This window comes from Melanotaenia boesemani, chromosome 13, assembly GCF_017639745.1.
Source record: "Melanotaenia boesemani isolate fMelBoe1 chromosome 13, fMelBoe1.pri, whole genome shotgun sequence".
Taxonomy (NCBI): domain Eukaryota; kingdom Metazoa; phylum Chordata; class Actinopteri; order Atheriniformes; family Melanotaeniidae; genus Melanotaenia; species Melanotaenia boesemani.
The window spans coordinates 35555296-35697991 of record NC_055694.1 but is presented as its reverse complement, the minus strand read 5'-3'; the positions used below and the strand labels follow the sequence as shown (position 1 = coordinate 35697991).

The window sequence follows — 142696 nt, the reverse complement described above, 5'->3', positions numbered from 1 at the left end:
TTAAATTCATAAATTCCTCCTCTCTCTGTGCCAAGCATGCACCTTTGGAGTTCAAAGTAGTACACAGGATTCACATCTCCAAGAACAAGTTAGCCCGTATTTACCCAGACGTCGACCCCATGTGTAATAGGTGCAGGTCTGCCCCTGGCTCTCTCCTCCATATGTATTGGAGCTCAAGATGAGATCTTAGCATTCTCCTCTCTGGTAGCCTGCAGGACTATTTTGTTACGTTGGAAGGACTCCGTTCCTCCCTCAAACCTCACACTGGATCAGAGATATGATGAATCTGTTAAGCCTTGATAAGATCCTCTCCACTATTTGAGGTACAGCTAACAGATTTTACAGTCTGGCGCCCCTTTCTGACATTCTTTGAGGGACCTACAACAGTCATCTCCGAGTACTTTACTTTTTTTTTTCTTAAGATAGGGAGAATGTGTGGACATTAGTCACGATGGCTCTGAAAGTTCAAAGTCTCATTTAACAGTATTTAGAAGCTAATATAAGAAGCTCATAGAAAATGTTTGCAGATTAATATACAACAAAGATCTAATAAAAGACAAAGTCATTATAACTTAAAAGGATTTGAGATTTTTATAAAAGCAAGATTCAGAAATAAAGCGATGGAGTTTCAGTGTACGCCCTCGGCTTCTGGATCAATCAGGTTAAAGAAAAATTAAAGAAGTGAAATATTACTGTGTGTAAAACGATTAGTAAAGACATGATGACATGAAAATCTAATGAATGCGGCTCACTTGTATTGTTCTGTTTGACATTGTGTTTTATAGATAATAAATCTAAATCTGTTAAAAGCATGTTGGTCTGCAGCTGATTTTAGTTAAATTCTATTAGTTAATTAAATCAATAACAAGAAAAATTGATTTATGTGTGAGAGAAGCTGGTTATAAAAGATTAAAGTAAACTTATGTTGTATTAATTGTTTGTTTTAGTTAGGAATGAAATAAAACGTTGTGAAGTGAAGTTTTGGGCTTTGCTGCTGTGATGAGCTGGACTGGTGTAGACCTGCTTCAGGGCTGCGGAGGTGTCTGCCATCGTTCTGCTCTGAGCATTGTTCGTCAGCATGCTCCTTATTCCTCACCTCTTTGTGTCCTCTTCCCCTTCGTTAAGCTTTGGGCCACGAAAGCCACATTTCACCTGTGGCTCTTTTAAAGACAAGGAGATGCATCATATCAGCAGCTTTGTGGATGTGGTGAAGTGATGACATTCAATCATCTTTTCATTGGTCAAGTCTACGTTAGCATCCTTCATGTTTCTTATTCGTCTGATATCACACAACACAACAAGGGTGGTACAAAACTGCAGCCTCCTGCATTCAGTCTTTTCTAAATCCAAATAGGATGAATGGACAAATTTCTCGAAAGAGCAAGTAAATTAAGACTAGAAGAAGAAGCAAATCTTTCTAATGGATAAGAACGTACAAAAGACCCATGTGACCTGCTGAAGGCAATAATCTTATAGTCTGGCCAACCTAAATTAACTCAATCGCCAACCCCATCAGCGACGGGTTATAGGAGGGACAACCACTTCAACCTTACGTGCTTCATTCATACTTTATCTAGAGTCAACAATACTCACCCTGCACAGCCGTAGCGCAGCGTGGAACCGGCAGCAGCGCTTACATTCTGGTAAATGTTTCACTATGTGTCTGATGACCTTTTCTTTGCATATTTGTGTCGAGTATGAAGGAAAGACTCACGGAGCAGCAGACTTTCACAAGTATTTACTTTCTCTGGGCAAAGACCATGAATCACACAGTCTTCTGATATAAATAGCTCTTGACTCAGACTGGGTCCATTCTAAGACTTATTTGTCCATTTTTAGGTAGAATAACAAAAAAATCACGACAACAGGAGAAGCAGCCTAAAATAAAATGGAAAACAACAGAGTGATGGATTACACGGTGACACCCGAGAACTATGACATCCCCGGCCGTGAGTTTGATTGTTCGCTTGAGAAAAAAAGCTTACAGGAAAAAGGGGGGTCAGTGTCACATAATTTAGCCTTGAAGGGGGAATTAATAGAGAAACCTCTTTCCATTCCTGCAGCACATACACACTCTGCTACCAGAGTACATTGTTAACCACATGAATTATCACTACAATCTGCATCAGATCTCACAAGATCAGCCTCACGTCTGCAACACCAAACACAAAAACAAAGTAAATAAGACTGTTTACTGCACAGATTTAAGGCTCCTGGCACCAGAATCCATCACCAGCATCAGACTGTATGGATGTTACTGGAATATTTATTGTCAGTGAAGGTGATTGGACCTTTTCCTTTTCCTCAGAGGAAAAAATCCTTTCTGCATCTTTGTTTTAACATGGTTGAAAGCAGCACCTGTGATGCACTACACATGACATACTTCTTTAAAATATGAACTACAAGAATTTCAGTAGCGCATTTTTTGGCCATTTACTCGATTTTTAAGTTTATTAAGACTCTATTAAGGTTATTAAGTGTAACCTGACAGTGTCACTGAGTAAAGAAATGGCTGCTGCTGTGAGAATAAATAACAATGATCTGGTATCTGTAACTGTAGAGGAAATGTCAGCACTGCTGCCTCACACTCCTCATGCCACATGTCAAACATGTCTTCAGTGAGCTGTTCCCACCTCCGTCTTCTACCTGTGCTGTTACTGCCCCTCCGTTTCAGCCCCCCAGCATCCACCTGTTGGCTCCAGAGGCAGAAAATAACAGCACAGAGGCGGACCCAGAACATTTTGCACTTTTTTTTTTTTTTTAATGCTGCCTCGACCACATCCAGAAACTCTCCGTGATGTTGGAATTCTGCCTCCCTGATCTCGGTTGGGTAAAGCGAAGTTATCGTTAGTTCTGCACATAACGGACACGCTGAGTCAAAAATTCAGCTGAGTTTTTTTTTTTCACTAATGCATTCTGTGTATGACTTTAAATTAAATCAGTCTATATGTAGAATTGATTGATCGGTTCTGATCACTAGACCAGCTCTTCTTCCAGAAGCCATCAGATAATGCTCCACACATTTCTTAGATGACTATCAGCTGATGTTAAAAAACCATTAACAAAGCTGGAAATCGGACGTCTGGAGGTCGGCTGTAGAAGGAAAGTATCATAGAAAGTGATGGTTTAGATTCTGCTGTGTTTCCCTGTACAAAATGTCTCATTTGTAAATAAGGAAAAAAATGTGAGTGAGGGAGGTGGCGTTTCTCCTGAAGCTGAGGGAAAGAGGCAAAATTGTCACCGATAGATCTTCAACAAAGCACAGGCCTTGCTCCCTTCATTTAAAAGAATACAGGGTTCTGGTTTAAACACAATGTTTTAGCCTGCTGGAGCTCAGAGTGGAACATCTGGCAGTGTCCATTCTCCTGTTTTTGAGAACAAAGTTGTGGCCTAATAATTTATTTTAGGCTTTATTTTAGTAAAGAGCTATGCCAGGAGAGAAGCTTCTTGTTGATTTGATTTTCAACCAGAGTGGGGACACATCGAGCTGGTCACCCTCAGGGGACCCCACTGCCAGAAAGACAGAGCCCTTAACTTTGCTGCTCAGTAACAAACACAGGGAGGCCTCGCAGGTCACATGTCTGAGTAGATGGACTTTAGAAATGCCAGCTGCCCTCACAATGAGAGAATAACGGAATCAAGTACTAAACAGTAGACAGGAAGGTTCTGAGAGGTATAGGAACCTTGGAAGTACAAACATTTTTATAGTGTTTATTCAGCCAATCACAGAAGGAGGAAGCAGCTTCCATTTCCTGATATCAGCCCTAAGCTTATCCATCACATCCAAAAACAGTTTAAATAAAAGATTGGGGTTTTTTTGAAATCTTGAGTCCAAGGTAGGTAGGTCAAATGAATGTTTGCTGGTCTAAATGGAATAGAATTTAAAACTTAAATTATTTGTTAGGGGCATAAATTCAGATTTGTCCCAGTTCATTTTACATCCTGATAGGCTCCTGAATGGCGGGGGGGGTCACTCCGCACCACGCTGCACATCAGAAGGCTAAAATTTATTTGCACTGGTTAGAAAACAATATGCTGGATGTAAGTAAATAATTATCTCCCACTCAAAGTTCTTCCTCAGCCCAAATCATCTCAAACATGTAACATGCCATTCCATCTGATCAAATGAACATCGAGTCAGTGCTGTCACAGTGCAGTGAAGAGGTGAGGACCCAAAATGCAGAACTCAGAGGCATCTGGAACGCACAAGCACGTCATTTAATTCCAAACTCAGGAAATACTGGAACGATACGACAGGGAAAAACCACAAGGATCTGGCAAAGGAAACTGACAACCAAGGCGTATATTTACATGGACTAACCAGGAACAGGTGAAGTGAATGAAAGGGAAACAGAAAACACAGAACACACAAGGGAAGGAGCTACAAAAATAAAACAGGAAACAGAACTAAACATGACAAAAAGCCAAGAACATAAACCATGATAATGACAGCATCACTGACTATGAGCTTCCATTTCCTGACATCAGCTTATCCACCACATCCCAAAAGAAGCAGTTTAAATAAAAGATTAGGGTTTTTGAAAAATGATGCCTTTCTAACTTGATGTCTCTGTAAACTTTGAAAACCATTCAAATGCAGACTTTTGAAAACACCAGTGGACACAGTGTAAAACGTTTATTTTAGAAGTCAGCTCAAGCTGGGAAAACAGGATTTCTGGGATTACGGAGGGAAGCCACTGGCTGTCTTCTATGAGTGCTGGAGCTGTGTAGGCAGGCACGTAATTGAGGTAAGTTATAGGACATCTTTCACAGGAGCTGGCTTGCACAATGGAGGCCAATAGGAAGCACATGTGAGTAAAGTCTTGAACAACAGGGAGACACACACTGGTCCTTAAGAGCTGCTTCAGTGCTGATGAGGTAGAACTGAAGCCCAGGCTCTACACGGGAGGAAAGATATACAAGCTGCACAGCCCCACCTACAGCTCAACGGAAACACCCAAAACACAACCAGCGCAGGACTGACAGCTTTGTAATTTTCAGAAGAACAACTTTAGTCCTCGGGATGTGTCCTCCCAACATCATACAGGGGCCCTGTCATGCTATGTGGATGTTTGAGCTTTCTACAGGGTTCTGGTGCCGAATCCTCAGACAAGTGAGCGCCGCCGTTCTCATCACATAAACGCAAGTCTGACTTTACCAGTGTCTCTACCTTCAGTTTCCATGGCACTAAAAACTCAGTGATTGGTCATCTTCTCTAGATTCTACACGTTTACAAGAGGAAAGCCACGCCCACCTTCACTGCTCAGTGTAAGGTGGAGGACACGGCGGTGGAGGACACGGCGGTGGAGGACACGGCGGTGGACACCGCAGCGTTTTCAGGGTCAACATGTCCCACCAGAACTGCTTCCCCGGCTGTAAGGAAAGGCTGCATGTGTTTAAGTTCCTGAAGGAAGCACCGGTCAGACAGCAGTGGATGGGATTTGTTTCTGGAAGCCAGACACAAAATTGCTCCAACGTTTGTATCTGTGGCCGACGCTTCACTGAGTGTGAGCAGTGGTCAAACTTAAGGAATGAACCCACACTTTACCTGATCGCTGCCAGCAGGTAACACACGTGTACTGATGAGCAGAAAGTTAGCGATCAGCACTGTAGATGGAAACGCTGCAAACGTAGCAACCAGGCTAAAAACACCCCACTGATTATCCACGTGGAACAACAGATGTACACGGAGGCCAGAAAAGTAGAGCTCAACCCTCTTGGCTGTAATGGGCTCTGGCTCAGTTCACAAAGCTGAGTCTGATGTCTGGGTAAGTAGACATGTGGTCTGCAGCAGGTCTTATGTCTTTTTTGGTCGAGCAGTTTGTTATCCACGCAGTTACTGATCAACTTCCACTAAATGTGAAATTTTATTATTTCCAGAGATGAAATCGTGCACTTATGCCCAAGTTGATATTGTTCGATGAATTTGTGATCTTGTATTTAAACAAAATGATTTACAAAAAAAAAAAAAAAAAAACACAAAAAAAAAAAAAAAAAAAAAAAAATTATATGCACTGCCTTTAGCACTACATGACAGCACCTGGATCCAACTGGACTCCAGCAGTCTGACTACCACTTAATGATGATGTCCATCTTGTTTAAATTCTTGCTTGTGTTGTTCCTACTCTCAAATGTATGTCACTTTGGATAAAAGTGTCTGCTAAATGACTGTAGAATAGAATAGAATAGAACTCCTGGGATTCCTGGTGGCCAGGACACCAACATGGCAGCCAGGCTGAACCTCCACACTGTGTTGCTTCACGGCCTTCTGGGACTAAGATGTCAGCAGGCACCCGGTGCTCAGCCCTGGCATCATCCACATCTGCAGTAACACAGTTATCTCTGGAAACGTTCAAAGCCCACGTACGCAGCAAGGGTGTGTTTATAGCACAGTACAGAACTGGATTACTTTCTCAGCATATATATGTTGCGCTCCAGGGCAGAGTCCCAGCAGCCAACCCAAGAGCCGACACGCAGTTACAAAGATTCCCTCGGGCAACAGATGAGACAGAGGTCGGTTAAGGTATAGAACAACAGATGTCAAGATCACCAGCGTGCGCTACTGCTTCCAGCTACCCCTGCCCTGTAAAAGTTAACCCATTAAAAACACATCAACCAGGGGAATACACATGCAAATAAACAAAATCCACGTCACTACAACCTGTTCAACAACAACAAAAACAACTATGACAAAAAACCTCTGTTAAAATGTCCCACTTTACAGGCAGGCTGGTGTTACTGCCCACAGGAGCCGTTCAAGATCAGCCCTCCTGTGGTGGCCAACTCCATGCAGCAGGTTAAAACAAAAGTGAAAAGATTAAGATTTAAAATCTTTGTACTGGTTGACTCCCTCGACCAGTACAAACCACTCAGTATCCACCAGGGAGTCCAAATACCCAACCCTGGGTAATCCCTCCACACTTCCGGTCCTGCTCTGTTCCCACCGCAGGATCCCCAGAATGACGTCACAGGCCTGTAGGGGAATCCTCGCAGCACCGGCTCCTGCGTCATGCTTCTCCTAGGAGGAAGTGGAGGAAGAATTACTCCAATAATATGCGGAGCGCTCAGAATTTACAAAACCCCCGCTCCCACGTCCCTTTAGGGAATACTTAGCTAGCGTTGTTTCCTCGATCTCATGGTCACCATGTCACCATCAACCACTGTATCCACGCTGACTGCAGGTTTCCCCCGTGCATCCGATACTTCCGCTCGACGCCAAGCTGGTTCTGCCACTCCACACACCCTCCGGAGCTCGTCCTCCTTTCTGGCTCTCCTGCTACAGCTATTCCTGGCTGTCCTGTCCATGGAGCTGCTTCTGTAATCCGGCGCATCCTGGCTACCAAACTAAGCTCCGTCTGAGCTGGGCCGTCCTGCTGTGTTGCTCTGTGCTGCTCACATTTCTGCACACTGCTCTGTGACCTCTGTGTTCTCTCTCTACTGAGTCCTCCCCTTATTCTGCAGAGGGCCTGATTGCTCCCAGGTGCAGTCAATCAGTACTGGAGTCCAACATAATCGGCACACTCTGCAGTATAATGAGTTTCACATACACTGAACACAAAATACAAACCAAATGTAACCAAAACATAAATTCCTGCCTTTTCCAAATCTCACTCGCGACATCTTCATGTGTGTTTATCAGGAAGCCAGGCTGCTGCTCGGACTGCCGGTGTTGGTACAGAGACAAAGCAGCAGGAACCTTGGGAACAGTTCTCATTGACTCCATCAAGCATCCTCATCAGGAATAAGACCGCATTGATTCGGAGGAGTAAGACGGTGCTGACACCACATTTCTGTCAGAAACCTTCCAACCTATGATCCTGGAGACTGGGTCCCTCATCCCTCAGAACTGAGGGATGGCTTTATGTACATTACCTGTGATTATTTTTTATTTGGAATGGGGCCTGATTCACCAGCTGGTTTTTCTTCTGAAGGAAATTCAGAATAATTGAATATTTATTGTTGTGAGTTCAGAAATGATAACAAAACTTTTTCCTGTCTTCAGGGCATTGGGCTGAATCTGGTCCCTACACACTGATGCAACCCTGACAGCAACCAGATTGTGGACATACAACCTGGTACAGGTATGTCTCACATTTAATCCTTCAAGCAGCTTCATTCATAATCTTGCATTTCTGTAAATCAGTTTTAATCCTTTTCTTTTTGGGTGGGTATGGCCTTCGTTCTATAAAAAAAAAAATAAATGTGTGAAATAAAAACAACCATGTGTGCACATGTATCTATTGAACAGGTTTGTCCCAACAATTGGATAAAGTGGTCCAGAATAAGGATCACCAGGAGCTGGCAAGTGGTTGTCCAGCATTAAAAAACACATTTACTGACCGCAACATGCTCTAAAGACAGGACCTGAAATGTAGCCCAGTGGAAATCCATTACAGACCACATTCAGAAGGTTCATGTCCATGAAGGCCATCTGTTTCCCAAGTCCGCTCATCCTAACTGAGTTTCCGAGAGACCCCAAATAATGGTTTCAGCCAGGTTAGAGTGTTAAGCAGGGACTCTATGGCGACAAGGGCAGGTTAACCACTCTTACTATCAACCATGATATAAGGTAAAGGTCTACTTAGACAGAACTGAAGGAGTCAGTTGGAGGGACAGGAACAGCGAAGGGGTGAGTCAATGAAGTATGTAGGTTTAAGGTCTCAACAAGGACTGAGGCAGACAACGGGGTTATAAGGACTGGAGGACAGGTGTGACTGATTGGACTTGATGATGATGAGCAGATCAGGACCAGGTGTGGAGAATCTAAGGAGAGCTGCCGGAGGACTACCAGCCCTGCCAGGTGAGGGTTGTAAAATAGAGCCTTTTTATCATTTGTGGCGTCATCATGACTGGATGTTATTGGAGAAAGCACAGCTATGTTGTTATAATAATAAAAATACATTTTATTTCTTGTGCCGTTTCCACACCCAAGGTCACCTTATCACACTAAAGAAAAAAAGGAGTTAAAGTAAAAGAAGTTAAAAATAATAATAAATAATTTAAAAGACATAAGGTTATAAACAACATAAAACAAACAGAGTTATAGTGAGCAGGAAGCCGGTTTAAACAGATGGGTTTCAGTGCAGATTTGAAGGATGGAAGAGAATCGATGTTCCGAAGGCTCTGCTCCCCACGGTGGTGAGAGGGAACAGTAAGGTGAATGGAGGAGGATGGAGGAGGAGGATGACCTGAGAGTACGGGAGGGGGTGGCAATATGAAGGAGATCGGACAGATGAGGAGGGCCAGATTGTGAATAGCTTTGAAAGTGAGGAGCAGTCTCTTAAAGCTGATTCTATGTTTTATTGGGAGCCAGTGGAGCTGTTGAAGGACAGGAGTAATATATTCAAAAGAAGACGTGCAGGTCAGGATACGAGCAGCAGAGTTCTGGAGAAGCTGCAGTTTATGAAGTGATTTACTGGGAAGACTGAAGAGAAGTGAGTTACAGTAGTCGATGCGAGAAGTGACAAGACTGTGGATAAGGATGGCGGCAGCATGCGGGAGTGAGTGGATGAGTGCAGACGGTTGATGTTTCAAAGGTGGAAGTAAACAGGATTTCTGAATCAGTTCAGAAAAATCAGCTGAGGATGGTAGAGCAAATGGAAGAAGATGGAGGGAGAGAGAATCTGTGGCGGAAATAATCAGCTACTCTAGTGGCAGGCTGTTGATGGATGTTAGAGATTTTTGAGGTAAAGATGGACAAAAGGGAACTGCAGAAGTCAGCTGAGTAAAGATGAGAAGGAAACGTGTCCGGAGGTTTTGTGATATTATTGAACAGTGAAAAGAGAGATTTAGAATTTCCTTCATTAGAACAGATTAAACCTGAATAGTTTGTGGATTTTGCTGAAGCAATACAGTACTTATACAGAAGAATGTGGCTATTGTACATGTCCTTATGAACGGTGAGTCCAGTTTTCTTGGCAAGATGTTCAATGCCGTCGTCCTTCGGCTTAAGTTGGTGCAGGGCGGGAGTGAACCATGGAGCAGAACGGGAGAAGGAAACGCAAAACACACACACTGTGTTTCAGTGGAGTGAAGATGTTAAGAAGATTGTTGAGGTTTTCATTGTAGTGAGACACTAGTTTATAGGGAGTGGAAAGATTGCAAAGAGTTGGGAGGTTATTTATGGCAGATGAAAATGTGGTGAGATCGATATCCTTGATTTTCCTGAAAGAAATGGAATGGGGAGAGTGGGTTTTAGAGAGAGACACATAATTTGAAGGAGATTAATTTATCAGAGAAGGGAATGTGATGGGCTATAGAATCTGTAGGAATTATACCAGAGCAGCAAACCAAGTCCAGAATATGATTTTTGGAGTGAGTAGAGAAATTTATATATTGGTGCAGTCCAAAACTGTTTAGACAGGAACCAAAGTCTCTGGAAAGAGGATTGTTGTCCTTGTCCATATGAATGTTGAAGTCACCAAGTATTATCATATTTGGAGAGAGTGAGGATAGATGGGCCAGAAGAGCCGCAAAGTCATTCAAAAAGTCCTTGTTGGGTTTAGGTGGTCGGTACACAATACATAGAATAATGGGAGTTGAACCAGAGAGTTGTGAGGCCATGTATTCAAATGAATTAGGCGCCAGAGCCTCACGCGGCTTTACTTTCCACTGCTGGCGGTGAATCATCACGATTCCACCCCCCCACTGGAGCCGCAAGGTTTACACATGTAAACAAACTCAGGTGGAGCGGATGCGTTGAGATGAATAAAGTCATTGGGTTGTTGCCACGTTTCAGTTAAACAGAGAAAATCCAACTTACGGTCTGAAATGAGATCCTGGATGAGATCCCCTTGTTGTAAGAGAACGGATGTTTAACAGACCAAAGTTGAGTGTGGTGACGGGGTTAGCCGACCTAGCCAGGTGGGCTAACACATCATGATCAGCGGCACGGCAAATCCTCAGATTCCTGGGATTGCACCCACCGCGCCTACAGAGTCGAAGAGAACAGAGGCGGCGTCCATTATTTATGATAATGGCCACATCGTCTGGCATTATCCCTTACTTAACTGACCTTCTCTTCAGGTGTCCAAGGGTCAGTAAATGCAGCATGTAATGTACTTCTATATGTTGTTCTAAATCATCTCTACCATGTTCTAGATCATAATTCAGCATTTCTCCAGCATCATCTCACCAATCGTCTCCATTGGTGATAATTTCTGTCCTAAAAGCAGCAGATGTGACGACTGAAGTTAAACAGCCGACATTGATGAAGAAACTTTGATAAAACTGATGATCTGGATAAAAACAGCTTTTTCCTTTTACCATTGAAGTGTGAGTGTTTGTGTAGCTGTGATAAAAGTCCTACAGCAGCATCACCCAAAGTAAACACCTGCTGATAAAACACATCATTTTCTGCTTATTTTACTGATTTTTCTTCACGTTTTTTTACATCAGATGATCACTTTAGTTGTAATAATCAGTTCAATATTTCATAAAATCTAGAAAAAGGTCTCATCTGTGGCCCCCTTCTCCTGGTCAGGATTCCTGCCTGGCCCCCATCAGAGCTTTTCTAGACCCGCCCCTGCATAGCTGAAGTATAAACTCTGTCTACCACCAGCAGCTACTGTTAGAGAAGGTCCTGCCAGCAGCAAGACATCAGAGTAAATATGTGACGTGTGAACATGAACTCTAGTTTCCTCCTTCTCAGCTGATCCATAAACACACGCAGCAAGAGAGAAAAGCCGATCAGCTGATCACCGACAGCCGCCATGATTCACAGAGCAACATGAGAGGAGAGGGAGGAAGCAGTTGCTGCATAAAAAGAGACAACCAGAGATCCTCCATGTTGGTGCAGAACGCAGGATGAGTAAAAAAATAAAATAAAATAAAATAAATAAAATGGGAAAAGTGCATTCCTCCACTAGTGGGAAGTACTGAGTTCAATCCCACGAGCCAAAGTCAGTTTCAGACACCATTTAGCAGCGGTAATGCATCATCTTCTGTGTATAAATGGACCTTACAACAAAAACAGTAGTTCTTCCGACAGCTATTAATTCAATACATGGCAGATGGTCATAGTGGAGCTGTACTGGGCAACATTGCCCGACTGATTTGCTCTCAGTTTGTATCTGCTTGCTCTCTGAAAATGGACTGAAACACATACAAAGTTAATGCAGAGGTCGGACAGAAGGTTCTGTCTTTGGCCAAAAAAAAAAAAAAAAAAAAAAAAAAAGGAAAAAGAAATTATTTTCAAAGAAGAAAAACAAATAATAAATGTTGTTTTATGAAAGGCTAAGACAAAAGTGGACACCTGGATTTAACTAAGCTAACAAGTCGGAGCCTCCTACTGGATAATTCCTGCAGGGTTATTTGGTTATTTAACTCCAACTGATGCAACAAGCAGCTTCTCATATCCTAAACAATCATGAGGAAAGTCACAGGAGGGCCAGATCATCAGCATCAAGCAGAGAAAACAGCTTAGGAGAAGCAGAAACTACTAGAACTGAGTCCAGAACGTGGTCAGGAAAACATCCTGAATGATGGTGATCAATTCAACGTTTGGTGGAACCAGATGGAAGAAAAACAGCAGTAGAACTCAGGACCATGTTTAATAGTGAAAGTTAGAACATTCCCAGATGAACAATGTGAAAGGAACTCAAGGAACTGAACAGATGTGGAGCCAGAAGAAAACCACTAACCAGTGAGGCTTCAGGTTTCTAGGGAGCATAAAGACTGGACTCTGGAGCCATGGAAGAAGGTCGTGTGGTCTGATGAGTCCAGATCTACCCTGGTCCAGAGTGATGGAGCATCAGGGTAAGAAGAGAGGAGGATGAAGGGATGCAGCCATCATGCCTAGTGCTGCTGTACAGGTCACGGTCTAGAGTCAGGTCTTAATTCAGGTGTAGGGTCAGGTCTAGGTTCAGCAACATTATATTATGTCCAAAGAATGAGGTCAGGTGATACCTGAATATCCTGAATGAGCAGGTTATTCCATTTTCCCTGATGGCTCAGTGCAGGATTCATGGGACTGTGAAAGAGTGGTTCAGGGAACACGGAGACATCACTTCCACCACACGGATCGGACAACCACAGAGTTCCAGAGACCGTGAACCCCATGGAGGATTTTATGGAATGTGTTAAAACTATTTTACCAAGAAAACACCAGGAAGAACCATGCCATGGGTGCTTTAAAACTGGGCAAATACTTTTTCTTGCAAGGGCAGCCCAATATTACCTGAAAAAGCTCCATTTCTACCCCGACTTCCTGGGACAGAACTTCATTCATGGCTAAAGACTACAATCAATTATTGTCATATTGTCATAATCATAATGTGATTTATGTTTCCAGAAATGTAAAATGAACACACAGAAACATATTTTCCTGGCTGCTGTTTTATTATGTACTCTAGTCACATACATTCCCATTAAATCTAAAGGGAATGTGTGTCCAAATGTTTTGCTGCTATTGTACATGTTTATGGAATGAGCTGAACGTAGATGTAAATGATTTCCTAACAGGCGCCTGAATAGACATCTATCACATAATTTCATCATCTTCTTTATTTAAATCTAAAATTTTGTGGTTGTGTGTTGGTTCAGACTTGGAGTGCTATCTGGATTTTACTCGTGGGAGCGTAGGGTAGACAACGGACATGACTCTGCTTGAAAGTGTGAGTGTGTGTGTGCAGGCGTGTGCACGCCCGCTGCCTCTCCATCCGTCATTGGCTGAGGGTGGAGAGGAGACTACTTGAGCCCAGAAAGCAGGGGTCAAGTCAGGGCTTACTCAGGCCCCCGCAGTGCCCTCCTCCCGCCCTCCTTTTCCTCTCTCCATCACCCCTCAGATGAGGGACGATGAGGGGTCTAAGTGCATGGGGTGTGTGGGGGCTGAGTTTTATGAAAGCTGGAATGGGGAGGACCAGGCGGAGAATGGTATGGCTAGGAAAAAGAGGTTGATGAGAGGAGATGACATCTACAAACGGAGAGGGTGCAATAAAAACCAGGAAACAGGGGAGGATTGAATATGGAAGGTTGGAGGATTATTCTTGGTCAAAGGAGCAGATATATGCAGAGATGGGGGGAGATGCAACTTGGAGACAAGAACTTATGAGAAAAAAAGAGGGGTGTCATGTAAACCCATGTAATTAAAACTATCATGAACTTTATCATTTAATATGAATGTGGGACTAAATGGGAATCAGAGTCTTCAGAAATGAGTTTGTGGTCGATGTTTTATTAACTTTATCAGAGCTTAAATAACATTTTCTGGTTTTTAAACCATCTCCACCTCTCATATGTCTGGATGTAAACAAACAGAGATGAGCAGGTTTATCAACAAGAAGAAAAAAAGAAGAGCAAGAACAAAGCAAGACAGTGTAAAGTAGTGTTTCAGGGGAAAAATGAGACCAAGAAAAAAATCTACTACAAACCCTCTGAAGGTCCTCCACCAGGGCCCCTCGAGGGGGTCAAGACCATCAGCCAGTGCCACAGGGGTCGAGACATTATTGACAATAAGGGCTCGTCCCCTGTAGGAAAGCTGAGGTAGCAGCCATTTCCACTTAGACAGTCCTGGCACAACACTTCATCCACAACACCCTCCCAGTTCTTCTCCTGAAACTCCTCTGTACCCAAAACACACCCAAGATCTTCAACCCCTGTCGTCCCCAGCAAAGGTTCACTGGTAAATTAGGAGCACCCTGGTCCGCCCACCTGTAAGGCTTCACTCTTCCCCCAATTAACTTTAGCTGAAGAGGGCCTTCTGGTACAGCTCCAAACTACTGCTCAGCTGCTCTACATCTCTCTGATTCCGTACAATAACTGTGACGTCATCAGTGTAGGGCAGACACAATCAGCGGAGGACGCCGAGGGCATCCCTGGCAGCAGAAGAACTGGACAGTCTGGCCCTTATCTTAGTTAAGAAGAGGCTCAGAACTATAGAGTACAGGATTCCAGAGATTGCAGGCAGCTGCGGCTCGTTCTGCAGGTAATTGCCTGGCTCGGGGCTCTGCTTGGAGTGGCTGGGCTCCAACGCACCCCTGTCTCCTCCCCTCTGATTGCTGCAGAGTTCTGCCAACCAGGCTGCAGTTCTGTGGAAGCCAGGACAGAAAAGGCTTCTGCAGTGCTCAGTTGGGAGAGGGAAGCCGGAATGGCTCAGGCCGCTTTCCCCTCACTTAGTCACTGTCGAGTCGTGTTGTAGGAGCGAGGCTCGTCAGCGCAGGTGGCCTCGTCTCCGAGTGTGGCAGAAAAGTGGGAGCATGGTTTACTGGGTGTCCCCTGTGCTATTTGGTAGTCATTTGTGGTGTTGGGACTGTTCGAGCGTGTGCAGCAGGACATATCCATGGCTGTTCGTGTGTGTTCTTGGTGGGGGAACGGTAGAACAGTCCAATTTAGTTTGGACTTACCTTTTGTTTTACACTCAGTTTTAGTTCAAGCTTTGCTACACTTTGGTTTGTGTTCTGCCATTGTGGTTATCTTTTGTTTTGTTTTGGTGTTGGGGCTAGTTTAGGGTCACATTAGTTTATGGAACTGCTGTTTTTTTTGTTTGGTATAATTTCCTCACCGAGTTTAGTCATTTCGTTGTTTCGCTCATTGGGTTCTGGTATATGTTTTGTATATTTATTTCAGCAGTTTCTGCTAAACCTACACCTGGTTGTTTCTTTTGTTACAGGTTTTTTCTCTGTTCCACACTTGTACAAATAAAATGTGCTTGGTTACACCTTTTAACAGCAGTCCCACATCGCATTTATTTTCTTTGTTACGCCCTTCCACATACCCCTAAAAGTTGGGTCATAACAGGGGCAGCCCTGTCTAATATCCTCTGAAACTGCACTGGACAGCTCAAACCACCCCCTACTTTAAGGAGACAAAAAGCCTCCTTATATAGCAGCCTCTCCTGAGAAAATAAACCCAACACCAAAAACCAAAAGCATGGTATGCAGAAAGAAAGAAACCATGATCCACCTATCAAAAGCTTTTTCCTGATCTAAGGAAATGATGCCAAGATTAATACCATAAATCTTGCAAACGTCCAATAAGTCTCTCATCAGAAACAAATTGTCCATGATGGATCGATCAGGCACACAGTATGATTGATCTCTGTGATGAACTCCAGCTCACTTGTAGCCGGTTTGCCAGCATCTTGGAAAATAAATTGTAGTCTGTGCATAACAAGGCCACCGGCCTCCAGTTCTTAAGTAAAGCCAAGTCCGGGCCAAGCGCTTGCCAGACCTGCTGTGACCCAGACTCGAACCGGGGTTGTTGCAGCCACAACGCAGAGTACTGACCACTACACGATCACATCCGCTTGAGCGCGTGTGTGTTGCGCGCGTGCCGTTACATGCGTGCGCTTCGTATGAAAGTTGCCCTATTGATGTTAGTGTTAACACCATCAGGTTAGCCAGATGGTATATCTGGCTCTGCTGCATATGCATAGGCTTGTATATATTAAGCATAATGATTAAGAGGAGACAGACATAAGAAGTGGTCCCTTTGTGGCAGGGGGTAAAAGGTAATTTCTTCTAGCACTGCAAAAGCACCTTTGTTGCTTGAGTTTTTTTTCTTGGTAATGGTTCTGGGGTACACTTGGATCAGAGAAGAATTGGGTTTTCTAGATTTCTTTCCATCACACCCAGAGGGATGAGTTAAAGGGTTGGGTTTACTTGAGCTAGCCAGGAGTTGAACCTAGAATCACATAGAATCTTCTGAGCTGTAGTCAGATGTGTCATACCATTGCGCCACTAGCCCTGCAGAGCAGAGATCCTACAGTCTATTTCACTGCATGCACAGAGCGCCTGTCAGGTGGTATTTGATGTTCTGCGTAGTCTGCTTTGAAATATGAAAGAGCACTAGTGTTGTGTGGAAACAAGGGCAACAAGAAAAGTTGGATCCTTCGAGACAGAATTGAACCAGCTACCTAAGGATAACTGCTACTCAGCACCTACAGTCCTCCGCTCTACCATCTGAGCTTTCAAAGGCAGGGTCAGCTGTTGTCCCAGTCACCCCAGAGAGAGAGAAGAGTGAGGTAGACAGAGTGAGCCTTTGTGTTAGGCAGAGAAAAAGGAGGAAACAGAGGTCAGGTTAAGCAGAGAGGATACAGAGTCAGCAGAGAGAGAGAGTCAGGTAGGGGAGAAAGAAGAGAGAGAGAGATACAGGTGGAGAAAGAGAGAGTTTGAGTTTCAAAAACACTTTTATTAAAATGACCACAACAAAACCAACAACAAGCAAAAGAAAAGAAACTTAAAACAACAAAAGACAAAACTCAAACACAAAAATACCAAATCATTAATAAACAATATTCCAAACCCTTCACACCTAACAGTACTTAGAAACTACAGAACCAGAACCATTCAACCCTCAAAAATGCAAATAAACAAGCAGTCCTCTCTCACCGAACACAGCACATCCCGACCCCCCAGATTCCCACAAAATGTATCGATCCTTTCAGTAAGTTTATAAAAACTCAAACGTCCAGCCTGAGTCGAGCCGCCAGCATCCCTGTCAGCATCATCACCACGTCCACCGTCCCCACACCGTTCTTCCTGGTTTTCCAGACAGCTAGCTTTGCCTGAAATCAAAGGAAATTAACAAGTGTGTGCACATCTTTGTTCCTTGCAGAATAGCATGGACCATAAATAAACAAACAAAAGGAAAACTGTACCCCTAGTCCCTGAAACCAAGTCCCCAAAAGCCTAAAGAGCTCAGCCAGTCTACCACACTGAGTAAACACATGATGGACCGTCTCAGGCTGTAAACAGAAAGGACAACCCTCCCCCGTGTCAGGAATGAGGTGCACCAGATACCCGTTATGGCCCCATGTATAACCCTCCACTGGAGGACTCCCATCTGTTTATCGATGGGGAGCTTGTACAGGGACCGCCAACAGCCCCCTGGGGACACATCCCTGCCAAAAACCTCCGTCCACCTCGACACCTTTACCCCCACCAAGGAGCTGAAAAGATACAGCGCTGTCCTTCCCAAAGTTTCAAAGTCCCTTGACACCGGGGTCTGAAAGGACGACAACCTGTCCTCATCATCCTGCCACTGACTAATGGCGGGAGACAGTCAGAGATGGAAACAGGTAGTCCACACCGGCTGCCCACTGGTCCAGAACAGCCCTGTCCTCAGCAAACACTCTGAGGGGGTCCCTGGTAGTGACGCACAAACCTCCTCCACCAACCTGGTCAACAGTCTGCTGGACTAATGCCTTAATTTTGGTGAGGGGGGTGTTGAACATAGATGTAATTTATTTTACTGCTATATTTTTTAGATCTTTGAAATATATATACAATTTCTAAAGAAGGTTCAGTAATTTATTAATATATTTGCATATCTTTTGAGTCCCCTATCAAGTCGTGGCCCTTGGAATCTTCCTCCAGAGGGATGTCCTTAGAAGAGCATACAGGTCTGAGATGTACTGCAATGGCGAATCCACAGAGACAAATTAAAAAGGAAAATTAAATGAATCTTTCAAGTTGTTCAACTGTTCCTGGTAGTGGTGACAGTTTTTAGACATGAAAATAGATCTGATCCTTATTTTTAAATAAATATAAATTAATGTAGTTGTTTAACACATGAGTTCCAGTCAAAGGACAGACGTGTGTGTCGTGTGTGTGGTGTAAGTGCATGAGGTGTAGAGTGATGGCTGCCAGGTAACAGCCTCCACGGTGGGCGTCAACCCAATCGCTCCAAGAGCACCACCCTCGTCGGTGTCAGCGGGTGCGTCAGCGATGGCCGCTCCAGGGGTCTGGTATGTTTAACAAACTCACACAACATGCTATCAGCTCCTGTTTGGCCTGCAGGTCACCGACTCTCATTCTGTCTGATGGTGTCTATGCTGGACTTCAAGAACCCAGACAGAACAAACCAGCTAACAACAGAAATGTTTACATCATTATCTGATATTTTTCATTACCAAAGAAAAAACATTTTAATCAAATCCTAAAATGACGAGCTGAACATTTAAATCCCGCTTCTCCGTCTCGTCCGGTCACTCTGTGGACCTGACCTGAATCAGTGGTACAAGCCCAGTCGGCCCACATGGTGTGGCCATTAAAATAAATCACGCTCCTGCTCAGATTCCCTGATTCCCTGCTGCATTTCCTCAACAGAATCTGCTCCTCCTGGTAGTATAGAGAATCAGCTGTTTGGATGCGATGTTCTGTTGAAACGTGCCTACCCTGTCAGAACAGAGTACCGTGCAACAGTAAGAATTGTCAAAGTATGCTACCAGAGCATTTTATGTAGGCAGGACGATTCCACAGTGCAGACTACTGAATATAGCCTAAATTCACATTCACATTGCGATAATGAAACACTCAAATAGTTTAAAGAATTTCTAATGTACAATTTTCTATTAACATGAATACAAATAAATAAAAAATCAAGTTTATTTCACAATGTGAAAGTCTCACAAAAGGCACGGCTGTGATGCCTCGACAGTATAAATGAAACCCACGAAAAGTATGCTGCCTAATATGTTTATGAAGTTAGGATGAACTGACAACATAAAAATGTGCTAGCTTATGGGCTGGACACTCGGGAGGTGACGCCGCTCCTCCTCCATCAGTTCCTGTGGAACCTACGCAATGAGGCGAAAAATCGCTGCTCTCCTCAGCTAAGCGACAGGCGACATTTGTGCACGTTAAATGTCACGCTCATTCACGTAGACGTGCACACGGGGCCTTGCAAATGTGACACATGAAAGTTTGGAAAATGCATGGCGCTACAACCAACCAGCAAGGGTTTCTCTGACTGACCAATGAGCTGAGCGCAGCTGCAGACACTTCCAACATGGAGGATCAGGTTCTGTAGTTTCTAGCTGCGTCTGACTTCCCAGACTTTACCTTAATTCGTGCAGATTATAGAGATGTAAATAAAATGGCAGCCGCATGATGCCGGGGTGAATGTAGGTCCTGGATTTATTTGGATCCACCTTGAGGTCCACCATCAGATGATGATATTCATCACGCTGTTTCCTTGTTTGTAAAACAGGATGAACCAGGCTTGTCCTTTCTCTTTGCTTCAGTCAGGCAGCAAGATTTCTGTCTATTGGAGCAAAATCTTCTGACTCTTCTTTCTTTAGGCCTCGTCTGTCACCGAATGCTTTAAAAAAGATTACATAGATTCCGTGATTCAAAGTAATAAATAAATAAATCAATCAGATTATCAAGAGGAGCCTTACCCATAGGCCTCCTCTTGGCAGAGCAAATTTGTTCAGCACAATACAGCAACCAGATTATCATTTTGCTGCTATGATGCTGGACAGGACAAGTTAAAACAAAAAAAAAAAAAAAGAAAGAGTGAAGCTAAACCAGAAAATGAACAAAGTCCACCTGGCCTGTCTGTGGTTCAATCTCTTTGCTGATCTTAGATATTCTAGGTTCTTGTGACCAGTCTAAACAATGAAAGGTTCCGTAGTCCCCTCCAGCCAATGTCTCCACTCCTCAGGTTCCATTTTAACTGCCAGTCGCTCTCGATCTCCTACATCACTTTTTCTCAGCTGCAGACTGGCTTCTGGAAAAAGAATGCCAAGGGGTGAGTCATCTGAACATCGGACTCAGTATAGCCCCAACTCCTGAGTCTGAAGTGGCAACTTATACAATGAACTGTTGAGAGGGGTCCAGAGAGTGGCAAACAGGTGCTGAGGTGAATAGGTTCTTCAAGTGTGTGAAAGCGTGATTAGTTAGGTGGTTCCGGATACACTTGCTCTTAGAAGATGTGAGGGTATGCAAAGGTGAAGCAGCAGAACTGTAGTTCCTGGTGAAGCTCTGGCAGAATTTGGCAAAGCCCAAAAACCTCTGTATCTGTTTACATCACTGGGGAATCAGCCATTCCTTAACAACCACAACTTTGCTGAGATCCATGAAGGTCTTGTTCAGGGAAATGACAAATCTTAGAAATGAGATAGTATTTCTGTGAAATTCAATTCTCTGGAGAAAGACTGCACAGACATGTTCTCTATGAGAGGGGAGGGCCTTGGAAAAAATCTGAATGTCATCCAAGTATTTAAAAACAAATAGTCCAATCATGTCACTGAGCACATCACCGACCAACGCCTGGAAACCGCAGGAGCGTTTGTCAGACCGAAAGGAGGGCTGAATGTCGTTTTCCATTGATCTCCCTCCTTGATTCAGACAAGGCATTCCCGAGATCAAGCTTGGAAAAGATGGTGGCTTCTTGAATATGTTCAAAAGCAGTGTTCATGAGGGGAAGAGGGTAACGGTTCTTAATAGTTATCTCATTAAGTCCTCTGTAGTCAGGGCATGGTCCATAAGATACATCTTTCTTGCCCACAAAGAACCCAATACCAGCAGGTGCTGACGGACGTATGATTCCTGCCTTGATCAATCATAAATGTAAGTCTTCATAGTCTGAGTCTTGGACCCAGAAAAAGAATACAATCATCCCCTGGAGGGAAAAGTTCCAAACATAAGATCAGTGCTGCAATCATAAGGTCAATAAGGGGGAAAAGAGGTTGCATAATGCTTGTTGAACACCTCCCTAAGTTCGTGATACTCCGAAGGGCCTTCAGCCAGATTGGGGTATGCATTTGGGCTCTCAGTGGGGTGTTTGCTGTCCAGAGACATGTTAACCCACAACCAGTTGATCAAGTTAAAATCTCACCTCTGTCCCAGCCAATATGGGGATTGAGATTCTTCAACCAGGAGGCAGCTAGAACAACAGGCAGCTCAGGAGAACGAATGAACAGAAAATAAATAAATTTATTATGATTGCCCCCCACTAGTGTTAATTTTGTTAACAAAAACTAAACAAAGATATTTTCGTCAATGCACATTTTTAACCGGACGAAAGCTAGACTAGACGAGACTAAAACCCCATTAATAAACAATGACTGGGACTAAATCAGAATGCATTTTCATAAAGATTAGACAATTACATATATGTTCTTACTCTCAAATGTAAGTTGCTTTGGATAAAAGCGTCTGATAAACGACTGTAGAATAGAATATGATTTTGTCAAATCCCTACTCATGCCACTTTCAAACCTGCAGCAGGCAGGTGAATGAACAGGATAGACAGGAGGTGGCCCAAGAGAAGAGAAGACGTGATATATGGACCATTTTCACTACAATGAAGTGGAGAAAAAAACCTTATGCTTGATTTTAGTGGAAGGGAAGGACTGTGGTCTGGAAATGTAGCTGGAAAAAATACAAGCCTGAAGAGACAACGTCTCAGTTCACCACAAAGACATCGTGGTAAGTTAACAAAAACTTTCCAACAACAACGTTAAAACCGACTGCACACTGCTGGCTAACTTACATTAGCTTCGTAGCATGTAGGGACTGTAGCCACTTGTTGATAGGATTGGTGTGTGATGTTGAATTTATGCTAACTTAGATACGTTATACTGGTCGGGCGACTATGTTTTCAGTTGGATTACAAGTTTAATTAAAGCAGACAGAAGTATGAGCTAATCTAGGAGCTGCAAGCAAAACTGTAGTTACCACAAAAACCTGGACAGCTACACATGGATGCAAACTAAAAACTAAAACTTACTAAAACAAATCATCTAGATAAAATAAAATAATACGCCACACTTAATTCAAAACAACTTTAACCTACATTTTCATACATGAAAATAGCCTAATGTGGTATAAAAGTAAGTAAAACTGTGTTTTGAATGTTTGGGGTCACCAGAGTTTGTGATATCAAGATGGGGTTCCAAGCTGAAAAAAGGTTGGGAACGACGGCTTCCAGAGTTTGTATCCCAACGTATTTATTAGGTGACATAAAATGCTGTTTTGTTTGTCTTCAGGTTACCATCACAGAGGACATTTGGTCTAAATTGGCATCAATATTATAATATAATAAATAAACAATAAAAATATAAAATAAATAAATATGTGTAAACATAAAAATGCCTGCAATTATTTCTGCAGAATATATGGTAATTATGTTTTAGTATGAGTTTTTAACGGATTGTTAAAGGTAGTTTAACAATGTTCTACTAACTACTAACGATGTTAGTAAGTAAAAGGGTAAAATGAGTGTCCTGACTAAAACTAGACTAAAATATTGACAGTTTTTGTTGACTAAAACCAGACAAATAAATATTTTCCTGGATCAAAATAATGACTAAAATGCTCGACTTATAGTCGACTAAAACTTGACTGAATAAAAATGAGATGAGGTGACTACATGCGATAAAACTAACAAGCGTGATTGAAACTGCGACTAAATTTAAAAATGGCTGATAAAATGAACATTACCCCCCATCACCAACTCGACTGGGACTGTGTTATCTGGTGCAACTCGTGACCATCAAGCACTGTTGTCCCACAACGCTTCATATATTATTTAAATAACAGTATGATGCAACGCCACATAACTAGTAAACTTTGTCTTGTAGCCCCTCAGAGTCAGAAGCAAAATCCAGGACCAGGCGCCAGCCATGACCCCACAAGTCCAGAGTGGGCAGGTAGGATTGCTCATTAAGTGGATATTATTAGAATAAATGTAATGTTAGGTATGGTGTAGACCTGTTCTGTATGAAAAGAGCTCGATGATTCAGCACTACCTGAATGAAACTGACCTGAGTTGATCAGAAGGTTTTTGTAAAAAGAGGAGATTTGTGCTGAGAAATAGGAGCATTTTTAAAATGTGATTTAGTGTCAGAAGCAGGGCCAGTCGTGATGAGGGGATGGCTCAGAGTGTGAAGAAGGAAGCATTAGCTCTAATATAACCACTTTCTAGGCCCAAACCATAGCAGTGACCTGATATATTTTTCATCATTAAGGAATATAAAATGAGCAAGTATATTTTGCCATTGGAAATACTTTAATGGTTAAGTCAGATGTGTTTTTCCATATCAAAATGTGCTAAAGCTTTACAGGTGATATTTTGTATTGCGATCAGGTGCAGGCGGGTCTAGGGGAACTGGAGGAAGTGTGGGAGGGGGAGCAGAGTCTGCTCAGGGACTGTTTACTGAGGCAGCAGCAGGACCCTGAACCACAGGTTAGGAATGAGACAGGTGAACTTGAGTCTGCTTTTATTACTTGGCTCGCTTTCAGTCACAGGATATACGTCCATTATTCGTATCCTCATCAAACCCCTAATATTGCTATACCAAAAGTTTTCAACCAACCTGTTTGTCTGGCATTTGTACCTGTTGCATCATGTAGACAAACAGCTGTCCTCTGGGCTGCTGTCTGCTTACTGAATATGCTCCTCTTCTTACATCCAATCTCATGTTTAACTACCAGAGGAGGCTCCTGAGAAATTTCTCGAGGGGATTTTTATGACAAAGGTCACCTGTTACTCTGTCAACTAACTAGCATGTGCTGGAGCCAGGAGTCTTCATGGAAAAAAAGATGTTGGCTCTTCACTGAATGATAAATTTAGTGGGTTAACAGGAGAAAACACAATCAATTTCCCAGCAGACAAATGCTTTCCTATAAATAAAGAAGGGAACTGCATATAACTTCTAAAGTTTTCACAGCTTTACAGTTTGTGATTTAAGATCAACTGTCGGGCGAGCCAGAGGGAGAAGCCGGACACAAGTGCTGGTACGAAGCCAGAGTGTTTAATGAAGCCTCTAGCACAGATGCCTAGGAAACTCAGACAATACAACACAAAGCATCAGCCTGGACAGGGAGTTTCTATAGGGAGATGACCAGGTGCAGACTGATGATGATGAAGATGGGATGCTAGGTGGGATCCAAGATGGCTGGAACAGAGGGATTCTGGGTAATGTAGTGCTGGGGACCGGTGGTTAGAACTCAGGAGAAGTGGAGCGCACCTGAGAGGCGGGTGTAGGCATGACATCAACATTTCATAAAGATCAGCTGTGGTTCATGAATGCAGTAATGGAGAAAACATGGAACAAATATATATTAAATTCCTCAAGACTGCACAAAAAATATGTGTCTTGCAGGTTATTTATAGAGAATGGCCAATCAATAGTTGAAATTACTTTAAGTGCAAATTAAAAATAAAAGGACACTCATTCAACAACGAACTATAAGAACCAAGAGACTAACAGCAGAAGGCAACAGCAGATAAATAAGTTCAACCTCCACATTTACAGTTAGTTATAGCTGAAAGATGAAACTTTAGAGTAACAGAGGCAGACTCATGGTTTTTCACATAAAGACTAAACAGAAGAAACGATGTCAGGTTAAACCTGATTTGAATGCAGCTGAAATGGGGAATTGTCCTCACAGCGGCGTTCAGACTCCAACAGGACATCTGAAGCTTCCAGCAGGGTGCGCTCACACGCTGGTCGGTGAAGCTCTCTCTGGTCGGAGTCAGGACGGTGTTCCAGACTTCTGCTCCTGGTCTACCAGGCTCTCCTTGGTCTCTCCTGTGCTCCTTGCTGCTGATGCTGAGATGAATCTCTGAAGGCAGACCAACTATTTCTGTTAGTACGTCTAAAATATCAAAGCGTCTGGTATCAGAAATAAGAAAATGTGGCTGAAGCTCTTAGGAACCTTCTTCCAGAATGCTGGTGCGTTCGGGTGGGCTGGGATGTGAGACATGCCTGCTGCATAATCAGACTCAGCTGATGTGCATAACAGTGCACACAATGGGCATTTTTTTTAATGCTCACGGACTTCTGCTGCACGGCTCCATCATTTGCTTGTGCTGAGTTTCTCATTGTCACCAGTGGAAAACAGTTCGTTCAGTCTGGTCCACTGGTTAAGAGTCAGTGAGTACTTTTTTTTCCTTCTTCCTTTCCTTCGGTGGCGCGCGGCCCTATCGCCCTTGTGACAAACCGCCCACGTTAACTACTACAAACACTGTCTGCAGCTAGCGTGAAATAGTTTCAGCAGGTTGCTGAGGTAAGGCTGCTCTCGGTGGGTACACTATTGCTGATTCATGTCCCAGATGGGAGCCTGTCTACTCTGAAAACTTCACTTAAAACTGCATAATGTGACAGGAGATATGTTCATGTTTGTGTCTCTGAACAACCCTCAGTGATGTTTTTATTTCTTGCTTTTGTCCCAGTTCAGTTGTGTCCTTCTTTTTCTTCAGCTGCATTATATTTAGTGCCAATTACTAGATGCTAGCATGCTAATAGGCTGGTGAGCACAGTCAAAAGAATGTCTCCAAAAGGGTCAGTCTGGTTACTTTGTTAGCACATTGCTAAGGTTAATTTGCTCCAAGTACCCAGGATCATCCAAGCAACATGGTTGTCTGCAAGAAAGCTTTATTGTTGGCCGTAGCTAAAGTATTTTGTGTCATAAGAGTGCTCAACTGGGCAAACAGTGAAGGATAAATTATAATTTAGAAGTCTGTGTTAAAGCAAACAGCAGATGTAATGTGTGGCGTTCTTCTTCAATCATCGTTCCTTCTTTAACCCTGTCTGTAATTCCTCTGGCTTTGTTTCGTACTTTAGATCATAATCAACCCAGATCCAGAAACAGGAGGACGTGATGTTAGCTTGGTTATTCTCTGCTGGGCGTCAGAGGAGCGAAGCCGAGCGCTGTGTCCGGCGCCGTTGATCCTGACCAAACTCCAGTTAGTGAATCATCCCTTCACCTAAGCACTGCACTAAATAATGGTGGTTATGGCCATCGTGAGGTTCTCTCTCCCGCCTTCCCGTTTATCTCTGCCTTAGTTTAGTTTCTCTGCTGCTCGTCAGAGCAGCTCTGAGTGCGACTCCTCAAAGTAAATGCCAAATCATTTTAATGGTCTCAGTTTCTGATTTGCTTACTATGCATCTAATTTATTTCACATCTCTCTGGTATTTGGTGATTTCCCTTTTAGTTTTCATCTTAATCTTTTTCCCATTTCTGGATTCTCCTCATTGTAACTGGATCCTCTGGCATTTCGTTTTCTATTCCTTTAACCTTCATCTATTTCTTTCTCCCCCACCTTTTGTCAGCCACCTTGTTTCCTCCATCTTTCTCTCTCACCCTCAGTTCTCTGCTTTCATCCGTCTTACAGGCTCATCTGTTTCTGTCTGAGCTTCTGAATGTGCACTCTGGATAACCCGCAGAAATGCCTCCCCTCTGTTTCCTGTGCTGTGATGCACCCTATTTATTTCATTGAATTTCATGGGTGAAAGAATGCAGTCGAAGACTGACTGTCTGCAGAGGGTTTAGCCAAGCCAAGCTGCTGCCTTACTCAGAGAGGGAGTGAGAGAAACTTCACAAACTAGCTGTCAAGGGCTGGTAAACATTTTGAAAATGGTTCTAAAAAAGATATAATGCCAGAAGACTGTTGGATTAATAATTTGGCCCAGAACTTGTTCTTTTGGGACATATTTCCATCATGATTTGCTTTGTTCTAGTCATGACAATGATTGTTCATGACCCAAAATCTCCCCTTTTTCTCGACAGAAAAAAGTACGTGACTCCAAATCAGGCTGAACCTGTTCATTTCACTGTGTTTCAGCTTTATTTATACAGCGCCAGTTCACAACAAAATCATCTGAAAACACTTTTACAGACATAATCAACTCAAAGCGATTTATTCTGATCCAATTAAAACAATCCACATTTTTAACAAATGCGTTCATCCAAGCTAATTCATAGTAGGACCTAACCAAACTACTTGTAAACGGCATCATTACCACATCCCACAGCAGTTTTAAGAGCATTGAGGCCAGATGGTTATATAAGTGCTTAACCAAGCCATTCCTATTCCTACCACACGAAAGACACCTTATTTTATCATTCTGGCCGTTAACTCGTGGAACAGCAGGTTCCTCATGAGTTGCTGGAGGGGTTGGTGAGATACGGTCACATGAGCGTGCACCTGTGATTTGCACAAAAAAAACAACACGAACATTTAAAGTAGATTCTTCTTTTTGTGCTGATTTGTTCTGTTACTTCTGGATGTGGAGCATGTGCAGAACTGAGTCCAGCCAGAATGCAGCATCCAGCTGGACTCTTTGGATGTGTTAGTCTGATTTTAATTAATTAGGTCTTATTCTAGCATAACGTTAATGTACTTTTATTTTCATTAAGTAAGGGAGACTGGGGTGTCCCCCACAGGGCATGGTGGGTGGGTTGTGTGTGGCGTGGCTGTGTGGTGGTGAGTGATTGTGGGTGCGGCGTGGGGGAGGGTGTGAGTGTGGGGTTATATGGGGTGCAGATTGGAGTAGGTGGGGAGTGGGGGGAGGGGGCCTATAGCACCCTGGTTCCCGGGTGTGCGGCTGGAACATCAGGGTGTGTGCTGGCCTACGCCGGGTGGCTGTCTGGGGGGGCCTGGTCCTCCTAGGCATGTTGCGGGCCCTCTGCCTTTGGGGGGTGGGGCTGCTGCCTCTGGGCTCCTGGGGCCCTGGGCCCTTCGCTTGGGCTGCCCTGGGTGGCCGGTCCCTGGTGGGGCCGGCGGCTGCTGATCTTGGTCCACTGGGGCCTGTGCCCCGGGACCGTGGGGGGCTCTTGCTGGGGCTCTCCTCTGCCGCCCTTCGGGTGGGGCTGGAGTCGTCTTCGTGGTGGGGTGGCTTGGGTTGGTGCTCCGGGTCTGCTGCTGGGGGCCCGGCCCAGGCCCTGGTCTGCCTCTGGCCTCCGTGGAGGCGTGGTCGCATTTGCATGATCTCATTCATCACTGATCACTCCTTGTTTCTCATGCTCTGCATGCTGACACAGTCACTGAGTTGTCTAGTGGGTTTTAATACTAAGTGATAATTATTAATTTTTTTTTTTATTTTTCCTGTGAGTTAGTATCTGGTCGCTGTTATGTCTTTTTGATTTGGTTATTATTTAAAAACTCTGAATGACTAGCAGCCCTGTTTTTTCTGTGTGTGTGTTTCTGCTTTTGTAAAAGTTGTAGGAAATTCTCTGGTGTGTTCATGTACAGGTGTAACAGTTTGTTGTCTGGTGATGGTGTGGATTGAAGGGTCGTTTCCTTCTGTCTGTGATCTTTTTGTCTCCTTTCTTCTTTCCCTTTTGCTCTTTTTACTATTTTCCATCTTTTTCTGTCCCCTCCGGTCAGGTCCAGCACGATTACATAGATTCTGTGATTCAAAGTAAATAAATAAATTAATTAATCACATTATCAAGAGGAGCCTTACCCATAGCCTCCCCTTGGCAGAGCAAATTTGTTCAGCACGATACAGCAAACAGATTATCATTTTGCTGCTATGATGCTGGACAGGACAAGTTAAAAAAAAAAAAAGAAAAAAAAAAAAAGTAAGGGAGACCGGGGACAGGTGTAACAATTGTGACATTTCTGTCTGTAACTTCGAACTCTGTTAACTCAGTGTGTTCAGACAGCTATGCTAACTAGCTTTAACCTGTTAAGCCCGGCGGACCCACCGCTGGGTCCAGCAGGTGTAAAGTTCATGTGTGTAAAAAAGTTACTTTAGTGATGTTAGGATATTTTATTCATAATGTGTCTTAAAGAAGAAAACCTAATGCCACTAAATCAACTCTCCAAGTGCATTTGGTCAACAAAGAATTTGTTTAATAACAACTTTAAATACGTATGCCACAAACCACAGCGCCACCATAACCAGTAACACCCGAAACAAAATGCAACACAACGCGTCATCCGTTCACTCCACCCCAACATATCGGGTATCAAATGAAACTAGAAAAACTGCACTTTCATATGATACCAAGCATAAAAAGATATTCGCCAAGCACCTCACATCAGTCTCAAAACAAACAGAAAGCTAACCTTTGCATACCACAGCAGCCTTATCAGACAGCATGTTTATCACCAAATACACCAAATCCCAAAGATATTCTCGCAAACAGCGATATTTTTTATGTCCTCACCTTTTTGTGCTCATTTTCAGTCTATCCACACTGTTCTTTAACCAAAACTCACAGTGTAGTAATTAGGGCTGCAACTAATGACATTCTGATGGTCGATTAGCCACCGACTATTAAAACGACTAGTCGACCAATCGGATTCTGTATCTTATGATTATTATAAATGGATCTTATTTCACTTTCAGCTTTGAAATCTTACATGAGGTTGTTATGTAAGTGTGACGTTCCTCCTCTTTAAATGTTCGAGCATTGCAGACGTACTTCTGTGGTACACAAGGTCCGCTTTACAAATCTCACATGTATTAATTTATTTTGTAAGTTTAACGTTAAGTTATCCCAGACCTTTGACGTCCTCTGCCTCCGTTTTGCGCCCTAGTCAGCCACCATATTTTACCCCTGGCGGACTTATTGCGCATGTGCAACTCTCAGCAGAGATTAAAAAAGAAGACGATGTCTCACTTTGTATTTTTTTCCCCTCTTTGCGCGTGTGCATTAAGCAACTTTCAGCAGAGATAGGATTAGAAGACGATGTCTCACTCTGTAGTTTTTTTTTTGCCGACAATAGTCGACGGCTAAATTCGATGTCGACTATTTTTATTGTCGACAATTGTCGACAGTGTCGACTAATTGTTGCAGCCCTTGTAGTAATCCATAATGGTGAAACTGCGTCATGCGCTAGCATGTCATATGCTCCCATTCACAGCCATTTTGTTGTCTTGTTGTGGGTCTTGGCAGTTAAATAAAGTTTGGTCAAATTCTACATCTTACAAGCTTTCCAACGATATCTTACACTTGAACGACACTTTATCTGTCAGGTATAAATACTTGTGCGTAAACAAAGGAGCATCGTTGCCATTTTGCTGCAGCTACGCACGTGGGCGCACCGGAAAGAGCGAATATCGAACAGCGTTCATTTCTTTGCTTCATTTTGACTTTTTATCCATTTAGAACGAAGGATAAAAGCCATAAACATGTCCAAGAAATTACAAAAAACCAAATACACCGTGTTAGAAGTTCTGGAGGAAATACAGAACCAGCACAATTTGGCACAGTTTGCGTATCCAAGTGGCCAAATAGAAAGTCCGCCTGGTCCTATCCACACTAAAACCTGCATAAAAGCTATGAGCTTTGTTCTATTCTCATGAAACCATGTACAGTTGTAGTCAAGGTGCTGAATCCATGCAGTGGTATCTTTATACACAGAATGATTTCTATCATGATGTTTTCATCTGTGTACAAAAAAACAAAAAAAATTTGCTGAGGATATTTTTTTTTACCTATGGTTTATGACAATTTGCACAAGCATATTAACATTCACAATGTTTCTGACACTGGATTTATGTTCCATAGGATCTTACCTTTCCATTGAGACCACGCTTATGTATATTGACCTAAAAATTACAGAGTTATTGTTGATTTAATTTGGGTAGGTCTGTTCAGGCAAACCACACCTCCAAAAACCCTCGGGCTTAAAGGGTTAAGTGTCTGCAGCTAAACGGTGTGGAAACTGCAGCACCAACAGAAAATGTACGGCTCGATCTCAAACACAAGGAATGAAATGTTCCAACTGACCCCATGGTCAGGGTCAGCTGGAACATGCCTCAGGATGAAACGTAACGTTATGAAATGAAGCCCAAACTTTTAAACAAAAACGCTGTACTCCCTCAGCATAGAAGTTAAAGACACACTACGTAAATTTCCATCTAATTTCTGGAGCCGTCATTGCCCAGCAGCGTCCCGAGGCCGAGAAATCACACTCTACAACTTTTTCATCCGGGATGCCGCATGTTTCGCTTCACACGCTAGCAAACGGATATCAACACACCGGCCGTTACTGAACATGCACCGTGGCTGATTCAGCAAAGAAACACAAGAAGACATTATCAGAGGAAGACAGGAACAGAAAGAGAGAAAGAGACTAAACAGGCAGAACATATAGCTGTTTTCTGCTTCTCTGTCTTAAAAGTGTTAACAAATATAGAAAACAATATGCAAAAGGCTTCTGCTGGATGAAGAGGGCTCACAGCACAGACAGGACATAAGATGGATGCTGGATTAGCCGGTGATGGGGAGGCACTTCACTAGGAATGTTGCATAAGTTCTGTCGTGCATCTTTAAACTAAACTAACATCTTCATCACACCGGTTTGGTCCGCTTGAGTAAACTGCAGGTGAAAGCAAACTAAACGAAGGTGTGAAGATTTTCTCATTTCCCCCCACGAACATCCTGGTGCAAATGCTCCCTAAAACAAAATGTTGTCATTTACATCACATTTTCTAACCCTTACAACCTACCCTATGAAATCATGTTACAGCTGTCCCCAAGTGCATCATCCATGAGCTAGCTAGTCATGCAGCTAACAGCTAACACATTACCACAAATAACCTGCTTGAAAACCGCTAAACAGACATGTGATCAGCATGATATATGTTTGAGTTCAACTACAAAACCAGCTATGTAGTCCCAAAAATAATTACTTTCTTACCTCAAAATCACATTTCCCTCATAAATGTTGCTATGTTTACCTCAAGGCAAAACGTTTTCATACGCAGACTAAGGACTAAACTGAGCATGTGCAGAGTGGGTTAAATGATTCCTAACTTCTCCCTGATCACTGACCCCCGGTCTCCCCTGCCTTCTTCTTTTTAGTGTTGCTTGTTTCATTTAACCATTTTTATTTTAAAAAAAATATTAAGATTCAAGAAAAGATTGTTTTCTGTATAAAATAAAGCAGTTCAAAACTTTAATCCAGTAAATGGATAATATCCCAAGAATACACCATCCCTGGGTTGACCTGCAGTGTTCAAAACTAAAGGCTTCTGCATTCATATGTGACAGCAGAGATCCTGATATCGTCTGACTCCGTCAGAGAAAGAACATCAAGCATTAATTTACTGCAATACCTGCAGCCAGTCAGTAAAAGACCAGCACACAAGAAATGATGATTCGCTCAGTAGCATGGTCGCTGTGGTGGAGGATAAGTTTCACCTTCTTCTGGAGAGTCTTCCTCACCTGGACTCCCACATCCTCCTAAATACCAGTTATATATTAGACAGAATCCAGCTGAACATATGCTGAGCAAGAACCAAAATCTTTGCATCAACAAAGATATAAAAGTTCCTCTTCATACCACCCTCACATTCACCCCACCCCTCAGCTTCCACAGAAACAAAGGCTGATTGCAGCATTCTTCTCATACATCAGCTAAGCCTCCAGATAACCGTCTTTACAGCATGCAGAAGCGGCTCAGATGCAACACAAGGAAGAAATGAATAGTTCCAGCCAGCTCGGCCAGAACAAGAGCCGGAGCAGTTAAACTAATGGCCCAATTACATGAAACTGTGTCTTAGGATCATTAAGACTTCATCTGCAACATCACCAGCTTCAGGTTTTTAACTTTAATGGCTCGTTACAGTGGTTAGTGTTCTCTGGCTAATGACTCAGTCAAGCCTTGTTGGGACTACGTGACACTGTTATTCTCTCTCATTGATTTCTTTCAAATGCAGTGCTGCACGAAGCCACAAGGTTAAAGAAAAAAAAACACATGCAATTAGAAACTTTGCATTTTGCCATAGCATCTATTCTTAGCCATCATGTCCTCTGTGTAATAGAGATTACAAACATATACTCTCAGATGATGATTGGTTTAGTTATTTGTGGTAAAGTGTGAGTAGAGCATGTGCAGTGAGCACGTGCAGGGCCGGGTGGAGATAACGGCATGCAATCAGAAGGTTGGATATAAAAACAGAACACAGCCAATCTGTTGTATGCAAGCAAGTGTGTGTGCACACACTGAGATTCCTACTGCCTAGCTCATTGTCCTGGCCCTGTAAGACAAAGGGTTAAGTAAATGTTTGGGGAAGATAAGGCCACTCACCCTGACAGGCAGCAGGCCCCCCTACCCAGGGGAATCCAGACCAAATACATCACACACACACCCCCACTGTATGCACATCCACACACAGACCATTAAAATCACCAATGCCTACTTTTCTTTCCTTTTATATTTGACTACTGGAATTATGGTTGTGTCATCTGGCAGCTTCAGGTCTGAACTTAGTGAAAACCTGGATACGTAGGAGCCAGTAAGCCGGCATACACAACATTCCAATTCCTGCATTTCATGTCGCACTGTGAGGGTTTAAGTGTTTGTAGAGAGAGCTCAGCCTCACGTCACGGCTCCATGATGAGGTCTGCAATGAGGCTGTGGGGCCAGGACAGTCTTTTGATTGCAGATGTCTTGAGCCACTCAACCTTTTATTTATCTCAGGATGTGTTTAGAATTGTTCAGATTAGAGTGTTTTAGTGGAAGACTGAATCAAATAACAGACACAGACATTAATATTATAAACTCAGCTCTAGTAATGTCTTGAGAAATGCATTTAATCACATTTCAGTTCAAAACAGTAGAAACAGAAATAGAAAACATCCCTGGTCCAAACTGAACAGACCTAAAGTTAAAGAGTCATTTTAGGTCCTTTAATCAGCAGCTCCAGCTGTTCTCTGGTTAAGAGTCTACAACATGTTACAGAACTTTAACTTTCTACATGTTCTCCTCCACACGCTTCATTAACAGCCATTAATATGTGACAGTAAGCCAGGACGTGATCAGCCAGCAGCAGCTTCCAGTCTGGTCCTGGAGCAGAGGGAACGTCTCTGGATCTGCAGCTAGAAGCTAATGGACGGGGGAGGGGTCTGTGGATAGGGGGAGTGGCCTGAGGATGAGGGAGGGGTCTGTGGATAGGGGGAGTGGCCTGAGGATGAGGGAGGGGTCTGTGGATAGTGGGAGTGGCCTGGGGATGGGGGAGGGGGTCTGTGGATGGGGGAGTGGCCTGATGATGGGGGAGGGGTCTGTGGATAGGGTGAGTGGCCTGAAGATGAGGGAGGGGTCTGTGGATAGGGGGAGTGGCCTGAAGATGGGGGAGGGGCAGCTCACTGAGAAGTAAACATGTTTTCACCTCAGTGTCCAAAAGTCTCCAATATCACCAGAAAAAGTTTCTAGATTTGTCACTAGTCGCTTCTTTGAGTCACTAGCCATGTCTGAAAACTCACTAAACGTAGCGCCAACGTAACGTAACAGTGATTTAGCCAAGCTCTGATGTGTGTGTCAGTTTAATTGGAGTACCAGAAACCGTGCACTGACAAACGTTCCGCATGTTTGGAACACAAACTGCGATTAAATGTGTTCATTTTTATAATTATATATATATATATATATATATATATATATATATATATATATATATATAAATCAGGGCTCTCAATGATGATTCACAGAACAACGTGAGAGGAGCGAGAGGAAGCAACTGCTGCACAAACAAGAGACGACCAGAAATCCTCTAGAGCAGACATGTTGTTGCTGAATGCAGGATAAGTTTTTAAAAAATGCGGTAAAGTGCGGGTGAGGCCTCCACAGAGGCAATGTCCATGGGTGGCTTTGTTAAAATTGAGTTTATACTCAAATCCATCCATTGAGCCAGTCGGCTCAATTTTTTACATCTTGTCTCTCCACATCCCAGAGAAATAATGGATGTATGGGGCTTTTCATGCCGTGCATGTGTTAATTGCGTACGTAAAGAATGAATGAGACGTTGACTCACTGATCCACACCACCAGGATCTACCACAGGGACATCGGAATGTCATTCAGACTGGAGAAATGTGGTCGGATGGTAACAAAGAGAGTGAAGTTAGTCCATACAGACGGCATTACACTCCCAGAGGACAGAATAAGAGATGTTGGGGAGAGCTACAAGTACCTTGGCATACCACAAGCAAACAGCGACCATGAAGAAGCCACAAGGAAAGCTGCCACAGCCACATATCTGCAATGAATAAGGCAAGTCCTGAGAAGTCAGCTCAATGGCAAGAACAAGATCCGGGCACCTAACAGCGATGCTAGTGATCAGATACCCTGCTGGGATAATAAGCTGGCCAAAGGAGGACGTTCAGACCACAGATATTAAAACACAGAAGCTGTTCACCATGCATGGCGGGATCCACCCCAAATCCAGTGTCCAGAGGCTACACACTAAGCACAAGAGGGAGTCCGAGGACTAGTGAGCATCAAGGCCATTATCCAAGATGAAACATCCAAGCTCCATTAATTATTCAGGAAGATGGCCCCAAGGGACGAAGCACTGAGTGAATGTCTCAGGCAATGGAACCTAGAGGACAATGGGGAAACCATCATGGGAGGACAAGCCCTGCATGAGAGCTGAAGTGGTGGATATGAACAAGAGAGGGCTGGACTGAAGGACAGAACAGAGGCGGTAACCATGGCAGCACAGGAGCAAGCCTTGAGTACCAGGGCAACCAACTCCAGATCTATCGCACCAGGCAGGACCCCAGGTCTACTGCACCAGGCAGGACGCCAGGTCTACCGCACCAGAAAGGACCCCAGATCTACCGCACCAGGCAGGACCCCAGATCTACCGCACCAGGCAGGACCCCAGATCTACCGCACCAGGCAGGACCCCAGGTCTACCGCACCAGAAAGGACCCAAGATCTACCGCACCAGGCAGGACCCAAGGTCTACTGCACCAGGCAGGACCCCAGGTTTACCGCACCAGAAAGGACCCTCAGGTCTACCGCACCAGAAAGGACCCTCAGATCTACCGCACCAGGCAGGACCCCAGATCTACTGCACCAGGCAGGACCGCAGGTCTACCGCACCAGGCAGGACCCCAGATCTACCGCACCAGGCAGGATCCCAGGTGCAGGCCATGCAAAGAGGCCCCTGAAACAATCCAGCACCTCACAGAAGGGTGCAAGATACTGGCAGGCTAAGAATCCATGGAACGCCATAAACAAGTAGCTGCCATAGTGTACAGACACATCTGTATAGAATATGGACTGGAGACCCCTCGGTCACTATGGGAAACACCTCCCAGGTTCAACATAAAACATGACTCAGTGACATTTACTGGATAATAGAGCCAACATTTTTAACAACATATATTTTCCAGCAATCACTAATAATGTTCATTTTCTGCAAATATAATTAAATATGAGTGAATTCTGACTATTTGACTTTTATTATGTTGGCTTTTCAAAGCAAACCTGAAAATCCATGTGAGATCAAAATGACTGGATTTGCCACAATAATCTGATATTCAATTAGAAGTATGTTCTAACTTAAACCTATACAAATTTATATTTCTGATCAGATCATAGATTTTCTATTATTTGTTTATACAACAAGAAAGATAACCCCCCACAAAGTCTATTACAGCTTTATGATATTTATCATTTATTTATAATATTTGATGTTTGAGTTTCATCTGCAGCTGTTTGGCAGCAGTAGTAACAGTCGCTTAGCAAAAGGAAGCAGGTGGAACATAACGTTACTCATCTTATAAACTTAACAGGTCTTTATAATGAAACATATGGTCTGAGTAACGGGGGGCCTGGGCCCCCAACACAGACCTATGTTTAGCTATGCCCATCGTCCTGAGACTGCATTTTATTATGGCTTTTTTTTTCTTTATTTTAGCAGCTACAAACACCAAACTATCCTGAGAAAAATATGATGCAAAGATACCTTTTCATTCATTAAGTAGGTACCATGGAAGATTTTCTCACCGTGGGGTTTAAGTTAGGGAACATTTTTTACATTTTTACAACAGACTAATAGTTTTTTTTTTTTGTTTGTTTTTTTTTAACTTCCCAACGTTGATTGATGTTCTTTAAACTGGACTGGAACAGAAGAGGTTTCAGGTTTCCACAATTACACGAAGCTTCTGCATCAATGGACAGCCATCTCCCCCGACCATCCAGTCACCTCACAGATGATTCCTCTTTCTAAGACATGAGCTCACGAGCTTTTCCACACAGAACTCGCCCTACTGTTACAAAGGGAGGCAGCAGAAGCAGATGACGGTATGAAACAATGCCACCCACTAGCTGTGGAGCCTCAGCACACACTCATTAGTGGACACTGATGGCTGCAGATTGGGAGCTTGTCAGGCTAATAAAAACCTCTCCTCTCTGTCTGTCTCTGTCTTCCACCCTGCTGGGCTTTATCAGTGGTTCTGGTCAATGTCCCAGCATCATGTCTTGATGTGATTTATGTCACGGACTGTGAAGTCGACTTATCTCCCTCCCCACTTCTCTTCCCCGTCCCTCCTCCACCGCCCGATGGAGGCTTGGCTCCCCCCTCTCAGCCAGCCTGGCTCCTCCAGCAGGGGCCGGGAGGAGAGGGTGAGAGGGGTGAAACAGTGGAGGTGTGACAGGAAAATTCTTTTCTAAGCATCTACCTGTCCGGTCAAGGCAGAGGTTATGTTTTCAGCGGCGTACATCTGTCTGTTGGCAACAAACAGACAGATTCTGATCAGATGTGGGTGATCCCATCTGGATCCAGGAATGTTTTTAAGGATTTATTACTATGAAGAGGTGGGGATCTATTACAGCTTGTAATTCATCAGATAATGCCCAGCATGGTAGATGTTTTAATCCAACATTGTTTGACTCGGATGATGTAGATATTCTGGATCTGGTGATCCAGAGGTTAGAAATATAGGGGGTACTAGGTGGCAACTGGGTTGGGTTTGGGGGGGTTTTCTCAGGTGACTCTACTGCTTGGTGGAGGTCTGCATTCTCTGGCTGCTTCTAGTTTTTATTTATTTTTTTTGTTTTTGTGCTTTATTAATCCCAGCTGGGAAATCCGTTTTCTGCATGTTGGGGGCAGTGGGCTGCCAGGCCAGATTGGAGCAGATGGGGGTTAAGGACCTTGTTCAGGGGCCCACGGTGGTTCACCTCAGTTGCTGGTGGGGGTACATGAACCCAGGTCCTCCAGACCAGGCCCACCACTGGTAACTTATTAATTATGAGCTATACTACATATTCTGTCTTTGAGAAAAAAAGGTCAGCAAGATTTGATCTTGAACAATTTTAATTTATAAAATTGTGATTAAGCTTTAGAGAGTAAAGTGCTGGAACTTGTAAATGAATTAAAATGAGCTCTAATTATAAAGTTTTTACACCCAACGGCCCACCAGACTCTGTATGACTGGGGACTTAGTTCAGTGGGGGGTTAGGTTGTGTGATTTCTGCCATAAATGACTAAATTACAGTGTTTCCCATTTCTTTCTAACATGTTTTATGCCCAATAAGTTTCTAGCGTAAATAGCACCAAGCTGTTTTGGTATTTACGTTGTCTGGGTGGGTTTTTGTGAAATGTTGCATCAACCGTCAGCTGGTGTTCACATCATGCACATTTTTACAGCTGAGTTGTGATTTTCTAGTTTTTATGTTATGTTTATGTGGATGCTTACAAATTGGCTATGTTGAAGCCAATTGTTCCGGCCATTCGCTCTACTGGATAATGTGTCAGATGAACTGACACCTGACTTTGACATGCAAAGTGGGTCCATAGCAGTCGATCTTTTAATAGACAGTGTAGGCTCAGTCTTGATTTGAAGTTTGTATTTAATGCTCAAGCACAACAACTGGTGACTTTCAGAAATTTTAGAAAGCACCTGTAAAAAGCGGAGAGGAGCTGCTGAGGCAGGAGTAGATGCTGAGGCAGGAAGAGGTGCTAAGGCAGGAGGAGATGATGAGGCAGGAGGAGGTGCTGAGGCAGGAGGAGATGCTCAGGCAGGAGGAGATGCTGATGCAGGAGGAGGTGCTGAGGTAGGAGGAGGTGCTAAGGCAAGAGGAGATGCTGATGCAGGAGAAGGTGCTGAGTCAGGAGGAAATGATGAGGCAGGAGGAGATGCTGAGGCAGGAGGAGATGCTGATGCAGGAGGAGGTGCTCAGGCAGGAGGAGATGCTGATGCAGGAGGAGATGCTGATGCAGGAGGAGGTGCTCAGGCAGGAGGAGATGCTGATGCAGGAGAAGGTGCTGAGTCAGGAGGAAATGATGAGGCAGGAGGAGATGATGAGGCAGGAGGAGATGCTGATGCAGGAGGAGGTGCTCAGGCAGGAGGAGATGCTGATGCAGGAGAAGGTGCTGAGTCAGGAGGAAATGATGAGGCAGGAGGAGATGCTGATGCAGCAGGAGATGCTGAGTCAGGAGAAAATGATGAGGCAGGAGGAGATGCTGATGCAGGAGGAGATGCTCAGGCAGGAGGAGATGCTGATGCAGGAGAAGGGGCTGAGTCAGGAGGAAATGATGAGGCAGGAGGAGATGCTGATGCAGCAGGAGATGCTGAGTCAGGAGAAAATAATGAGGCAGGAGGAGATGCTGATGCAGGAGGAGATGCTCAGGCAGGAGGAGATGCTGATGCAGGAGAAGGTGCTGAGTCAGGAGGAAATGATGAGGCAGGAGGAGATGCTGATGCAGGAGGACACGCTAATGCAGGAGGAGGTGGTGCGGCAGGAAGAGGAGATGCTGATGCAGGAGAAGGTGCTGAGTCAGGAGGAAATGATGAGGCAGGAGGAGATGCTGAGGCAGGAGGAGATGCTGATGCAGGAGGAGGTGCTCAGGCAGGAGGAGATGCTGATGCAGGAGGAGATGCTGATGCAGGAGGAGGTGCTCAGGCAGGAGGAGATGCTGATGCAGGAGAAGGTGCTGAGTCAGGAGGAAATGATGAGGCAGGAGGAGATGATGAGGCAGGAGGAGATGCTGATGCAGGAGGAGGTGCTCAGGCAGGAGGAGATGCTGATGCAGGAGAAGGTGCTGAGTCAGGAGGAAATGATGAGGCAGGAGGAGATGCTGATGCAGCAGGAGATGCTGAGTCAGGAGAAAATGATGAGGCAGGAGGAGATGCTGATGCAGGAGGAGATGCTCAGGCAGGAGGAGATGCTGATGCAGGAGAAGGTGCTGAGTCAGGAGGAAATGATGAGGCAGGAGGAGATGCTGATGCAGCAGGAGATGCTGAGTCAGGAGAAAATAATGAGGCAGGAGGAGATGCTGATGCAGGAGGAGATGCTCAGGCAGGAGGAGATGCTAATGCAGGAGAAGGTGCTGAGTCAGGAGGAAATGATGAGGCAGGAGGAGATGCTGATGCAGGAGGACACGCTAATGCAGGAGGAGGTGGTGCGGCAGGAAGAGATGATGAGGCAGGAGGTGACGCTGATGCAGGAGGAGATGAGGAGGTAGGAGGAGATACCGATGCAGGACGTGGTGCTGAGGCAGGAGGAGATGATGAGGCAAGACGAGACGATTATTCAGGACGAGGTGCTGATGCAGGATGAGGTGTTGATGCAGGGGGAGGTGCTGAGGCAGGCGGTGATGCTGATGCAGGAGGAGTAGCTGCGGCAGGGAGAGATGATGAGGCCGGAGGTGACGCTGATGCAGGAGGAGATGAGGAGGTGGGAGGAGATGCTGATGCAGGAGTAGATGCTGAGTGCTGAGGCAGGAGGAGGTGCTAAGGCAGGAGGAGATGATGAGGCAGGAGGAGATGCTGTTGCAGGATGGGGTGTTGATGCAGGAGGAGATGCTAAGGCAGGAGTAGATGCTGAGGCAGGAGGAGATGCTAAGGCAGGAGGTGATGATGAGGCAGGAGGAGGTGCTTAGGCAGGAGGAGATGATGAGGAAGGAGGAGGTGCTGAGGTAGGAGGAGGTGCTGAGGCAGGAGGAGATGCTGATGCAGGAGGGGGTGCTGAGGCAGGAGGAGATGCTGAGGCAGGAGGAGATGGTAAGGCAGGAGGAGACGCTAATGCAGGAGGAGGTGCTGCGGCAGGAAGAGATGATGTGGCAGGAGGTGATGCTGATGCAGTAGGAGATGAGGAGGTAGGAGGAGATACTGATGCAGGACGAGGTGCTGAGGCAGGAGGAGATGATGAGGCAGGAGGTGACGCTGATGGAGGAGGAGATGAGGAGGTGGGAGGAGATGCTGATGCAGGAGTAGATGCTGGAGATGCTGACGTGAAAGGAGTTGATGAGGCAGGAAGAGATTATGAGGCAGGAGGTGACGCTGATGCAGGAGGAGATGAGGACGTAGGAGGAGATACTGATGCAGGACGTGGTGCTGAGGCAGGAGGAGATGATAAGGCAGGAGGTGACGCTGATGCAGGAGGAGATGAGGAGGTGGGAGGAGATGCTGATGCAGGTGTAGATGCTGAGTGCTGAGGCAGGAGGAGGTGCTAAGGCAGGAGGAGATGATGAGGCAGGAGGAGATGCTGTTGCAGGATGGGGTGTTGATGCAGGAGGAGATGCTAAGGCAGGAGTAGATGCTGAGGCAGGAGGAGATGCTAAGGCAGGAGGTGATGATGAGGCAGGAGGAGGTGCTTAGGCAGGAGGAGATGATGAGGAAGGAGGAGGTGCTGAGGTAGGAGGAGGTGCTGAGGCAGGAGGAGATGCTGAGGCAGGAGGAGATGCTGATGCAGGAGGAGATGCTGAGGCAGGAGGAGATGGTAAGGCAGGAGGAGACGCTAATGCAGGAGGAGGTGCTGCGGCAGGAAGAGATGATGTGGCAGGAGGTGATGCTGATGCAGTAGGAGATGAGGAGGTAGGAGGAGATGCTGATGCAGGACGAGGTGCTGAGGCAGGAGGAGATGATGAGGCAGGAGGTGACGCTGATGGAGGAGGAGATGAGGAGGTGGGAGGAGATGCTGATGCAGGAGTAGATGCTGGAGATGCTGACGTGAAAGGAGTTGATGAGGCAGGAAGAGATTATGAGGCAGGAGGTGACGCTGATGCAGGAGGAGATGAGGACGTAGGAGGAGATACTGATGCAGGACGTGGTGCTGAGGCAGGAGGAGATGATAAGGCAGGAGGTGACGCTGATGCAGGAGGAGATGAGGAGGTAGGAGGAGATACTGATGCAGGACGAGGTGCTGCGGCAGGAAGAGAGGATGAGGCAGGAGGTGATGCTGATGCAGGAGGAGATGAGGAGGCAGGAGGAGATGCTGATACAGAAGGAGATGATGAGGCAGGAGTAGGTGCTGACGCAGGAGGTGATGATGAGGCAGGAGGAGATGCTTATTCAGGACGAGGTGCTGATGCAGGATGAGGTGTTGATGCAGGAGGAGGTGCTGATGCAGGTGGAGATGTTGATGCAGGAGGAGGTGCTGAGGCAGGTGGAGATTTTGATGCAGGAGGAGGTGCTGAGGCAGGAGGAGATGAGGAGACAGGATGAGATGCTGATGCAGGACGAGGTGTTGATGCAAGAGGAGATGCTCAGGCAGGTGGAGATGCTGAGGCAGGAGGAGGTGCTCAGGCAGGAGGAGATGCTGAGGCAGGAGGAGGTACTAAGGCAGGAGGAGATGAGGAGGCAGGAGGAGGTGCTGAGGTAGGAGGAGGTGCTGAGGCAGGAGGAGATGCTCAGGCAGGTGGAGATGCTGAGGCAGGAGGAGATGCTGATGCAGGAGGAGGTACTGAGGCAGGAGGAGATGCTCAGGCAGGAGGAGATGCTCAGGCAGGAGGAGATGCTGATGCAGGAGAAGGTGCTGAGTCAGGAGGAAATGATGAGGCAGGATGAGATGCTGATGCAGGAGGAGGTGCTGAGTCAGGAGAAAATGATGAGGCAGGAGGAGATGCTGAAGCAGGAGAAGGTGCTGAGGTAGGAGGAGGTGCTGAGACAGTAGGAGATGCTGATGCAGAAGGAGGTACTGAGGCAGGAGGAGATGCTCAGGCAGGAGGAGATGCTGATGCAGGAGAAGGTGCTGAGTCAGGAGGAAATGATGAGGCAGGAGGAGATGCTGATGTAGGAGGAGACGCTAATGCAGGAGGAGGTGCTGCGGCAGGAAGAGATGATGAGGCAGGAGGTGACTCTGATGCAGGAGGAGATGAGGAGATACCGATGCAGGACGTGGTGCTGAGGCAGGAGGAGATGATGAGGCAGGACTAGACGATTATTCAGGACGAGGTGCTGATGCAGGATGAGGTGTTGATGCAGGGGGAGGTGCTGAGGCAGGAGGTGACGCTGATGCAGGAGGAGTAGCTGTGGCAGGAAGAGATGATGAGGCAGGAGGTGACGCTGATGCAGGAGGAGAAGAGGAGGTGGGAGGAGATGCTGATGCAGGAGTAGATGCTGAGTGCTGAGGCAGGAGGAGGTGCTCAGGCAGGAGGAGATGATGAGGCAGGAGGAGGTGCTGAGGTAGGAGGAGGTGCTGAGGCAGGAGGAGATGCTGAGGCAGGAGGAGATGCTGATGCAGGAGAAGGTGCTGAGGCAGGAGGAGATGCTGATGCAGGAGGAGGTACTGAGGCAGGAGGAGATGCTCAGGCAGGAGGAGATGCTGATGCAGGAGGAGGTGCTGAGTCAGGAGGAAATGATGAGGCAGGAGGAGATGCTGATGCAGGAGGAGGTGCTGAGGCAGGAGAAATGATGAGGCAGGAGGAGATGCTGATGCAGGAGAAGGTGCTGAGGTAGGAGGAGGTGCTGAGGCAGGAGGAGATGCTGATGCAGGAGGAGGTCCTGAGGCAGGAGGAGATGATGAGGCAGGATGAGATGCTGATGCAGGACGAGATGCTGAGGCAGTAGGAGAGGCTAAAACAGGAGGTGTAGCTGCGGCAGGAAGCGATGATGAGGCAGGAGGTGAAGCTGATGCAGGAGGAGATGAGGAGGCAGGAGGAGATGATGAGGTAGGAGGAGATACTAATGCAGGACGAGGTGCTGAGGCAGGAGGAGATGATGAGGCAGGTGGAGATGCTTATTCAGGACGAGGTGCTGATGCAGGATGAGGTGTTGATGCAGGGGGAGGTGATGAGGCAGGAGGTGATGCTGATGCAGGAGGAGGTGCTGAGGCAGGAGGAGATGCTGAGGCAGTAGGAGGTGCTGAGGCAGGACGAGGTGCTAAGGTAGGAGGAAATGATGAGGCAGGATGAGATGCTTTTGCAGGAGAAGGTGCTGAATCAGGAGGAAATGATGAGGCAGGAGGAGGTACTGAGGCAGGAGGAGATGCTGATGCAGGAGAAGGTGCTGAGTCAGGAGGAAATGATGAGGCAGGAGGAGATGCTGATGCAGGAGGAGATGCTGACGTGAAAGGAGTTGATGAGGCAGGAAGAGATTATGAGGCAGGAGGTTACGCTGATGCAGGAGGAGATGAGGACGTAGGAGGAGATACTGATGCAGGACGTGGTGCTGAGGCAGGAGGAGATGATGAGGCAGGAGGTGACGCTGATGCAGGAGGAGATGAGGAGGCAGGAGGAGATGATGAGGTAGGAGGAGATACTGATGCAGGACGAGGTGCTGAGGCAGGAGGAGATGATGAGGCAGGTGGAGATGCTTATTCAGGACGAGGTGCTGATGCAGGATGAGGTGTTGATGCAGGGGGAGGTGCTGAGGCAGGAGGTGACGCTGATGCAGGAGGAGTAGCTGCGGCAGGAAGAGATGATGAGGCAGGAGGTGACGCTGATGCAGGAGGAGATGAGGAGGTGGGAGAAGATGCTGATGCAAGAGTAGATGCTGAGTGCTGAGGCAGGAGGAGGTGCTAAGGCAGGAGGAGATGCTGAGGCAGGAGGAGGTGCTGAGGCAGGAGGTGATGATGAGGCAGGAGGAGGTGCTAATGCAGGAGGAGATGCTAAGGCAGGAGTAGATGCTGAGGCAGAAGGAGGTGCTAAGGCAGGAGGTGATGATGAGGCAGGAGGAGGTGCTGATGCAGGAGGAGGTGCTTAGGCAGGAGGAGATGATGAGGAAGGAGGAGGTGCTGAGGTAGGAGGAGGTGCTGAGGCAGGAGGAGATGCTGATGCAGGAGGGGGTGCTGAGGCAGGAGGAGATGCTGATGCAGGAGGAGATGTTGAGGCAGGAGGAGGTGCTCAGGCAGGAGGAGATGCTGATGCAGGAGAAGGTGCTGAGTCAGGAGGAAATGATGAGGCAGGAGGAGATGCTGATGCAGGAGATGCTGACGTGAAAGGAGTTGATGAGGCAGGAGGAGATGGTGAGGCAGGAGAAGGTGCTGAGTCAGGAGGAAATGATGAGGCAGGAGGAGATGCTGATGCAGCAGGAGATGCTGAGTCAGAAGAAAATAATGAGGCAGGAGGAGATGCTGATGCAGGAGGAGATGCTCAGGCAGGAGGAGATGCTAATGCAGGAGAAGGTGCTGAGTCAGGAGGAAATGATGAGGCAGGAGGAGATGCTGATGCAGGAGGACACGCTAATGCAGGAGGAGGTGGTGCGGCAGGAAGAGATGATGAGGCAGGAGGTGACGCTGATGCAGGAGGAGATGAGGAGGTAGGAGGAGATACCGATGCAGGACGTGGTGCTGAGGCAGGAGGAGATGATGAGGCAAGACGAGACGATTATTCAGGACGAGGTGCTGATGCAGGATGAGGTGTTGATGCAGGGGGAGGTGCTGAGGCAGGCGGTGATGCTGATGCAGGAGGAGTAGCTGCGGCAGGGAGAGATGATGAGGCCGGAGGTGACGCTGATGCAGGAGGAGATGAGGAGGTGGGAGGAGATGCTGATGCAGGAGTAGATGCTGAGTGCTGAGGCAGGAGGAGGTGCTAAGGCAGGAGGAGATGATGAGGCAGGAGGAGATGCTGTTGCAGGATGGGGTGTTGATGCAGGAGGAGATGCTAAGGCAGGAGTAGATGCTGAGGCAGGAGGAGATGCTAAGGCAGGAGGTGATGATGAGGCAGGAGGAGGTGCTTAGGCAGGAGGAGATGATGAGGAAGGAGGAGGTGCTGAGGTAGGAGGAGGTGCTGAGGCAGGAGGAGATGCTGATGCAGGAGGGGGTGCTGAGGCAGGAGGAGATGCTGAGGCAGGAGGAGATGGTAAGGCAGGAGGAGACGCTAATGCAGGAGGAGGTGCTGCGGCAGGAAGAGATGATGTGGCAGGAGGTGATGCTGATGCAGTAGGAGATGAGGAGGTAGGAGGAGATGCTGATGCAGGACGAGGTGCTGAGGCAGGAGGAGATGATGAGGCAGGAGGTGACGCTGATGGAGGAGGAGATGAGGAGGTGGGAGGAGATGCTGATGCAGGAGTAGATGCTGGAGATGCTGACGTGAAAGGAGTTGATGAGGCAGGAAGAGATTATGAGGCAGGAGGTGACGCTGATGCAGGAGGAGATGAGGACGTAGGAGGAGATACTGATGCAGGACGTGGTGCTGAGGCAGGAGGAGATGATAAGGCAGGAGGTGACGCTGATGCAGGAGGAGATGAGGAGGTGGGAGGAGATGCTGATGCAGGTGTAGATGCTGAGTGCTGAGGCAGGAGGAGGTGCTAAGGCAGGAGGAGATGATGAGGCAGGAGGAGATGCTGTTGCAGGATGGGGTGTTGATGCAGGAGGAGATGCTAAGGCAGGAGTAGATGCTGAGGCAGGAGGAGATGCTAAGGCAGGAGGTGATGATGAGGCAGGAGGAGGTGCTTAGGCAGGAGGAGATGATGAGGAAGGAGGAGGTGCTGAGGTAGGAGGAGGTGCTGAGGCAGGAGGAGATGCTGATGCAGGAGGGGGTGCTGAGGCAGGAGGAGATGCTGATGCAGGAGGAGATGCTGAGGCAGGAGGAGATGGTAAGGCAGGAGGAGACGCTAATGCAGGAGGAGGTGCTGCGGCAGGAAGAGATGATGTGGCAGGAGGTGATGCTGATGCAGTAGGAGATGAGGAGGTAGGAGGAGATGCTGATGCAGGACGAGGTGCTGAGGCAGGAGGAGATGATGAGGCAGGAGGTGACGCTGATGGAGGAGGAGATGAGGAGGTGGGAGGAGATGCTGATGCAGGAGTAGATGCTGGAGATGCTGACGTGAAAGGAGTTGATGAGGCAGGAAGAGATTATGAGGCAGGAGGTGACGCTGATGCAGGAGGAGATGAGGACGTAGGAGGAGATACTGATGCAGGACGTGGTGCTGAGGCAGGAGGAGATGATAAGGCAGGAGGTGACGCTGATGCAGGAGGAGATGAGGAGGTAGGAGGAGATACTGATGCAGGACGAGGTGCTGCGGCAGGAAGAGAGGATGAGGCAGGAGGTGATGCTGATGCAGGAGGAGATGAGGAGGCAGGAGGAGATGCTGATACAGAAGGAGATGATGAGGCAGGAGTAGGTGCTGACGCAGGAGGTGATGATGAGGCAGGAGGAGATGCTTATTCAGGACGAGGTGCTGATGCAGGATGAGGTGTTGATGCAGGAGGAGGTGCTGATGCAGGTGGAGATGTTGATGCAGGAGGAGGTGCTGAGGCAGGTGGAGATTTTGATGCAGGAGGATGTGCTGAGGCAGGAGGAGATGAGGAGACAGGATGAGATGCTGATGCAGGACGAGGTGTTGATGCAAGAGGAGATGCTCAGGCAGGTGGAGATGCTGAGGCAGGAGGAGGTGCTCAGGCAGGAGGAGATGCTGAGGCAGGAGGAGGTACTAAGGCAGGAGGAGATGAGGAGGCAGGAGGAGGTGCTGAGGTAGGAGGAGGTGCTGAGGCAGGAGGAGATGCTCAGGCAGGTGGAGATGCTGAGGCAGGAGGAGATGCTGATGCAGGAGGAGGTACTGAGGCAGGAGGAGATGCTCAGGCAGGAGGAGATGCTCAGGCAGGAGGAGATGCTGATGCAGGAGAAGGTGCTGAGTCAGGAGGAAATGATGAGGCAGGATGAGATGCTGATGCAGGAGGAGGTGCTGAGTCAGGAGAAAATGATGAGGCAGGAGGAGATGCTGAAGCAGGAGAAGGTGCTGAGGTAGGAGGAGGTGCTGAGACAGTAGGAGATGCTGATGCAGAAGGAGGTACTGAGGCAGGAGGAGATGCTCAGGCAGGAGGAGATGCTGATGCAGGAGAAGGTGCTGAGTCAGGAGGAAATGATGAGGCAGGAGGAGATGCTGATGTAGGAGGAGACGCTAATGCAGGAGGAGGTGCTGCGGCAGGAAGAGATGATGAGGCAGGAGGTGACTCTGATGCAGGAGGAGATGAGGAGATACCGATGCAGGACGTGGTGCTGAGGCAGGAGGAGATGATGAGGCAGGACTAGACGATTATTCAGGACGAGGTGCTGATGCAGGATGAGGTGTTGATGCAGGGGGAGGTGCTGAGGCAGGAGGTGACGCTGATGCAGGAGGAGTAGCTGTGGCAGGAAGAGATGATGAGGCAGGAGGTGACGCTGATGCAGGAGGAGAAGAGGAGGTGGGAGGAGATGCTGATGCAGGAGTAGATGCTGAGTGCTGAGGCAGGAGGAGGTGCTCAGGCAGGAGGAGATGATGAGGCAGGAGGAGGTGCTGAGGTAGGAGGAGGTGCTGAGGCAGGAGGAGATGCTGAGGCAGGAGGAGATGCTGATGCAGGAGAAGGTGCTGAGGCAGGAGGAGATGCTGATGCAGGAGGAGGTACTGAGGCAGGAGGAGATGCTCAGGCAGGAGGAGATGCTGATGCAGGAGGAGGTGCTGAGTCAGGAGGAAATGATGAGGCAGGAGGAGATGCTGATGCAGGAGGAGGTGCTGAGGCAGGAGAAATGATGAGGCAGGAGGAGATGCTGATGCAGGAGAAGGTGCTGAGGTAGGAGGAGGTGCTGAGGCAGGAGGAGATGCTGATGCAGGAGGAGGTCCTGAGGCAGGAGGAGATGATGAGGCAGGATGAGATGCTGATGCAGGACGAGATGCTGAGGCAGTAGGAGAGGCTAAAACAGGAGGTGTAGCTGCGGCAGGAAGCGATGATGAGGCAGGAGGTGAAGCTGATGCAGGAGGAGATGAGGAGGCAGGAGGAGATGATGAGGTAGGAGGAGATACTAATGCAGGACGAGGTGCTGAGGCAGGAGGAGATGATGAGGCAGGTGGAGATGCTTATTCAGGACGAGGTGCTGATGCAGGATGAGGTGTTGATGCAGGGGGAGGTGATGAGGCAGGAGGTGATGCTGATGCAGGAGGAGGTGCTGAGGCAGGAGGAGATGCTGAGGCAGTAGGAGGTGCTGAGGCAGGACGAGGTGCTAAGGTAGGAGGAAATGATGAGGCAGGATGAGATGCTTTTGCAGGAGAAGGTGCTGAATCAGGAGGAAATGATGAGGCAGGAGGAGGTACTGAGGCAGGAGGAGATGCTGATGCAGGAGAAGGTGCTGAGTCAGGAGGAAATGATGAGGCAGGAGGAGATGCTGATGCAGGAGGAGATGCTGACGTGAAAGGAGTTGATGAGGCAGGAAGAGATTATGAGGCAGGAGGTTACGCTGATGCAGGAGGAGATGAGGACGTAGGAGGAGATACTGATGCAGGACGTGGTGCTGAGGCAGGAGGAGATGATGAGGCAGGAGGTGACGCTGATGCAGGAGGAGATGAGGAGGCAGGAGGAGATGATGAGGTAGGAGGAGATACTGATGCAGGACGAGGTGCTGAGGCAGGAGGAGATGATGAGGCAGGTGGAGATGCTTATTCAGGACGAGGTGCTGATGCAGGATGAGGTGTTGATGCAGGGGGAGGTGCTGAGGCAGGAGGTGACGCTGATGCAGGAGGAGTAGCTGCGGCAGGAAGAGATGATGAGGCAGGAGGTGACGCTGATGCAGGAGGAGATGAGGAGGTGGGAGAAGATGCTGATGCAAGAGTAGGTGCTGAGTGCTGAGGCAGGAGGAGGTGCTAAGGCAGGAGGAGATGCTGAGGCAGGAGGAGGTGCTGAGGCAGGAGGTGATGATGAGGCAGGAGGAGGTGCTAATGCAGGAGGAGATGCTAAGGCAGGAGTAGATGCTGAGGCAGAAGGAGGTGCTAAGGCAGGAGGTGATGATGAGGCAGGAGGAGGTGCTGATGCAGGAGGAGGTGCTTAGGCAGGAGGAGATGATGAGGAAGGAGGAGGTGCTGAGGTAGGAGGAGGTGCTGAGGCAGGAGGAGATGCTGATGCAGGAGGGGGTGCTGAGGCAGGAGGAGATGCTGATGCAGGAGGAGATGTTGAGGCAGGAGGAGGTGCTCAGGCAGGAGGAGATGCTGATGCAGGAGAAGGTGCTGAGTCAGGAGGAAATGATGAGGCAGGAGGAGATGCTGATGCAGGAGATGCTGACGTGAAAGGAGTTGATGAGGCAGGAGGAGATGGTGAGGCAGGAGGAGACGCTAATGCAGGAGGAGGTGCTGCGGCAGGAAGAGATGATGAGGCAGGAGGTGATGCTGATGCAGTAGGAGATGAGGAGGTAGGAGGAGATACTGATGCAGGACGAGGTGCTGCGGCAGGAGGAGATGATGAGGCAGGAGGTGACGCTGATGCAGGAGGAGATGAGGAGGTGGGAGGAGATGCTGATGCAGCAGTAGATGCTGAGGCAGGAGGAGGTCCTAAGTCAGGAGGAGGTGCTGAGGCAGGAGGAGATGCTCAGGCAGGAGGAGATGCTGATGCAGGAGGAGGTGCTGAGGCAGGAGGAGATGCTGAGGCAGTAGGAGGTGCTGAGGCAGGACGAGGTGCTGAGGTAGGAGGAAATGATGAGGCAGGAGGAGATGCTGATGCAGGAGAAGGTGCTGAATCAGGAGGAAATGATGAGGCAGGAGGAGGTACTGAGGCAGGAGGAGATGCTGATGCAGGAGAAGGTGCTGAGTCAGGAGGAAATGATGAGGCAGGAGGAGATGCTGATGCAGGAGGAGATGCTGACGTGAAAGGAGTTGATGAGGCAGGAAGAGATGATGAGGCAGGAGGTGACTCTGAGGCAGGAGGAGATGAGGAGGTAGGAGGAGATACTTATGCAGGACGTGGTGCTGAGGCAGGAGGAGATGATGAGGCAGGAGGTGACGCTGATGCAGGAGGAGATGAGGACGTAGGAGGAGATACTGATGCAGGACGTGGTGCTGAGGCAGGAGGAGATGATGAGGCAGAAGGAGATGCTTATTCAGGACGAGGTGCTGATGCAGGATGAGGTGTTGATGCAGGGGGAGGTGCTGAGGCAGGAGGTGACGCTGATGCAGGAGGAGTAGCTGCGGCAGGAAGAGATGATTAGGCAGGAGGTGACGCTGATGCAGGAGGAGATGAGGAGGTGGGAGGAGATGCTGATGCAGGAGTAGATGCTGAGTGCTGAGGCAGGAGGAGGTGCTAAGGCAGGAGGAGATGATGAGGCAGGAGGAGATGCTGTTGCAGGATGGGGTGTTGATGCAGGAGGAGATGCTAAGGCAGGAGTAGATGCTGAGGCAGGAGGAGGTGCTAAGGCAGGAGGAGGTGCTTAGGCAGGAGGAGATGATGAGGTAGGAGGAGGTGCTGAGGTAGGAGGAGGTGCTGAGGCAGGAGGAGATGCTGATGCAGGAAGAGATGCTGACGTCAAAGGAGTTGATGAGGCAGGAGGAGATGGTGAGGCAGGAGGAGACGCTAATGCAGGAGGAGGTGCTGCGGCAGGAAGAGATGATGAGGCAGGAGGTGATGCTGATGCAGTAGGAGATGAGGAGGTAGGAGGAGATACTGATGCAGGACGAGGTGCTGAGGCAGGAGGGGATGAGGAGGTGGGATGAGATGCTGATGCAGGAGTAGATGCTGAGTGCTGAGGCAGGAGGAGGTGCTAAGGCAGGAGTAGATGCTGAGGCAGGAGTAGATGCTGAGGCAGGAGGTGATGATGAGGCAGGAGGAGGTGCTAATGCAGGAGGAGGTTCTTAGGCAGGAGGAGATGATGAGGCAGGAGGAGGTGCTGAGGCAGGAGGAGATGCTGATGCAGGAGGGGGTGCTGAGGCAGGAGGAGATGCTCAGGCAGGAGGAGATGCTGATGCAGGAGAAGGTGCTCAGGCAGGAGGAAATGATGAGGCAGGAGGAGATGCTGATGCAGGAGGAGGTGCTCAGGCAGGAGGAGATGCTGATGCAGGAGAAGGTGCTGAGTCAGGAGGAAATGATGAGGCAGGAGGAGATGTTGATGCAGGAGGAGGTGCTCAGGCAGGAGGAGATGCTGATGCAGGAGAAGGTGCTGAGTCAGGAGGAAATGATGAGGCAGGAGGAGATGTTGATGCAGGAGGAGGTGCTCAGGCAGGAGGAGATGCTGATGCAGGAGAAGGTGCTGAGTCAGGAGGAAATGATGAGGCAGGAGGAGATGCTGAGGCAGGAGGAGATGCTCAGGCAGGAGTAGATGCTGATGCAGGAGAAGGTGCTCAGGCAGGAGGAAATGATGAGGCAGGAGGAGATGCTGATGCAGGAGGAGGTGCTCAGGCAGGAGGAGATGCTGATGCAGGAGACGGTGCTGAGTCAGGAGGAAATGATGAGGCAGGAGGAGATGCTGAGGCAGGAGGAGATGCTGATGCAGGAGGAGATGCTGATGCAGGAGAAGGTGCTGAGTCAGGAGGAAATTATGAGGCAGGGGGAGATGCTGACGTGAAAGGAGTTGATGAGGCAGGAGGAGATGGTGAGGCAGGGGGAGAAGCTAATGCAGGAGGAGGTGCTGCAGCAGGAAGAGATGATGAGGCAGGAGGTGATGCTGATGCAGTAGGAGATGAGGAGGTAGGAGGAGATACTGATGCAGGACGAGGTGCTGAGGCAGGAGGAGATGGGGAGGTGGGAGGAGATGCTGATGCAGGAGTAGATGCTGAGTGCTGAGGCAGGAGTAGGTGCTAAGGCAGGAGTAGATGCTGAGGCAGGAGGTGATGATGAGGCAGGAGGAGGTGCTAATGCAGGAGGAGGTTCTTAGGCAGGAGGAGATGATGAGGTAGGAGGAGGTGCTGAGGTAGGAGGAGGTGCTGAGGCAGGAGGAGATGCTGATGCAGGAGGGGGTGCTGAGGCAGGAGGAGATGCTCAGGCAGGAGGAGATGCTGATGCAGGAGAAGGTGCTCAGGCAGGAGGAAATGATGAGGCAGGAGGAGATGCTGATGCAGGAGAAGGTGCTCAGGCAGGAGGAAATGATGAGGCAGGAGGAGATGCTGATGCAGGAGGAAATGATGAGGCAGGAGGAGATGCTGATGCAGGAGGAGGTGCTCAGGCAGGAGGAGATGCTGATGCAGGAGAAGGTGCTGAGTCAGGAGGAAATGATGAGGCAGGAGGAGATGCTGAGGCAGGAGGAGATGCTGATGTGAAAGGAGATGATGAGGCAGGAGGAGATGGTGAGGCAGGAGGAGGTGCTGCGGCAGGAAGAGATGATGAGGCAGGAGGTGATGCTGATGCAGGAGGAGATGAGGAGGTAGGAGGAGATACTGATGCAGGATGAGGTGCTGAGGCAGGAGGAGATGATGAGGCAGGAGGAGGTGCTGATGCAGGAGGTGATGACGAGGCAGGAGGAGATGCTGATACAGAAGGAGATGATGAGGCAGGAGTAGGTGCTGACGCAGGAGGTGATGATGAGTCAGGAGGAGATGCTTATTCAGGACGAGGTGCTGATGCAGGATGAGGTGTTGATGCAGGAGGAGGTGCTGATGCAGGTGGAGATGTTGATGCAGGAGGAGGTGCTGAGGTAGGTGGAGATTTTGATGCAGGAGGAGGTGCTGAGGCAGGAGAAGATGAGGAGGCAGGATGAGATGCTGATGCAGGACGAGGTGTTGATGCAGGAGGAGATGCTCAGGCAGGTGGAGATGCTGAGGCAGGAGGAGATGCTGATGCAGGAGGAGGTCCTGAGGCAGGAGGAGATGATGAGGCAGGATGAGATGCTGATGCAGGAGGAGATGCTGAGGCAGTAGGAGACGCTAAAGCAGGAGGTGTAGCTGCGGCAGGAAGCGATGATGAGGCAGGAGGTGAAGCTTATGCAGGAGGAGATGAGGAGGCAGGAGGAGATGATGAGGCAGGAGGTGAAGCTGATGCAGGAGGAGATGAGGAGGCAGGAGGAGATGTTGATACAGGAGGAGATGATGAGGCAGGAGGTAATGAACATTGCAGGAGGAGATGATGAGGATGTGAGACAACATAGCAACAACCAGTAACAAACGAAGAAGTACATAGCAACAACTGGCAAACACAACACCCAGCATGGAAGAGGATGAGGATGATGGAGGTCTTGGGATTATTGTTAACAGAAAAATACAGAAGTGAAAAAAAAATAACAGACTGGAGACGGCGTGAACACGGGCTTTATTTACTTCCTTGTTCCCCAGCCAGCTCGCTCTCTGATTGGCTACATTCTGTACCACGTAACCATCCACACAGACACAATTCACAAGTCGGCAGCTGTCCTCACACAAATGAAGATATGGGGTCATAAATATTGAACATGTTCAATATTTACGATAGTCAGCTATGACCCGTTTCAATAAATGAAGAAGAAACATAGCAACAACAGGCAAAAAACAAAGAACAACTGGCAACAAACGAAGAAGAAACATAGCAACAACAGGCAAAAAACAAAGAACAACTGGCAACAAACGAAGAATAAACATAGCAACAACCGGCAACAAATGTAGAAGAACCATAGCAAAAACCAACAACAACCACCAATAGTCAGCTATGACCCGTTTGGGAGCCAATTATCAAGAAAAATCTGCTCGTAACCTCAGACCAAATGATAATTATACAGAAAAATCTTATACGATAATCAGGACAAAAACAGCCCGATAATCTTTATGTGTGTACCAGGCTTTAAATGGTTTTATTCGTTTATGGATTTGGATAGTACAGATCATTAGACTTAAAGTTGGAGTTCTTCCATCTGTCTTTGCATTCCCGGATCATCTCCAAGAAGTAAGTTTATTATTATTATTATTATTATTGTTATTATTATTATTACATTCGGAGCTCCAGTACAACCATAGAGTTTTAATATTTAACAGCTGGACAGATAATCAGATAAAACTCACTAACTGACACTGAAATGCAGCATCCTCGACTTCTTCATCCTCATCATCGTCATCATAATTATCATCTTCATAAAGGCAAATACAACAATTTTTGTGTGTGTGTGGTGGGGGAGGGGTGCGTATGGATGTGTGTGTGTTTGTGTGTGTGTGTCTGGGTGCATGAGTATTTGTGTGTGTGTGTATGTGTGTGGTGTGTGTGCGTGTCTTGGTATCTTGTGGCCTTTGATGTGCTTTAAAGCGTTTGCTCTGCTTTCCCTCTCGCTTGACAATTGTTTATGAGCTTTGAAATGGTCATCGAGGACTTCATGTGTCTCTCACTGACATAGTTAAGAGAGAAAAACTGGATAACTGGCTTCAAAACAAAGAGAGGCCAATGATGGGAAGTGGCAGGGAGGCAAAAAAATGAAGATTGTTTAAGACTTTTGTCTGAGCTATTCCAGTGAGGTTGGCGAGCTGGAGAGGTGTGTTTCTTCAACGTATAGCTAAACGGGCGGCATGTAGACAGGAAAACATGAAGAGAAAGCTATATGAGTGTTAAAGAGGGAAGACAACATAAGCAGCAGAGGAGGAAAAGAAAGACATACAAGGAGCAGATGAGAAGACCACCCAGGTGTCCTGTTGCAGTTAGATAGATGATCTGTGTTTCGTTGCCAGCTTCAGGTTTGGGCCTGTGATTCTGCATCCACATAAACATGACTCTGCATAACTAACAAGCATTGCAATCTATCCTAAAGTAGCTGTACACCTCTCACTGTTATTCTGAAAAAATGCCTGATTTTGTACAACACCAAGCCATGGAACATTACAGAGATTAACAGAAGGAAAAGGTGCTGCCAGGACCCCAGATGTGACCAGCCAATGAAAATCTGGAGATTTAACTTTTCTTTCCTCCCTGTCCTGCTTGAGTAAACATGAAGCATGGGTTAGAAAATATCTACTTTAATAGAACAAAAGGTTGTTTATTCTTTTCATTTATTATTTATCTGGAAAGAAAAAAAGACAGGTCAGTTCATATAGGAAATATTATGATCACTATCGTATTGTATATTATACACATTGTGTGTATGAACCCTTGACCATACCTCACCAAAATCAGCATGTTTAATTAAATCTGATCACTCCATGGTTGCCAGGTGCAGCAGAAAACAAGCACAATGTACTTCTTTCATCTGTGGACAACTGTTCAGTTTCTGAGGTGTTGCTGGTTTCATGACTGGACTTTTACAATCCAGTCACTGATACACTGAAGCTTCCTCCACTTGTTTGATATGCCTGAACCTCTGCATCCTACGGTTTAGACAGTTACCAGTGTTTTAGTTATTTTCTTTTGTTTGTTTTTTTTTGGGGGGGGGAGCAGCCTTCGTGCTGCTCTGCTTCTCGGACAGAGTAGCCTTCATGCTGCTTCCGCAGTCTTTGCTTAAATCAAAATGAGGTTGCTATTTCTATTCAATTCAATTCAATTCAATTTCTTTATTGTCCCCAAAGGGAAATTGATTTCGCAGCCAAAACACACACATAGGACAGACATCACAACAAAACATCAGCAAACAAAATCAGAACCGAAGGCATATGTCAAAAAGAGAGATTCTCACAATTCAAAACATTAAATGAGCTTAAAAAACATTAACATTCTAAACTCTGGAAGTCTCACCGATAGGACGTAAAATCTGTGAAACTATGGACGGCCTTTAAAACAACCCTGGAACGATTGATTAAAGCTGATTTTTTATATAATTATGTGATTTTCATCTTGTCATGGTGTGTCATTGGCATCATTCTAAGAAGGGAAGCCATTTAAATGCAGCTCCTAAACAAATCCACTGAAGAAAAGTTCAATCTTCAGTTTTTAACCTCTTTTTTTGGCTATCATATATCATCAGTTTTCTCCTGAACCATAAATCCCCCCCATTCTCAGTCTTATCCTTTACATTGCTTTCTGGCCTCTTCCTCTCATCCATGTCCAATGTTCCGCCTTTTTTCCATCCCTCTTCCCTTCTCATTTCTCTTCTCTGCCGTCCTTTTTTGCCTGGGCGGCGGCTTTTCCTTATCGGCCAGTAAAGAGGAAAACAGTGTGATGAGGGATCCTGTACTCCATGGTGTAATTGCCTAATTGCTTTTTTTCTGTCCTGTGTTGTTCTGCTTTCTGTCAGCCAGGCAGTAACCCATGAACACCGCCCAGTTATTCCCAGCTTTTCCCTGAATGTCACCATTTTGAGCAGTTTGATTTGCTGAACTCCATGCCAGGGTCCATTGCTCATTGGCTCCTCCCGGCTCCTCGCTGACAGCCAATGGGGCCAGAGCAGGGTGAGAAGGGCCAGTGAGAGAGTAAACAGTGTTTTTCTGAAGTCAGGTACATGGAGGATTCCAGATTGGCTTCTCAGGACACCAAAAGGCTACACAGCTGTATATTAATGAAGGTAAAAAGCACAACCTGGGTTGTTTGTATGCAATCTAAAGCATATCAGACTGGTTCATCACCTTCATACATTTTGTGGCATTTTCAGGAAAAATAACTTCCTAAACTTTACCGGACTTGGGGAGATTGGAAGTTGTAGGGTGTTAAATGAAGGCCATGGCCTAGAAACAGACCATAAATCAGAACAAACTCTGTGCTTCTTCTATCCCCTTCCTCAAATGCTTGCTCTACTCAAACACACTCTCCACCCAAGGCCAAGCAATCTGTTTGTTGAGGTAAAAAAGGCTGAATGAGAGGGGAGCTCACTGTACCAAGTGGAAACCAGCCTTTACTGAACCCCTCCTACTTCTCAGTCCACGTCTGGATGGAAACCCCCATGTCATAGATAATCTGTCTCTCTCAGACCTTCTGTCCTCCGTCCATCTCTATTACTGTGAACGAAGAGAAATGTAGAGACCATCAGTTTGAAGCCATTTTACTGCAAACGTGCAGGGCTAAAAATGGAGTCAGGTAGTGACGAAGATTAGAAAACGTAACAGAAATAGTCCTGGGTAACAATGAAAAGGTACAACTGTTTTTATCAGCAGAATCACACACTAATCCAAGGGAGGAAGCATGTAGGCGTCCTGTCATGGAGGCATACAGGAAACAGGCTGGTACAGAGAGGAAGTCACCAGCAACACAACAGCAAGGTTCACACAGTCCTGCAACAACACCTGCTTCATTATAAACTCCTAATGCACCAACAATAAATAAACCAAACAGGACACATCAGAGAAGCCTGAGAAACATTTAGCTTAATGCACATCAAGACTTCTGCTGGTTGGGGCTCTTCAGCTGAATTTTCAGTTCATAGCACCAATCCACCCCCACCTCCAAATGCAGTACCCCCCTTTTAAATATGATGCAACAGTCAGGCCATGGTTATTTCATAAAATGCTGGGATGCTGTGTTACTCAGTTATGCAGTTATTTTCATGGTCAATAGCATGAAAAAAATCAAGACTCGATCGATGGACAGATGATTCTCACCTGCCTTTACTGGGCACATTTGCAAAGATTTGCTTCAGTAAAAATAATGCAAACCTGACAGATTCCTTCTGTATTTTACATGTCAGAAATGTCACACACGTTTCAAAATCATCACATTTTCAGATTTCTTTTCCAAGTTTTAATGACAGATTTTGAAATTAACAGGTCCAGTTGCTGTACTGGGCTGTTCAGGTGACGTGTAGTCAAACTTGGTTTTAGCACAATTGATGTCCGGCGTTGCAGCACATGCAATAATTATATTGTTTTTTTTGTTTGTTTTTTTTTTTTGTCTTGATAGCTAATTCCCTCCCCCACACACAAACATGATAACAGCCTTTCTGAGCTGTTCACCCAACATACAAACTCTTGGGACACTGGATCTGACAGCATCTACTGAAAGCAAACCCAGTCTACACAGACCCCATCCCACAACTACAGGGTCCTGATGATCTTTGACTGACACCACGGGACATCCTCAGAGGTTTTGTCCACATCTGACAGGTCATAGCTTTTTTGTTGGCATGAGGAAAACCAACTCAGTATTAAGTCGGTAGTCTTAATGTTGCGGCTCACTGGTGTTTGTCTGTACTGGTGTTTCTAATGTTGTGCAGATGAAAGGTACACACACTCTAAGAAATAGTTACATGAGTGGCCCCTAAAAGGAACCAATGCTTTGCTCTTCCAGCTGTATTCTTGTAGATGTAAAAACTGAACCTTTGAAAATTAATGAACGTTTTACCTTGTTCTTTGTACCTTGAAATAAAAACTCTCAACCTTCACTGGGACAGAAAGTCATCACAGTTACAGTTGTATATCCATCTATCCAAGCATGCTTGGTGAACCAGGAAAACTAGTGTTGCAGAGTAACAATGCAGCTCACACTCATTAGGCCGAGATTTCGGGTTATTAAAGAGGACAGTTGTGTTCCATTTAAAATCAAACTAAAGTCTGCAGTATTTACCCAAAGAACTATCCTAAAACAAAAAATCAAACACTTATTTCTTTAGTGTATTGATGAAACGGAGACAGGGATAACGTTTCAACCGTTTACTGGGCCGGGCAGACGATATACAGCTTCCAGTTTCTGGTTATATACCACACGTCAGTGACCTGTAGCCTTAAAAATGTTCCACATCTGTATGCCTTAGGGTGGTGAAAATTCCACAGTTTTTGTATAAACTGTGCACCCCATTTAACAGAACGCAAATAATTATGCTGGTCATGAAAACTTGGCTAAGATCAGAGTTGTATGATGCAATAAAAAGGTTAAAAAAAAAACAAAAAAAAACTATTAAACACCTGGCGGTCGCTGCATACTTCTATCAACTCGATTCAATTCAATTCAGCTTTATTTATATCGGTCAATGTCATCCGAGGGCTTTACAGACAAATCATTTCAAGCCAATTCATCATTTGATTACGATTATCTTGTCAACGATTCGATTCCATGATATATCGCTATGTGTTTCATCTTCATTTCTCTTTATCGCTGCTCATTGCTACTTTCTTCATCAATGAATACAAGCAGTCAGATAATTATGAAGTCTGTTTATAGTTATTTCAGAAATCAGTCGGAATGTCCTGATATTGACAAATATCATAAACATGTAAACAATGATGTTTTCAACTTTATTGTTCTATTGCTGGAAAATCAAGAAACATCATTACTATTGTGTGATGTTCTGGTCAGAGCCCTCGATATGCTCAGAGTAGCGACATCCGTTGACTTCGCTGTAGAAGCGGTCACGTGGGTCATGGAGCCTCCAATAGTTCAAACCCACTGTCAGAGTCTACTACGGAACAGACAGCAGCGACTGATCACTGACGATGAACGCTAGACAAACATACTACACATGTGTTACTGAATGCATTATTATGTCCACGTTGATTTAAATGATGCACAGCAGTCATGTTAGACAAGTAGAACCAGCAGGGAGGGAAATATTCATATCAGCCAGTGAGCTAGCATTTATTGAAGATCAGACATGATGATCCTCATTATATTAGCCTCTATATTTCTTACCGTTAACTGCCATTACAATTCACCTTTGTAAGGTTAAGTACTTAGGTTGTAAGGGTTCGCTTTCAGCTAAGCGGTGCGGCCAGCCATGTGGTTGCATGTAATGTCCGAGCAGTATGGGCAGTACTTTAAATCAAACACACAATGTATACAATACTGTAGATCCCCTTCAGACAGTACTGCGTTCATGCTAGGACCAAAAGGGTTAATAAATGTAAAAGGACGCGTCTCACTGAGCAACAACTTGGCTTATCTAAAAACTCACTCGAACTACAGCTGATGTGACCAGCACCGACAGACACCAGAAAACAGGTGAAACTGTTAAAAAAAAAACCTTTTTAATGACTAATAACAGGGCAAGGCTATAAAGATTGTATAATGAAATGATAAAAATAAAACTCAGGGAAAGGAAAATTAAACTGATGGATGTCAGTGATCCTGAATAAAAAATAGAAAATGACAGTAATTGCATAATTAGTTCCAGAACAGATAACAGCTGTAAGGTAGAGCACGAGCTAAAACCTGAGTGTTACCAAATAAGTACTGCGAGAATAAAGAGGGAAGATCTGGCAGAACGGAGCTGACAGAACAATTACTTGTTAACAGCTCCGAGGGCTTCATATCAAGTCAATAAGCCTTTTTACAGGAACACTTTAAGGAAAACAAGAATAATGTAAAGAACACAGGAAAAGTATTAAATACAATTATTAAAAATAGAAATGACAGATCTAACCTCCCTACTTACTTTTTAATACAAATAATGAGACCATAGAAGATATGACCTTGATTGCTGATGAATTCAACAAATATTTTGTAAATATTGGATCTGACTTAGTGAGAGAAATAAAACAATCTAAAAATATAAATAACAAACAGAATAAATTTAGAAATTATGGTCAAAATATTTTTAAAAGAGAAAAAGATCCTTGATATATTTAAAGGTTTCAAAAGCAAACGTTCTAAAGACTGTAATAATATTGATATGGCATTTATAAAAAAAATATAATTGATTGTGTAATGAAACCTTTTACCTACATTTGCAATCAGTCTTTAAAAACAAAAACAGCAAAGGTTGTACCAATATTTAAAGCTGGTGATAAACATAACCTTTCCAACTACGGTCCAATTTCTTTACTTCCTCAGTTCTCTAAACTATTAGAAAAAATATCCTATATCAGATTGGATTTCATAACTAAACACAGAATTTTACATGATCAATAATATGGCTTCCGAAAAAAAACCTACTCATCAGCCCTCATAGAGTGTGTGGAAGAGTTAACTACAGCAGTTGAAAAGAAACAGTATGCCATTGGGATTTGGGGGTTTTAAAAAGGCCTTTGATTCAGTAGATTATGAATTATTGATAAAGAAACTTCCAACATACCGGGATAGAGGAGGGGTCCTCAGCTGGCTTTTCAGTTAACTGAATAACAGAGAACAATATGTTGAAATAAATCAAGTTCAATCAAAATCAATGAGAATAAAGTTTGGAGTTCCTCAAGGTTCGGTTTTGGGACCATTATTATTTATTTTGTTTATTAATAAAAGTGTCCAGTTTGTTAAAACTATTTTGTTTGCAGATGATACTAATCTATTTTGTTGTGGTTACAACTTGGAGGAGCTTTTGGAGACTGTTGGAAATTAACTTAATAAACTGAAGAGTTGCTTTGATGTAAATAAATTAACATTAAATTTAAATAGAACTAAATATATAATATTTGGGAATAGATCAATTAAAACTAATAAGAAACTTGTGATAAATTAAATATAACTTGAAAGATTGTCAGAAATAAAAATTTCTTGGTGTAGATGAAAGACTGAGTTGGAAGAAACATATAAATTATATTAATTAAAAAAATGTAAAACAATTTCTGTTCTTTATGAAGTTAAATATTTAAATCAGTCATTACTGTTCACCTTGTATTGCTCCTTCATACTACCATACATGACCTATTGTGTTGAAGTGTGGGGGACAAGTACAACTTTAAATTCAGTCTTTCTTCTTCAAAAAAGCCATAGGAATAATAACTAACTCCACCGATACAGAACCAGCTAATTCTCTGCTCATCAAACTGAAAATATTGAAATTTGAAGACTTGTTAAACTTCAAGATTCTTCACATTGTGTACAAAGTTTAAAATGAACAGTACCTAACAGTATCCAAAAGCTTTTCCAGTTATGGGAGAGTAAATTCAGTCTGAGAGGAGCACACATGTCCAAACAACCAGCTGTGAGAAGAAACGCTAAACTTCCATTTATTTTTACAAGAGGAGTTCACTTCTGGAACAGCCATAGTGAAGATGTGAAGACAAGTCAATGAATAGGAAAATTCAAACAAAATATAAAAGATGAGATAATTAAAGGATATAAAGCTAATAGTGACATCTGTTGAAAGTTTTGTTGCATATTATGAATTATTGTGTGTAGTAACATTGTGTGTTGTGTATATGATATTGTAATAGGACATAACGTGTACTATTATTCAGAGATGCTGTGTAAGTGTCAGTATTTAAAGCCTGGTACACACAACGATTTTTGGGCTGTTTTTGTCCTGATTTTGCCTCTTCCCGACCCCGGACAGCAAACCCCTGATCATCGTGAGATTTCCCTGTCCAATCATCATTTGGTCTGCGGTTACGAGCCGAGTTGTCCCGATGATCCACTCCAAAACGGGTTGAAGCCGACAATCTGGAACATTGAACATGTTTGATATTTCAGAGCCGATTTCTGAAGAACACCGACAATTCGTACATTCTGACTGCATGGGTGGTGACGTGGTACAGAGTGTATCAGAGAGCGAGCTGGCTGGGGAACCAGGAAGTAAATAAAGTCCGTGTTCACGCCGTCTCCAGTCGGTTATTTTTTTCAGTTCTGTCTCTTTCTGTTAATAATAGTCCCAAGACCACCATCATTCCCTCGTCCTGTATTTCCCCTTCCATGCTGTTGTGTTTTCCTGTTGTTGCTATGTTTCTTCTTCTACATTTTTTGCCGGTTGTTGCTATGCTTCTTCTTCTACATTTCAACGTTTGTCCGGCTCAGAGTACTAGATTGTAGTTGAGTTGCAGGACAGCATCGTCGTGTGTGTTGTTCTGTGATTACATTTTCAGAGCACACCACACACAATACGATCAAAACTGATTTTTTTATCTTTACGTGTGAGGTCTCGACCAGATAAAAAATCTCATAAGATTAAAAAAGTGTTTGTGTGTACCAGGCTTAAGTTATTACTGACAAAAGGGTTTTGGACTAGACAAGCGCTCAACTTCTTCCAAAACCCTTTTCGAACTTTGAAAGCTTGTTTTTGTTTTTTGTTTTTTTTTTGTTGTTGTTGTTGTTGTTGTTTTCTAACAAATATTTACTTTGTTTAAAATTGTTAGTTTGAAAAAAAAAAAACAGATCCGTTTCACATGGAGAGGTGGACTAAGGCTGAGACACAATGCAGATCCAACCATCTTCGAGCATCGTCCAGCATCACGAAGGAGGAAAAGCCCAGCAAGCAGGACACATGAGACAGGTCTACCTGACGATAAAAACAGACAGCAAAACATTTCAATCAATAATTACAGCTGAAGGGTAAACAATGGTTGCTAGGCAACAATATGCTGTACCATATCACAGTCTCACCAGCTATACATTAATAGAATAGAATAGAATAGAATAGAACAGAATAGAAATACTTTATTAATCCCTTCAGAGAGCCCTCAGGGAAATTTGGGTACCAGTAGCAATACAACACCAACAGTAAAGCAGGACAAGCACAAGACACAATATATACAGGTACAAAGCAAAATAGAGGCAAATAGAATGCAATAAATATAACAATAATAACAATAAGATAAGTTAATAAAACAATATAAACAAGTATTGCACACAGTAGAGGTGGTACAGATTCCCAGTTCACTATTGCACGTATAAGTTATTACAACTGTTTGTATGGGTTATTGTGCATGTGTTGTATCAGGCGGACTGCACACCTCCCTCTCCCCCCTCCTTCTCCCCCTCCTGCCTAATGCAGAGTTGTACAGTTTGATGGCTCAGGGGACAAAGGAGTCTCTGAGCCAGTTGGTCCTACTCTTGGGGAGGAGCAGCCTGTTACTGGTCAGGCTTCTCTGTGCACTGATGACAGTGTGCAGAGGATGACTGGCATCATTCACAATAGCCAGTAGTTTTTTTAGTGTTCTCCTCTCTGCCACTGTCACCAGGGAGTCCAGCTTCATGCCAACCACAGAGCCCGCCCGCCTGATGAGTTTTTCCAGCCTGTTAGCACACCTTTTTGTCATGTTACCCCCCCAGCAGACAACAGCATAAAAAAACGTACTAGCCACCACAGACTGATAGAACATCCACAGGAGTTTCCTGCAGATGTTAAAAGATCTCAGTCTTCGCAGGAAGTACAGATGGCTTTGGCCCTTCTTGTACAGGTAATCTGTACAGCATGTCCAGTCCAGCTTGTTATCCAACCACAACCCGAGGTACCTGTAGTTGTCTACAATCTCCACCTTATTGTCCCTGATGGTCACTGGACGTGGCTGTGGGCTGGACTTCCTGAAGTCAATAACCAGCTCCTTAGTCTTTGAGGTGTTAAGCTGGAGATGGTTCATCTGACTCCAGGTGACTAAGTCACTGACCAGATTCCTGTACTCGTCCTCTCCATCATCCCTGATACACCCCACGATGGCTGTGTCATCTGCAAACTTCTGGATGTGACACAGCTCTGAGTTGTAACAGAAGTCTGAGGTGTAGAGTGTGAAGAGGAGGGGGGCCAGCACCATCCCCTGGGGTGCTCCTGAGCTGCTAATAACAGTGTCAGATGTGATGTCCTTTAGCCTGACATACTGCGGTCTCTCTGTGAGGTAGTTACCAATCCAGGACACCAAGCAGGGGTCCACCTGCATCTCCCTCAGTTTGTCCAGAAGCATCAGGGGCTGGATTGTGTTGAAGGCACTTGAAAAATCCAAGAAGAGGATCCTCACTGTGCCCCTCCCCTTATCCAGATGAACTTGGACACGGTGTAGGAGGTAGAGAATAGCATCCTCCACACCCACACCTGCGCGACAGGCAAACTGTAAGGGGTCCTGGGCCTGTTGCACTTGGGGCTTGAGGAGATTGAGGATGAGCCGCTGCATCGTTTTCATCAGCTGGGATGTAAGTGCCACCGGTCTGTAATCGTTCAGCTCACCAGGGCGGTTTTTCTTTGGAACTGGAACAATACAGGATGTTTTCCACAGGGTAGGCACTTTCCCCAGCTGTAGACTGTGGTTGAAGACATGCTGGAGTGGTTCCCCCAGTTCAGCAGCACAGGTCCTAAGCAGACGAGGAGGCACTCCGTCAGGGCCAGCTGCTTTCCATGGGTGGAGCTTCCTCAGTTCTCCCCTCACCTGTTCTGCTGTTATGTGTGGAGGGTGTTGAGATGGGGGGAGGGGTAAAGGTTGGCAGGGGATGAAGTCAGGGAGGTTGTGTACTGCAGTGGGGGAGGGGGGACCTTGGGCTGGTCAAAGCGGTTAAAGAAGATGTTCAGCCTGTTTGCTTCTTCCACTGTCCCCCCCGCTGTTATGGCCTTTGATCTGAAGCCTGTGATGGTGTTGACACCATCCCAGACCTCCTTCATACGGCTCTCACTCAGTTTATTCTCCACCTTCCTTCTGTAGGTGTCCCTCGCCACCTTCAGGCATTGTTTCACCTCCCGCTGTGCTAATTGCATTGCCTCCCTGTCATGGTTCATGAAAGCCACCTTCTTCCTGTTGAGGGCAGCTTTGACATCTTGTGTTATCCAAGGTTTGTTATTTGGATAACAACGGACAGTCTTATTGGGGGAGACTACGTCCAGCGAGAAGTTGATGTAGTCTGTCAGACAGTGAGTCTGCTCCTCTATGTCCTCACCATGTTGTCTCAGCAGTACGTCCCAATCAGTGATGTCAAAGCAGTCTCTCAGAGCATCCTCTGCCTCAGGTGACCACTTCCTGATCGAGCGTGTGGTTTTAGACATCCTTTTGACAAGGGTGTGTACTGTGGCTGTAGGTATACCAGGTTGTGGTCAGACTTTCCAAGTTGGGGGAGGGGGGTGGCTGTGTAGGCATCCTTCACATTGGAGTACAGCAGGTCTATTGTTCTGTTGTTCCTTGTGGGACAGTCTACAGCCTGGTAGAAGGAGGCCAAGGTAGAGTCCAGGGAAGCATGATTAAAATCCCCAGATATGACCATAAACGCCTCGGGGTGCTTAGTCTGCAGCCTTGCTGTTACTGTGTGTATCTTCTCACAGGCAGCTGATGCATCCGCGCTGGGTGGGATGTAAACACAGAGCACGATCACGTGACTAAGCTCCCTCGGCAAGTAATATGGCCGCAGACTAACGGCTAACAGTTCCAAGTCCTGGCAACACAGTTCCTTTTTCACTGAGACATGTCCTGGGCAACACCATATGTTCACATATATGATGAGCCCCCCACCTCTGCTCTTACCGCAGGCGTTCATGTCTCTGTCAGCTCTCACAGCAGTGAAACCCGGTAGATCCACGTTAGCGTCCGGTATCGCATCAGTGAACCATGTCTCTGTGAAGATGTATAAGCTGCACTCGCGATAACTCCGTTGATTGTTCAGTGCCAACAGCTCGTCCATCTTGTTAGGTAGTGAGTTGACATTCCCCATTAGTACAGAGGGAATCACTGGCTTAAAACGTTGTCGAGCAGCCTTTAGCTTAGATCCTGACTTGCAGCCTCTGTACTTCCTCCTCAGCTCTGTCGGTACGTTGTGCTGCATTCCGACGTTAGTCTTCCATGAAAAAAGTTCCTCTCTTGAATAAACAAGACGTGCAAGTGCCATACTAGAGTTAAAAAATATTCAATAGAATCAAAAATAGGATATATATATAAAATAAGGAATAAAACGATAAGAAAGAAAGAAAGAATCACTCGGGTGCGTAAGAGACACTGGTAAGGCAGCCGTTTCCTGCAGCGCCATTTAAAAAAAAAAAAAAAAATTTAATTATAAAGCTAACATGCAAAACGACTTCATGAAGTTCACCAATAAAACAAAGAAAATAATAAAATAAAAATTGCTATGCTACAGTAACACCTATGCCTACCCATCAGTGTCATATCAAAAATGGTCGTCTTTACACGGGTCTCATGGCTAACCAGTGTTGTTAATAATTAAGAACCAGAACCTACTAGAGAATTCATGAAAAGCATTACAAACACCCGAGCTTTCCCTGCTACTACGCATTAAATCCCCGGTAAATGTAAAAAACTGTTAAATACAGCACAGGACCCCGGCTTAAATAAGGCAACCAGCAACCTGAAAACACTGTGATCATAAGTTTCCACTAACCTGAGTTATAGTGAACATCAAATTCTATGAGTCTATGCATAACAACGCACTTCATCATTACACTGCAATAAATAATATAAGCTCGTGACCACACTTATTCAGGCTAAAGAACAAGCCGGGAGGCCAAACAACCACAGCTTTAACTTACAAAGGCAAAATACATTTAAACAACTGAACAGACACAATTAGATATTAATACAGGACCAACTGAGTGTACCTGCATTTTCGTGACTTATAAGACTGATACTACATGGACTTATCTCTGAAGACGAACGGATGGCCGCTGTCTGGTCTGGTGTGTGGAACTATTGAATGTCTACAGCAGGGGTCGCTAACCTTTCTGACATGGAGCGCCAGTTTAAAAGTTCTTCTCAGTGTGCCATTGTCCACTATAGCACAAAGTTAAATAATGAAACAAAATACAAAAACATGTCCAAAGGAATTTTATTCCATCCATATAGATCACATCCAATCCAAATATTTTTCTATTAACTCAAAAACTGCGTTCATAAACATAATGCACTGGGAAGACAGGCCAGAACTGAGGCCACAGTGTTACCATATCTGTGTATCATAAAGCAGCCATAACTATATCTTTATTATATAACACAATAGCCACATCAACATTTCATAGACCAGGGGTGCCCAAAGTAGGGCCCGTGGGCCAAATTTGGCCCGCCAGCTCATTACATCTGGCCCACCACCTAGATGTCAAAACTATTTGAGTATTTCAGACTTGAAAGATTGACTCACATCTCAACAACATACTCACCTTGTCAGTCACCTCTCTAGTGTTAGCCGTTTGATTTGGTGTACATGCAGGGTTTTTCTTTTTGTTGAGGACATTTTTCACTATATTTGGTTACAATTTACTGTCTGCAATTTTTGTTTGTTATCCTTCTAACTATGCCTTTATTGTTATTTTGCCATATTGATGTTTGTAGTGTGTTATTTGCAGTGAGGACAAGAATGCATTTGCATGTATTAACAATAATTAAAAGAACCACAATTTACATTTATTTGTGTTTCACCCCTAAAATCGCTGTGTTTGGCCCGCGGCTCACTGGTACATTTTCACTTTGGCCCATGGATGCAAAAAGTTTGGGCACCCCTGTCATAGACAAACAGCTACACATTTAAACTTAAACCAATTGAAGACTGAGGCAACATCAAATGAACAGATGCTGACCAGATAGTGAGTGTGAGCCCTGCTTTGCTTGGTTGAGCTCTGTAACCCACAGCGTTGAGCTCTTCAGCTCAGTCAGCTGCATTTCCATGTCCTTTGTCTCCATCCAGTCGATTAGAATAGCATCCAAATCGTGTCCATCAAGAAAGAGAACTCTGGTCCGTACCTTTTAAACTCCACAAATCGCATTGTGAACTCGGCCTCCAGCTCATGCGTGTACATGGTTTTTTCAGTGATGCTGATGTTGCAGTGGGAGGACAACACTCTCAGGTGTCAGAAGTAGCGGGAAGAGGAATGTCATCTGACAATACTACCAGTTTACCGACAAAAGACATCCATGTCTCAAACATGTCCAGAACAGTTAGTCCCTTCAGGTATCCCATAATGTTCGCAAGAAACATAAGTTTCACAATCCACTTCTCCTGCAGTTCTGGATTTTTTTGGGGCCCTTTTCAGCCAAAAAGCGTGAAAGCAGCTGATAAATCGCTCACTGCTGAGCGGAGGGAGATCAGTGTAGCGTCGTCCAGCTCCTTCAGCAGGGACCGAAACTGTCGGTGCGCCAGTCAGCATCGCTTCACCATGAAATTCATCATCTTTGCCACTGTGGCCATGAACTGATTGAGATCTGAAGTTGACATTTTTGGACACAGATTTTCTTGATGTATTGTGCAGCGGAGTTTGATGATAGTGTGGCCAACTTTTCCTTTAATCAGTTTGATAGCTCCCTTTTGTCTCCCAACCATGGCAGGAGCTCCATCTGTGGTCACTGCAAACATCTTCCCGATGTTAATCTACCGTTCCTTAAAATGTCAAGTTAATGCCTTGGCTATGTCTTCACCTTTTGTTGCGCCAGGCACTGACTTCAAGCGTCGTTCCTCTCTGTCAACTGAATCAAAGTACCTTGCCATGACTGCCAACATGTCATTCACGTCCTTGCGTTCGTCAAGTGCAATGCTAAATACCTCAGCATCTTTTAATCCAGTTTTGGCCTTTTTAGCAGCCGGCTCTGCCATTCTTGACAACATCTGTAATGCGTGGGTCTCTGGGAACGTGGGTGGGAGGGTTAGGGGTTAGGGTTAGGGTGCAAGTGTTTATGCCCCGGGGTGCCACGGTGCACCAGTGCCAAAGGTTGCCGACCCCTGGTCTACAGTAACCCAGAAGATTTTGTACACAGGAGTCATTGAGCGTGTCATAACTCTGTGTGTATGGAGGGCTCTGGTTAAGCAATGTGTTTTGTCCCTTCAGTCTTTCCGTAGTCAGTTCAGGCAGAATATGGAAGTTAAGAAGATGTTTTTCATGTTCTCCTTCATGGCCAGAAAACATTTGCCTGTAAGTATTCTGGTCAGTTTGTAATGAACACAAAAAATGTTGTTGGGATTAATATTTGTTGATGGCAGTTGTTTTAATCTCTACAGTTAATTCATGCTTGCTAACCGCTAGCTTGCCAATGGTATTTTTCATAGACATTAGCCTTAAGGTAACTTATCGTTTGTTATACATTTTCATGTGTAATGTTGTGTGATTTTGCTGAGAAAATTACTGATGTATATTCTGTATGTTTGCTTAGTTTTACAGATGCCTCAGGTGGGCGGCATGGCTCAGTGGGTCGAGTCGAGCTCATGTTGAGGTGTCCCTGAGCAAGACACCGAACCCCAAATTGCTCCTGATGGGTCGTGGTTGAGGGCCTTGCATGGCAGCTTCCGCCATCAGTGTGTCAATGTGTGCATGAATGGGTGAATGTGATGTATCATGTAAAGCACTTTGGGTAAAAGCGCTTTATAAGTACACACCATTTACCATTTACAGTTTTCCTAAGTCAAGATTTTAAAACAGATTCAGCCTCTAATCTGCTGAGCTGTGGAAGCATCTAGATCATGCCACACATACGAGTGGCAACAGAATATTTACATTACATTATAATCCATTATTTTTGATTGTTGCATCGGTGCAGAATCGTCCACATTCACATCGCAATGCATCCATAAAAATCAACACCCCTACTCAGAACCATTTCAAGGAATTTCCCAAAAACAATACAAAGGAAACAGAATTGAGTCTGTGCTTATAGAGTATACAAGCCATGATGAAAGAATTTTATATTTTTTCATGGTTCTTCTGTAATTCTCTTTTGTGAATCTCCAGGTTGATTCTTAGAACTTTAGGGGAAATTCAATGTCTGTGCTTTGCACTGGTCCTTTTCTGACAGCTGGACAGCGAATACTATCAGCTTGTGGTGCCTTGTGCTGTAGAGGTGCTGGGAAGTGGTGCAAATAGGCCTGTCACGATAACAAATTTTCTCAGAAATTATCATGATAAGTGATAATATTGCACAAAGCGATAATGTTGTCATTTTGAGACCATTTAGAAACTAATATAATGACAATGCCATAATAATGAAAGTACACCCTATCAAAGATATCAAACAATAAAATTCTAAAGAACATTTTACACTGGAACTGGAGGACATTTAAAAAAAAAAAACAATAAATAAAATGGACTCTCAGTCTCATTAGCAATGAATAAAAACCAAACACAATAAGTATGATGGATAGTAAAGTCTGTTCTGTAAACAAAATTGCCTTTAAAAAAAATATTTAAAAAAAAATATTAAACATGAGGCTCAGACAGGGAAACCTGGCAAAACCAGTTAGTATCACTGTATTAAAAAAAATAAATAAAAAAATAAATATACATATATATATATATATGTGTGTGTGTGTGTGTGTGTGTGTGTGTGTGTGTGTGTGTGTGTGTGTGTGTGTGTGTGTGTGTGTGGATCAATACAAGAGCACAGCACAGAAGGTCATTGGTAAAAATACCAGAGGAGCAAAACACCAGCTGCTGGTAGATACAGTAGAACAGTCGCTTGGGACTGCAGAACCAGGGATACCAATCTGCGCACTGTCTGGATTGATTACAAGAAAGCCTATGACTCAATGCCACACATATGGATCATGGAATGCTTGGAGATGTATAACATCAACAGGACTCTAAGAGCCTTCATTGCAAACTCAATGCGGCAGTGGAAGACCACCCTTGAGGCCAACTGCAAGCCAATTGCACAAGTGTCCATCAAATGTGGCATATACCAAGGAGATGCCCTGTCCCCTGTGCTGTTCTGCATAGGTCTGAACCCCCTTATGGATACTATGTATATCCAACTCAGGAATGGGTCCACCATCAGCCACCTCCTCTACATGGATGACATCAAGCTGTACGCCAAGAGCGAGCGAGACATTGACTCACTGATCCACACAACCAGGATCTACAGCAATGACATCGGAATGTCATTCGGACTTGAGAAGTGTGGGCGGATGGTGACAAAGAGAGGGAAGAAAGTCCATTCAGAAGGGGTCTCACTCTCAGACGGCAGAATAGCAGACATTGAGGACAGCTACAAGTACCTTGGAATCCCACAAGCAAATGGCAACTTCGAACAGGCCACAAGAAAAGCAGCCCCAGCCAAATACCTCCAACGAGTAAGGCAAGTCCTAAGGAGTCAGCTCAATGGCAAAAACAAGGTCCTGGCAAGTAACAGCTATGCCCTGCCGGTCATCAGATACCCTGCGGGAATAAACTCCTGACCAAAGCTCCTGACCATGCAAGGAGGGTTCCACCCCAAATCCAGCACCCTGAGACTGTACACTAAGTGCAAGGAAGGAGGCAGAGGACTAGTGAGTGTCAGAACCACTATCCAGGATGACACATCCAACATCCTTGAATACATCAGGAAGATGGCCTCAATGGACGAAGTGTTCGGTGAATGTCTCAGAAAGTGGAAAACAGATCATGTGGTGATGGAGGAACCGTCATGGGAGGAAAATGCCCCTCCATGGGATGTACCACCGACAGATAACTGAAGTGGCTGATATCAAGAAATCCTACCAATGGCTAGAAAGGGCTGGACTGAAAGACAGCACAGAGGCACTGATCATAGCTGGTGTATATAAGAACTGGTGAGTCAATGGAGGACAGGTGTGACAGGTTGGGTTGATTGGAGAGCTGGGATTAGGGACAGGTGTGGAGGATCAGGGGCGTGCTGGAGGAGTGGCAGGACAGACTGTGACACTTTGAGGGAGAAAGAAAAGATGTGGGGGTGTGTCTCAATCCGTGCACTGCTGTACTTCCATCACTACATTTAAGTGCAAAGTGCGCTGACACAGGAATTTTAGCATGAACGCGGTGCACGGAAAGTACCCTGATGCTGCCCTAAACTCAGCCAAAAATCTAGTGTGAAACGATAAACACAACACACACTAAACGGACGCCATCTTGCTGACACAGCAGAAGGGGCGGGACTTTCAACCAGTTTTCAGAGCTGAACAATGGCGGCCAGCGAGTCAACGGTGCCGATGCAGGCAGGGGCTGTTTAGTAGAGATGTAAGTATGAAGTTATTTGATCATAATTCTAATATAAACAACAGCATCCTATCGATCTCTTCTACCCCTGAGGAGCGAAGGATCTGATCATTTGTTGGAGGCTGCGGTTATACCGACTCAGTGTAGTTTGCGCACGTAAATGTTAGCAGGTTTTAACTATAGGCTATATAGGCTATACATGTTAGAAATGATTAATGCTATAGGTTCTGTATGTTTATTCATGATTGTTGAACCTCCAGATTAAGCACTGCGGGGTCTCTGGCGTAAACAAAATGGTCCATGATCTGATAATTGATTAGGAAACGCTGCTGGTTTAGAGAACCAGCCTGTTTCCATGGTTACGCTGACTAAGCCGTAGCTGACGGTACATCACTTTAGATAAGTCTGCAAAATACATATAAACATAAATGATGTTTACTTTCATATGAACTGCCACTGTGTGTTCACCGTAGGTCACTGTGGCATCAAACTACCGAGCCAGCAGTGGCACTGAGGCATTTATCGCCTGGAGCTAGGATGCTGCTGTGGAGAAGAGGAGGAGGCAAGAGAGAAATAATTCAATAAAAAGTTTCTGCATCCCTGTTTGAGCGTCTTCATTACTGCATTTCATATTTTAAACAATGATTTCTAGTATAATCGTTTCCTGTTGCCAGACGTGAACGTTATCAGTGTAAACACCAGTGAGAACACATGTATATGATGTAAAGTACTTTAATTCAGTGAAGATATCTGTATACTTAAAAGCTGTTTACTAATGTTTTAAATTGCACTTTATACTAACAGGTATGGGGAAGACATGCAGACACAGGAACGTGTGCTGATGGTGTTTTCTATTATAAACTGAGGTAGACAGTATAGGCCAAGGTACTTTAAAAGCATTTAAAAGCAGAAAATATACATGCAAACATGTATGTGAACGTTATTTTGGATTTGGATTTTGGAAGAACTTGGTTGGACGGATTGTCCCTGAAAAGGTATTAAAGGAGTGGCGCTGCGATCAGGCAGCATGTAGGAAGGTCATATGCCTTAAAATTAATAAATAAGCTGCGTTCTGACTCATGTTCAGCTCGAGGAGGACCCTGCGTCTGCCTCAGATGCAACGTAGTTTATAGGTGGGGTTAAGTAAGGAGTAAACAAAAAGTAAAATCTAGAGGTGGAAATTCATTCTGTAAATTAAAGTAGCAGAAGAATCGCCATCAAACGCTGGAACATCCCACCCGGTAAGTTTAGAACGTCGGTGCTCCGTCTGGTCAGCACTGACCCACGATGGTGTCACTACAGGAGGAAGAGCTTAGTGAACACCACGCTCTACACTGCAGGGCAATCATGTAAGTGCACTGATGGAGACACACTCATGGTGAGAGTTAGCATTATATTTTTCTGATTTTAATATTTAGGGAGTCCAGCTGCTTTCACAACTAGCAATGACACGCACAGCTTTTTCATTTTTGTGTACAGTTGTGTTCATGACAGAAGCTCCTCTTCATCCTGTAATACCTCCGTCTTCTCCTCCATCATCTTCATTTCTTTCCTCCCTCACTGTTTATTCCTCACTTTTCTCCTCCCTCCATCCACACACAACTTTAATTGAAAAACACCCCAAGCTAATGTTTACTACAGACTCATTACTTGTAGCAGCAGATTTGCTTGTGAACTGCTGGCGTACATGTATACAACTAGACATGAATGTTCCAGCCTGCTTATCTGATGCACGGAGTTATCGTAGCTTGTTGTAAAAAGTTGCACTAACTGTTGCACTTCGTTACTAGCATTGACTGCCAGACAGGTTATGTTTGTGTTAGCTACCTGTGGCTAGTAGCTAACGTATAAACATTATCACTTACCGCTGTCTTGTATTCTTTTCCTCCTTCGTTCTGTTCTTTCTTTTCTGGCTTCCTGATGGAGAACTCCACTTCATGATTGCTGAAGTTTCATATTTTGCCGGCTGCAGGAATCACGAACCTTGCTGGCTTGCTACTGTCAGCAACTAGTGGAGGATTCCAGTAATGGTGTTGTTGCACTTTCCTACATTGACCATCACAGAATTTAAAGGAGCACTCAAATGGTTTGTCATTGCATTAAATTCATAACCTGTCGTTGTCTGGGAGCCCCAGGCCAGCTCAGGGCCCAAGGCAATTGATTGGTTTGAAAGGTAAAGTGAGTAGTTGCCTTCTCATTTGTCACAGCCAAAGACAGTCATGAAGTTGATTTAGGGTGCATTCGCATCAGGATAATTTGGGAATTTTGACAAATTTCATTGCTTCCTTTGGTTTGTTTTTGCATTGTACTGTACTCAAGCAGACCAAACCACATGACCATTTTGCAGTTACAACAACTGCTTGCTAGGGGGCGATATTCTCCCAAATGATTACTGACCAAGAAGAAAATCTGACTCATTGATCATCCAGGACCGAACCAACACAGGTAAACAATGGAGCAACCATAACTTCCTGCAGTCTGGTTTTACTTTGGTGTTCAAACCTGATCTGGTTTTCACCAGAATCTGTCCAGTATGAGCAGCAGGAGAGGCAGCCAGATATCCGACATGTTGCACTGCGACGCGTCCTATGTCCTCGCTTTGGTTCAGTGGACGGTCACACTGTCAGCTAACCATACCAGGGTGCACTTGCAAGTGAACCAAGACCCTCGGTTTTCAAGCGGACCAGAGTTTGCTTCTTTGGTCCGCACCAGAGTGTGAATGCACGTTGACAGTGTTGGAAATGAACCATACCATCCATGAAGGTGGAGCAGGGTTTGATACAAGAGCACCAAACAGTGTAAGTGTAAATGTGTCCTTACTGTCACTTGAACATTTTTTAACTCTGCATGTGCCTTAAGCACAATGTGACATCATATGTGCTTGTGCTGAACACACTCGTGCAAAAAGGACACACAAAGCGAGACCTTGACACATCCCCAGACTGTTCGGTTCTTTCCTGTCTGATCAAAACAAAACTCACATACAATTGAGTAACATGTTAAATCTCTGTGACATAAAATCATAGACACAGACTAACCCTGTGAAATACACACAGGTACATGTTTAAAATACATAACTCTCCTAATAAAACTTACTCCCTGTATAACACTTTAATTTCCTTCTTATTATCCTGCATCATCTTCCTCACTGCAGCCTGTTCCGTCTCTCTTATTTTCTGCGGGGGTTTGAAATATTTCCTCCACCTCTGCTTGTTTGACATGTCATGTCACTCCAGGTGGCCTGGACTACGCTGCCAACCACAATGCTTGCTGGCTAAGCTATGGAGAGGACACATTATTCACAGTCACACTAACATGAACACTTACACCACAGCTTTTTATGGCCCAGAGAGTATTACAAGGGGACTGAAATAGCTGGTGACTTGTGTATTTAGGTGCAGGTGGTCAGTATGATGGTACACTCGGACAGGTTGCTGGTTCATGAAATGGCTGCTAGACAACAGTTTACACTCAAACACATGTGTACAGTCAATTTAGAATCAATAATTAACTTCATGTGCATGTCTGTGGACTGGAAAAACCAAACTTAACCTGAAGAAAAGCCATTTAAATGTGAGGACAACACGCAGCTCCCCAAAGAAAGAGGTTGACAACATGTCTTGCACTAAAACCAGTTAGTGATGCTAGGAGAAAGATGATATTTGGTGTTTATAAACCTGTATATTTCCCACCAAGACTCAAATTTGAGTGAAACTGGGCTTTGTTTAGTGCAGAAATATTGTCATATAACATATCTGTGGAAGCATAATCCCAGTGTTACTGATCTGATCTAATCCAGCTCTGTTTCTGTTTTATGTTGTGAATGATGACATTCTAGGGTGGCATGGTGGTGTTTTGTTTGGCAATGTCACCTTACAGAAAGTAGGTTTCTGCTTTGACTGGGACGTTTCTATGCAATATAACATGCCCTGATGTGCATATTCCTACCGATGTCCAGCAACTCTTGAGTTGTTCCTATGCAGGTCACCTAGGCAAGTGTGAGAAAATGCTGTAAACTGAGAATGCTTTCAGAAATATAAATAATGATTGTTTGTTGTTGTCAATTTACAAAAAGTAAAGTGAAAGTAAACAAAAAAGCACAAAAACAAAAGTAAACAAAAGAAAATCACATCAATATTTGGGTTACGTCCCTTTGCCTTCAAACCGGCATAAATTATTATAGGTTTACTTGCAAAACGTCAGAAATTTGGTAGGACTGTGCTCGGCCAAGTAAACGTAGTGCAGCAGATGAAACACACATCAAGCTTTTCTCTCTTTGAAATCAGATGTCCAGCAATGCCTGCAGCTCAGAGCTGGCAGAAACCAGTGGGACCCAGGTACACCCATCTACTGTCTGGATAAGTCTGGCCAGAAGTGTTCTTCATGAAAGAATGGTAGCCAAAAAGCTGCACCTCTGATGAGGAATGCAACTCAACTATGCAGAAAAACATAGGAAATGGGGTGCAGAAAAATAGCTGCATGTGCTCTGGACTCTACAGTAGATATCTGGCTGTAGCAGAAGGAAGTTTCTTCACCGAAAGGCTGGAGAGACAATAGTGAGTGTCTGCATGCAACACTGAAGCATGGTGGAGGTTCCTTGCAAGTTTGGTCAGGATTAATGGTGTACTCAATGCTGACAAATACAAGCAGATACTTTTCCATCTTACAATACCATCAGGAAGGTGTATGATTGGCCCCAAACTTATTCTGCAGCAGGAAAATGACCCCAAACATACAGCCAAGGTCATTAAGAGCCATTTTCAGCATAAAGAACAACAAGAGATCCTGTAAGTAAGGGCATGACCCCCTCAGAGCCCTGATCTCAACAGCACTGAGTAGTTCGTGAATTACTTGAAGAGACAGGTTTGAGGAAGCTCCAAGATGTTTGAAACAACCTACCAGCTGAGTTCCTTCAAAATCTCTGTACCTACAAGAACTGATGCTGTCTTGAAGGCAAAGAGGGATGACACCAAATGTTGATTTCTCTTATGTTCATTCACTGCATTTTGTAGTTTGATAAAAAACAAAATCACATGAAACTTTCGCACAGTACTGATATATATATATATATATATATATATATATATATATATATATATACATACACAGAGAGAGAGAGAACCATCTCCTGATGGGAAACAGGACTCTCCGTCGGTCCAGAATCTCTCTTGGATATTGGTCGTTTACTCCAAAGTTCGTTCCCTTCAGTTCGCGGCCCTGGTTCTTCACCTGCTCCATCTGTTTGAAGCTGACGAACTTCGCTACAATCGGTCTTGGTCTGCTGGACCCGGGTTTCCTCCCGCCGAGACGATGGACTCTGTGAAAGGAGATGTTTTTCACCGTTTCATCCAGGAGCTTCAGGTGAGTCTGGATTAGAGATTTCAGGAATCCCATGGGTCACGGGATTCCCACGGGATGGGAGTCAATGTTACTATTAATCAAATAAAAAGAACTACACTACCCACAAGCCAACACTGCTTTCTGGCCGCTGCTTCCCTGCTGGAATTGAAAATAAGAAAAGGAATTAGTTAGCAAACACCCGCAGAGAAACCGATATGGCAAAAAATGATTTGCAACACAAAGTTAGAAGTAATGAGGTGTCTGTTAGGCAGAACTGGTTAGTAAAGGCGGACATATTGAACTTCACGAGAGTCAAGTGTGACGGTTTTTAACACACTGTGTGCCGCTTGTAAAACATGTTTAGTTTATGACATTTAGAAATGAGTGAAATACAACTTTATATGTTCTGTTTGGGTTTATTTAACTTTGGTAGACATGCTGTGAACCATGTACTGTTTTATTGTTGTTCCCCCTTGTTTTGTTTTGTTTTGTTTTGTTTTTGTTGCTGTTTTTTTGTTGTTTTTTATAATTGTAATTGACCTCTAAAAAAAGCTAGAAACACTGGTCTAAAAAAGAAGGCTGAGAACATTTAATCAAATTCAATGTACTGCCTAAAGACTAAATAAATTTTTAAAAATGGAATTGGGAGTAATTTTATCGGGTCCAGCAAGATTACATAAACTCCATAATTCAAAATAAATAAGATAAAAATAAATAAATAAATTAAATGATCAAGAGGAGCCTTATACCCACAAAGCTCATCTTAGCAAAGGAAATTTGTTCGGCCCAACACAACAGCCAGACCATCATTCTGCCGCCACCATGCTGGACAGGACAAGGTAAAAAAAAGTTTTAAAAAATAGAAGAAGTGAAAGAAGAGCAAAACATTTGGAGTGGAATTCTTTTTATTGCCTGTCCTGATCGGTTTTGTAACGCAGCGTTTGAAGGTCAACTTGCACCTTCTGCTTCTTAGTGAGCTTGCGTATGTGTGTTCCTGGGCTACCTAACGGTTTGTACCTAAACATGGGCACGCTTCCAGCTGACATGTTGAATTCACTCTACAGCACTAAAGCTCCACCCTGTCATCAAAGCTCCGCCTCAGTGTCCCTCTCCCTTACTGCCCGGAGTCCAATGATGAGCTCACTCACTGCAGTTGGAGCTTGTATTCTCAGGATGTTCGGACATTTATATTTAAGGGGGCTGATTTGTAAGTGGAGGGTGCTTACAGTGTTTCTGAGTATGATTCATTTAGTTTCCACATCAGGACTTTAATAACAATAATAGAATTCTCTGCTCCTGACCAGAGGGGTATTGCACGAAACCAAGATAAGGGATTAAGCCGGGATATGTTGGTTATCCTGGCTGAATTTAGCCCTAAGTCGGTTGCATGAAAGCAGCTCAAACTAAACCCGGCCAAGTTACTGTGGTGATTTATCCGCTGCAGCTAGCCTGCTCCAGACCAGGCTAACTGCTCAGGCTAAGATTAATCCTAGCGAGTCACCTGCATGTCCAACGTCAATTCTGTGAGGAATTAATGTGTTTTACAGCATGTCCATGGTCTTCCTAAGTATGGCGCGTCATTTTAATCATCCAGTATTAAAATATTACATATACAGTCACTGTACATTTAATCCAAATCTGTTCGTAATCGCAACAGCCTTTTTATATGGATTCGAGTTGCAGTATTATTACTCAGGCCAAGTGTTATATTGCTATGCTAATGAAGACTGCTCGTCAAAGTGCTGTCAGAGGTTTTATAAATATGTGTTTTATTGCATTAACTGAGATTACAAAACACAGCGGATGAGGTTACAAAGGTGTATTCAAAGAAATCCGTGAAGAGGGCAATGTAGAATATTCAGGTCCAACTCCCCTTCACCTGTTCCCTCTTCATAATGGCTTGCCCTTTTTCGGAGGATGTGCTGGACGAGGAAGCCCGCATCCTCAGAAGAGCATTCAGACATGAACGAGTCTTCAGGGACAGCTCACATCCCCTGGCCTTTGGAGATGACTATGTCATTGAGAGATACAGATTTTCGGTTACTGGATTTCCAGGTCCAGTTTTCTGAGTGTCCGGCGTTTAATCTCAAGGTCCAGCTCCATTCCTTGGAGCTTGCTCTTTTTGAGTCAGCTTTTAACATCTGCCAGCTCTCTCTCTCTCTCCAGGTGCCCTGAATAAAGCGTTCTGACAGTTTGTGAAGTCTGTAAAGGAAATGTCAATTAGCACAGCAGGATTTGTGCATAACGTAGATGTACTTTAGCCAATACTCACAATGTTACCAGGCCGCTTAGGAGACTGTGCAGCATCCGGGTCCTGCTACACATTTTCTATTAGCACCACATCACTGACTTCATATCCTTCTTGGAATAAATAAGCAGGCCAATCCCATAAAACTGACATGTCTCAAACCTTCTGGACTCCACTGACACAGTCTCCTCATCTGCAGATGTGCATTCTGCAGCTGCAGATGTGCCTTCCCCCTGCCGTATACATGCAGCGAGAGGACTCGGATTAAGATTTCACAGAACATACCAAGCCTGTGATTTCGAGACACTGTACTAACCGGATCATCTTCTGGTGGCTCCAAAAGTGTAATTGTGTTCCCAGACACTGCAAAGTTATCCAAAGTCAGACACTATATTATATTTGATTGTGTTCCATGTGCAGTAGAATTGCAGTACTTTGTGTACCTTGTATGAAGCGGACAGTTTCTGTGGCTGGGACAGAGTCAGTTATTGTCCCTCCCTGGATCCCCTCCATCACTGGCCTCCCTTTATTTAAATGGAGGCCAGTTCCTCTGCTGGAGTCACATCCTGGCTTGGTGGGCCGCCCCCTGTGCCAGTTTATAGGCCTTTTTTTAACTGCTACAATCATACAGACATTGAACATGTCAGCAGACACCTCATCTATTCACCTCATTTGTTCACGGTTATCTACTTTGGAGTCACTTACCAGCCTGCAAAATGTTCTTATATTTAATTTTTTCTTGCTGCCAGGTCCTTTTATGGCCAGACAGGTTTGTCCTTTATGAAGGACAGAAAGATAAAATAGATAAAAACGTTACATGAGGAAAATAGATTAAATGACACATTGTGGATGAATTGTTTGCACTAATCATACTCTACATTTCCTGAGTAACATGCACCTGCTTGTCACTCTTAAAGTATACAACAGTTAGTGGATTTGAAAAGTAATCCTTTAATTGTAGCCTAATTATGACAGTTCCAGTGGAGCACTGTTTATTAATTGTACAGTTTTTGACTACTTACGCATTGAGCCGGTCGACTATTGTCTGCCAGGCTCTCTCGCGTTCTTTACTTATGGCATTGGTTTTGCCTTTTTTCCTTATAATATCCTTAACTTCGTCAGAGAACTCCGTCAGGAGCTGTTGTTCAGCGGCCGTGACGTAGGAAGCGCGACTTTTATCCATTTCCCCATCGGTGATTCTGTGAGCGATCGCGAGGTCTGCTTCAGTATGCCGTGCACGCGCACTTATCCCAACTATCTTCACCTGGCTTAACCTAGCCGCACCTTCTCATCCTGGCTCAGCAAACGTGCAACCAATTAAGCCAGGATAGGCCGCGCAAGCTAGGTCAAGCTGGGCTTGCTTAATCATCCTGGATTTCTTTATTCTGGTTTCGTGCAATACCCCTCTGATCTTAAAGTTAGAAAACAAACATCCTCAGATGAGTGTGACAAGTTTATTTACCTGAAACAAAGCCAAACTACAGAAGATAATTCCACAGTTGTAGAACCACTGTTAGCTGCAATAACTTGAACACGTCATAAGTTGTCAGACTCACATTGTGGTGGAATGTAGGAGCACTCCTCCTCATAAAAACAAGCCCAGATCATCAGCCCTCCACCACTGTGCTTCTCAGCTTGGGATTCTCCAAACATGCTGCAGTGCTTTGTGACCAAACATCTCCACTTTCTGTCTTGATCCAGCTCCAACTCTTTTGGTTTGTTCAGATGAAGCTTTGTAAATCCCAAACAAGAAGAGGCTTTCTCCTGCTGCCGCTTCTAACAAGTCGCACGTCTTTTCCTAAGTCATGAACGCTCACCACAGGATGATGGACTCAAGGGCACCAACAGCTATTCCTCTGAGATCATTGCTGATGTCTTTCCTCCTTGGCATTATGACAGCTGAGCACTCCAAACTGCCAAAACTGAGATGGCCGCTTTAATGACGACTAGCCCTGAGGAGGCCTGGCTGTTATTTATCGTCTTAATTAAAGCAGATTGTAGTTTTTCACATATATGTTTCTGCATTTTAACTCAGTTTTTGTAAAATAAATAAAGGCATGGTGTAATATGTCACATGTTGCTGGTGCCTAATTACTATTAAATTTTTTTCTAAGAAATGATTTGTCTGATTTTTGTGAATTTATCCGAAATGAGATCTGGAGTAAAACTGCTTGCAAATCTGTCAAATTATTGTAATTATGCATAATTACAAAAAAAATTGGAGGATAGCTTTGGGGACAGTATTTTACTAAATGCATAGTTTAAGCTTTTAAATGCAAAGCAGCCAGGTTTCTGTTTATTTCAGAGCTTTTCACTCAAAGCAGGATGTGAAATGTCTGCAATGAGAAATGTGGCCAGAGAAAGTGGGAAAATGTGTTTTCATTCAGTTTACAAGAACATTAAGTCAAGGCACTTTTAAAGATGGAGACCAATCCTAATTCATCATCCAATTACATCCCAATAAAACAAATCCATGACGCGTTCCATAACAGTCCAATTTTTAATAATTGTGTTCATATAAAGCCAATTTATAGATATTAACAATGCAAACAACTGCACGTAATCTTCCAACGTGAGCGTGCACGGGACGGCGGGTCACAGAAAAACTTTTAACAGGAAAACCTCCAGCAGAACCAGACTCGGGAAGGATCCACCCTTCTTTCTGTTCATGTGGTTTGTGTGGAGAAATAAAAAAAATTGATCATTTTCAGACCATATATTTGTATCACTGATCCAAATGTGGGTCTACAAAAAACAGGGTGTATCGCAGCTGAAACCTGGCCTGAGCAGCACAGTTCCTGCACCTCTCAGGTCTGCCAGATTTACACCGCCATCACGATGCTTCGCAAGTTCAAACTGTCCGTCAGGTTCCGGCTGCCGTTGGGTCCAGTTCTTCTCCTCTAGTGCCCGGCATGCAGAGAGCTGCACAAACATTTACGTAGCAGAATGCTTTAAAGGCCTCTGCAGAGTCTTGGAAATCTGCCCGCTGCTTTGATGTCTAATCGACCCAGTTTGTGTGTGTGTGTGTGTGTGTGTGAGAAGCTAGTGTTTAGGTATGTATGACCTCTATCCTGGAGGATATGTTTGCTATTAAGTGGATATATTTATATTTTTTACATAAGTAGGTAAATATAATAGTTTTGTACAGAATGGATGCAATGATTTAAAGGGAAAGGTTTACTTAGTATATGGGTTTAAGGGACAAATGTTGTAAAAATGCACCCTTAAATGATGACAAAGGGCTACACGGGAACACCTGAACATAGACTGTTTTCATGCAGCCACAACTAAGTTCAGTATGAGTTGGAGTTACATGGATGATTCCACTCAGGCCTGAATACGACTGATGAACTACAGATTTTAGTGAGACGCATTCTCCCTCAGGGAAGAATTCCTCTGAAAACCACAAATAACTCAAGCTTTGCTTTTACTCCAAAGCTCAGTAAACCCTAACTGAGAAAAAGAAGCAAATACAGAAAGACTTCCCTAATATTCCAGGCAAACAGCAACATGTCTGCCTGACCGCCACCCTGCTTTGTTAAATGTTGTTTATGTAACACTGAGCGAGGGGAAGACCTCCATGATTTACGCACGTGTGAGGGTTTTAATGATGCTTGGTGCAGGTCAAGGTAATGATCATAAATAAGAGGTGAAGGAGAGGAGGAGGGGGGAAGAGCTGAGAAACAGACAGGTCTGGATTCTCTGATCCTGTGGTAACTTACAGCAAGTTGTGTTGACCTGAAAGCAGAGCAGTGGGAGTGGCTGGAGGGTCCAGCAGCAGAGAAGCATCTCAGTCCTCAACTGGCTCCATCCTCTGTGGAAGCATCCACAGATCAGCCACACCAGGAAAACACTGTAGATGAGGCAAAAATCCAGCCTTGCTGTCGGATGTGCTGATGCAGGCTGCAGATTTTAGTTCAGCTTTACTTCCACATGGAAAAAGTTAGAAGTGGTTCAATAAAGGCAAGTTTCTACAGAGACATTACAACACCAGAAAAAAGGAAGCACCATTTAAAATTAAAACCAAAAGAGAAAGGAGAACAGGTGGGTCTTTGACCTGGATCTAAATAAATTGAGTGTTTCAGCTGATCTGAGGCTTTCTGGAAGTTTGTTCCAGACATGTGGAGCATAGAAGCTGAATGCAGCTTCTCCATGTCTGGTTCTGACTCTGGAACTGATAAGAAACTGGTTTTACAACAAAAGAACTGGGTCGTGAATCAGCTCACGAACATGACAACACCTCGGTGGTTGATGAAGGACATGCTGATGTCTTCATATTTACATGATTTAAAACCAAAAACATCCTGGGCCCAACCTCACTGCCTTATATATATTTGTTTATTTACTGCTAGGAAAACAGGAAATGGGATTTATTGAGGTGCAAATATAAATAGAAGTGCAGTATTTAGGGCAAAATTATGACAAGCTTTCACAGTCAATATCTGGTCCGAGCAGCTTTTTCTTCATTAGAGCAGCAACTCTCTCAGACAAGCTTCGCATTTCTTTCAGTCGTTTTCAGGAACAGGAAAACTCCCGGCTTCCGGAAAAACTTTCCAAACTCTTCCTGGAATGCTTCCTCTCCACATGATCCCACAGTGATCCATTAATGATGTTGCTTGGGTTCTGGGGAGGATCCGTGGGACTCATCGAGATCTGGGTTCTGAGGAGGATCCATCGGACCCATAGAGGTCCGGGTTCTGGGGAGGATCCATCCCTCCATTAGACCTCCCTGTTTCCCTAATGGCTTCCTAACAGCTACACTTCCATGGAGACCATTTCTGATGAGGCTTTGGCCAACAGTATGTGGATCAGCTGAAGGTCCAGATGCGTCTCTGAGGTCCTGGTTCACGTCTTTGCTGGATTTTAGGTTTAAATTGGGAATTTGGGGCTCGTTGCAAAATGCACTTTCTTGTCTACATGAATAATCCAGCACAGTACAGTAAAACTTCCACAGTTTGTGGTTTTGTACCCACAGCGCCGCCTGCATACACACATGTTCTGATAGGATTGTGCAGCTGTTCCTTAGACCCGTGTTCTTGGACTGGACCGCTCTGCTCTGCTACCAGTTCATACAGCACAACCAACAACTGCAGGAAAACTTCCCGTTCCACTGGTCTGGTCGGCATTCTTGCAAGTTTGGAAATCTTTAAGTCTGAATGTGCTCAGCTTGGCTTTTGGAGATAATGATGTACGGCATCCCAGCAGAAACCTTTAAACCCTTGTCACCCTGCATAAGCCCTGATGGTCCCTGATGGCCCCAAACTGATTCAGCCCTCTGCACACCACGTCCCTTCAGACATTCCTTATGATCATTATGAAGTTTTATCTTTTCATGAAGTCAGAAAGGCCTCAGGGTTCTGCTGATTGGATCAGTGTTGATCCTTCTCTTTGTTTTAAAGCCTGACTGCGCCCTCTGCTGGACGAGCATAAACATCACATTCACAATTACCAGCGTTCAATTCACCTCAACTTTATTAGAATTTACAAGAGGTTCAGAAACCTGCTAAAACATTTTGAGTTAAAAAAAAAAATTATTTTACACTAATTAGATGCAATATAACATCCTTTCATATCCATCTGGTTTGTTTTTTATGAATTCTACTCTATTCTACTCTATTCTATTCTATTCTTTTAGATAAAGAAGCAGCTGCAGAGTCTCCTGCTCCCTTGTTATGGCCTTTTTACTGTTGCTCATTCCTGAGCGAACGGAGGCCATTCTGAGAGCAGACTGATGTGTTTTGGAAGTAGATCACTCACAGTTTGAGCCAATAATCTTTCACTTAAAGAAAAATCTAATCTGAGCAAATAAAATGCAGACACACAGATTAAAACACTTCTCAGATTCATTCATGATATTCTCACATTATTACATAAACTGTACATTTATCACGTACGAAGGACTTCCTGGTGCTTTCCCTTCATGCTGGCTGACACAATCCCGTTTACTCTGGGCTGACACTCTGGTCATACATACATCTCTCTCTGATGTTGCTGGGCCAGCTGATGCAGGCCGTGTGTGAACCAAATCATCGATAAGAAAACGTCACGTCACGGCCACATGTAAGTCGTAGTTCATTTAGCTCGGTCTAGTTTTCTCACGGATAGCACAACTGGGTGGATGGTACGAAGATGTTACTCTGTGTGAGGCTTTCTCCCTCTCTCCCGCTCTCTCTCTCTCTCTCTCTCTCTATCATAGACACAAACCACAAACTAATAGGTAAGTTACTTAGCTGGAAGACAGTGACGTATGGTGAAGTTTATGGTTGGTGATTTACAATTGTACTGAAAAGAGCATCTTATTTAAATATTTATTCAACAGCATGCAACTGGTAATGCTTCACATCCTATCAGCATTCCTCTTTCAATTACACTCACACACCCACTGTTACTAACTCTTCAGTGAGAAAAGTAACTACTGGCGTCCTAAAAGTCGCTAGAAATCGCTAACGGACATCATCAAGAACTTTAAGAAAAAAACACTGTGATAAAGTGCAATTTAAAAAATTAACAGTGTTAATTAACATGTTAACGGGCCTAGCTCTAATATATATATATATATATATATATATATATATATACACTGTGTATATGTGAATGAATGGCACTGAAAGGTGTTTATGAGGTTGCTCACCTCGCAATAGACCACATCTTCTATGGAAAGAGCTGGAATGCTCAGGAAACTGTAACCTGGATCTTTTAAAAAGCTGGAGCCGGACCACCTTGAGCAAGGCTGACAAAAATGATTTCACCGATAGTTCTGCACATATTTATGTAAATTAAGATTTTTTTTAAATACGTATTCTACTTTAAACACTTCAGTCTGCAGTCTTGTGCACTAAACTGTAACCAACCTGAAAATTTAATTGTTTGATAAAGAGTACCTGGGGTTTTTACCTTGGCTCCCAGGTCCTGGAATCATATCCAAGGCACAAAACCAGTACCCAGTCTAAAATGATCTGCAGCTGAATTTTCATAGATGAAAACTGGCAATGATCAACTTACCAGTAAAAAAAACGTCTGTATCAGTGCCCGCCGCGCCAATGAACACTTTTAAAGCGCTGGAAGGAGATGCTTTGTTTCCTTTGCCAGTGGAGGTAGCTCTGTCCAGGAGGCCTTCCCTGTCCACCTGTCCACACAGTTTTCATTCTGTTGAGGTGTCAACCTGCTGCCCATGGCAGCATAATGCATCCTATATATGGGTCTTCTGGTTGGGTGGACGCTGGCACGTCTGGTCGCAGCTACCCACCGGTAAAAGTTTTTAAGTGTTTTTTAAAGTGTTTTCTCTTTATTCCTCCATTCTTTTCGGACTTTAATCTTGTGATTTTTTAAGCGTGGTCGATGGTGTGATCGATTTTAACACCGGTTATTTAAGTTTGCTGTTGGCGCGATTGCACTTCATTACCTGCCCTATCACCTCGGCGTCTACTGGTCCACCTGGCTACCTTAGCAGAAATGTGGGCCAGCAAGCTGTATGTCTGCCTTCTGCTCACCTGGTCGCTCCTGTCGTCCTGCCTTCATCCAGTGGCTGGACTACACCGCTACCGAGCAGCTGAGTTACTCTGGTTCCACCGACATCAGCCTACTCTCCTACCACCGGCCGAGCTTCACTTCCACCCGGACATCGCTTTCCTTCCCCGCCGGAGATACATCCACCGTGGGTCTCGCCGCACTGTCCATAACAGGAGCTCCCCCACAGAAATTAAATCCATCTGGTCCACCTCTCGTCGTCCTCCTAGAAACACCGGCAGGGCTGCTAATGACGGGGTGTTAGCATGCTTAGCAAGATCGGCTAACCCCCCGGTCAAGCTCAACATCCGTTCTCTCACGAACAAGGGTCATCTCAGCCAGGATCTCCTCACAGACCGTAAGCTTGACTTTCTTTGCTTGACAGAAACTTGGCAGTCATCAAACGACTTCTCTCAGCTAAATGAATCTACACCACCGGGGTTTGTTTACATCTGTCATCCTCGTAGTTGTGGGCGTGGCGGTGGTCTCGCGGTACTTCACCGCGAGAACTGGAAAGTCATGCCAGTCTCGGTACCCACTTTCAGCTGTACTGTTTTTACTCTCCCTGGACCGACCCCCACCACCGTCGCCACAATATATCGCCCCCCAAAGCCGCATAAGGACTTTCTGGATAATTTCACCACGCTACTCACTCAGCTTTCCACTCTCTCCCCAAACATAATGCTCCTGGGGGATTTCAACATTCATGTTGACAATATCAATCTTCCCCTCACTCGGGATTTCCTCTCATGCCTGGACAGTTTTGGACTACAACAACACATCCACTTCCCAACACACACAAAAGGACACACTCTGGACTTACTCATCTACGCTGGCATCTCCCCCTCCAACCTCTCATCCACTGTTGTCCTTGAAACCGATCATTTACTGCTCACTTTTGAAGCTGCCCTCACTCTCACTTCTGTAAAATCCCCTCGCCTCATTTCATTTAGGAATGTAAAGGACATTAATATTGACATACTCTGTTCAAAAGTTGACAGCATCTCTCTCCCGGACAATCTTCACGACCCCAACGCACTACTTGAGCATTACAACAATAGCCTGATCACCATTTTAAACTCTCTTGCCTCCCTCAAAACCCGGACAGTCTCCTTCGCATCCTCTGCCCCCTGGTACACTCCTGAACTCCGGTCTTTAAAAGCCAAAGGACGTCAACTGGAACGGCTGTATAAGAAAACTGGACTTACCATTCACAAAGAACTGTACATCACTCACATAACTCTCTATAAGGACTCCATTTCAAAAAGCAAATCTGTTTATTACTCTGGACTCATCTCATTGAATGAAGGAAATTCTAAAACCCTTTTCTCTCTACTGCACAACATTTTTCAACCCCCCCACTCTCTGCCGCCCCATCTCTACTCCACTGACACTTGCAATTCTCTGTTGTTATTCTTCACCCAGAAAATCTCCAACATCCACCAACACCTCTGCTCTGACTCTATATCTCCTCACACACCTGACCCCGTCATGCAGACTGTACCTTTTTCTCATTTTCAGCTCCCTGATTACCGGCCTCATCCAAAAATCAAAGCCCTCTACATGCCACCTTAATCCCATGCCCACACTCCTTGTCAAATCCTCACTCCCCTCTCTGCTTCCCCTCATAACTGCCATTATTCACTCCTCACTTTCTACTGGTGTTGTTCCATCTTCCTTCAAAACTGCTTCAATCACCCCCATTCTGAAAAAATCTGGGTCAGATCCCAATGACTTCAATAACCTCCGTCCTGTCTCCAATCTGCCCTTTCTGTCTAAGATCCTGGAAAAAACAGTCGCTTCTCAACTTCATTCCCATTCATCCAACAATAATCTCTATGAGCCTTTTCAATCTGGTTCTCGCCCCCGTCACAGTACTGAAACAGCCCTTATTAAAATTACCATTGACCTTCTCCTTGCAGCTGACTCTGGTTTTCTCTCCATTCTCATCCTCCTTGACTTAAGTGCTGCTTTCGACACCATATCCCATTCCATCCTCCTCAGCAGACTCTCCTCACTTGGTGTCACCTCTACTCCCCCTCTCTGGCTCCAGTCTTATCTCAATGGTCGCTCTCAGTTCATCAAACTCAAATCTTTCACTTCCGATCCCTCCCCAGTCTCCACAGGTGTGCCCCAAGGTTCTGTCCTGGGGCCTCTTCTATTCATCACCTATCTCCTCCCCCTTGGCCTCATCTTCCGTAAATTCAACATTTGTTTCCACTGTTACGCCGATGACACCCAGCTCTACCTGTCCTGTAAACCAAATTCCACTCTCCCACCTACCTCCCTCTCTGCCTGTCTCCTGGAAATAAAATCCTGGTTCACCACCAACTTCCTAAAACTGAACAGTAATAAAACTGAAATTCTCCTCATTGGCACCAAATCCACCCTTTCCAAAGTTAATAGTTTCTCCCTCACCATCAACAGCGCCTCAGTTTCCCCCTCCCCTCAGGTCAAGAGTCTGGGTGTCATCCTCTACAGCACTTTATCATTCACCTCACACATCAATAACATCACCCGCTCAGCCTATTTCCATCTGCACAATATCAACCGTCTTCGCCCCTCCCTCACCCCCCACACCACCTCTATCCTGGTGCACAGCCTTGTCACCTCCCGCCTGGATTACTGTAACTCTCTCCTCTTTGGCCTCCCACAAAAATCCCTTCAGAAACTCCAAATGGTTCAGAACTCTGCTGCCCGCATCATCACCCGAACTCCTTCCTTTCATCACATCACTCCCATCCTGCAACAACTCCACTGGCTTCCCATCAAGTACAGGATAGAATACAAGATCCTCCTCCATACATACAAATCCATATATAAACTCTCACCCCCTTACCTCTCAGATCTTCTCCACATAGTCACCCCTTCCAGATGTCTTCGCTCCTCCTCTTCTATCCATCTCTCTGTCCCTCCTGCCCGTCTCAGCACCATGGGGAGCAGAGCTTTCAGTCGCTCTGCTCCCCAGCTCTGGAACGCACTTCCTACTGACCTCCGCAATACCGACTCTCTCCTCACCTTCATCTCCAAACTCAAAACTCATCTTTTCAGAACAGCATACTCTCTGTAACATTATTTTCAATCACATCCTTGCCACTCTGCCCTTTATGTTTAGGTTTTTAGATTGTGTTGTATATGTGTGCCTTTCCTGTACTTTTAATGTTTTATTATTTGTTTGTACAGCGTCCTTGGGTGCCCTGAAAGGCGCTTTAAATAAAATGTATTATTATTATTATTATTATTATTATTATTATTATTATTATTATTATTATTATTATCCTCCATGCTTAAAGGGAAAAGAGCTTAGTTATATAATCTGAAACTAAGCGGAACTTATTGAAACACACACAATGAAAAACCTCTGAAAATAATTGGAGGTGATAAAGTTCCATTTTAGTAGCAGAGGACTTTTACAATTTTCTATTAGAAACTGCATTTAGTCTAAAACAAACCTTTCAGTTGGGCCTGCTAGAGCTTCATACCTGGGGAAGGACTATATTCATTTGCTGCAGGCCCAGCATTTTCAGAACTCTAAATACAATTATGCTCAATAAGTGAAGACTTGATGTACATCACTCCATGTCCTCTCTCCACAGAGATCAGCATGAACTGTGATCTCATTATCTGGATATTCTGTCGTGCAAATTGGACAAACCTTGACTGAAGTTCGTTTTAATTCCTCCACTGAGCTTAGTGTACCTCGCCCATTCAGATCACTGCAAAAATACAAAGAAGTTCATCTCAATTTCTTTTTCTTTCTATAATTTCCATCATACACCAAATAAAACTGTTAGTTCTCACCTTGTCAGCAGTCTCATCAGAATACCTCCTTCCTGTTTGTCTTAATCTGTACAGCCAGCATTTGCAGAGGCATCACTTCATTGCCATGGTAACAGATCTTCTTTGTCATCTTTGAGAAGTGCTGAGAGTCTGGAGGAGACATGTCTACTATCTGCTGAAGTGGTTCTATGAAAGCCTGCTGGCACGGCTTTCAGAACTTTAACAGAATATCCTTCCACTTCTGGATGAATCATTGTCAGCATCCACCTTAGCAACTTAAATCTGATTAATCTGTGATGCTCACACACAGTAATCAGTGTAGTATAAGCTTCGATATACAACAAAAACATGCTAACATTTTTAAGTGGGATGTATTGACACAGCTACCAGTAATTCAAAAGAAAAACACAAACTCTTGAACTGCTTGAACAAACCTGTTGCTTTATGTAAAAGCCATCCTCCACGAAGATTTACCATTTTTGGATCTCAGTGGTCCTGAGATCTTAGTTCACAATAATTAACTGTACAGTAAGGACATTGGTTAATAAGGGTGTCTTCCAATCACCACCTTCAAACTAAGCTACCCAGCTGGACTGGTAACACACCTCTGGATGGTCACCGTCATCAGGAAGGACGCTGTTTGCCGTCCCAAGCCAGCCTGAAGGATTTCAAGCTCCTCAGCTGGCACTGGAGGATGGGGCGATCCTGGGAAAGCTCTGCTCTTATTTTACTGATCAATGTCACTTCTAAATGAACATTACATGACTTGTCAGTACATTTCTGGTCTTACCCTGGCCCAACGCTGATGAACTTGGTGAAGCATTTGAAGCCATGATGGTTAGTAACAAAAATACTAGGTCACCACGATCAGTCAAACGGGGACAGAATAACATTCGTTACAGCAGATAAAATTAACTAGATTAGCTAGATGTTATCACTCTGCTAACAATTCAGCTAGAGGTCCTCGCTCTGCTAACAAAATAGCTAGAGATCCTCACTTTTCTAATGTGTTACCTAGAGGTCCTCGCTCTGCTAACAAGTTAGCTAGATGATATCAGTCTGCTAACAAGTTAGCTAGATATCCTTGCTCTGCTAACAAGTTCGCTAGAGCTCCTCGCTCTGCTAACAAGTTAGCTAGATGATATCAGTCTGCTAACAAGTTCGCTAGAGGTCCTAGCTCTTCTAAAAATTTGCTAGGGGACCTCGCTCTGCTGACGAGATAGCTAAAGGTCCTCGCTCTGCTAACAAGATAGCTAGATGTCCTTGCTCTGCTAACGAGATAGCTTGATGTCCTTGCTCTTCTAACAAGCCAGCTAGAAGTCCTTGCTCCGCTAACAAGTAAAGTAGTGGTCATCACACTGCTAACAGGTTAGCCAGAGCTCCTTGCTCTGCTAACAAATTAGCTAGAGGTCATTGCTCTGCTAACAAATTAGCTAGAGGTCCTCGCTCTGCTAAAAAATTTGCTAGAAGTCTTCGCTCTGCTAACAGATTACCTAGAGGTTATTGATATACTAACGAGCTAGCTAGAAGCTTCACTTTGCTAACGAGATAGCTAGAGGTCCTCGTTCTACTAAGAAGTTAGCTAGAGGTCCTCACTCTACTAACAAGTTAGCTAGAAGTCCTCACTCTGCTAACAAGTGTGGTAGTGGTCCTCGCTCTGCTAACAAGTTAGCTAGATGTTATCGCTTTGCTAACAAGTTAGCTAGATGTCCTCACTCTGCTAACAAGTTATCTAGAGGTTATTGTTCTGCTAACAAGTTAGCTAGAGGTCCTTGCTCTGCTAACAAGTTAGCTAGATGTTATTGCTTTGCTAACAATTTAGCTCGAGGTCCTCGCTCTTCAAACAAGTTAGCTAGTGGCCCTCGCTCTGCTAACAATTTAGCTAAAGGTCCTCGCTCTGCTAACTAGTTAGCTAGAGGTTATCACTCTGCTAACAAGTTAGCTAGATGTCCTCGCTCTGCTAACAAGAAAGCTAAAGATTCTGAACTCTGCTAACAAGTTAGCTAGAAGTCCTGGCTCTGCTAACAGTTAGCTAGAGGTTATTACTCTGGTAACAAGTTAGCTAGTGGTCCCCATTGTGCTAACAAGTAAGCTAAAGACTTTCACACTGCTAACAAGTTAGCTAGAAGTCCTACCTCTGCTAACAGGTTAGCTAGATGCTATTGTTCTGCTAACAAGATAGCTACAGGTCCTCGCTCTGCTAGCGAGATAGCTAAATGTTATCGCTCTGCTAACAGTTTAGCTAAAGATCCTCGCTCTGTTACAAGTAAGCTAACGATAGCTAGGTGTCCTTGCTCTGCTAAAAAGCTAGCTAGAAGTCCTCATTCTGCTAACAAGTAAGGTAGTGGTCCTCGCTCTGGTAACAAGTAAGCCAGAGGTTCTCATTCTGCTAACAAGTTAGCTAGAGGTCCTGGCTCTGCTAACAAGCTTCCTAGAGGTCCTCGCTTTGCTAACAAGTAAGGAAGGGGTCCTCGCTCTGCTAATGAGATAGCTAGAGGTCAGTGACATGCGGTGAAGTTTATGGTTGGTGAGGCACTGATTTATAATTGTAAGAACTGAAAAGAGCATCTTATGTCAATACTCATTCAACAGCATGCACCTGTAATGCTTCACATCCTATCAGCATTCCTCTTTACACTCACACACCCACTGCTACTAACTCTTCAGTGAGAAAAGTAGCTACTGGCCGTCCTAAAAGTCGCTAGAAATCGCTAAATGACATCATCTAATGTGTATAATAGCCTGGTACATGGAGGCTGCTGTGGAGAGGAATGTCATGGGAAAGGCAAAAATGGATGAAAAGACAAGCTAGAAATTTTTAAAAAGGCAAAACTAATAAAAATAAAACAAATTCTTTGGTTAATATTTTCTTTTACTCTAGTACTCTGTTTTCTAATTAGGAGTCTGCAACATTTCACAACACTTGTTTTCCTCCACACTCACATTCATTAATAGACATTAATATATGACGGTAAGCCAGCCGAGATCATCCTGCAGCAGCTTTTAACGTTTCATTTCCAGCCTGGTCATGAAACAGGTGATCATCTCCTGCTCTGAATGCAGCTGCTGCTGCTGCCAGAAGCCTCTTCTGGTTGCTTTTGGACAGGAGAGGCCTGCACAGCAGCCCCCCCTCCTCACTGAGAAGAATAAACTACTTTCATATACGTCAGTTTACAAAAGTCTCCAATACTAAAAAAGTTGCTAGATTTGTCGCTAGTCGCTTCAAAAAAACAAACAAAAAAAAGGTCGCTAAGTTGGAAACACACACACACACACACTGTGTTGGTGTGTGAGTGCGCCCCCTCGAGGTGAGGCAGAGTACTGTTTGCCTCACCTGCTGACTTTTCCCTGCACTTTATTGTACAATAAATGGGAATATTTCTCTCACAAATACATTAAATACATTACACAGACTGTAGAGAATCATGGTGTATAACACATAAAGTTCATATTGGCGATATGCTGAGGAACAGAAAACGCACGTGTCATGCAACCCTTTACACCCTTCAGGTGGCTGCTTGTTCTCCATTTCTGGAAACGAGGGGGCTCAGTGCCGACAGAGCAGTCCATGCACCAGATTAAATATTATCAATGAACAGAAAAAATAAAATGAAATTAACACAGAAAAAAAAGCTGGACCATGACTGCCTTTTCATCTATTTTAATGCAAATGTTCGAAGGAAACATGCGTCATTTTAACAAACTGATAAACTGAAATGAGTAACAGTATAAATGAGACTTTTTCTGTAGTTTGACGTCCATTTGCTGGGTTCAATGCTCCCGCAAACAAGTTTCTGTCACTGACAAAAATGCAAAATCCTTCCAAGCCTTAGCATGATTGCTTCCATACAGTATGTAGCTTCAAAATTTGATTTAAGAGTTTTTCTTTAAGCCATTAAGGCTGGAAGGGTGAGGCGTGGAGCCGGCGGAGACACTGGAGGGGTGAGACGTGGTGCCGGCGGAGACACTGGAAACGTGGAGCCGGTGGAGACACTGGAGGGGTGAGACGTGGAGCCGGCGGAGACACTGGAAACGTGGAGCCGGTGGAGACGCTGGAGGGGTGAGGCGTGGAACCGACGGAGACACTGGAGACGTGGAGCCGGTGGAGACACTGGAGGGGTGAGGCGTGGAGCCGGTGGAGACACTGGAGGGGTGAGGCGTGGAGCCGGCGGAGACACTGGAGGGGTGAGACGTGGAGCCGGCGGAGACACTGGAGGGGTGAGGCGTGGAGCCGGTGGAGACACTGGAGGGGTGAGGCGTGGAGCCAGTGGAGACACTGGAGACGTGGAGCCAGTGGAGACACTGGAGGGGTGAGGCATGGAGCCGGCGGAGACACTGGAGGGGTGAGGCGTGGAGCCGGTGGAGACACTGGAGGCGTGGAGCCGGTGGAGGCAGGAGGCCGACCACTGCACGTAACAAAAGTTTTAATGCCAAAAACTCAGGAACAATAGAAGGCTACAGCAAACAGTAAACTCACAAGGAGAAACTGAAAACAATGGACTTAAATACACAGAGAGATAAAAATACACATACATTTACACTTAAACACACAGACTAGACACAGGTGACGTGCATGACTAATCCAACCAGGTGCACTAATGAGCAGAAACAAGAACACTAAAACAGTAACGACTTAAAAATACCAAAAACACACAAACTAGAAACATAAGACCCAAATATGAGAAGTAACAAGATCACAGCCCGATTCATGACATTGGCTCTGATAGGAAAGCCTCCAGATGGAAAACATGAATGTGGAAGAGCAGAAACAGGAAAACATGGTCATACAGAGCTATCCTTATATCATAGCCTTCACAAACGGAGAATGTTTAGAGAGCTGGGAGCAACCGGGACAACAGTTTCTAGTTTTACTGTGCTGATATCAACATATACGAGCTGATGTAAAAGTGTGAAACATTTTTAACATTGTTTACTGGGTGTTGACGTAACAGTAGCCGGGTTCCCCCAAAATCGCAGGCAAAGCCCCAGAGACGTAACGTGCAACTCTCTATGGCAGACGCATTTCTGGTCTCATCCTCCTCGAATGGCCTTGAGTTTGTCCTCTTTTATCCACTATGTTATGAAAAAATACACCTCTCAAAATTAGGATGTAATACAGTCATGTGGTACTTAAAGCACTTAAAATCAGATTGATAAAACCCCTTAAATGAACCACAACCCATGGGGTATTTTACGATGTCATTATTTGTTTAGCTAAAGATTAAACTATAATGCTGAAGCAGTGTCCATCCATCCATCCATTCTCTTCCGCTTATCCGGAGTCGGGTCGCGGGGGCAGCTGCCTAAGCAGGGAAACGATGTAGCCGAGAGATGTAGTCTGTCCAGCGTGTCCTGGGTCTGCCCCGGGGCCTCCTTCGGGTGGGACGTGCCCGGAACACCTCACCAGGGAGGCGTCCAGGAGGCATCCTAACCAGATGCCCGAGCCACCTCATCTGGCTCCTCTCGATGTGGAGGAGAAGCGGCTCTACTCTGAGCCCCTCCCGGATCACCGAGCTTCTCACCCTATCTCTAAGGGAGAGCCCGGCCACCCTGCGGAGGAAACTCATTTCGGCCGCTTGTATTCGAGATCTCGTTCTTTCGGTCATTACCCACAGCTCATGACCATAGGTGAGGGTAGGAACGTAGATCGACCGGTAAATCGAGAGCCTTGCCTTTTGGCTCAGCTCTCTCTTCACCACGACAGACCGATGCAGAGCCCGCATCACTGCGGACGCCGCACCGATCCGCCTGTCGATCTCTCGCTCCATCCTTCCCTCACTCGTGAACAAGACCCCGAGATATGTAAACTCCTCCACTTGGGGCAGGACCCCATCGCAGACCCGGAGAGAGCACTCCACCCTTTTCCGGCTGAGGACCATGGTCTCGGATTTGGAGGTGCTGATTCTCATCCCAGCCGCTTCACACTCGACTGCGAATCGCTCCAGTGCGAGCTGAAGATCACGTCCCGATGAAGCCAACAGAACCACGTCATCCGCAAAGAGCAGAGACCCAATCCTGAGGCCACCGAACCGGATCCCCTCCACACCTCGGCTGCGCCTAGAAATTCTGTCCATAAAAGTTATGAACAGAATCAGTGACAAAGGACAGCCTTGGCGGAGTCCAACCCGCACTGGAAACGATTCTGATTTACTGCCGGCAATGCGGACCAAGCTCTGACACCGGTCGTACAGGGACCGGACAGCTCTTACAAGCGAGTCCGGCACTCCATACTCCCGGAGTACCCCCCACAGTAGTCCCCGGGGAACACGGTCAAATGCCTTCTCCAAATCCACAAAACACATGTAGATTGGTTGGGCAAACTCCCATGCCCCCTCAAAGACCCCAAAGAGGGTGTAGAGCTGGTCCACTGTTCCACGACCGGGACGAAAACCACACTGCTCCTCCTCAATTCGAGGTTCGACTATCTGACGGACCCTCCTCTGCAGCACCCCTGAATAGACCTTACCGGGGAGGCTGAGGAGTGTGATCCCCCTGTAGTTGGAGCACACCCTCCGGTCCCCCTTTTTGAAGAGGGGGACCACCACCCCAGTCTGCCAGTCCAGGGGGACTGTCCCCGATGTCCACGCGATGCCGCAGAGGCGTGTCAACCAAGACAGCCCTACGGCATCCAGAGCCTTAAGGAACTCTGGGCGGACCTCATCCACCCCCGGGGCCTTGCCACCAAGGAGATTTTTAACCACCTCAGCGACCTCAGCCCCAGAGATAGGCGAGCCAGCACCAGCTACCCCAGACTCTGCTTCCTCATCAGAAGACGTGTTGGTGGGATTGAGGAGGTCTTCGAAGTATTCCCTCCACCGCCTCACAACGTCTCGAGTCGAGGTCAGCAGCCCCCCATCCCCACTGTACACAGTGTTGACGGAGCACTGCTTTCCCCTCCTGAGCCGCCGGATGGTGGACCAGAATCTCCTCGAAGCCGTCCGGAAGTCATTCTCCATGGCCTCTCCAAACTCCTCCCACGCCCGAGCTTTTGCCTTAGCGACCGCCGAAGCCGCGCCCCGCTTAGCCCGCCGATACCCATCAGCTGCCTCTGGAGTCCCACAGGCCAAAAAGGCCCGATAGGACTCCTTCTTCAGCTTGACGGCATCCCTTACTGCCGGTGTCCACCAACGAGTTCGGGGGTTACCGCCACGACAGGCACCGACGACCTTACGGCCACTGCTGCGGCTGGCCGACTCGACAATAGAGGCACGGAACACAGCCCATTCAGACTCAATGTCCCCTGCCTCACCCGGGACTTGGTTGAAGCTCTGCCGGAGATGGGAGTTGAAACTCTTTCTGACAGGGGACTCTGCCAGACGTTCCCAGCAGACCCTCACAACACGCTTGGGCCTGCCAGGCCTGACTGGCATCCTCCCCCACCATCTGAGCCAACTCACCACCAGGTGGTGATCAGTTGACAGCTCCGCCCCTCTCTTCACCCGAGTGTCCAGGACATGCGGCCGCAAGTCCGACGACACGACTACAAAGTCGATCATCGAACTGCGGCCTAGAGTGTCCTGGTGCCAAGTGCACATGTGGACACTCTTATGTCTGAACAAGGTGTTCGTTATGGACAATCCATGACGAGCACAGAAGTCCAACAACAAAACACCACTCGGATTCAGATCAGGGGGGCCGTTCCTCCCAATCACGCCCCTCCAGGTCTCGCTGTCATTGCCCACGTGAGCATTGAAGTCCCCCAGCAGAACGAGGGAGTCCCCAGAAGGAGTGCTCTCCAACACCCCCCCAAGGACTCCAAAAAGGGTGGGTACTCTGAACTGCTATTTGGTGCATAGGCACAAACAACAGTCAGGACCCGTCCCCCCACCCGAAGGCAGAGGGAGGCTACCCTTTCGTCCACCGGGGTAAACCCCAACGTACAGGCGCCAAGTTGGGGGGCAATGAGCAGGCCTACACCTGCTCGGCACCTCTCACCGGGAGCAACTCCAGAATGGAAGAGGGTCCAGCCCCTCTCGAGGGCAGTTGTTCCAGAGCCCAAGCTATGCGTCGAGGTGAGTCCAACTATATCTAGCCGGAACCGCTCAACCTCGCGCACCAGCTCAGGCTCCTTACCCGAGGTGACATTCCACGTCCCTAGAGCTAGCTTTTGCAGCCGAGGATCAGACCGCCAGGGTCCCCGCCCCTGGCAGCTGCCCAACTCACAATGCACCCGACCCCTATGGCCCCTCCCATAGGTGGTGAGCCCACGAGAAGAGAGGCCCATGTCTCCCTTTCGGGCTGAGCCCGACCGGGCCCCATGGGCAAAGGCCCGGCCACCAGGCGCTCGCCTCCGTGCCCCACCTCCAGGCCTGGCTCCAGAGGGGGGCCCCGGTGACCCACGCCCGGGCAAGGGAAACCTTGGTCCTTGTTTTTTCATCGTCATAAGGGTTCTGTGAGCCACACTTCGTCTGGTCCCTCCCCTGCTGCTGAAGCAGTGTGTGAAAGACAAAGGCCACCTATGCTGCTTTAATAGGAATAAAGGGGGAAAGTAGCAGCCAGGTGCTGCTTCTCAAATCGTTTTATGAACTGATCACCACTTCTGCAGGTGGAGATCCCATTAGGTTCATCCCAATGCCAAACTGTGAAATATTCAGAAAAACCCAAGAGCTGCAACCCAGACTCCTGCGACCTGTTAGCTTGTTACAGTTTATGACAGTAAAATTGGAAAGTGTCTGAACAAGTATGACTTGTTTTAATGTGCTGCTGGAGGAGGTTTTTTCTCTCTAAAAAGAACATGGCAGCCAGCCCTTCTGGAATCATGTGCTTTGGAAGCGGAGTGGAGGTGTTTGTTCAGCAGCATGTTTGCTGAAAGTTAAACATGTCAGCAGTAACACCAAAGTGGTGGAAAACTGATGCTAAAACTGGGCTGAAATGGGCTTCTACAAGATATTGATCCCAAACACAGCAGCAAATCTACAACAGAATGACTACAAAAAAAAAGTCAAGCTGTTGCCCTGGTCCCTTCAAGGTCCAGACCTCAGCCTGATTCAGCTGGTGCGATGGGATCTTAGGAGAGCTGAGCAGCAGCAGTTATGTGCAAACTTAAGTGAAGTGAAACAACTCTGTAAAGAAGAGTGGACCTAAATTCCTCCACAATGCGTCTTACTGATCACATCATCTAGAAAATAATCACATAAGTTTGTGTTGCTGAAGGCGGTTCTCCAAGATGTGGATGTATGGGGTGAACTTCATGTCAACACATTTTTTAACAGGTAGAGATTCTCACTGATGCTGTGTTTCAGCAGCTGTGGGATGGACCAGGGGAATATGTCCTGATTTGGCTGCGGTGATGTGACTGTGTGTAGTTGTGGAGGAGCTCATGTGACTCAGGTCCACCCTCTTTCGCAACGCCTGGAATCTAGAAAAATACTTCTGGTGCTTCTGAGACCTGTTGCAGGGTTAGACATGGTTCCCCTGTTTAGTGTTCTTCTAGGCCAACTTGAGTTTTGTGTTTATTCACAAATGCAGTGAATGGAATTACACTGCGTATGTCGCTTTCAATGAGTGACCAATCAGTGCCAGTGTGTGTGGGCTCCTTTCATCCTTTCTCTTGCACTGTAAAACCTTTCTTGCTCTGGTGTCAGTGTAAAAAACTCAGGTAAATCAGTCCTGGTTCATGGTTTTATGTTTGCATCTCTGAGGTTTTTAGAGTCATGACAACCTTTTTTTGTAAGGAAAACAACAGGAACATGTTAACATCCATTAAAGTCCTCATAAGTGTAGATATATTTGCTGCTCATTAAGCGGCGAGGAGTGGCAGGTTGAAGGGGCCAATGATGACGATGAAGATGCCTGGCTCACCCCCGTCAGGCCGGTTGGGAGGAATCTCTCAGGAATCAGGAAGAAGCGTTCTCACATCAAACTAGACCTACATTGTGTCTCGTTTCCGTGACAACATGCAGTCTATTTTATTGTCTGCTGTTTGCCATCAAATTTACATACTTGTACCACAGCTGCACCACACCCTGCAGCTCATTTCAAACACACACACACACACACACACACACACAAAACTGCTGGATGCCCTCACGTCTACACACACACACTTGCGTGTCAATATTGCCTCATTAGTGTGTGTAGGATGATGGACATTACAATTACTGTGCGTCACATCTTTGGCCCTGCGATGGACTGATTACCTGTCCAGGTGAGCCTGCTTCTCGCCTGCAAATTGCTGGGATAGACCCCCGCGTCCCCGCGACCCTGAGTTAGACCCTGTAGAAAATGAATGAATGAATGCATCACATCTATCATTACAGTCATTTCCAGCTGTAAAGTAGGAAAGTTTAAATTCATGATGTTATGTGAGGATCATGATTATCTTTTATATTTTATCAGATAAAGAAAAACATACAATGACAAGCTGTGGTATCGAGCATTTCTGCTTCCCAGTTGGTTTTGTCCCTCTATCACCGCCGGGCTTACTGGGACCGGTTCATCCAGTTCTGTGAGATTTCAGCAGAACAGGAATATCAAGGGAGAACTTGCCCAGGCCTCGATGTTTGTGTTCCTCAAGGGTATAACCGCTCCAACTGGTTTTCTGGGGTGGAGATATGAGAGAGAGAGAGAGAGAGAAAGGAGTGTGGAGGGGTGGAGAGGGGTATGCAGGGCGTTCTCCTTCGCCTCAATCTCGTCTCTTTTTCCTCCATATCAGTCTCCTGCTGCTCTATCACTCTATACATCTGAGCTGTGCAGCGAGAGCCAGAGAAGAAGAAAGCGGTGCCGGGAACGTCCCTGGGTGTATGAGGTGAGTACGCTGAGTTCTATCGGTCTGAGGACCAGCACATGCTGGTTAACAGGTATGTGCTGTGAGGACACAGCGCTGCCATGCAGGAAACAGTCATGGCCTCATCAGATGAAGCCTGCTTATAGGGGAGGATTTTGGGTTCAGTTAAGCCACGATGTTGCTATGAAAGCTACTGATTTACAACATAAATTGTTTATTTTATTGAGGACTAAGCTGAATATACACCAAGACCCTTAATTAGTGTTAGTTTGAACTTCATCAGACATAAGATGGTTTGTGATGAGCTCAGCTGTGACAGAGTGAAAGCTTTAGATCCAAATGAAAGTTTGATCTCACCCATGTCTTCCGGTGGTTGTCACAGTTTGAATAAAGACAGCTCGGTCAGATCTTCTAGTATTAGGGAGAAAGTTGTATTTTAAAACCAAATCAGCATCAGCCAATACTGCGACTGAAACTGAGGTCCAAAGAGCCAAACGTCCTCTCACACAACTCAAGCCCAGTTTCTGTCCAACAGCAAACCTGTCGGCTTATGGGAGGGCTTTCACAAAGCTGGGGTATGTCTCCAGGGTGCATCGCTGCGTGAGTGTGTTCACCAAACAACATGGAAATACCTCTGACCATAGAGAGAGAAACACGACGCAGTCATTGACAGAATTTAGACGTGGTGATGGGAAATGCAAGGTAACTATGCAGGTAATAGTTTTATGAGTACGTGAGAGAGTGTGAGTAATGATCTAGAAATAGCAGAGCCAGCAAACAGAGGCAGACAGGTCTTTTCTTGCTCTGCTGAGGTGATCCAAACAGCCTCTTTTCTAACATATCCTGACATGTCAAAGAGCTGCATCACACTGATCAAAATGCTAAATAATAAGACTCAGGTGCATACATGAGCGATACGAGTGATCATGTCTGTGCTTCAGAGCATGTATGAACTTGCGTTTCTCGTGAGGTGTTCGTGAATATGCCACCGTCACATGGTGGGGACCTCCCTCCTAAACAAGCTCTCATGATCTAAATCATAACATTTTGGTATGAGGACTAGTTCTTGGACTTCAATTCAAGGTCAGGGCCCATTTATGCTCTATGTCAGGGGTATTCAACCAAATTCCTAAGAGGTACAGTGAGAAAAAAAATCCTTTGGAGCCAAGGTCCGAGAGATCATAACAACAAATGAATGAAAGTTTGATCTCACCCATGTCTTCCTGTGGTTGTCACAGTTTGAGTAAAGACAGCTCGGTCAGATCTTCTAGTATTAGGGAGAAAGTTGTATTTTAAAACCAAATCAGCATCAGCCAATACTGCGACTGAAACTGAGGTCCAAAGAGCCAAACGTCCTCTCACACAACTCAAGCCCAGTTTCTGTCCAACCCTACCCTAATCCCCCAACCCCCTAACCCCTACAGCAAACCTGTCGTCTGATAGGAGGGCTTTCACAAATCTAGAGTATGTCTCCAGGGTGGATCGCTGCGTGAGTGTGTTCACCAAACAACATGGAAATACCTCTGACCATAGAGAGAGAAACACGACGTTGACAGAGTTTAGACGTGGTGATGGGAAATGCAAGGTAACTATGCCTATAATTATTATTTTGATGCAGAAATAATGAGACAGTGTCTCATAATGTCCATCAGCTTCACGCATAAGAAGGTTTTTAGAGGTGCTGCATGATGAGCCCTCCAATACACTTTTCCCTGCTCTTTATACTTATACATATGTCCTATTTAGCACTACTTTATGAAAAAAAACGTTTCCCATTCCATATCTATGGGTGGCTTTATTTTTGACAGCTGGAAGAGAAACAGGGGGGCTTCGTAACAGAAGCAGGACAAGCCCAAATAAGCAACTACACTCAGGAAAAAAGCTCCAAAACCCGAGAAAAACAAGCCCAAAGTCTCTTATAACATGCAGACTTGGCAACACTGCTGTCTCTCTCTGGCGCAGTCGTCTGTATCGCCCCTGTTGTTTTATCCAGCTGCTTTCTTTCTCCTTCCACCGTCCGTTACTGCCTCTGAAACTCGTTTGTCTGGCGTGCTGCAGATCTATATGGGACAGATCTGGGTCCGAATCCGGACTGCGGTCCACTTGTTAGTGATCTCTGTTCTACGTTAAAGAAGGATACAGAGCTGATGCGTGACCCCTAAAAGGAACAAAGACGAAGATGAAGCAGTAATGTATTTAACTGATCACCGCCGTTCACTGCACCCTCTCTTTTTCTGAGAATGAACATCTCCATGATCCTCCATAGTCTCCATGTTATTGTCTCAAAATGGACGTCAGAGGTGAACTTTGAACTCGGCACTGCCCTCTGGTGGATGTATGTACCAGTGACGTCTGAAACAGACGTACCTCTTTACGTACTCAAAGTGCGTATAAATGGACCTTTACTGTGAACACGAAACAGAAATGCAGTTCTTCCAAAAAAAAACTTGGAAAATGCTTCAAATAATGGATTGTTCATAATAGATTTGAGTTACTGTATAAAACGTCTCAAGTGTAATCTAATTATAAGATTTGATTATGTTGAGTTTTATCTGCATCACATTGATTGAAGCAAGAGAAAATAGTGACTCCAGGTGATAATGATCACAGCAGGAAATGAGATAAAGCATTCTAGGAGGAGTTTGCAGGAATGAGCTGTGGAATCATTGAACCTCTTTACTTTGCTATTGTCTTCTACAAGATTCAATGCAGTCTTGGTTTTCCTTAACTAGACTATTATTTATTATGATCTGGCTTGAATTGATTTGTTTGGAAAGCCCTGAGATGACATTATTGTAAACTGGCGTTTACAAATAAAGCCGAACTGAAATGCTAACTGGTCTTCTAAGGGCGCATTCACACCAGGATAGTCCAAGGGAAACAGGTTGATTGGAATTCCAAAAACTATGACACCTTCCTTTGATTTGGTTTGTTTTCATACTGCGTTTTACTCAAGCGGACCAGCCTCATATTCCGCTGGGACTGAAAATGGCTCCTTTGCTTCAAGTAAACAATGAAGTCTGGTTTCTGTTTTTCACTTTGATCTTCAAACATAATGCAGTTTTCACAAGAAGAATCTGTCCAGTATGAGCAGCAGGTTATCCAGGTTGTTGCGTTTTGACATGTCCTACGTCATTTCCTCTCTTTGGTCCACTGGATGGTACGTTTACATTCGGAGGAGGGAGGGTGTTGGGAGAGAGGGGGGAGGGGGGTAAGGGGAAGAAGGGGGGAGGGGTTGATGGTGCCCTGGTTCCAGCGGTGGGCATTGGGGTAGGTGATGGCCACCTTGGTTTGTTTAAAGTGGACCAAACAGTGCTAGTGTGAATATACCCTAAATCTCTTCTCTTGCTCATCAAAAAGTCTCTGCTAACAGATGCAGTTCCTGGAAAAAGCTAGTTTCTGGAAAAACTCTGGTCCACCAGGTTCCCTCCCACAGGGCACGGTGGGAGGGATACGTGTGATGTGGGTGTGTGAAAGTGAGTGTTTGTGGGTACAGAGTAGGGGAAGCTGTTAGTGAGGGGTTTCGGGGTGGGAGGGTGGGTGGAGGAGGGAGGGTGTTGGGAGAGAGGGGGGAGGGGGGTAAGGGGAAGAAGGGGGGAGGGGTTGATGGTGCCCTGGTTCCAGCGGTGGGCATTGGGGTAGGTGATGGCCGGCGCCAGTGGCCCTTTGGGGGGTCTGGTTCTCCTGGGTGTGGTGAAGCCTCTGTGCCTTGGGGTGGGCCGCTTCTGGGCTCTTTTGGGCCCTGGACGGTTCACTTTGGTCTTCCTGGATGGCCAGTGCCTGGTGGACTCGGTGGCTGCTAATCTTGACCTGCTGGGGCTCTCTTCTGTCGTCCTCTGGATGGGTCCAGGGTGGTCTTCGTGGTGGGGGGGCTTGGGTTGGTCCTCCAGGATTGCTGCTGATGGCCCGGGTCTCTGGGCCGCCCTAGTCTGGCTCTAGCCTCCGTAGAGGTGTGGTCACATCTGCAGGATCACATCTCTGATCCTCCTCATTCCTCATCCTCTGCATGCTGACAGTCACTGAGGTGTCCAGTGGGTTTATACACTAGAGATGCTTTGGTTCAGGTGTGTGTGTTTCTGGTTCTTTGGTTGTTGTCACGATTGTTTTTGTTGTTGTTGTTGTTTTGGTTATTTATTTATTTATATTAGGAACTCTTGATGATTGTCAGCTTAGTTTACCTACGTTTGCCTTTAATGACGTCAGGCGTTAGTGGTCAAGGATTAATACGTGAGAACAAAATAGCACCCTGGGCATTCACACCAGGATAATCTGGGAAACTCGGTTCGACTGAACAACGTTGCAGTCACAACATCTGCTCACTAGCGGGCAATATTTCCCTGAGGGACCGCTGACCAAGAAGAAAGAAAAAGAAAATCTGGCTCATAGACTGGCCAGGACAGAACCTAATAAGCCAGAAGTAAACAATGAAGCAACATCAAGTTTATGGAGTCTTAGGGTTTCTGTTTTTACGTTATTCTAACCTAATGCAGTTTCACCAGAATCTGAACCAGAATCAGTAAGAGAAGTAGGAAAAGCAGCCAGGTGCTGCCCTCCATCACTATTGTTCGTACACCGGATCAGGGTTCATTTGTAAGTGGTCCCCGGTTTTCAAGCTTACCAGAGTTCGCCTTTTTGGTCCACACCAGAGTCTGAATGCACGTTCACAGTGCTCCAAGCAGACCAGAAAATCCATGGACCCCACCGTAAGTGTCATAAAATGAAAGGAAACTTTAATAAAATATTTTGATTCCATGCTTTAGCAATCTGTAGGCATCCAATAAAATATGTTTTCTTCCTAAATCTCCAGACGGACTTAATACTTTTTGGTTCTGAGTAAACAGAAAAGGCAGTGGGGCAGGTGGAGTTGTGGGCGTTTCCAAAATTGCATATCAATAGATACTATTTTAATCTACATGTAAGAAGCCATAAAGTCATTATCCAGGCAATTTAAATGCAGAAATATAGATGAATTGTTATGGAATTAATATTTGCTGGAGTGGGCCTGTAACAGAGAGGAAAACAGGTTGAGTTATATCCTTCCTTCTCCTTATCTACTTACTGAATCTGCCATCGTGTTGTGTTTCATGTAAAATGTTGTGAAAGAACAATATGAACAACCATTATTCCTGTGTACACAACTAAAAATACAATGTATGGCCAGGAAAAGCGTGCACACCCACACACACATCCTCCAACTGTTGAAGCTGTTTTTCATGTACTTGAAACACAAACTGTAGACTAAAATCCCAAACCTGGCAGGGCCGGTCTAACTAGTTTTAATCTTCCTCAATATAACAACAAAAATGAGTTTTCACATAAGTCAAAGCCTGTTTTCTGTTCCCAGGTGCACATCATAGTCCTCGGGCTGTAACGCCCATGTGCTCCACAGCTCTGACAGACTTACCGTGTTGTAGCAGGTTTTATCATTTAGGCATTAAGACCTTTCAATTAAAGGTGCGTTATCTTGAGTCAGGTCAAGTTTGAGTCAAAATAAGGAAAAAGTGAGCTTTAAGTCTCCTCTTGATAGACACATTTTTTTTATTCTTTATTTTTATTTGGAATAATTGTTTATTACTGAATTTCATAAAATGGCTGGACCTGACCAAAGACGACAGAAAAATGGATGAAGAGTGAATAGAAATGAAAAGGAGAGCAAAGAAAAGGAAGAGACAAAGATCCAGCCGATAGAAGCAACGGGCTTCAGACAAGCAGCTGCTACACCTGTACAGAAACACAGCAGAGAATTTCCTACACCTTTTGCAGGTAAACTAAGCAGACAATCATCTAAAAGTCTCCCCTCCATCCACCTCCATCCATCCTCCCCTCCAGCCCACCTCCTGCCACCATCACTCCTCCAGTCTCCAACACTTGCTCTCACACACCCACATCACCGTCAACCCTCCTACCATGCCCTGTTGGAGACAGCTCCAACAGGCAAGAGGACAACGAGCCACAAATCCCACCTGAGAGGCAGTAACCACGCCATGCTGGGGGAGCGGCCACATGCGTAACCCAGCCCACCGTGCACTACATGGCCCGCCCCCCAGAAGTTGTTTGTGTGTTGGAAGTGTTTCTGGTGTTTTGATGACTAGGTGTTATTAAAAATGTCTTACTTCTGTCATAGAGTCGATCTCAGGGGTGACAATGGAGAGTTTCATAGAGCTGCTGCATAAGCTGCAGGAAGTCCACGAGCGAGAGGTGGAGGGTGAGTGGAAGAGACGAAGGCTTGACTGACTATTCCATATCAAGTCCTCCTTATCAGCTGTGCTTCTGCTTTATCTCCAGGGTGGCAGGTAAAAGTCAAAGAGCTGTCCAACAAGAAGGGCTGGTAAGTGTTTTTCTTATAGGAAGTGTCTACAGCTACATGTCTGGACAACAACATTAAAAGCAAAAGAGTGTTTAGACCAGGGCAGGCATGAAGTTTCTGCAGGCAGGGAGTGGAGTGGACAGGCGGGCTGGCATGCTGGTCCTTCATCTGGATCATGGAAGGAAGCTCATGTCTCTTACGGAGTCACTAAATCTTTATTTCCTTGAACAAAGGCAAAGCATACGGGAAACGTAAGAGTCCAAATACAGATGCTGTTTTTTAAACACAAACGTGAGTCAAGTAAAACCATCTCTGCACCACCAAACCGCAGTTCTTCTTAACACAACTTACTACCTGCTAATCAGCATATTAACCATTTCCACTGGAACGGCTTGGATTTGTTCATAAATTAAAATTGAGGAGGACGTTAGCATGTACTCACTTCATGTGATCGTTTCTCTGAATGTGTTCTTTCTGCACATGCTCAGACCTCTCACAAGTGATGCAAGCAGTTCCACAGAGGAGACGATTTCTAAACAGTTTGATTAAATCCTTTTAATAATGCCCCATTTCTGATTACTAATTTCGGTGGGGAAATGGACTTTTATCTACAGTCACCTGGACAGAACCCAGAGCTGGAAAGAACAATTTTAACACTAAGTGCTGTTTATGTTTGGGAAAAAAGTTGGGAAAGCCAAGTTCTTTTCCTTCTTTTGTTTTATTTTCTGCAATTTAGCAGCCAGCCACTTTCTATGGCAAGTCTCCTTCTGAATAAATGGAGAGTCTGTGTAGAAGCATCACTACGATTTCAGCCACACTGAAGAAATATTTTCCTTGTAAACACGAGTTTCATCCATCAGGCATCATAGCTGCTTATATTTAGGCGACATCAGCTGATTAACTTAGAGGTTTGGTTACCAAATAGTCTCCTGCTGTCAGAGCATCTTATGGCGCTTCACCACCAGTAGGGAGTAAATGGCACTGAATGAACTCCAACTACTTCTGTTTTCTAAGAACTTGAGTCCAGCTACATTGCCAGAAGCAAAAGTTCCTAGAATTTTGTGCAACATGTATTTCCCCTGCAAAGCTAAAGTCTGTGGAAATGTTGTAAAACTAGTCAGATAACATGTCTAAAGCTTTGTTAAGAAAAAAAAGTTTCTGTAGCTGCAAAGTTATTAAAAGCTACAAGAAAAAACATCTTTGCATTGCAGGTTTCAACAAATAAACAGAGTTCGGGGCTTTGCTTTTCCAGGCTAGACCCTTAAACTCTGCTGAGGGGGCCTGTCCTGGCCTCCGCCATGAGGTCAGGGTTTAAAACATGCCAACATTAATAAGGCGTGACATCCTCTAGAAAACGTTTAGAAATGCTGCATTCAGGAGCAGAAAGTAGCAACTCAGAGACTTTAAATCTGGCTAAAAGCACTTTTCCTACATATTTCTCATCCTTTCATTTAGTTATTGTTTATGTATTCAGAAAAAAGTTTTTGTGGTTTTGAACTTAATATAAATATAATTGTTTTGTATTGTAACTTAGTTCTAGAACATGTTTCATTTTATGATAAACTTTTCATTTTTCTTCTTTTTTAATTAAAATTTCACTACGTTACAGATATCTAAAATTCGAAGGTACTTTCAAAATGTTTAATGAATACTTGAGACGACTGTTCTGCAAAGTGACACCTCTGTCTCTGCAGAAGATGAGTTTGCGGCAGAGCAAACAGAATATTTCTGCGCTTTTCTGTGGTATTGAAGTACATCTGTGTCTGCAGTGAAACAAAGCGAATGGAGGAGCTGTTCACCAGAAACCAGCAGATGAAAGAGCAGCACCGAGTACTCACCGAGAACATCAAGACTCTGGAAAACAGGTACGGATGATGCTCTCCATAAGCGCTGAAACCCCACCTGCTTGTTGCCAGCGGCGTTAGTGGCCACGTTAGTTACAGGGTGATCATTCACTAAAAAACAACTAAAACAAATGAGCAAATCTGAAAAAGCCAAAGTTTTGCTAACTGATCTACCACTAGACTAGATGTGCATTTTGAGAAAGAGAAGATGAAACCTGCAGAGCCGGGGCTTCCTTCCAAGAGCTAGAATATTGTTTCAGCCCTGTTTCATTTGGACTTCTTTTAAAACTGATGTTAACTAAAATCTGCTGCTCTGGTCACAAAACAGTTGACGCAGGAAGCTAGCTTGCAGTGTTGTAACACAAATTCTGTTCATGTCACACATTTCTGCGGGTTGTGGGAGCCTTTATTACTGCCATTAAATTATGCATTATAAACGAATTACAGATTAATTTCCTGACAATAAGGGGTTAACCCGACCCCTGACGATAAGAGATTAACTCGACCCCTGACAATAAGGGGTTAACCCAACCCCTGACGATAAGAGGTTAACCCGACCCCTGACGATAAGAGATTAACTCGACCCCTGACAATAAGGGGTTAACCCAACCCCTGACGATAAGAGGTTAACCCGACCCCTGACGATAAGAGGTTAACTCGACCCCTGACAATAAGGGGTTAACCCAACCCCTGACGATAAGAGGTTAACCCGACCCCTGACAATAACGGGTTAACCCGACCCCTGACAATAAGGGGTTAACCCAACCCCTGACGATAAGAGGTTAACTCGACCCCTGACAATAAGGGGTTAACCCAACCCCTGACGATAAGAGGTTAACCCGACCCCTGACAATAAGGGGTTAACCCAACCCCTGACGATAAGAGGTTAACCTTACCTCTGACAATAAAAGGTTAACCTTACCTCTGACAATAAGGGGTTAACCCGACCCTGCCGATAAGAGGTTAACCTGACCCCTGACAATAAGAGGTTAACCTTTCCTCTGACAATAAGGGGTTAACCCGACCCTTGACAATAAGGGGTCAACCCAACCCTGACGATAAGAGGTTAACCTTACCTCTGACAATAAGAGGTTAACCCGACCCTGACGATAAGAGGTTAACCTTACCTCTGACAATAAGAGGTTAACCTGACCCCTGACAATAAGGGGTCAACCCAACCCTGACGATAAGAGGTTAACCTTACCTCTGACAATAAGAGGTTAACCTGACCCCTGACAATAAGGGGTCAACCCAACCCTGACGATAAGAGGTTAACCTTACCTCTGACAATAAGTGGTTAACCCGACCCTTGACAATAAGGGGTCAACCCAACCCTGACGATAAGAGGTTAACCTTACCTCTGACAATAAGAGGTTAACCCAACCCTGACGATAAGAGGTTAACCTTACCTCTGACAATAAGAGGTTAACCCAACCCTGACGATAAGAGGTTAACCTTACCTCTGACAATAAGAGGTTAACCTGACCCCTGACAATAAGGGGTTAACCCGACCCTGACGATAAGAGGTTAACCTTACTTCTGACAATAAGGGGTTAACCCGACCCCTGACAATAAGGGGTTAACCCGACCCCTGACAATAAGGGGTTAACCCGACCCCTGACAATAAGGGGTCAACCCGACCCTTGACTCCAAGCAGCAGCTGTAAATGTCATTAGCAATGCAAAGTTGTGGTGTAGTTTATTCTACAACTGGAAGACACAAAGAGCCTTTAAAGGTTAATGTGGTGTTTTGAACTAACTTGAGCTCCTTTTCTCTTATGTGACTTCCTGCTACCTGTGCAGACTGAGGGCAGGCCTGTGTGACAGGTGTACAGTAACTCAGGAGGTGGCCAAGAGAAGACAGCAGGAATTTGAAGCCTCGCAGATACAGAGCCTCCAGCACCTCTCCATACTCGGTAAGTTTGTCTTAACAATCTATACACCCGTGCAAATCAATAATTCTCCTTCCTGGTCTTTTCTTCTTTGCTGTTTCTGATGACATGCTTGTATCATTGTGTCCTGTCCTGTAGCTACAGAGATTACCAACCTTAAGAAAGAGAATATAAGACTTAAAGATGAGATGAGGGGCTTAAGAGCAGCACTTAAGTGAGTACAAAACCTTCAATGATAAATGTTTAGAGGCTTTAAGATCCTTGTGTTTCTTTGTGCTTTACTCAAGTTCATCAAGCTTTTATTTAAACTGGGCGTACATTAACATATAGATACCTAATTTAGAATAAAATACAGAAATAATAAAGATGTCACTAACAGAAGATTTGTACAGAACTTCGAATATTCAAGGATAGAATTAAAGTAAGATAGATTATATTTGATGGAAAGATGTTTGGTCCAGTTTTCTCCCAACTAAACCCACAACCTGCCTTTTAGACCCCATTCCCACATCGCTTTTAAAAGCATTTTATGGTTTCTTTGAGCGTGAGCTTTTAGAAATGGTAAGTTACTCCCTTCAGACGGGTGTCTTCCCACCTGCCTGTAAAACAGCGGTGGAGAGGCCTCTTCTGATGACGAGTCATTTAGACCCAGACATTCTAGATAACTACCGACCTGTATCCAACTTACCGTTTTTAAGTAAAATCATAGAAAAGGCTGTTTTTGAATAAACACAAGAGTTTAGGAAAATATAAATCTGGTTCTAGGACAAACCGCAGTACCGAGACGAGAATGATCTTTTAACTAACATTATCTAATTTAACTAACTCCCAGAAACTTTCTGTCCTGGTTCTACTGGATCTAAGCGCCGCCTTTCCTACAGTTGATCAGCAGATTTTTTCAGGTAGACTCAGAAGTCTGGTGGGCCTCTCAGGTACTGTTCTTAACTGGTTTTATTCCTGTCTTCCGAATTGACTATTTTTAGCAAGTATGGATACCTGCTCTTCAAGGACCATTACATCCAGTGTGGGGTTCCCCAAGGATTAGTTTTAGGCCCAATTTTAATCTGTCCATGTGGCCTCTGGGGATGTCATCAGGAGACACGGCATTGAAATGTTCTCAGTGTGGGAAATCTGGGCGTCCTTTTTGACTCTGAGCTGGATTTTATTCCACACATTAGAAACGTCACAAAGACAGGATTTTACCATCTTAAAAACATCACTAGAGTTGTCCATTTCTCTGCCAGCACCAAGGTGCTGATGCTTTTATTTCTAGTAGATTAAATTACTGTAATGCCCTGCTATCTGGTCTTCCCAAAAAGTCTATTTCTAACCTGCAACTACTCCAGAAGTCAGCAGCACTGGTTTGAAGAGGACCAGAGAGAACACATCACACCAGGTTTAAAATCACTGCATCGGCTCCCTGTGCGTTTCAGGATTGATTTTAAGGTTCTTATTTATATGACCTTCTTTTAAATTATGAGCCCTTGCAGACCCTGAGGTCCTCTGGTACTGGCATTTTGGTTAGTTAGGACTAAAACCCATGGTAAGGCCTCATTCCAGCACTACGGTCCTCGTCTGTGGACCAGCCTGCCAGAGGGCCTCTGGGCTGCAGAGACTATTGATGCTTTTTAAAAAAGGCTCAAGACTTTTTAGCTTAACTTTAACTGAATCTTTATTGTGATTATTTATTTGTGATTTAATTCTTTTATTTTTCATTTATGTAGTTATTTTATCAATTCATGTTATTTAGTCTCTTTTACTTTTCTATTTCAGTAAATTCTTTTTTTTATGTATCTTTTAAACTTCTGCTTTTGTCTGTTAGTGTTTTTAGGTTTTACCATGTTTAACTCCAGTGTTTTCCTCAGGGGGTCCACCCCGCTGGGGGCTCTGCCTGCTCGGTCTGCAGAGGTCCTGCACCGCAGCCCTATGGCTGTGGTGGGGACCCTGGCCAAACGTATTCAGGGTGGTTCCTGTGATGGTGCTCTTTGTGGTCATGGGTGGGTGGGCTCTAGGTGTGGATGGATCCCAAACATATTGTTTCCCCACAGCAACATCAGGCCAGATGCTTATTTTATTAGTATTTTTATACCTATATATATATATATATATATATATATATGTATATATATATAATTTTTTTTTTCTGGGGGGGGGGGGGGCTTATACTTTATTGTATAAAGGTTTGTTTTATTTTATTATGCATATGTCATATTATGTACAGCACTTTGTTTCGTCTTTTGGCATGAAAAGCACTTTGTAATAAAATTTGATTTGATTTGATTATAGCTGTTAGAATTCAATGCAAATGTACTGACAAAAAGAACAAGTAGACATAAAAAGAGAGTAAATTTACTTTTACATGCATTCTTCTTGATAGTAACTTCACAATAACACCTTGAAAATTATTTCTCTCACATGTATAATATTATGTGTGCAGCAAAGGTCAGAGCGACCATTCCTCCAACAGCAGCACTGCCACAGAAGTCAAACCTAACAGCTCCCCAGATCTTTCACCCTCCTCTGGGCCTGTGGCCCTCGTCGCGCCGACGACCAGCAGAAGCAGCAAGCAGCCAGCAGATGGCGATGTTGTCGTCAAAACAGAGGCAGACCAAAGAAGTGAAGGTGAGGATGAAGAAGAGCCCAGTGGAGGAAAAATGTTTGACTGCTCGTCTGCTGACTCAGTTTTATGTCTTTTATTGAACAGAAGCTGAACACAGACAGTCGAGAGGGACAAACCGAAGTAGTTTTGTAAGTTTACAAATCAGCTCATTCTTAGATGCATTAACATGTGCATGCAGTTTTTAATGTTTTCCCTCATGCGTCAAAAACATCATCAGTTATTACAAATAATAATGTTACTCCCTGCTAAGGCTTAGTTATTTGCTTTAGTTTGGGGCCTGCAACATACTTTGTAAATTATGGGTACTATGAACAAGCAATTTGCAAATACTGTAGTTCAAGAGAACAAGAAGGGAACAATGTGTACTTTGTGGTAACTTATAAACACTGTACTTCTATTTTCTAGTTCTGAGAAAAAGAAAGTTCTAAGAGGTTCTAAGAGGTCAGCATGCTAGTTAAATTCATTAATGGAACAATACTTATTTTCCAAAATTCTTCTAATTTCTAGCGTAATTTTGAAAGTTGAAAAACATCTTTCTTACATGGATGATTACAGAAGCAAGACTCACAGACGCACCTCAGACTGTCACGGTTCATCAGACCTAGTTAGGCCTAGACCAAACAGGATTTCACTGGTTTTATTCTATTAAAGCTTTTGTTTTAGTTTTGGTGTATGTGGGTGAATGTTGTACAAGTCCCATTATCCGAGGTAATTTCTTTGGTCTCCTACGCTTCTTCTTTGCTACAGCAGGTGTTCAAGCCTCTGGCAACTATGTTATCAACACCGTGGGAGCCTGAACAAAGTGTAACCTATGTTGGAGAGAAGAGGTGAGACGTCATAAAACAGATGTGTTGGTATGGTTCACTCACATTCTTAAAACATCTGTCCAGCTAGGGGCAGTGATCTATCTATCTATCTATCTATCTATCTATCTATCTATCTATCTATCTATCTATCTATCTATCTATCTATCTATCTATCTATCTATCTATCTATATATCTATCTACCTACCTACCTACCTACCTACCTTATTTATCTTATTTATTTATTTATTTTGAATTATGAAATCTATGTAATCTTGCTGGACCTGACTGGAGGGGGACAGAAAAAATGAGAATAATGATGAGAAGTAAAAAGGAGAGTAGAAAAAGGAAGAGGAGACAAAGATCCAGCCTATCAGCAGACATCACACTGCTTCACTTGTACAGAAACACACCAGAGAATTTCCTACAGCTGTTACAGAAAAACAGCTGACAGTGATCAGAAGTTCCTAAATAATAACCAGAAACATCACAAATGTATCACAACAGCAACCAAAGTACCAGATACACACTCACAGAGAAAACCAAAGCATCTCTAGTGTATAAACCCACTGGACACCTCAGTGACTGTCAGCATGCAGAGGATGAGGAATGAGGAGGATCAGAGATGTGATCCTGCAGATGTGACCACGCCTCTACGGAGGCTAGAGCCAGACTAGGGCGGCCCAGAGACCCGGGCCATCAGCAGCAATCCTCCCCCCAAAACCACCATATTCTCCCCCATCCTTCCTTCCACCACCTCCACCTACCCCTTACCCCCATCTATCCATATCTATAGATGGCCAGCCTCCCTGGTGTCGTACCCATGAACACTCACTTTCACCCACATCACACTTACCCCTCCCACCATGCCCTGAGGGAGACATCCCCGGTGGACCGGAGGATAAAGAACCCAAAATCTGGCTCCCACCCACATGCAGCAGACAGGGCACCCCCCCAGGCCCCCATCAGCAGTCAGCCTGGATCCCGGCCACCGGGGCAACCACCTCCCTCTGCCCACCCCCGGTGGTGCCCAGGAAGCACGAGTGTGAGAAAAACTGAGGTATTTTCAACATGTGTTACAAAATCCATCTGCAATCACCCCAAAAACATTTTGACATATAACCTTTTAAAACCTGAGAACAGATAGCCAAACTGTGCCAAACCTTCCAAAATGGCCACTTTGGAGACCTTGTCTGAGGCCTGTATTAAAACTTCTGGGATTATTCCGCTATTGGCCTTTGCAGAGATAATGTTCACATATTGTACTATTATTTGATAGAGGTTTGAAGCTATAGCTTCATCATTTCAAAGGGAGATTCATTTTTATTCTAAATCTTTCTTTTGTGGCAAGCCTGAAACTGTTTTATTTGTGCTATGTGCCATCTTCAGTCTTCATTCAACAGACCTTGTGGTTGCAGAGTTATACTTATTTTGTTATGGGTATGCAGTTTTCAAGGAGAGGCAAAAAAATAAGCACAGGCTACAGAGTAGAGGTCAACATTTCTAACAGAGGGAAATAAGAATTAAGTGTCTACAGTACAATAAGAGTTGGTCACTTTCTTTTAATTCTAAACAGGTGATTTCCTTTCTTATATTCTTCAGCCCTGGTTAAACTGAATCATTATTTACAAAAGGAAAGGACATAATGCCGTCCCACAGTTAAATGCTGCGGATACATTCAAGACAACTTACTGTCTGACTCTTACAAGCTTCCTTTAAAATTCTGTGAAGACTGTCTGTCTCCACAAAACATGCGGCCAGATGTGACCCATACTTACCTTAGAACAAGGGTGTCCAACAGCGGTCTTAGATGGATCGCTGTTCTGTAGGTTTTGGATGTTTCCTGCTGCAGCATCTGCACCTGTTATCAGTGCTGCTGAGCGACCTCACAGCAAGAAGGTCGCTGGTTCGATCCTTGGCTGGGGGAGGTGGAACAGCGGCCTTTCTGTGTGGAGTTTGCATGTTCTCCACATGTATGCGTGGGTTTTCTCCAGGTTCTCTGGCTTCCTCCCACTGTCCAAAGACCTGGATGTTAGGTTACGTGGTCTCTCTAAATTCAAGGAGTGAGCTGCTGTTTGTCTCTGTGTTGGTCCCGGGATTAAACTGGGAACCTGTCTAGGTGTATCTGCCTCTCACCTGCTGATTGCTGCAGTATAGGGAATAGATGGATGGAGAAGCTGCTATCGCATTATCGTCTGAACGTAACTTACCCTTCTGTTCCACTGAACATGGAAGCGTTGTAGATGCATCTTGGCGTGGCTGTTTTGTGGCCACGTGGCTGATCGCAGTAACTGTGGTCATTCCAAGTGTTCCTACCGGGCCCGCCATGTAGTGTTTCTGAAGCATCCAGGAAGCACGGTGATGCTCTGCTTCCCAAAAAATATGCGGCTGTTCTATGTTTGCCGCTTGGGAACCTGGTCAGTCTTTAGCAGAGCAGATCATTCAGGCAGGAAGTCAAGTTCCCTGAAATGTAAATTGGATCTGGTCGAGTTTAAAAATAAAAACTATGTGCAGACTTCGTTTTAATCAAAAACATAAACATTATGTCGTAACCGGCAGCACTGGCACCAAGCCATCGGGTGAGAGAGGGTCTCACATGATACTTGACACCATGGATGATGATGCGTTTATCTTGTAGGTGGAAAATCACTCCATTTGTATGACACCCACATCCTACGATAAAGAAATAAACAGCAAGCATGTAAGACCCGGTCGGACTGGCCAAATAACCATTTATTACCTTACGGTTCTCTTTATATGCCCATCGGTGCGCCATCTATTGTGTGATGTTGCAATCCTGGATTGATGGAGTGAACTGGAGAATCCAGTGAGGGATCCAGCCCCAGCTTTCGATGGAAAGCACAGCATCGCTGCTCTGCAACATTTTCGCATTCAGTGGAGTATGTAGGATATGTAGTTGTACGCTTCAAAGCTCCGCACACGGTCACATCCTCTCACACCCCACCCTTTCTCCCTAAAAGGCTTTTGTGCCTTTTAAACAATAGACTTGAAAAATAAATGCTCTGGTGTGGAAAGCTCACCTCAGTCGTATTCCCTCCTGCTTTTAGCGGTGGTGGTACTCTAGCGTTATATTTGTGTCAGTTCCTAAGAGCATCATAATTTCAAATTCTATCCTAACATGCTTGTTTGAAGGAAAAAATAGTCCATGCAGGATAAAATTTAAAATACTTCTACATATACAGCTCTTCATGACCAGGCTCCATTTTATATCAAAGGTCTTATAGTTCCATAAATTCCCATCAGACCACTTGGCTGTCAGACTGCAGGTCTACTGGTGGTTCCCAGAGTCTCTAAGAGTCCAATGAGAGGCTTCAGCTATCAAGCCCCTTTCTTACGGAACCAACTCCCAGTTTGGGTTTATGGGTTCTCTCCTGGTTTTCGGCTTCCTCTCGCTGTCCAAAGACATGTTAGGTTAATTGGTCGCTCTCAATTTTCCCTAGGAGTGAGTGGTTGTTTGGCTCTCTGTGTTGGCCCTGACATGGACTGGCCACCTGTCCAGGTGTAGCTGCCTCTCGAATGGAGCCTGGTCATGGAGAGCTTTATATGTGAGGAGAATTTTAAATTCTGCCCTGGATTTAACAGAGGGCAAATGAAGAGCAGCTAAAACTGTGGAAGTAGTTCTCATCAGAACCCTCACTGCAGCGTTTTGGATCAGCTGGAAGCTTTTCAGGGCGTATCTGGGACAGAACAATAATAAGGAATTGCAGAAGTCCAATCTGGAAGCTACAAAAGCATGGGCTAGTTTTTCTTCACTCATGCATGTTTAATCACTCCTCCGATACTTGACATTAATGTGACACCGTACAAGTCTCAGAACGCTGCTACATAACAAAGACTCAGTTTGACTTTTACGCTGAAGTCAAAGAATTCTTTTGAAACAATCTTTGAGAAAAGGGTTCACAGCCCTCTTGAAGCATGCTATACGGTAACTACTGGCATTATCAAGCAGGGGCTACTCTGAGTGATCTATAATGCGAGTTTTCTAAATGACAATGACAGCTGTGCTATGAGGGTCCCTTGTAAACTCCTGTTAGCCTAACAAGTACATAGTGGTTGGAAGAACTTGAAAACATCCCTTTTATTCTGAGAATGGTTTTACAAAAGTATCATTGGAGCCTTTTCCTTGGAGCTTTTCCAGTAACACAGAACTATTTAATGCATAACAATACTTTATTTCTTACTGACGTTTATAAACTTTCTTCTGCTCCTCATATCTTAGAAAAAGTGTTGAAGGACGTGATCAGCATGCTTCCATCCCTCCTCAACCTCCTCGAAAGAACTCTTCTTCCTTGAGTGGTGGAGAGGTGAAGCCAAGCAGACCTGTGATCCATGCTCCTATTCCCTGCCATCCTCGGCCAGTCAAGACCAGTTCCATCTCTCTCCCCTGGTCCTTGTCTGAATCCTCTGACTGGACTACTATGGCTGTTCCTGGAACCAACTCCATGGTCCAAAACCCTTCCAGACAGCAACTCCCACGCTTTCCCAACCTGATCCCACCTATCCCACAGGTCAGAAGACACAGTTTTGGCCCTACATGGCAAAACCAGAGCACCCCTCAGCCCCAAACTAAGGAGCCAACTGTGGTTTTTAAGTTGAAGAGTCTACCAGAGTATGCAGAGAATCAAACTAAACCCCAAGAGAGAAAGGAAAGCCCATCTTGCAAGTCTGAGAAGGTCTCAGGAGAAGAACTTCAGGACACCTGTGACGGGCCTTTGGACTTATCAGATCGAGGGAAGCCCAAATCCAGCCAAACCTTCAAAGATGAGACTCCCATAGCTTTACAGGTGGATGTAAAAAAACCGAGGAGCCTTGACAGTGATGTGAACACACAGATCCCAGTATCATCCCCGTCACTCGTCTTCCACTCATCCCCCTGTACGCCATTCAAACAAGAGCAAGAGCCAAGCAGTGATCATAACCACGAGGTATTTTCATACTGTTTAGTAACAACATTAAGAGTTGCAGGTGGAAAATAAGGGTCATGGTATGATGGTGTCACTGCAGGCAGTCAGAGAGCAGGAGCAGAGGGAGGAGGTCTCTGGAAAGACAGACCAAAGCAACGGAAGGAAAGTTCCTGTCCTCACTCTGTCATTACGTCCAGGTAAAAGCACTTATACATCTGCAGGTGCACTTCACATAAACAGTTCCAGCTATAAATATGACCAAAAGATATGCATAGATGATGGCAAACATTAGTATGACACCTCCCGAGCCTCCATTAGATCCTGGGGAGACCCTGGTGAGGCCAGTGAATGACCCTGAACACCTTTGCAGAAGCATACATCGCTTTCATCGTTTGCACCAAAACCAACCGCCCTCTTTCCAGCTTCCAATCTAAACTGCTTTATTTGAGCGTGTGAAGAAGCAGCTGGGCAGGTTTTATGTAAATCTATTGCGTGCTGATGTAGATAACTAAAGTTAGAACAGACTCCAAACAGGGACTGTCAAGCAGTTCAGAAAGGAGTGTTTTCATTTGTTTATTTATTTAATTCACACATGGCTATGCACAACCTCAAATTACCACAAAACAAGTCAAAAGCACATCTTAGTGCACCACTATGAGTAAAAAGGAGCAGGAAGAAGAAAAACGTATGATACCTGCTGATGTCTTAAACCACAACTCACATATAAATGATCTATCAGCTAATTACATGACAATCAACACTGAAAGATCTTTCATTCCCATCATTTATCAAGTTCATACAAGCTACATATTCTATTTTTATACATCACTTTGGACTGAAAAATATTTGCACACATCTTGAGATGCACGTCTGATTGAAAGCAGTCCTTGCAAATTGACATTTAAAGTGAAAAGTGAAATTTCCTTTTGTGAACTGCTTGATAGGACACCTCCCTTTGGTGTTAAACTGTTATCACCAAATTAAAGACAAAAACAAACTAGACTGTACATGATGCGTGACTGACTGATTTCCGCTGACAACCTGTTTGTGTAATAGTGGTAATGCTGGAGACCCTGAACTCTGCGCTACAAAAGCAAGCATCATCATCATCCAATGGAAAGGTAATACAAACCAACAAGGCCAACATGGTGGACGCCGTTCGCTCCCACTTGTTTCAAACATGTCCTCCTGTTGTGAGCCCTTGCTCTTCCTCTGCATCACCACAGTCATCGTCACCATCAATTGAGGCAGAGAGCAGCTCAGATGAGCAGCATGAGGACGAAAGTGGATCAGAACCAGACAGCAGCCAGGGCTGCAAGAGGAAGAGGCCATCTGGGGAGGCCGAGACTGAGAGGGACTCCGACACAAGCAGTAAGATGAAGTCTGCTTTCCTTCTTTGTTTCCAGCTGTGGGGACATGGATAATATTCAACGGGGTCTCTGTCTCATGGATTTAAATTGTAATGTAGAAACCACATATTTCTCTCAAGAATAAATCTACAGCCAGAGATGTTAACATAGCGTGTCATAAAGACTGGAAATGAGAGAAAATAGCCAAACAAAATCCATCCAGCAGAACCTAAAACCTCTCTTGATGACATGTTAAATACATGATTGTTAAAAAGGTTTCTGGATAACATCTACAAAGCTTTAGTAAGTTTTATTTATTCCAAAACCGGATTTTGAAAGTACATAATAAATCAAAGCTCTCAGCGTGGGCTAACAGACCGTGCACTTGACGTGTAGACACTCAGCTAGGCTGAAAGTGGCCAAGGCTCTCTGCTCACATTTGTTCCAGTCACCCAGAAATAACAGAGTACACCAGTACACACAAGACGAATAAGCTAATACAAGACAAGAAAACAGCAAGACATGATCCATAGCTTTTTGTAAAATGTACAAATATGTAAAGTTTCCAATTCACAGCTCAACACAAAGAATTAATTAGCTGTTTATGACTGTGATATTTCAGCTAGCTGCTAATGCTAACAAGCTGTAATGTGGCCTGGCTTTAAGGTGTCGGCCTCATGGGCCTGATTCACTGAGATTCACGCAAACAGATTGCACCTGTTGTTTGTTTTATTGATTTGCAGCTGAATGTTGGCACCAGTGATAACAGGTGCAGACAGTCATTCAGATGAGGATTTCGCTGCGTTGCGGTTCCACCGTGCAGAGTTTAGAAGCACAGCAGGAAGGTTGTAAACAAAATGAAATGGAGACACAGATATCAGTGGACAAGGCCAATGAAAGTACTGCTGAGCTCCAGCAAAGGAATCCAAACATCTCCAAATGGAAGAGTATTACTAACCAGTAACTGCAGCTGGAAAAAACCACCAGAACACCAGATTAAGATCAGAGGAAACAAGATGTGAAGACAAGTTACAAAACAAACTGCTCATAATAAAACCTCAGCAAAAAAGACAGGTGGGGGTCAGCTGGGGATGCCTCTGACCAGCACTTAGCAACTGGTGCAGCTCACTTACTGGGAGGAGCAGATGACTGGAATACCGGGTATGATGCACTAGATGATGCAGCGCAGGCACGAGACAAAACAACAGTTTTTATTATGAATGAAAACGTTCATCCCAAAACATTTCGATGAAATAACCAAGCCTGCTGTGGAAGCTTTCATTACGCCACGTGTTTCAATAATCTTTCATTCCAGCAGTATTTACACCATCAGAAAACTGGTGGCGTCCGTGTCTATGCCTCCTCCTCGCAACAATAACTGTATTTATGCATAAAGTTGTGCTAGTTTGCACCTGCCTTTCAAATGTGCTAAATACAGACACAGAAACAGCCAGTGCAACCAGTCTTGTGTTTGGTAAATCACACTGCGTGAGCTACGTTGGTCTGTTTGCATCTGCGCCTCCTGTCTGCTTTCTGGCAGGCGGCCATGTTGCATATTCTTCAAAGGCAAACGAGCTAAACGTACGGCGTGCATTATTTTTCCGCTTTGATAGATGCAATCCTCGGTGGGCCCAGTTAGTGAATCAACTGCAACAAGTTTGTGCACATCCTATCAAGTTTGCACATGTGTTACACGTATGCATGTTGGACAGTGGTCGAATTAAAAGACCAGGTCATTAAGCAAAGCAAGTTCATCTCTACGTCACATTTCATGTGGAAGACAGTTCAAAGTGCTTTACATGAAACATTAACAGCATCACAGCAGGGAGCAGGAAGCAATAACAAGAGCATTAAAAACAAACTTTAAAAGAAATAAAGAAATGAAAGAAAAGCAGAAAGAAAAATCTAAAATAAAATAGATAAAATGCCAAAAATAAAGTTCCAGGCTGGGATTATTAACAGCTGTTCTGATAAAAGGCAGCAAATAGAAAGTTAAATACTCACCGCTGTACATCAACTTCAGTATGTAAGCTGGGCTAACAACTGTGTGGCTTAGGGGTGGGCAACACCGCATTCCTGTCCACAGTGTACCGTACATTTATGGCACTTTTTTATCTATTACCAATACCGATACCAATATTGATACTACTTGACCCTCACAGGAAAATCATGATTGAACAGTGTACATTACAGTAAAATCTTCATTGCAAGGGCAACATGGAATATAAATAAAACTCAAGGACAACATCACTTGAAAGAAATGCTTAAAAAAATTATACTGATGAGTAAATTAAACAAAAGAGATAAAAGAGTAAGATAAAATAAATCTTTTTTTAAATGCTTAAATAATTAACTATAGATTAATATAAGATTATTCACAGTAGTTATATGGAAAAATATGTATGTATATATATATATATATATATATATATATATATATATATAATACATAAAATATGATACATATAATAAAACATAATGTTTCATAACCTGCATTAAACCAGTAAAAAATCAAAACAAAACATCTTCATCACCAACAGCATCATCATCATCATCATGACATCTGATAGGCTGCCATGATCATGTGACACAGAAGGAAAACACTGTGGCTTCACACACACTTTTATTACCTAAAAGTCTCCGAAGTGAAAACAAATGTTCTGTTTGTATCAGCAGACGTGTCTCCACATTTATTAAAATATCCGATTTAATCCGATATGAAAGCATCGATGAGCTCATCAATAGTTTGGCTGTGAAAACTGCGATATACATGCCATGTTGGTGTTAAACTCATTTTCTCTTTCTTCACATCACATTTACACTTCTTTCACTTTCATGTCATATTGTGACTCCAGACTTTTAAATTATTCCCAACATGGTAACTGCTAGCAGAGTTAGCATGATTAGTGCTAACTCTGCCAGCAGTTACCATGTTGGGAATAATTGAGACAGAACTGTCCTCCTCAACAAAAGAGATTTCTGACCAATTGTTTTTCTTTTGCAGACATCCGAAAGGAAAGGAGGATCAAGATCACAGTGCGAACCGAGGAAAGGAGCCCTAGCTAAAGACGTCATCACCAGTTTACAGACATCTGCTGGAAGCCATTCTTGTTTTGTGCCACATGAGGCAGCACAACAAGCTGTAAACACAAAACTGTCACAACCTGACGCAGCATGCTATCTGATGCAGCGTGCACACCCAGCAAACACGCAGCAGCTTTACGTTCTACCTTATTTTCCTCTTCATCAGCTGCATTCGCTCTTTTTAGCTCTGCAGAATGTGCAGAAATGATCCAACTCCGTCGCCACGCTGCTGTTTGCTTGCTAGGTTTCTACTCGCAGAAGGAAGGGTTCAGGGAGAAGACGGCTTTAGCTCGTGGCTGAACATGAAGTAGGCAGTAAAGCTGTGAGTTGTGAAATGAATGAAGTGGTATGAGGTGTGTATGAGGCAGTGATGCTGTTATCATCACTTTTAGCTGGAGAACGTTGATCAGTTGGTTTTTCCTTTTTGTTTATATATAAGCAAGTTGAAAATGAGCCTACAAGAATTACGTTTAATTCAGTTTTTTGCTAAACATTAAACATACTGTCTTTGCCACACGGGTCTCCACAGGGGTTCATCATCATGACGCTTCATATGGTATGCTTCAGATTCAATCAATATAGCTATCAAACTGGCTTCACGACAGTATTTTAAATAACCTGTTGAGAACATACACGGTTTTACCAAATGCCTGCCTTCATTTTGATTCTGGCCTTGTAGGGCCAGAAGCAGGTTTTTGACATTTAAATGAATTATTAAATGGAACAAGCAGCTTTAGTGCAGGCTGGAAGAGGAGGATGAAGGGGGGCGAATCTGCAAATGATGTTTAATTTACCAGGACGTCACTGGGACTGGACCTGGGACTCCAGCTTTCTCCTCTGAGCCTGACCAGGACTATCTGAACCATGACGATGACAGATCGTCTGCTTACGTGTCACCAAAAGCTGCTTCAGAAAACTGTTTGCTTTGTAGATGTTTGATGCTGTTCAGTCAGCCACCAATGATTGAGACCTTTCTACCTATCGGTCTCGCTGGGGGATGGGTGGGGCCTAATAAATGTAAGTGGTTGAGTTAACATGTCACGTAAATTATTGATATCTTACGATCTCCTGCCATGGAATGTGACACAATTATTAATCTTATTATTTAGAACACAAAGACATGAGAAATAAAAGATGCAGAACACTGGCAGATAAAACGGAGAGTGTGAGACGTCATGTGGGTGAGAGTGTGTGCCACTGTATTCATGCAGTTTATATACATGAGCAATTATTTTAAAAAATGTAAATGAAATTAAAATGAGGGATATTGAAAAACCTACATGTTTTCCGGTGAGACTTGGCTGAAGTATCTCACACAAAATAAAAAGAAAAAATAAGTGGAAAGGTAGTTTATTTATAAATTTTATAAATGATTTTATAATAATAATAATACATTTTGTTTCTGGGTGCCTTTCATGACGCCCAGGGTCCCCTTAAAGTAAAATATACATAAAATACAGTAAAAAAAACAGTCAAATTGAAGGAGTTAAAAGAACAAGAACAAATGAAAAGCAGAAAACGCGACGTGGGAGGATCACAGAGCAGCAGAGCTAGAAAAGATGAGTTTGGGAGTGGATGTGGGGGAGGTCAGAGGGGAGGTGGATTCCAGATGGAGATCCATGAAGGTAAGATGTGAGTGGGGTTCAGTGAGACAGGTGGAGAAAGAGCATCTAAGAGTGCAAACAGGGGCGAGATCACAGAGGGGCTTGGAACAGTAGTAAGGTTTTAGAGTGAATGCGGGATTGCAGGACAGGTGTGACGTGGTTGGAAAATGGAGTTCTAGTTATGACACGTGCTGATGATTTCTGAACCAGTTGCAGTTTGTGTAAAGTTTTCTGAGACCAGGTCAAAGGGAGCTGCTTTAGTCCAGTCGAGACGTGGCTGTGAAGGAGGGTGGAAGCAGGGAGGGGCGTGAATGGGTGACATTGTGGAGATAAAAGTTGGCTGACAGGTGATGTTATTGAAGGAAAGTGTGCTATTGAGGATGACACCCAGACTCTCGACCTGTAGGGGAGGGGGAAATAACAAACGGTGAGACTTGGCTGGATTGGAAATGCCATCGAGTTCTCTGATCTCAGGTCGCTTCCCTGAGATGTGACTGTAGAGTTTCCAGAATATTATGATATACCCGACAGTAAAATTCAGAAGAAGGAAGGAGATGTGTGGGCGGCATGCAGATTTTCATTTCCTTGTTTTCCTTCATCAGCCTTCTCTCTGGGTTTCACTCAGGACGCAGCCACTAGGTGAGGATGAGGCAACGCGTTCCTGGTTGAATTTAAGCAGTAAAGCTACTTGGTTAGGTTTAGGAGTGGAAAGCACATGCTTATGCTGTGGAAATTCTCTTGATTTGTACTAAAATATACATTTCCACAGCTTTCTTCTCAAGTTACAGACCTTCATTTTGGTGGTTTCCTAGGCAACGCTGCAAAGTTGGATCTCATGTGCACTTTTATCTGACAAAATAATTTAGTTTGCAGTTCCTGCTTTGAACAATTCAGGTTTTAGTTTAGTTTTTAAACACGAAGAGTCTGAATCATGTAAACTTAAATGAGGTGGAACTGTTATGGTTTTGTTTGAGTGTTTTAATCTCTGCTGTTTTAATCTTCCCAATGGAGGCTGACAACATCTACAACTTCTCACTGACAGCATTTACGTATTGAACAGCTTAATATCACATACTCGTCACATTCAGCTGGCTGTCAGTGGACATCTGCACTGCATCAACCACGTCAGAACCAGAATAAAATGTGGTTATCAGTACAACCATCGCTCCATCCCACCGGTTCCTTCCTGATCACACAGTTTTAGATGTCAGTGAGGACTAAAAGCCTGTTAATGTGAAGAAACACACAACAAACTGCTGCTCTGGAGGCAGATTTCTTGCTCACAAACAACACTGGTGTCCAGCTTTTTTCCCTTGCTACTGTATCTTTTATAGGCTTGTGAAATGTTGTGGACTCAACCATGTAATTCAATACAAAATGTTGCTTCATTGTACAGAGTTTGAATAAAAACTAAAAAAGGTTTTTTTCTTCCTATTTGACATTAGCAGCAACGTGATGGTAAAAAATATTCATCCCAAATCCCAAAACGATTCATTGCAACAGATCGTCAGACGTGTTGTAGTGAGTCGTTTATGGCCTGATCCACATGTGCCCTAGAGAAGCCAAATCTTCATACAGGAACATCTGAAACGTGCATGGGACGGCGCGTCTTCCTCTGTGAGTGACTTCATGGTCCTGCGCCGGTCTGATGGATGTTCAGGGACCTAAGCTCATCTCTCTGGAGTCTGATGGAGGTTCAGGGACCTACGCTGTTCTCCCCGGGGTCTGATGGAGGTTCAGGGACCTATTCAGTCTCCCCGGGGTATGATGGAGGTTCAGGGTCCTACGCTGGTCTCACTGGTCACACAATCATCCCCGACAGGCTAACCTCAAAACTGTCTGACCTCAGAGTGTTCAACTGTTTTACTGGATCAGGGACTTTCTGATCCACCACACCAGAGGGTGGGAGTAGATCCCCATTTCTCAGCCATTGCAGAGAGTAGCCGGATCCCAAACACCAAATGAACGAGATCCTGGTGGATTTCATGAGGAGGAAACTAGATTTCTGTACTATGGATGTAACTTCAGGGTTAACCCAGGTTTTTCCACCATGTCAAGCTGGTTTACTTCTTACCAGGGTAAATCACCATGGTAACTCACGCTGAATAGCTAATCCACCCGGGGCAGGTTATGTTCTGGACAAGAGATCAACTAGTATAAAATCACCATCTCCTGACCAATCAGATCACCTGGAAATGGTTTTTCCATGTCTGTGATTGCTCTGGTCGGACCCCAGGAGGGAAGGGTCCCCCATTCACAAGTCTGGCCCTCCCAGCCTGCCTTTTTATGAACATTTTAATCATTTTAAATATCATTTTCATTTATTTACCAGTTGTTATAGTGGTACTAAATCATCATAAGTAAGAGAGATTAAAGATATATAAATAGCTGCTTCTGATTAAGGTCCCAATGTTTGATGAAGCGTAAAAGGGGAGTGGTTGAGGGGAAGAGGAGGGGTGAGGAGAGGGAGGTGGCTGTACTGGATATGACATGTTTCACATCCCAACCTTTAACACAACCTTTGACCTTGAGATGAGGGGTTTGATGGGTTGTGCATCAAGATAGGTCGTGACCAGTCAGGAGAAAGAGATTCATGAAGAGAAAAGACTGCGGACAATGATAGAGAGGTAATAAAAGAAAAGAGGTTATTGTTCCATTCTGTTTTAAAAATGAGGTAATGTTCTGTAACTTTGTAGAAAATAATGAGCCTGATTGTTTACCTGACTTTTTACAGGTTGTGTCAGTGAATGCTCTTAATATTCTTTTCTTCTTCTTTCTTTTTTTTAACCCTGTCCTGTCCAGCATCCTAACATACAGAACAGCGGTCTGTGTGGCATATTCCGCCAGACAGATTTGCTCTACCAAGGCAGACATGTTATATAAATATAAATTTTTATTATAATCTCATTTTCTTTAGTCTTGATATGTCGGTGCCAAATCTGACAGAGAGACAGAGGAACAGAGAAAGAGAGAAAAGGTTAGAATTGAAAAGTGGAAATAAAAGTTGTCTAGGCTCCTAAATCACATGAGTATTCACAAAAACAGCCATACCACACACACACCCACACACTGGATTTATTACTGTGTTCAAATGTCTCCAAGCATAATCGTTGCATCAGAAATTCTGTTCTCTTGTTGATTATTTAATTTCATTCAAGTCCTTCCTTATTTGGTTCATCGTTGGTTCATTTGGTGAAGTACTGCTCTTAATATTCTGACAGGAAACATCCCGGTGAACCCTTGGCAGTATCAAAAACTAAAAAAAACTGAAGAAACTGATCCAACTGCTGGCTGATTTAAAAAAAAAAAAAAAACGGTTTAAAGCTAAAAAAGCTGGCCTTTAGAAGTCAGTGAGGCAGATTCACCCTACCCGTTCTAGGAGCCCTGTCCCCATCTTATGCAGCTTGTCTATGAGAAGCTCACACAAAATCTTCCTCGTCTCATCCATCGGTTAAAGCGTCTGACTCAGCTGGAGACGACAACCATCAGACAGGCGAGCAAGAGCGATTCAGAGAATCACTTTAACCCTGCAACGAGTGAGGATCCAAAGTCGGACCGAGTCAGCCAGAAAGGAGGCAGCCAGGTTCGGACGGAACGGTGAGCGATTTGCTGCAAGCTCTCCCCAAACGTACATCTTGAAAACATTTTCTGAAACTAACCGGGGTTAGACGCCGAAAGTATCAAGGGAATGTTGTGAAAGGCTCCCATACTCAAAAACCTTTAGAAACTTTAAAAACCCAGCTGTGAGGCCTACAGGCTGGAACAGTTTTGTAGATGCGCTGACTGAGCTGACTCTCCTTTGACCTCCATCATTAACCATCACGTTTGTGGACAATATCAGGGTCTCGTGTTAAACCAAAAGCCTACAGGTTTTGAAGCGGCAGAGGTAGGGAAACATTTCATTTCATTTATTTATTCATATACAAGACACATATTATATTCTGTTTAAGATTAATCAGTTACAGTTAAGCCTAAAAAGAAGAAAAAGACACAATCAATAATTCCTGTTCAAAACCGGGAAGCCCTCCACTGGGGGAAATTTGTTTTACAGTTTGAGACATTAAACATTTTCAGCAAACACAAACAGGATAAAAAAAGGTAAATTAATGAAAAAAGAAAGAATAATTTTACAGTCTGTAACAATCATACAGGGGCCCTGTCATGCTATGTGGATGTTTGAGCTTTCTACAGGGTTCTGGTGCCGAATCCTCAGACAAGTGAGCGCCGCCGTTCTCATCACATAAACGCAAGTCTGACTTTTCCAGTGTCTCTACCTTCAGTTTCCATGGCACTAAAAACTCAGTGATTGGTCATCTTCTCTAGATTCTACACGTTTACAAGAGGAAAGCCACGCCCACCTTCACTGCTCAGTGTAAGGTGGAGGACACGGCGGTGGAGGACACGGCGGTGGACACCGCAGCGTTTTCAGGGTCAACATGTCCCACCAGAACTGCTTCCCCGGCTGTAAGGAAAGGCTGCATGTGTTTAAGTTCCTGAAGGAAGCACCGGTCAGACAGCAGTGGATGGGATTTGTTTCTGGAAGCCAGACACAAAATTGCTCCAACGTTTGTATCTGTGGCCGACGCTTCACTGAGTGTGAGCAGTGGTCAAACTTAAGGAATGAACCCACACTTTACCTGATCGCTGCCAGCAGGTAACACACCTGTACTGATGAGCAGAAAGTTAGCGATCAGCACTGTAGATGGAAACGCTGCAAACGTAACAACGTGTGGGGTCAGCGTGACATTTGAAGCGCTGTCGGTGGTAATCCAGACCAGCATCTTTCCTCCAGGTCCCCGTAGCTGTAGTTTGTCTCAGACCAGCAGCTATGTTCTGGCCCGTCTGATCTGGAAAAAGTGATTCTGGAGACATTTCTTTTTCACATTGAAATCCACGTCAGTAAAATGTAGCGTGATATTTCCATATGGCTCTATGGTGCGGCTTGACCACAGGTCCGTAACGTGGCGAAACATTAGACTGTAGCCACGTGCTTCACACCAGCCTCATCAAATTGAATTTCCCTTTGGGATTAATAAAGTATTTTTCATTCATTCATTCATTCATCCAGGCCAAAGTGTTGATGAGGTTCTTAAAACCCGGGTTGTTCCTGTGTTAATTGAGAAAAAGTTTTGTTTGTTTATAAAGTTTGTCATTCTGTGTCTCTGGGAGCTGGTGGATTATTTAGTAACGACTCACAAAAATGGAACATTTTTCTATTTTCTTGTGTTGCGTCGCCGCCGTGTGCACTTCTACGTGAACGAGCGCAACATTTCACATGCACGAATGTCGCCTGTCGCTTGGCTGGAGGAGGGCAGCCATTTTCACCTCATCGTGCAAGTTCCATAGAAAATGACGGAAAGGAGCAACGTCGAGTTTCCAGAGATGCAAATAAATGGTTTCAGCCTAGTTGGAGCCCTTTTAGTTAGTTAGTTTAGTTAGTGGCATCATCATGACTGGACGTTATTGGAGAAAGCACAGCTATGTTGTAAAGCTATTGTTCATCTTATTGTGATACGGGTAGTCCATACATGTTTTAGTTATTTCAGGTTCCACAGCCCTGTACAAAGTAGAGAAGCTATACACCTATTAACAGGGACATGTACAAATATATAAGGAGAGTGAAGGACGGCAAACAGCGGTATATCAGACTATAGCTGGTAAGCAGATTATTTACCAACCAGATGCGTCCCGCTGCATTCCTTACTGCAGGTTTTTGAGTGGCTGTGGGTTGCTGAGTTGCTGCAGGTTGTCGAGTCGCTGCAGGTTGTCGAGTCGCTGCAGGTTGTTGAGTCGCTGCAGGTTGTCGAGTCGCTGCAGGTTGTCGAGTCGCTGCAGGTTGTCGAGTCGCTGCAGGTTGCCGAGTCGCTGCAAGCTGCTGAGTTACTGGAGGTTGCCGAGTTGTTCACTCTGGTTTTCGGGGTCTGATTCGGGTTCGAACATGTACGGCTGTTTGTTTTGTGTTGACATTGTTTACTGAACATTTATAAGACTTCGGTTTGTTTACAATCTCCGCCGGTGTTTCTATGACAAAAACACTCCAGACAGCTGACCAATCAGAGGCAGCCCACCTCAGGGGGAGGCAGAGCTCAGGGTGGAAGAGTCTCATTCTGCTGGATTCAGACTGAGGGCCTACGGAGAGGATCCATATAAAATAAATAAAGGGGTTTATGAAAAATGCTGGAATAATTCCCAATGTTGTGGACTCGCATATTAAAATAAATTAGCCTGAAGCAAGCACAATAAAGCCATTTACATTTGTAATGAGCAGGATTCATGGCATTATAACGTATTCTTCTAGCTTTGACACATTTCTTCACAAAGTCTGAGACTCGAGCATCATTTTGAACGAAATCAGAGGTGTAGAATGATCATACAGGTCGAGGGGAAACCGTGCAGGCTCCATGACAGAGATCAAACAGTGCTGACCACAGGCGGCTGAAAACACGTTGAAGTTGAAGTTATGATATAAAATTTTTGGAGAGCATCCTTTTCAAAACCATAATTAGACCTAGGATAATGAGTAAAATTAGGAGGAAATCCGTAAGTGTAGAAAAAAGTGGATTTACTGTCCTCTTCAAGAGTCAGAGCCAGCCAATGTTGTGTACTCACGATGAAATATGGATGATGTGGGAATGATCGTGTTAACAGGGGTAGGTGGTCAGAGGTCCAAATCCCACAAAATACGTCACCAGTAGATAGTAGCTAGTAGCAGCATCTCCAGCTGATGGATATTCATGTATTTCTTATTTATTTAATTATAATCCACCAGCACTTCTGTCTTTGAATTTATCTCCAAAACCGCGTAGACCACTAATTTGGTCGTATGTGGTAAAGGTTCTCTTAAACACATTTCTAACCTGCTCCCTGTTTATACCATGATGACTAAAGGTAAGTTGGTGGGTTTCACAGATGCAGCACAAATAAATGGAAAAATAAATGGTGGCTTTGGGGGAAAAAAACAAAATTAGACAGAACTGTATGTATAAAAGCAAGATGTCAAGGTATTACATATCAGATGCCACGAGTAAACCTGTAAAATGCAAAAACTATTGTGGACATTAAATTTTGTGTTAAAACCTCTCTATTTCAATTTCCCTTTATTAGTGGAAAACCTCTTGAGATGTAGCATCTTGTTTGCAAGGGGGACAAATAAAACACAGACATAATAGTTCACATGTAATACAAAAAACATGCAGTACAGAACAACACACGGCACAGCGTCTAACACTGAATCAGGACAGTCAGTGAACAGTCTCGCTCTTCTCCAGCCTATTCAGTTCAAATAACAGAAGTTTAGGTCAGTAACAATTTACACAAGTGCAGATTAACACATAAGGAAGGAAAACAGAGTTACAGACACTGACAGACTGTTTTAGGGGAGCATTGAGTAAGCTGGGTGGCCAGAGGATGTTATTGACCTGAAAGATGGTTCCAGTCTTCAGGAGCCTTAAAGGAGGAAGACCACCGACCTGCCTCCTTCTGAACTAAAGGAACAGTGAAGGAGAGATTTTCTGACCTTCGTAAGGAGTAGGTCGGCGTGAAAGGAACTAAAAAACATTTTAGATATGGAGGTACAAAAAGAGCAGATTTGAAAAATAAACTGCAACCAATGGCACGTCGTCTTTTGTCAGGCTGCAACCAGTGAAGCTTCTCGTATCGAGTACAGCGATGAGTTCTGTAAGGACATTTAAGGATGAATCTACAGAGTGTTAAATAAGACATTTAATAGTTTAAGCTATATGTCATATGCACTTTGATAAATTGTGTCAGCATAATAAATAATCAATAACTGTGAGGCAATTTCTTTCTTATTTGTTGTGTAAAGCGATTAGATGAGCGGTACAGAGGCGTTAAGCAAGAGTCATTTCAGTAACTGTGAAAAAGTCCGTTCATGTTGAGTTTTATTCAACATCAACGGACTTTTCATCTGGATCGTTGTCAGATGTTATTTTTACACTTCGTGAAATAATTATATATGTTTTTACATATATTAATTTGTATTTTAATTAATTAATGATACATTTAATAACACATTTATGTATTTAATTATCATTTTAATTATTTAATAACACATTTATGTATTTAATTATCATTTTAATTATTTAATAACACATTTATGTATTTAATTATAATTTTAATTATTTAATAACGCATTTAAGTAATTATTGAATGATACATTTAATTAATTCATTGTGTCACTTTACATCCTCCATAGAGATTAGGTGCGAACAAAGTGTAACCTTTATTAAATCCATCCCTGTTAATGCTCAGAGGTTCTTTTAGAGGTTGACCCACAGTGTTGACGAGATTGTAAATCTCTCTGACTGATTAAACTGTGGCTGAAAAGCCTCAGACAGAATCTGTCGGCCATCTTGGCAGAAGTTCTACATGATGGAAGTGAGAAGGCGCTAGATTCCATCTGCCTGTCAATTTAAGGATTATTGTTTTTGGAATTATTCCCAAAAAGAAGTTTTCCTGGTTACAGATCCTTGAATTTTCAGAACATGTTCTTACATTAACCCTTGATAACAGATAAAGCATTTCCTCTCATCAGAGCTGAAGCATATCGTAAACGGCCTGCCAGTATTACAGAAACGTTTTTGATAAACAGAGTATTTTCAACTATAGCTGTGTTTAGAAAATCAATTTATCGATTTGAATCAATTCAAATTAAATGAATCCAATGTTGATTCATAAAACTTGGGGACCGATTTTTTATATGTCCTCATTTCCGATAACATGACCCTACTCTCACGTCACTTACCGAGGCTCAGCGAGATCTTAGCATACACACACAACTAGTTTCCTGTGTTTCCTCCGTCCAATCAGCTTCTCTTGCTGAGATGATGTCAAGCTCAGATGTTTTCATTCATCAGTGTGGAATATATGTATATAAAAAAAATTGTCCCCTCGCCCTCCGTGGGCAGTCTCTCATCCATCCAAGCTCGGGTCCTCTACCAGAGAGAGACCTGGGAGCTTGAGGGTTCTGCACAGTATCTTGGCTGTTCCTAGGACTGCACACTTCTGGACCGAGATGTCTGAGGTTTGTCCTGGGATCTGCTGTAGCCACTCTTCCAGTTTGGGGGTTACTGCTCCGAGTGCTCCGATGACCACGGGCACCACTGTTGCCTTCACCTCACCTGGTCCGTGATCCCGAACGTGTCTCTCATGATGTCACTGTTTAGGAAATGATCTCAGCATCAGTCTGTCAGGTAATTATAAAGCCTGATTATTGGTTGAAATGACTAGATCGACTTTGTTCTTCATAAAGACTTTGTTCTTTGTTCTCTTATAGATTCAAATTTCACTTGATGAATGAGGCGCGCCCACGGTGATCCGTTGCCCGACCTGTTACTCTGGCCCGGTGACGGGAATAAGTATACCTGGGTACGTCCACCCAGGTGATGGAGAGATATCCCAGGTATGTTAACCCTGCTTCCTGCTTCAGGCCTCTGGTCTTCAGTCCCTGATCAGCGGAGGGGAGTGTATGGAGAGGGTCACCAACTTCTGGTTCAGTGATGACTTGACTTGGAGCGCCAACACCAGAGCCATCATAAAAGAGGCGCAGCAGAGACTGTCGCTGGGAAGCGATGCTCTACGAAAGCATCCTCATATCTGTGTGTGGTTTTCCAGCTGCAGAAGGGAAGGCACTCCGGAGGGTTGTTACATCCACCCCGACTATCACTGGCTGTCCCCTTCCCTCCCTGGAGGAACTCTACAGCTCCGGCACAGCGTATTCCCAGAGACCCTACGCATCCTGGGAATGTACCATTTGATCTGTCTGGCAGCCACTTCCGATCAAACCACCTCAAGAGCAGTTTTTATCCCAGAGCCAAACGGGACCTTCAGTCTGGAAAAAGATCAATTGAAAGCTGTGAACCTAGTCACTTTTTAAATTATTTTAACCATTTTTATCTCCCTTGTGCACTGTGTGTGCCCTATAAGTACACGGGTATGCATGTCGGTGTATGCTCGTGTGCTGGGCGTATGTGTATATTTCTTTTACTCTGTGTATAGAACCCAAGTTGATTGCAATTCTGCAGCTTTGTTGTACCACAATGATTTTAATATTGTAGGTGGTCGGGGACCTGGACAAAATACAGGGGGCCACTGGCTCAGAAAAGTTGAGAATCTGTGGCTTAGATATTTAATGACCATGTGAATGTTTCCCCACACAAAACATCCGCTCATTCATACATTTCCATCCCTGAACTGCAACCATGTGGATAAATATAACTGTTAGACGTTTTCTGGTTGAGCAGAAAAAAAAATTTGCATCAAGCAGCTCTGAGCCAACAACTGGTTCTACTTGTTCGTCGGGGTTTAAAAGTCACACATTTTGCAACACATTGGCCATCAGCACATTTAGTCCCTCTAACCCATGAGTTTGTGTTTAAAGTGAACAAACACAATCACACTTAACGCTTGTTTCTGTGTAACATGCTGTATAACCATCAGCTAGTTCTTCCCTCTGCAGCAGCCGTTACTGATTTACGAAACACTGAAAAATATCAGGGTATATATCAAGTACTTTAACTTCTGCTCTTACATTTCTAATTAAGGTTGACAGATTTACATTTTGTTTGGCTAAACAAAGCAAATCAAACGGTGTTTTGGTGTCACCATCTGAAACCTGATCTCACTTTCCTGGCACTGCCGTCGCTGCTAGTTTTGCTATTTTCTGCACCACCCTCCCCTGCAGGCTTCCCTCTAACAGAGAAGAAAACAAAACAAGTTCCTCTTTCTCATTTTCAGAATGCAAGTATTAAATTTCCATTCACAGCTGTGACAGCTTGCTGGTGATAAAAACTGGGTTACAGTCCATGAAATGACCTTCACATCGCTGCAGCAGAACAAAACCTACTCGTGTCTGTCTTCATACCCACAGACAAAAATGTTTTAAGACAAACATGAACAATATTAGTTCAATATATTAAATCTTTGTTCATATTTAAATCCTTTAGTCAAAAGTTTGCACTTTTCATTTTCCTGTGTTTTAGCCCCTGTGTGCAGTTCTAATGTTGTTCCATTGAGTTCTACTGTTTCTATTATTCTATCATAGTCCATTAAGCACAGTACTTTTGGTCAGTGGACTTAAAAAAGCTCTTTTCTGCTGTTTGCATTCCCCTGTTAATGAAATGTGATGGTGCTACTATGAGTGAACTACTCTGCTCTGACTTTTACACAAACCTACTGTGATAAATACTCTGCAGTTGGTTCTGACATATCGTTCCTCAGAATAAGCATGTGTGTATAAATTGTTGTGTAAATGCACTTTATGCAGAATGCTGAAATAGCTCTTGTGTTTTCTGATCATAAAAGGCTTAGCTCAAGCCTCTTAGGTTAATAATCCTTGGTGAATAATAATGAGTATTCTGGGAAGTCAAAGTAACATGGACGGGGTTACACAGAGGACATTATATGAAAGGGTTTTGGTGCGCATCAAGAAAAGAATAACAGGTTAATTCAAGAGCTCAGCTCCATAGTCAGAAACCTGCTATAGTGCTTAAGCTCCAGTCATGTGAATGAATCACAAAGAAACACACAGAAAAAAACAAAAAAAAACATGTCTGCACAACAGCTGAGCTTCAGCAACTTTCCTTTTAGAAGTCACATATCTGTCCAGGTTACTCTGATGAAAGTCGCAGCTTAGTCTTGTTCCCCTTACAGGAAGTGACTCGTGGAAACTTAAACTATTACTGTAAGAAATTAGCTTTTGCTTCCTTTTTTTCTTTTACAAGGATCCTCATTTGGACTCTTTGTGATCTACTAATAAAGAGATGTTAAAGTCAGCCCCTCAAGTATCAGGTTATAGAGTGCAAACATTACACATGACCTTTCTGGTTTCATATTAACTCTTGGCTCAGGAACATGGCAGTGCTACTCCTGCTAAAGAGATTATCAGGTTATAGAATATATTAGCTATTAAAGCTTTTCAAACACCTTCATGAACCAAAGGTCCCAAAAATGGAATTACAAGCAACTTAATTAAAGCAAGTTAAGCCATCCACAGATTGGAGATTAAGACAAAATGCCTAAAAAAAAAAGAGGGTCTAGTTATGAGTTCAGAAAATCCTGCATCATTTATGTTTTTAGTCAACAAGTCACTTAATGAACAAGTTTCAAAACAGACAAATCCTAAATCAGGAAGAGTATAGAGGTCAAAACAGGTCAGTCCAGGTGAATAATAAGTCCAGGACGAAGCAGGTTGGTCCTCCAGCATCGTCTTCATCCCGGCTCTTCTCTGAGATCTCTGCATCCAGTAGGTCAGTCTGATGTCGGCTCTTGTCTAATCTCTTACTCTGTCCCTCTTTCTTTTCCTCTCTTCCTCTGATTTTGTCCCCATGCTTTTATTTTCTGACTCAGCCACGATGGACATTCAGAGCAGCCAGTGCATTTCTCGGGATGCTGCAGATCATTGTTCCAGGAGATGGGTGGATGGATGGATGGATGGATGGATGGATGGATGGATGGATGGATGGATGGATGGATGGATGGATGGATGGATGGATGGATGACCTTATTCATCCCAGAGTGGAAATTAAGTTGTCATTGCAGTCCGGTATAGTAAACAAAAAACACAATAGGATGAAATATTGAAGTAGAAAAATAGGATAAATACACTTAAGGCATTGTGAGATGATAATGACAATAGTAAAAGCAACAGTGTAATAATAACAGTATGTAATGGTAGCAGCAACAGTATATGCTAATAATAATAATAATAATAATAATAATAATAATAATAATAATAATGAATGTGAGTCAGAAGCACAGCATTTTAAGGCGATAAACTTATTGTTGCTTTAATATTTATGACATTTGAATTATTATAATGTTTTTTAAGCAACTATCAGAAGCCTGTTTGCTTCCATGTGTTTCTCTGTGTCCTGTATAAAACTGATGGCTTGTTGAGAACTGTAGTGTAGGGGTAGGGATTAATAAGTAAAAAATAAAGTAAAAAATAAAAGTCTGAAGTACATGATCAATTTAAAAAATTAAATCGATTAAATAAATGAAATAGTTATAAACAAAGTCTTTTTTTATTGTTTAATCTACAAGATAATTACAGTTTATTGCTCCCTACATGTGATTAAAGCTTGGCTACTCCTTGTTGCAAGCAACGAGAGCCACCCTGACAGAAAGCAGGCCAGGATGAACATCACGTCGCTCCTGTCATTTCAGAACGCGTCTAGACACAATCCTCACCAGCCGGAAATCTAGCAAGATCAAAGAGCTGGGAAAGTAGCAACAATTATGTAAAACAGCCACAGAATGCAGGAACAGGCAAGTCATGCCACCAGTATGTTAAAAGAGTTCAGTGTATTTGAGTGAATGCAGCTCCAACCAGAGGTAGTGGTGTATCACCAAGAGCTGTATTTCACTTCTGCACCTGCATGTTGGTTAGTAGTAGAACGTGCACTACAATAAAACTCATTATAACACCTGCACTGCTCCTGTCTGTGGTCGAATTCTCTGCCATGTCATGTTTTTGTGCATGAACTATCACATTCTGCTCAGATATTTTTTTTTAAGTTAAACTAACTTCATACTGGTATACAGGGAACTCAGAAAACTGAACTAAGAACTTTGTTCTTGTTCTCAAGGCCACAACAACAGGTGCGGCTGATGTGTCAAAAAAAAGCCGCAAGCTGTCCCTATTCACATCCACAAGAAAAAAATTAAGTAATCTCATGTCATATATATATATATATATATATATATATATATATATATATAAACAAGGTCTGCGTCAGGTGCTGGGGAACCAGAGCACCCTGGCGAGAAGTGGGCTACTGAAACAAGACGGAAATGGATGAGAGGTGAGAACAAGGCTCTGTTTGAATGCTACTACTCCAGTAACCCTCGTCAAAGGGGTTACATGCAGAGAATGTGGGAAATATGGAATCTTCAAAACCCACAATCAACACCGTGGCCGTTGTGGTTGACATCGTAATACCAAGTGATTGTAACATCAGAGTGGAAGAGTGGCTACAGCAGATCCCAGGACAAACCTCAGACATCTCGGTCCAGAAGAGTGCAGTCCTAGGAACAGCCAAGATACTGTGCAGAACCCTCAAGCTCCCAGGCCTCTGGTAGAGGACCCGAGCTTGGATGGATGAGAGACCACCCACGGAGAGCGAGGGGACAATTTATATATATATATATATATATATATATATAAATATATATATATATATAAATATATATATAAAATTAATTAATTAATGGTTTGGTACATTAACGCGTTATTACATTGAATAACACAGTTAATTGTTTTTATCGTGCATTAACGCAGTTTTTAGTTTTTTCTCCAAACTTCTTGCTACTGGTCTGAACCAGAGAAGGCTCATGCAGAGGCTGCATCCAGGCCTCTTCCTCCATGTCTGGTCCTGCTGTAGCGGTGATGATGGAATCAGGATCAGCAACTAGATGTAGTTTTATCCTGGTGGATAGACGTTTTGAGGCCAGACAACAAAGGTAAGACATTTTCTGACCATGTTTTACAAACATGCAGCATAAATCGGGTCTTCTTCTGTCTCTGGTTCGGTGAATCTTGGTCGTAGCGAGATGAAACTTCCAGCTGTGGAATCTGTGAGATGTGAGCTTTTAGTAGAGGAGCCGTTTGTTCGTGTTCATACCTTCAGGTGAGATTCTCATCCTGCTTTCTGTCTGTTCACCTGATGCTGATATTCATCACATATTGTTCCTTCTGTGTTTAGAAGGAAGCAGCTTCACAGCTTTAAATTCATCCTGCTGACTTTTTACCTTTTAGTTAGTAAAGGTAAAAAAGAGAGCCCAACAATGAGAGTGAACAAATAAATAACCTGCACCACCACCACCACCACCACCACCCCACTGGAAGCTCAAACATAACTTTAGGTGATCAACATAAAGCAAAACAGCATTAAAAAGAAAAGAAGAAAAATACACAAACGTCGCAATTTCCCTCAGGGATTCATTTCCTTTCATTTTCTATATATATCTTAAAACTTGTACCATTACTGGCTTTCAATCCCACTTCTGTTTTTCTCATATGATTCTCATCCTCATGTCCTTCCTCCATCCGACTGCAGCGTGAACTTTGTTTCTAATCCTGACTCTTAATTAAGGATTACAGCAAAGAGCTCGCTGCCCGTGTCCGTTGTGGTCCGAGGGTTTGGTTCGCCCACGCTCCTCTCCCTCAGCGTCAGAGAGACGCACCACGCATAGCTGTCTACTAACCAGTCCTATCTGTCATTTGAATACCTGTTGGTGCTGTCCTGC

The 142696-nt window shown here is 44.5% G+C and overlaps 1 protein-coding gene and 1 long non-coding RNA gene across 6 annotated transcripts; one reads left to right on the top strand and one right to left on the bottom strand.

Annotated features, from left to right (window-relative positions):
- Positions 1-70001: 70001 nt before the first annotated feature.
- Positions 70002-85845, bottom strand: LOC121651897. The gene is made up of 3 exons (XR_006012524.1): positions 85715-85845; positions 82674-82676; positions 70002-70012 (listed from the first exon to the last, which is right to left on the bottom strand). It is a non-coding gene; the product is annotated as an uncharacterized LOC121651897 (long non-coding RNA).
- A 17041-nt stretch (positions 85846-102886) lies between these two features.
- Positions 102887-127966, top strand: rbbp8l (retinoblastoma binding protein 8-like). 5 transcript variants are annotated; one of them, XM_042004753.1, is made up of 14 exons: positions 102907-103022; positions 104478-104586; positions 109126-109206; positions 109287-109329; positions 111078-111173; positions 112955-113067; positions 113182-113257; positions 115481-115665; positions 115748-115791; positions 116411-116490; positions 120708-121413; positions 121493-121589; positions 122449-122763; positions 125746-127966. In XM_042004753.1, exons 2-14 carry the CDS (start codon positions 104580-104582, stop codon positions 125805-125807), a joined length of 1905 nt encoding a protein of 634 aa, XP_041860687.1. In that variant the 5' UTR covers positions 102907-103022; positions 104478-104579; the 3' UTR covers positions 125808-127966. The 5 variants fall into 5 exon arrangements, with proteins under 5 accessions (XP_041860688.1, XP_041860687.1, XP_041860689.1 ...); XM_042004755.1 differs by lacking the exons at positions 102907-103022; positions 104478-104586 and adding an exon at positions 103682-103715 and having other exon boundaries at positions 122449-122513; positions 122619-122763; XM_042004754.1 differs by lacking the exon at positions 104478-104586 and having other exon boundaries at positions 102887-103022.
- The last annotated feature ends 14730 nt before the right edge of the window (positions 127967-142696 follow it).

What these genes read in the sequence shown, in the direction of transcription:
- rbbp8l (XM_042004751.1), top strand. An exon ending in CCAGCACCTCTCCATACTCG is followed by an intron (nt 113,068 to 113,181) that starts GTAAGTTTGTCT and finishes CCTGTCCTGTAG; the next exon opens with CTACAGAGATTACCAACCTT. An exon ending in GAGGGACTCCGACACAAGCA is followed by an intron (nt 122,764 to 125,745) that starts GTAAGATGAAGT and finishes TTTCTTTTGCAG; the next exon opens with ACATCCGAAAGGAAAGGAGG.